Raw genomic sequence first — 144,179 nt, 5'->3', positions numbered from 1 at the left:
AGAGGGAGAAGCTGACTCCCTGCCTCAGGGCTCGATTCCAGGACCCAGAAATCATGACCTAAGCTGGAGGCAGACATTCACCGACCGAACCACCCAGGCGCCCGAAGAAACTAAAAGTTTTGCTCAGTATAAGAGATGAGAGAAATAGTTCTTGACAGAGTTGGGAAGTGGCTTCCAGTTTCCCCCACCAAACCCCAGGAGGGTAACGTTCCTCTCGGTGAATGGCCAGGGAGGCTCCTGGAGAGAAGTCCTGCCTGAGGCTGTGCATCCCTTTCTGTCCACAGTCTATGGGCTTGATGTTCTCACTTTTGACCAAGCACGTTGTTGAACATGGTTGGTGAATAGTCTTCTCGGGTACATGGAGGAGCGAGCTTCCCCTGTCCTCTTCCCTCTTCCCATCCACTTCCCACCAGGTTAATTGTCGGGTCACGTTCTTTTTTCCCCCCATTTCAGCACCTCTCTCTCCATATTTTCATGTTAGTTGTTTGACCTGACACTTTACTTCTCTAACAGAACCAAGACTATTATTAATTTACAGTTTGTTCAGATTGGTTCTTGTTTTGAGGGTATGAACATTCTTTTAAACTTTCTAAGTCTCCAACTTAAAACTGCAAGCCCCTTTATGAAAAAAAAAAAAAAGAAAAATGTTGGCAGCTATTTTTATGTCTAGTAGTTAGCCTTCTCTCGTTGCTATGTCCACAATTCCTGACAAAATGCTTAAACTCTTTCCTCCCTAGTTTGTGGCAATATTTTTCTTATAAATTTTTCTTCTTCATCAGTGGATTACTGCTGTTGATTTCCTCACTTATTTCAAAAATCTATATTGACCTATGCCAACTTTTTCTTTCTTTTTAAATTCATTTAAAAATCTATATTGACCTATGCCAACTTTTTCTTTCTTTTTAAATTCATTTAAAAATCTATATTGACCTATGCCAACTTTTTCTTTCTTTTTAAATTCACTTAAAAATCTATATTGACCTATGCCAACTTTTTCTTTCTTTTTAAATTCATTTTAAATAAACTGGAGTTTTCAGTGCATGGTATTTGCAGGAGATTTCTGATACACGTGGGTAGAGGTAAGTAGCACCTAGTTTTCCAGGCCAGCTAATTTTTGCCACCCAAAGCTTCTCTTTTTCTCTACGGCATAAAGATATACTTCTTCATACATATATAGCTCACTTCCTTGAACCAGGCAATATCTAGGGAAGCTCTAGTTATCAGCTCTTCTAACTCAGTTCCCAATCTCATTGTTGCAAATAAAAGGTAATCGTATTGCTTTTGACTCTTGTTCCCGATGCTGAGATCTGCCAGACATGGGCCCTCTCAATATTCTACGGGCTTCTACTTCTCACTTTCTTATCTGTGGTTTCTACTTGGTCGCAGATGCTTTGGGAAACTCTTTCGTGTATTTTGGGGTGTTAAAATATTTTTGTTTCCAAGTAAGTATGTAAATGTATGTTGCTATACAAATGTGTGCTTATATTTTTTCATGATACAATTTTTCCATGATAAAGCAAAAAAGATTTACTTTTTTAAAAAAGATTTTGTTTATTTATTCATGCGAGACGCAGAGAGAGAGGCAGAGACACAGGCAGACGGAGAAGCAGGCTCCCTGCAGGGAAGCTAATGTGGGACTTGATCCCAGGACCCCAGGATCATGCCCTGAGCCACCCAGGTGTCCCAGATTTACATATTTTTTCTATCCAGTAGCTACAAATGCTATGATTCAGGCACATGTTGCCATATAAGCCTAAAGATAGATCTCATTCTCCTTAACCATAGACACACCATATATTTTGGATGGCCAAAAACATCCTTGTAGCATGGAGATGATATAGTCTATGTGGGAGAGATTACATGTGGATCATTATACGTACCTGTGTCTAATATTTTATAATATTGTTTAATATCATATAACGAAATGATAAAAAGTAACTATTTTCTTCTAGAGAAGATTCATTTAAAATGCTTGGACCTAAGTATTAAAAGGAAAAGAATCATTTCAATGCTTTCCTATTTCTGTTAGTAAATATTCCTTATTGTGCACATATTCCATCAACTTCTAATGCTCAACAATTGAAAATCCTTATTAAGACCCTGTAGTGAAATATGGTTATCTAGGGTTGTAATATATTCATCCACATTTTATTTACAGGAAACTTTCAGGATGTAATCATGCCTATTTCAGGTTGCTTCAGATTAAAACTTGGCTCGTGGCTCCAAGTTTTTATGCATATTTTATTTACAAATTATTTAAATTTGTATGTCTGACTTTGATTTAGAGATCAGTAAAATGAAACCTCATGGCTTTGGTTGATTTTTAGTATTCTCTAGATAGGTCCTGGTTTGGGAGAAACACAATTTGGTGAGTATTTAGGTTTTAATGTTGGTATATTGGAGTAAAAGTGCCTCTAAAATCTGTTCATACTTTTAAATATCAAAATTTATTGCTGAGCATATGCAGTGGATAATTTTATTTTTTCTCTCAAATCAGCATTGGCAGCATATTAGAATCTTGTAATGGCATAATTAACCAGATTATTTTCTCAGTTTCACATTTTGACTATTACAAATACACTAACTTCAAATAAAATATTTAAATACATGGACGCAGGGAAATATTAAGTGAGTTCTTTAAAAAAGTCGTAACAAAAAAAAAAGTCATAACAGTCTAACAGCATAAATCCCACATGTTAAAAATAAAATCCACTGCTATATCATATATAATTTGATTTTTTAAGTGGACTATATTATGTTAATATGTAAATGTACTTTCTTTTACAGTGTTACACAGCCATATATATGTAATTATTCATATCCATATTCTCTGAGAAACTCACATTTATATTGGCAGAACAAAACCTATACTCCTTGCCTTTCCTTATAATTTGGAATGATTCTCCTATAAATATTTTTTCCACTGTATTATATTCTTGGCCTTTTTTTTTTTTTTTTTTTTTTTTACACCTCTATGCCTGCTTCAGGTGGGTCTTTGGCTTCAGGAGGAAAATAGCAATCTCCAGTAGCCAACCCAATGGTTGGAGGGAGACAACTTCACAAACTGCTGGCTATCACTGGTTTGCTACATCAAGCTTTGCCCCAAGGATGATGTAGCATCAACATAATTTGTAAAGAAAGTAGTAATATCATGAACTTTTATTTCGATTTTAGACCATTTATTTTCAGACCTAATAGAAAATTATATTGATTTCATTTAAGTGTGAGGCTCATTTACTTTGTGAATAAAGAAAAATAAGGTGATATTCCCTTATGTTATGGGGGTTTGCTGTAAAAACACATGGGGATATACTAATGTACTGAAACATGGGTTAATTGTGGGGATATACGTGAGGCATTAGGAGCCATATTATATTGCAGAGAAAGCCAATCGTCAGATTGTCCCTAGTTCTTGATAGCAATCGATCTATAATAGCTCCCATTTTTAAAATTCCTCATAAAAACCATCTGTAGAAACCTAAATATTTTAAGAAGTTTCCTCTTTTTTAAACTTTTAAAGTTTTAATTCCAGTTAACACAGCTTCAGGTGTACACTATAGTGATTCAACACTTCCATACATCACCTGCTGCTCATCACGACAAGTGTCACCCCTTAATGCCCATCACCTATTTCACCCTTCCTTCATCCCTCTCCCCTCTGGTGCCATCAGTTTGTTCTTCATAATCAAGAGTCTGTTACTTGATTTCTCTCTCTCTCTTTTTTTCTTTGCTCCTTTGTTTGTTAATTTGCATATATCCCTTTGAATTAGTATTTTTGTATTTGGATAAATACCTGATAGTGTGATTGCTGGGTCATAGGGTAGCTCTGTCTTTAACTTTTTGAGGAACCTCTACACTGTTTTCCACAGTGGCTGCACCAGCTTGCCTTCCCACCAACAGTGCACGAGGGCTCCTATTTCTCTACATTCTCTCCATCACCTGTTGTTTCCTGAGTTGTTGATTTTAGCCATTATGACAGGTATGAGGTGATATCACATTGTAGGGTTAATTTAATTTTCCCTGATGGTGAGTGATGTTGAGTACCTTTCCATCTGTCTATTGGCCATCTGGGTGTCTTCTTTGGAGAAATGTCTGTTCATGGTCTTCTGCCCATTTTTTATTGGATTATTTGTTTGGTTTTGGGTGTTGGTTTTTTTAAAGATTTTATTTACTCATGGGAGACACAGAAAGAGAGGCAGAGACACAGGAGAGGGAGAAGCAGGCTCCATGCAGGGAGCCTGAGGTGAGACTGATCCCTGGTCTCCAGGATCAGGCCCTGGGCTGAAGGTGACGCTAAACCGCTGAGCCACCTGGGCTGCCCTGATAACTTCTTCTTCTTCTTCTTTTTTTTTTTATAACTTCTTTATAGAAGTGGAATACTAATCCTTTATCAGATACATCATTTGCAAATTAAAAAGATCCCTCTTGTTCTTCTAAGTGCATTGTTCCTAAAGTTCTAAGTTCTTTCTCCTTTACTCCAGTAAGCTAAAGAAATCTAATTTTTTACTTCATCTAGGTCAAATCGTGTTCTTCATGGTCCTTGTTGGTGAGCTTTGACAATCCTGGAGCTTCCACTGAGATTTTGTTTAAACTCTTTTTGCCACAGATTGATGTGGCAAACATCTAACTGTAATTTAGAAGTAACGTGCTTGCCTTGTGTCTAAAACCACTAAAGGCAGACTTGCCCATAATAGTCAGAGGAGTTAATGCTGAATCCATTCTCCAAATATTTCATTGACTCATTCAAGATATTTTTTATTTCTTTTGGAAGATTCAAAGGCCCAGAAGTCTTTGCTTATCTGATCTGTTTGCACCCATTTTCCTTGATGAAAGACCGACAAATCATTAATTGACCATTAACCATTTTTGTTTGTTTGTTTGTTTGTTGGGGTTGCCATATTTATTAAAGAAAGCTCAAGGCAGCTATAGGTCTGAAAAGTGTCTTTCCAAGTGAATTTGAAGAGTAAAGCTCTCTTTTAATATTATCTTTCTTTAGGACAAATTTTGCCTTGTACCATTAATAAAATATCAACACTTTCCTAGGTCTTGTTTATGTATACGAAGTTGGCTTTTTAAAAGATATTTTCTTGGGACACCTGGGTGGCTCAGCAGTTGAGCATTTGCCTTTGGCTCAGGGTGTGACCCCAGGGAGGGTCCTGGGATCAGTCTCACATCAGTCTCCCTGCAGGGAGCCTGCTTCTCCCTCTGCTTGTGTCTCTGCCTCTCTCTGTGTCTCTCATGAATAAATTTTTTTTAAAAATCTTAAAAAAAAAAAAAAGATACTTTCTCTGTTGAGGTGCCTGAGTGGCTCAGTTGGTCAAGCAGCCACCTCTGGATTTTGGTGAGGTCATCATCCCCAGGTTGTGGGATCAAGGCCACACCAGGCTCCACACTCAGCCCAGAGTCTGCTTGTCCCTCTCCTTTTGCTCCTCTCCCAGCTCTTTCTCTCTCTCTCTCTCTCATAAATAAATAAATAAATAAATAAATAAATAAATACCTTAAACAAGATAGAGATATTTTCTCTCCACAAATTCCACCTTCCAAGGGACTGACTCTCTTGATTTCTCGGTTAGCAGGCAGAAGCAGCATCTTGACCTTAAATTTGAGGATCAAAAGATAGGCACAAGAGATACTTTGACTTTTGATGGAGTCATCCTGCGACGGACTGTCTGCTGGCGAATTTGTTCCCTCCTGGCACTGGTTTTTAAATTATCCTTCTATTTATTTTTTCAAAGGGCAGGACAATGCTGAGAAGAGTTTAAAGTGGTCGTAGTCACTTGGAGGACTTTGGATATAACCCAAATTGTATATTTGAAATGCACTCACTTGAAGTTAAAAAAAAAAAAAAAAAAGAACACTTAGGGAAAAATAAAAAGAACTATGATCCTGAGCAATAAAATACTTGCACAGGAATCATTACATTGTTGTCATTGGCACCTAGCTCATCAGGAATTAAAGCAGATAGTGTTGCAGTCCTGCAGCAGTGGTGCTTATTTGCAGGGATGATTCCAGTCAAAGAGGGGAGCTTTCCACCTCAAGAGACCAGGGATCAGTATGGAAATTCGGAAGTTGTTAGTTTTAATGGGGCAAAAAAAAAAAAAAGAGGAAACTTTTACTTTCTTGCCCAGAGCTATGTGAACTTTTCTGCACGTTGCCTTAATATTGTCTCCAGAGACATCAGTCATCCTGAAATACTGCAGATCTACAATGTCAACCTACTGTATTATTGACATTATACTCCTACTGCTGAGCAGAAGGTAGGAGCACCTTGATAAGACACACACGTGCCAGAGAATGCAAGATACATCTCGTGAATGTTGGAGGGCCTCGTTGGGGGCATGCAGAGATCCCCTTTGAGGTGAGAGACAAACTACTGCACATGACACTCTTCGCCATGAAATAGGGTAAAAAAAATACATTGTAGCCTCTTTGGGTTTCCGAGGTAACATATTCCATATGTGTTTTAACCTCCATATTGGCAATGCTTGTGGCTGCCCATTTCAAGTGCCATCTAGAGAAAATACGGCTTTGCCTCACTGGCTCTGGCGCCATCCTTCCTATAACTTTGACTCTATAACCCAGTAGACCAATGGAATGAGAAGTGGCTCTTGCCGACACAGATGATGCCCAGAATCTTAGGGAAGGTTCACAGAGCTGGGAAACCTCAACTAAGACTATTAAGGTTTTCGGAGAAATCTTAAATCTTAATATTTCAGCATTATCTGCTGAAAATCTTTGAAAAGTAGTTGTGGGGTTGCTGCTAGAGCCAGGTGGACACTGAAATCTTGACCAGAGATCACTGAAACATAAAACTGGATTTGCACAGAATCATTCCATTATCAGAGGGAAGTAATGTATTCCAGACTAGGTCAAGTTGCTAAAAGTCTTTATAAAATGTGGTCTTATGGTTTTATTGCTTCTCCTTCCATCCCTGACTAATGCTTTTTTGGTGAATTATTTAATCAAGGAAAAAAGTGCAGGTTGAGTCATATTGTATCTGTAGTATGTGCTATAGCCAGTCAAGACAAATGGCTTTTATCTTATAACCTCACCCAAGAGTGACCTTCAAGAGACTCATAAACTAAAGCCCTTCCTGTGGGTGCTCTTCAGGCAATGCACCTCATTGTCTACATCCTGTGGCCTGAAGTATGGTTCTCAAATGACGGATGGGGAGTATCAAAGGGATTAGCTTGCTATTCAGTGCTTGGCAAGAACAAAATAGGAATAAATGGTGACACGATTATGTGGTTGGGTCTTTCAGAATGTGCAGAGTATGAAGATGTTTGTGTCCTCCTTGAATGTCTACCGAATGGCACCTATGAAGAAAAACATTCTTACTATTTAGGTAGAGATATTGATCAATCTTTTCCTCAGGTATCCTAGTGTTTACTCAGAGAACATGTATGAAGTAGCCAAAGTCATGGCACAGTGTCAACCACCTGTTTTCCCTGGATCTTGGCCCATCTGGCTGTTCTTCCCAATAAATACTAATATCATACTATTTCCTGGTGTCTCTATTCCTAGACATTATTCCGATCTATTTCCCAGGTGACTACCTGATGGGAAATGCATTTTATTCTCTTGCTCCTACAATGGATGGGCAAACTTCTGTCCTCCTAGAGGTGGCGACATCTAGGTATGGATCTGCATTCCCTGATGCAAAGAACAAGGTTGATTGTATCACTGGGCCATCTTGTGTCCCCCGTGTGGTTGAGCCAATAGGCTTGAGGGGAGGGTAGTCACGAAATTGTTTTGAAAGCTAAATCCCAATCACACGTGGTCGATGGAGAGGCTGCCCTACAAGAATAATAAAGAGTACTACATTTGGAGCTAAGAGGATGAATTAGCATGCTTTTCTTTTTAATATCTTTCTTAAATGTACTGGTGAAGAGCAAATCGTAATAGCCAGACTGGGTTGAAGGACTCAGATTCTGAAGTCCTTAAGACTTGGCCCAAAAGCCGTGTGCAGCTGAGAGGCCAGTGGAAGGTGAAGGGAACATAAACTGGGCAGTGAACAAAGACAGCTACGATGTGAGTCTCTTAAACCTCAAGACCTGTACATTAACTTTCTTTGTCTTTTAAATCAGTTCTTTTTCCCCCTTCCTTCCCCTATAAATGATATGAAGGCCACCAACAATAGCAAATATTTTAGGTTTCGGTGGGTATACAAGAGACTGTCTTTATATCTTTATATGCCTTATATATCCATTGATGTGATGGTTGATGGAAGGTGTGCGCATTGGGACAACTGGATGAAAGCAATATCTATCTTGTTTTTTAAGGTTTTATTCATTTATTTGAGAGACAGAGAGAGGCCACGGGCAGGGGGAGGAGACACAGACTCCCTGCTGAGTGCAGAGCCTGAGCACAGAGCCAGATGCAGGGCTCAATCCCTGAACCCTGAGGTTGTAATATGAGCTAGAGTCAGATGCTTAATCAACAGAGCCACCTAGGTGCTCCTGGGTGGAGGCAGTATCAAAGACTGTGACAGATATCATTTATTTGTCCTTCTTACCCTGGCTCTCTAGTGTGAGAGGCTGGCTTGGATGGCTTTCAGAACTATCTCTGGTGTCTTCTGGCTTCCAGTTAAGTGGGGCCAATGGGAAATGTGGATAAGAAATAAAAGGAAGGGAGGAGAGGAGATCAGGAATTGATTCCCCTGGTTCTTTTCCAGGCGCTCGCCATTCCCTTTGACACAAGTGCAGTGATTCTCTCAAGGGGGTCTGTTCTATACAAGTCACTCTCATTCTAATAATCACTCTCTCCACTTAGACCTTTAGGCCTTGGATGAAAAGAGCTCTGCTTTTCTCAGCCCTGAGTAGCTCTCTTAAACCATCTGGTTACCTTTCTGAAAGATCCTTTGTAATGAAACCCTCTTCTCAGTTTCTAATTTGAGTGTTCCATATAAGTTCTAGAAGGGACCTAAGGGTTGAAAGAGTGGCCTATTTTGAATGCAATAGGGGTTTATTGCACTGATAAACTAGTCTTAAAATTGCATTTATGAAATTAGAAACAATGATTTAAATAAGCTGTAGAGATCTACTTTTTTAAAGATTTTATTTATTTATTCACAAGAGATGCAGAGACAGAGGGAGAGAGAGAGGCAGAGACACAGGCAGAGGGAGAAGCAGGCTCCATGCAGGGAGCCTGACGTGGGACTCGATCCTGGGACCCCAGGATCATGCCCTAAGCCCAAGGCAGACACTCAACCACTGAGCCACTCAGGCGTCCCAAGACCTACTATTGTCAAAGGTTCCCCTAAAGGCCACAACGTCCAAGAAAAATAGAACATATTACTTTGGGGATATGCATGCTGTAGAAATAACAGAGAAAAGTCTAACAGGGGAAATTTGCTAAGAAAGAGAAAGAGGAATGGTAGTAAACACAGGGGCAGAGAATTTACGAGGACCTCAAGGAAGGGACTATCTCACTCTACATGGAAAAGACAAGGCGGGATGTGATACTCGTGGCATATCACGGCAACAAGAGGGAGGAATACATGAATAAATGACCCATGTAACATAAGAATAATGTGAGCTACTAATTCACATGTAATGCAGATGCTTAGATGAAAGTGATTTCTTGTAATGTCAAAAACAAAGAGGCTACGTATGAGTTGTTAGAATCCGATAAATTTATGCGTCAACGTACATCCATATGAGAAAGATTAGGAACAGATTCAAAAACTGCACAGTCGACTCTTTCAAATGCTCATCTCTGGGTTAAAACATATAAAGAATTAGGCTCATAATAAAATTTAAGCAAAACCATGCAAATGTAACTACAGGTAAACGGTTCCTCTTTGAGTAACAGTTAAGGAAAAGTGGCAAAACAAAAACAGAAATACCCATGTGACCACAGAAAGCAGAAGCTACTTGTGGGGGAGTTTAATGAATAAGGTTAGGATCCTGACCAAAATTCAGGTGCCTTTGGGATAGTTCATCATCAGACAATCTTAGGGGATTGTTGAGGGTTGGTATGTGCCAATGCCCTAAATTTATCTTAGGAAGGAGTCCTCGGTCAGAATGAAGCAGCAAAAGGTAACATTTATATGTCAACATATCCTGGAATATTTTTCACTTATATAGTTTTATTTAAGCCTTGAACAGTCTGTGATTTAAGTATTATTATGTTATTCTTTTTTTTTTTAAATAAATGTGGTAACCAAAGATAAAAATGGTTGACTTAATTGCCAAATAGATCTGACAAATAGGTTATTGAACTAAAGCCAGAATTCAGTTCCTTTCTACTGTTTTGCACAATATCATGTTTTTCCATATAAAATTTTTCTGTTTTTTTTTTTTTTTTGGAAGCACAATAGGAACTGATGATAAATCTGGCTTCGGATTATGTTTTTAAGATATCCTCCAATTGCACTAAAACTAGTCCTAAATATCATCAAGTTTGCTCAAACTATATCAGCACTTCATGAGAAATGTGTCAATAAATGCCTTCTTGTGTCAATAAATGATTGTTCATTGACTTAAGTGTGGACTGGGTGTAATGCAATTTAGGCTAATGTCAACTATTTCATACAGCCTAAATTATGGGGTTTCTCTAAATTGAAGAGGAAAAAAAACAACCCTGTATTTCTTAGTGGCAGATGCATTTTTAGTTGCTTTTCAATTAAACAGGCAGGATTGAATTTGAAGATCTGACTGTACCTAAATAATCAAAGTTATTAGTTCATTACTAGAGGCAGAGTTGTGAATTTAGAACACAATCAGGGGCATCAGTCAAGCATAACAGGAACAGTTCTGTTCACATATGTTCTGTTTTAAAATGGAACATCCATAACAGTTCAGTGGAGCTCAAAATTACAGCTGAGAAGTGATCAGTTAACCACCCCAAAAAACCGCATATGGGAAATAGACTGAAAAATTAGTTTCTTAACATTGACATGTTGCTGCAACAGTATATTCGTGGAAAGATCTAAAGAACATTCTCCTCAAAATGAACCATATATGTGTTCAACATATTAAAACTTTAAAGGGAAAATAAAAATGGATTTTTGGAATAAGCATATATTTTTTAAGATCACATTTTTCAAAACAAATTTGAAAATCAATGCTAGGAAGATAAACAGAAAATGTATAGCATCTTGCTTATCATTATGATAGGTACTGAGGGCAAGAAAGATCATCTAGAAAGTCGTTTTATTTTTTACAAGAAAAAATTTCCGTACGTATTTACATTTAGGAGTTTCTTCTTTACGGATTTTCGAAAGAATGACTCTATGTTCATAGTAGTACAGAAACGGGGTTATGTGCCAAGAAAAGAAACCGTGCCATGTAATCTCACACTTTAAAAAGAAAATTGTTCCTCATGGCAGGATCATAACAGCCGTGCTGGTTCATGCCAGTGCTGGATGGGTGTTGCAGTTAATTGGAAAGTAGACAATCTGTAGAGAGAAAGCAGATAAGGGTAGAAATGAAGACCGTGGTCTAGCAACCTCTTTTTGTAATTGCCAATCAACAGCAACAAAAAATAACTGTGAAGCAAATTCAGATGGCAGAGAAGCAGTACAGTCAATTGGTCAGGAATACAGACGCTACTAAACCAGCGTAATCCTAGACCAACCCTTTACTGCTTGACTATGACGAGCTAATTATCTGTGCTTCAGATTCCCATTTATAAATTGAGGATAATAAATAAATAAATAAATAAATAAATAAATAAATAAATAAATAAATAAGGATAGTCCTAGCCCCTGAGGGGGTGGTTGAAAAATCAAATATTGGTTAATATAAAATGTGCTAAAAATAGTGGTTGGCCTGCTGTAAGTGTTATATAGATATCAACATATCTATAACAATATCAACATATTATTTTTATTCCTTTAAAATTCCCGTCTCCAAAGCACTAACACTTTTCTTTAAACAGACTTACTAAATGGCCCGCTCATAGCAGACTGGGCTCTGGGCTCTATGGGCTGGAGCCCATAGCAGAGGTCCTCATATCCTAGGGAGGAAGTCCAGGAAAAAAAAGTTCTCCCAATGCCACTGCCTGTGGCCTTGGCAGGTGTTATTCTTATTAGATACATGGATCACTGATGCCTCTCATCTTTAACTTCTCAGATTAAATATTAGCTTTTGGGGATGCATGGGTGGCTCAGCGGTTGAGCACATGCCTTTGACCCAGGGCGTGATCCTGGAGTCCTGGGATCGAGTCCCACATTGGGCTCCCTGCATGGAGCCTGCTTTTCTCTCTGCCTACATCTCTGCCTTTCTCTCTTTCTCATGAATAAATAAATAAAATCCTTAAAAATAAAAAAAAATAAATATTAGCTTTTAATTGAGGCCTACATTGATATTCACTTTAAGAATTCTCTCCCATCCTCCCCTCTGAAATCAGTCCTTCCCCCAAAACACGCTGGCTCATTTAGTGAAGAATGATATTGGTACTTCACCAATAGCCTGTCATTCCTTCTACTCTGATTTTGATCCAATACCATACGCTGCAGTCTAGACATTTGCTTTCTGGATCTGTAACTGTCATTTACAACAGTGAGAAACCTGACACCTTACTATCTTCAATATACTTCCTTATTGGTTTAAATCTAGATTTGTAGATATTAGCTTTTTTTTTTTTTTTTTAAAGACTTCCCATTTATTTTTTTTTTTATTTATTTATTTTTTTTTTATTTATGATAGTCACAGAGAGAGAGAGAGAGGCAGAGACATAGGCAGAGAGAGAAGCAGGCTCCATGCACCGGGAGCCCGACGTGGGATTCGATCCTGGGTCTCCAGGATCGCGCCCTGGGCCAAAGGCAGGCGCTAAACCGCTGCGCCACCCAGGGATCCCAGATATTAGCTTAATAATTGTTACCCTATATCATTATGGCAATCAAACCTTTTAGTTTGAATTCAATGTTGATTTACAATAAGATTTTTTTAAGCAAAGTTTGCATACGGTGAAATGCACAGGTGTTAAGAACACAAATTGTCTTCGTTCTGACAGATGCAGATACACACCTAACTGTACTCCTACTGATGTATATGTTCACATCTTCAGAGAGTTCCTTCAAAGTCCTAGTCAATTCTCTCAAGAGGCAATTTTTTTTTTTAATTTTTTTTCTTGATTAGTTCTTTTCTGTTCTAGAACCACAGATAAATGGAATCATATGGTTTGAGCTTTTTGGGGCCTCCTGGCTCACCTGTCCTCTAACCCCTTTAAACCAAGTCTTCCACACAGATCAGCAGCTTAATTTCATTGATAGCTCTTCCATATTTAGCACATACACATTTGTTAACCTGGACACAGAGTGTTTGTCTTGCTAATGACAAGTCTTTTGTATTCTAAGGATATCTTATAGCTACAGAGTATTAAAAAAATATATATATATTTATATTTATATATATTATATATTTATATTATATATATACAATATATATTTAAAGACTAGTAACATAGATCCAGTGAGGTTGCATGTGGTCATATAATGAAATTTACCTAAAAATCTGCCAAATATACATTTCAGGCACTGCTTTGCTTTTGAGGATATAATAATATGAGTCATACTCTAAAAAAAAAAGACAAAATTAGGAAGATGAATTAATTTTGTGTTTTTCATCTACAGGAGGAAGAAGGTAGAAAAAAATAACAACAATGAAAGCACTTTTAAAAATTTGAAAGGGAAAAGTGATTTCTTTGGAGAGCCTAAGACAATTATTGGAGACTTTTTACAAAAGTAATATTTGAGAACCTGAAAGAAATATATAAAAGTTGTCATTATAAGCAGCTGTCTTTGGGGTTCATAATCAGAGGTCCCTAAAAACGATAATGGTCATTTTTGATACAATGACTTTTCAATTTCATTAAATTGTCTTTACCAATATATACAGTTAAGATCAAATGTTTTTTAATTCTGTATTTTCTCTGCCAGTAAATAAGAGATAATAAAAGTACTACTAATAAATGAAAGAGGGGTGGTTTTTATGATATTAATGGTACTGTAAATTTTGAGGCTATAAGATTCAAAATATTAAAGGTTGAGTGTCCTAATTAAGCTGAGCCAATCTTTGAGTTTCAAAAATTCATAGAGATGATTTAGAAGGACGTGTTAGAACAAGCTGAAGTTGCGGGTGATAACTGCTAAATCTCTGAAGAAATTGGTTATACAAAGCCCTATATATGACTTTTGAAGTTTGTAGTGTTTGCTTTTCCACCCTTTAAACAATTTATCTCTGAAATTAACTATTTTTTTTTTTGGACTGACACCATGTAGGACACTACATTCAGACAGATTCATGATATTGCTTATTATATTATTGACTTTTCCTCTTTGGGGGCCTGCTTCGTATGAACCTTCGACATTTACCTGTGCCGAAGTTTTCAATATCCTGCAGTTCTTTCCTACATTTTAAACACAATCGCATCATTTACGTGTAAACCCAAATAGTAGAATTTAAATTATTCTTCAAATAATGTGATGATGCACGATGCCTTCTGTCTGGAATGCAAGTCTTCCGCTCCCATATCTAGCGAGCCTTCAAACGGTGGTGTTCCAAATGTTGTGGACCACTGAGGGCTTCTCAAACCATTAGCTCTCCATCCAGGACAAGATACGGAGCCTGAACCAGAAAACTAATCTACTACATGACTAAGCACATGGTTCGGGTGGCCCTCCCCTCCTTGTTTTTTTTTTTTTTTTAATACAAAGACTTTTCTAAATAAGAAGCAATGCCACAGCTCACTTGGGGACACAAGCTCCTGAACTTGCTGCAAACTGACACTTTGAATAGTGTTTCTTTAAACTAGAATTCAGCAAATTTTTCTGTCAAGGCCAAGCCAGTAAACATCTTAGACCTGGGAGCCCTACAGGTTCTGCAACACATCCTCCACCCTGTCACGTAGCCTAAAAGCAGCCGAAGACAACGTGTAAGTGAATGTACCCGGTTGTATTCTAACAAAGCTTTCTGATGGACGATGACATTTGAATATCATGAATCGTTACAACTTACAAAATAGTCCAAAAAAATTGTCTTAACCGTTATACCATGTGAAAATCACGCCTACCTTATGAATCATAGAAAGGCAAGTAGTCTAACTCCTGCTCTCAGCCATCATCCTTCAACGATCAGATGTAAAACCTTCTGGAGTGTAGTCAGATGTAATATTTCTTCTACAGTGTCTCTAGAATTCGGGTGCACCTGTAGAGGCTTATTGGGTTTCATCTGTGTGACATTTTTCTTCCCCTCTGGAAGACTGAAGTCACTTCTTTGATGCTCTGCATCTATTAAGTGTGATTGGAATTTGAATCCAAGAGTCTTGCAGCAGAGAGTGTGTTTTAAGTCACAAGAACATATGTCAATTCATGAACTTTACAACCTAGTATAAGGTAGGAGCTGAGGAACAGAGCCAGAAAGGTAGAGAAGGAAGCGTATTTTGGGGGTTCAGTGAGTGACATTTAGGATATCCAAATATCCGGTGGCTTTGTTGGACTCTGCGTAAGTTAATTAGTTTTTGCGTTTCTACTTCATCTGGAAATGTAAAGGCTATGATACGTTCTCAAAGTTTCTCTTACTTTTTCCCCAGTTTTTATTATACCAGGTTATGGGGACACCATAGAATCAGGGAACGGTTTATACAGTGAGTATCCAAAATACACACATTTGCATATTGAAAGGACAAGAGAAGGAGAGTGCTAAAGAGGTTACACCAGCAAAACAATATTTTTTAATGGCTCATTAATCAGTGTGAGTAGTGGAAATAATTCTGTAAACACATTAGTATATGTTACACTGATTTTACTATCAAATTAATGAAGCCGGAGTCTGGAACGGTGCTGGGTTACAGCACTTACAGATACGGCGTCTGCAAACGTGGGAATTGTCCGTGCACCGGCCTCAGCGTTTGCAGACAGAGGCTGCAACCCCGGGATGCTCGGCCTGAGCTCGTCGGTAGCTCCCGGAGAGCAGAGCAACAGCCACACCACCTGGTTTTACCACATCTCCGACAGCAACTCTTCTGATTTCACTATTATCACTATTATCAATGATGCTACTCTGGCTACTTCTGCTTGGAGTTTTGAAGTGTGTTTATCTCTTCTTGCCTAGTGTTCCTGTTGTGATTGCTCACAGTCCACTGTACAGCCCCCCGACTTCTATTCTCACGTGATGCTACTTGGAGAGATGCCTATTTATCTAATTCAAGTTCCCCACCAGCTTCCTCCAAGCTTTTTCCACTGAGGTCTCTGCAATCCCTGGCTTAATAGTCGCCTAGGACATCAAACCATTCAAAGAAAACCCAGTAATAAATGAACCCCAAACTTCCTCCACAGGAATTGTAGATGCTGCTACACTATATTCTTTGAGACAGATAAAGTTGGCTTCCTTGTTGTTCTTCAAACAATGCCCCCAGATTGTTTCACCTGATACCATTTAAAAAAAAAAAAACTATTTTGCTTTATTGCCCTACTCATATGCCATGTGTTGCCTTCCTGAACGTGGTGACATTCCCTATTGATTTTAATATTTGATTAAATCCTCACTGTGCCCTGGGCTACAGACCCGATGAATCATTGGAATTATACTATGTGATATTGTCTCCCTAGTAGAGAGACTACACGGGTTGCCAGAATTATCAAATAAAATACAGAATACTCAACTACAGTAGGGTTTCAGATTAAAAAAAAATTAAAGTATAAGTACCCCTGTGTAATATTGGGGATATACTCACACTGAAATAATTATTTGCTATTTATCTGAAATCCAAATTTAACTGAGTGTTCTTGCATTCTGTATGGAAACCTCAATAGATGGTATATAAGGCATATTACGAAGTGAAATATATATGCATATTTAATCAGGAAACTTACTGCTGTGGTTGTGTGCATGTGTGTTTTGAGAGGCCAAGGTGGATGCCTTTCCTAAACAATGTGGATCCCATGGTCATTTACCTGTTGCCCTGTTCCCATACTTCCTTTTTTTTTTTTAACATTTTATTTATTTATTCATAGAGACACAGCTAGAGAGAGAAAGAGGCAGAGACACAGGCAGAGGGAGAAGCAGGTTCCATGCCGGGAGCCCAACGTGGGACTCGATCCTGGGTCTCCAGGATCACAGCCCGGGCTGAAGGCAGGTGCTAAACCACTGGGCCACCGGGGTTGCCCATACTTCCTTTATTGTAAAGTGAGTTCCTTGTAGATGTAGAATAGCACCTTAAGGAATCAAACAAACTGTGACCCCCTCAAATAGTGACATTGGTAGAAGCTACATCAGCGGGCAAGACAAATCCATGTTCAGAATACATGTTAATTCTGATAGAGATGAGTTACTGCCCTTTCCAGGAAATGGGTATTTAGGCCTCAACCTCAGGTGGCTGCTTGGCGTCTGTGACAGTTCATGGAACACAGGCGCTGCAGAGCCTTAGTGTCCACTGCTGACAGACTGGATATTTAGCACCTCAAGTGGTGCGAGGTCAGCTTTGGTGAGAAAGACCCTGTGGTTCGGCCTATGCACAGTTCCTGTCTCTGCCACCATGGCTGTTCCATCTACGTGCAACCCCTGGAGTGTCGAAGGGAAGAGGCTGGTGACATCTACCGCACATCACCCTTACCATTTGCTTATTGGATACTCCTTGTTTGCTAGATGCTCTGTGCTAGAAAGATCCTCACCTTGTGTGGCTACTCCTCTAGGTATAGTCACGTATCTCCCTCTCCAGCTTTCTTGTCTATGGACTTCTAATTTCTCTTGTTACAAGTCCCTTGACCAAAACAGTCATTACTACGCAAGAGTCTTCTTCAGGCCACTCATTCTCACACAGAGGCGTGGCCAGATGCATAACCCAAACCTTTGTCCCAAGACTGGTTCCTTCACCACAGTTTCCCCAAAACAGCTTGAGAGGGAATGCCATGAAACAGCCACCAATTTTTGCCTCAAAAAATATCCTGAATTAACCAAGTAATCCAATAATCATGCCCACCCTTCTCTGTTGATTGTCCGTAAGACACCACATAAGAGGTCCTGGACTTGAGCTGAGGAAGAAGCATTAGAATAAAAAGAGATAAGACGGTGATGGTGAGGGGGGCGGTGTGTGTGGAGAAGGCCTGGAATCAAACTCCCAGGGAGCTGTGCATATGTATGGAGCGTATGGCCCCAGTCGTGTGATGGCAGCCTTCCAAAATAGTCACAGTGCTGGCTGTTGAAAGCAAAAGCACACAGAAGTCAGAAGAGGAATGCGTAGTAGTAAAACGGGTAAAACGGATCGGAGAGGGATCCAAGTGGAGCCCTGACAGTGTCTGCACATTTTGTAACTCTGTTCTCCTTAACATGTGTTCATCAATCCTCCCCAAATTTTAATATGTTTTCTGATTCATGGAGCTAAGGAAGCTGGAGAAAAATCCCTGAACTATCTAGAGAGATATAACTTTATCGGTCTCAAAACTCACTGGGGCCTTCACTGTTACTGTTCTTGGTCAACAGTCACATGATAAACGTTCCAAATACACAATCGTGACGTTAGATCCCACCTCCATCATTCTCAACAGACAGCGTAAAAAACTGAGGTGATCATGGGTGCTGCTCTCAACTTGCTGTGCCAGATTCAAATATTTCCTGGCTATGTTTCCTCTGGTCTTAGATGGCGATTTATTCTTCTTGCTCAAGATTAACCCCTCTGCTTATATCAACCCCTTCAGTTATACAGTGTCCACCTCTGTTTTCCTACTTTTTTTTTTTTAAGCCTAAATTTATGAAAATATATTTTTATTTAGAAAAAAGTCCTTGGCTCTACAGCATTCTGGTGATTGTCTAATACTCTTATTTATGCTTCCATAAAAAAACAAAGAGAGAGAGAGAGTCTTAAAGAGTCATTGTATCCACTTTGATGCACTTCAGTCCGCATTTTGTTAGAGTCTGAATTTGTTAGAGTCTGAGTTACTTCTCTTTCAGGTCCCGAAGCTACCATGGCTAAGGCCCCAGTGATTTCTGATTAACCAAAACAAAGAGTTATATTTCAGTGACTGTCTACCTGGATATCACCCGACCATTATCACAGTTACACACCTCATCCTAAGCATATGTACTCCCTCTTCAAGTGTGACACTGCATTTTCTTGGACTCTTCTCTTTTTTTTTTTTTTTAAGATTTTATTTATTTATTCATAGAGATACAGAGAGAGAGAGAGAGAGAGAGTGAGAGAGGCAGAGACACAGGCAGAGGGAGAAGCAGGCTCCATGCAGAGAGCCTGACGTGGGACTCGATCCAGGGTCTCCAGATCACGCCCTGGGCTGCAGGCAGCACTAAACCGCTGCGCCACTGGGGCTGCCCTTGGACTCTTCTCATAGGCCTGTTTAGATCATGTATTTTTCATGACTTATCTTCCCCTGCCTAAGAAACACCAGAAATTCTCCCCTTACAAAGCCATTTACTCTAAAAGGTCTCAAACTCCACTAATACCTGCCTTTTACACTGGTGGGTTTCGGGCTCACATATGCCATTTTCTCCTATAAACAGCTACTTTATGCCCACAGTTAACACAAAATTATTCAAAACTGAAATAATAATTTCTCTTTTTAGTTATCTACCTGGTAACCAAAAGGTCATCCTTGACTCCTGTTTCTTAATTTTTTTTTTTATTTATTTATGATCATCACAGAGAGAGAGAGAGAGAGAGAGGCAGAGACACAGGCCGAGGGAGAAGCAGGCTCCATGCACCGGGAGCCTGATGTGGGATTCGATCCCAGGTCTCCAGGATCGCGCCCTGGGCCAAAAGCAGGCGCCAAACCGCTGCGCCACCCAGGGATCCCTTGACTCCTGTTTCTAATTCCACTACACACATTCAGTTTCTATAGCTACATTCAATCAATTGTCAAGTCCCACTGGGGTTCTTTCTTACGCATTTCTCCAACCTATCCTAACCCATCCATTCCTCCTGCAAGTGATCTCACCCAAACCTTCAACATTTCTTCCTTAAATTACTATAATAGTCAATAACTCTTTCCTAAGTTTCTAGCTCCATCATGCTAATGTGCTTTGTCCATATCTCTGCTTGAAAGATTTATCTAAACCATAAACCTGACTGTCTTTTTCTGACAAGGAACAAGCTTTGAGTGGGAGGTGACCCCAGGAAGTACCATTATGAAGTGAAGTGAGACAGGAGATGGAGGGAAGTCAACTTAACACTTGTATGTATTAAAAAGCAACTTATCACTTTGGGAAATGGGCTCAACAGTGTTGAGGACCCTGTAAAAGAATCCTGAGGCATATCACAACTCAGAATCACTCTACTAGGGGTTAGGAAATCTGGAGGATTCGTTCACAAATCCCCATCTCTCACTAGCAGAGGATCACTCCCATGGTGACCTCACCTCCTGGCACTTCCATCTACCCCTTGGGAAAGCGAAACAGAGTCCTCTAATCAGGAAAGTGTCCAGCAGAGAGAAGCAGGTACTCGATATAGGAAGCCATTAGTCGACGGGACCTGTGACTATAACTACAGGTGACCTCCTGGATATCAGGAGGGGCTAAGGGCATGGGAGGGAGGCAGAGTCTGCTGATTCCCACATTACTTTTATTTTATTTTTATTTCAAACTCTCTTGTGTCTTACGCACTAGATGAATTCTGAACCTTGTGTTAGGTGACACAAGGACTTCCACAGATTTCTCTAAGATGCAACAAATCAGTTCTTATGACTCCCACCTCATGCATTTTATTGTAGCACAATCAAGTTGCTTGTAGATATTAAGCACATACTCCTGCTGTCCCAAACTCATTCTCAACGTTACCTGGCTAATAATCATTGTTCCTGATGCAGGTAAAGAATTGCCTCTTCCAGGATGCCAGACTAGAAATTCTCATCCTGGGTACTTCTTTTTTTTCCACCAATACCATTCCCACAGTCATGTAACATGCCCCCACTTCCCCCCATGTGTTCATTATAGTTAATTTATCTATGCTTGTTTCTCTTATCTCTACTTAAATTTGAGCTTTTTGAGGGAAAAAGGTCTATATCTATGTTATTTATTAACTTTTTTTTGCAGTCCTAGTATATGGCTTAGTGTCTGACACAGCAAACTGTTCATACTTACTGAATAAAACATTAACTTCTTGGTGTCTCATATTTAGAGGAGTAATTCAATCTGAGCAAGTCACTTTTTAGAGCACAATGGGCCATAACTCAAAGGTATATTAATTTTCTATGTGAAAATTTTTTATGGTTTTAGTTCCATTTATGTCAAAACATCTCTTCTATATTCAATCTTAAAATAAAGTATGCATTGTATAAACATTTCAAGTGTTCATCTAAGATATAGGAATAAATCAATGCTACTTTAGCTGTCAGTAAAAAAAAAATATTCAAGGCAGAAGATTTCTGTACTACTTATTGGCCCACTTGTTAGATGAGGTGACACTAGAGGATAAAATATAGAATTTGAGTACCTGTGGCACATTATCATTAATTTTCTTAGAATTGAAGAAAATTCTTTCAGCTTAATTTCCCAGATATCTATTTTGCTGAATTCTTCCTAATAGCACTTTCAGAGTGAATAGCTTTATTTTTCACGTATGATGGATATGCAAATATTAAATTTAATTCATATCTTAAAAGCCCATTCTTTTTTCACTTGAAGCCCTATGGAGGACCAATACTGTGCTTCCCTGTCTCTCTATCAAATAATAACTTTATTTTAATGAGCAAAAAGCAATTTTACTGAAGACTCATAGATATTAAATCAATCAAAATGCATGTTGCCATATCTATTTGAAATAGATATTCGTTATCAAGAAGAAGTTTAGAGGAACAAGATAATTTAAGAAAATAACAATGAGATGGTTGAAAGCATTTTGTGTAGAATGTGGCCAAGTAAAATACGTATCAATGACATTCAACAGGAAGACAGTGGCTCCACCTAATTTTATTTTTCTTGCCAGCGAGTAAAAGGATGTTTCTTGAATTACCAGACTCTCTGGTCTTTGTTCTTTCCGTTGAGATCTGACAGATGGAAGCTCAGCAGCAGCCACACAGAATGTTGCTGAATGTGACATGTGTACGGATCAGATAATATCTTCTTTCCTGGGAGGCTCACTTAGTCTTCCTCAGCACCTTTGACCCACTTCATCCAATACAACCTCACAACAACAAGATTATCAGAATTTGTGGAATTTTCTGTGACTAAAAATAAGCATAGGCCAAGCATTGTTGTGTTTTTGTTTTTGTTTTTTTTTCTGGATCCCTTTATTAAATATGAATAAAAACAACATTTCCCCGCATAAACAATAGTCACTTTTTAAATTAAATATTGATGACCATTTTTCCTTTACATGTTATCATTAAATAAAAATCTGGTTCCATAAGGCATTCGGGGCTGTGTATTTGATGACTGATAGACAAACCCAGTTAAATTTAGAATGTATCCAAACATGCTGATTCAGCTAAGGTAGTGTCATATCTTAGGCAGAGTTTTAAATTTTAATAATCATCAATATCGGCTTATTTTCAACTCACTAACAAAGAAATAATGACTTTAGGAGGCATTCGGATGGTTTGTTTGGAAATAGAATTTGGATAGCAGTCCCTTCACGCTCCTTCTTGTGACTTCTTACTGAATGGAAATGTAGAAAGACAAAATGAAACACAAACAAAAGACTCCTGAAAATTGAGCCTGACAGAAAGTATGATGCTGGAATTTGACAGTAATTTTAAAGCAATCAAAGCTGGATTTGGAAAAGCTTAACCAGGGTTAACAAATTGTGATTTCACATCATGAAGAAGAAAGCCTGAAAAAAGATAGTTGATTTCTTTGAGCCTTTCTAGAACACCCTCTGACTCATCGGATCAGGATTTGCCATAAAAAGACACTGAGCAACTGTCCCAATTCACCCCTCACCGGATGCTTTGCTCTAGCAGTAGCAGGGATGAGTTGTGTCACCATTTGTCTTACAAATCCAGCTAGTTAGAGATTGAAACCACCAGGACATTCTGGCCAATTATAAAGGCACATGGTACTCTGTATTTAAGGGCAACGGGTGTAAAAAAGGTTTACTTCATCAAAAGAAACTATAATCAAGAAACAATAAAAGTCATTCCATGAAATGATGCTCTTACTGATTGATACCACGATTACCACGCTTGATTCTTTGTTTCTGTAACAATTTCATTGACATCTAACTTACATGCCATACAATTCAACCATTTAAAATCTACAATTCAAAAAAAAAAAAAGAAAGAAAGAAAGAAAAAATAAATAAATAAATAAAATCTACAATTCAGAGTGCCTGGGTGGCTCAGTGGTTGAGTGTCTGCCTTCGGCTCAGGGTGTGGCCCCCGGGGTCCTGGGATCGAGTCCTGCATCGGGCTCCCCACAGGGAGCCTGCCTCTCCCTCTGTCTGTGTCTCTGCCTCCCTCTCTGGGTCTCTCATAAATTTAAAAAAGAGAAATCTAAAATGTACAATTTAATGGATTACTTTGTATAGTCATTGAGTTCTACAACTATCAGCACAATTTTGGAACAAAGACAACACTTAACCTTTTCGTGATCACTCCCAAAACCCATTATTTCCTCCAGGTTTGGGCTACTACTAATCTACTTATAAATTTTTTTAAATAAAAGTCGTATACACGTAAGGTGTACAATATAATAATTTTATAGACATGGTGAGGGTGTTACTATAGGCTATCGTAACACCTCCTCACATAGTTACCACTTCTTGCATATATGATGAGAACCCTTGAAATCTACTTTTTCAGCAATTTCCAAATATTCAATGCAGTATTATTAATCCTAGTTAAGATGCTGTACATTAGATCTCTAGATTTATTCATCCTACATAACTGAAGCTTTTTACCTTTTTTTTTTTTTACCTAGACCAACATCTAATTTCCTAAGTCCCTGCTTCTAATAATCACTGTTTTACTCTCCGCTTCTATGTATTTGATTTTTTTTGATATTCCACATATAGGTGACCTCATTTTTTGTTTTCTCTGTCCCTGATTTATTTCACTTGACACAATGCCCTCGTGGTCCATCCACGTTGTTCCAGATGACAGGGTATCCTTCTATCTCATCACTGAATAATATTATACATAATAGACATATCACAACTTCTTATCCATTCATCTGTTGAAGTACACACAGGTTGTGCCCATATCTCGCCGATTGTGAGTTATGCTGCAATACACGTGGGATTCCAGATATCTTTTCGGTATTGTTTTATTTCCTTTGGATATATGCTAAGAGGGTGATTCTGGATGAGATGGTACTTCTGTTTTTAATTATTTGGGGAACTGCCTCACTGTTTACCATAGTGGCTGAACCATCTTATATTCCCACCAATAGTACACAAATGCTTGCTTTTTTGTACATTCTCACCAATACTTTTTATTTCTTATGTTTTGTTTTGTTTTGTTTTTTTTTTTTTGATGATCGCACTTCTAACAGGTGTGAGGTGATATCTCATTATAGCTTTTGATTTGCATTTCCCTGATGATGAGTGATGCTGAACATCTTTTCATGTACCACTTGGTCATTTGTATGGCTTCTTTGGGAAAAAAAAAATGACTACTTTGGGTCATTTGTTAGATTCTTTACCAGCATACTCTTTTTTATGAGATTTATCATCTTCTGAACCACTGTATGAGGAATGATGATGATTCCTATTTGATTAATCAGAAAGCAGATTGGCAAGCATAAATGACCTGCCTAATTTAATGCCTCTGCCTCTGACTGTGGCAGAAAGGATTCAAACTCTTGTGGAAACTTTGTCTGGATTGTGCTAATCTGATTTTCTATCTTTGGAATTCTGAACTTGGTAATGGAGCCACTTAATTTCTATACACTAATGGATTATAAAATAGCTGAGTCGCCGTGTTCTGCTGTATAGAAATAAGGGTAATAAGAAGAGCAAGAGAGAAGAATACTAGCAATAAGATGAAAGAAGAGAGAAGAATGAGAAAATGAGTCCAGATCTATTTCCAGTCTCCTTGCTGCACGCCCCTGACACCAAAATGCATTCTAGCTCCTGCTTTGTGTCTACCAACTCTGTGATTATATATTTTCTTTTAGTTAAATTTAGCTAGAGTAGTGTTATATAATAATTGTATATGTTAATAAAAAAACAAATTGAAAGATGATATTGGTTATTATTTTCAGACTGGATTTGTTGATCCATGTTTCCTTATTTATTTTTTATGTATTTGCCAAATATTTTACTGCTCTAATGAAGTAAATTAAGCATTAGATTAAATAAGGAGGAATTTAACTACTATAGCTGGCAAATACACATCCAATTACATGTTAAAATTAAGGATTCACAAAACCTGTCTGACAGCAATAGAGAAATACTGAGCTAAAATCAGAAGTCTTTATGACACAAGCTTTGCAGAAATATTCAGCTAAGCATTTATACTAATCTTTCTATGTATACCTATTTTAAGAGACTTTGAGAAATAGTTATTTGTGTGTGTGTATGTGTACACACAACTTTAATTGAAAAATGTACAATTTTATAGAAATTCTGTTTTTATTCTTAAAGGAAAAGTAAAAATTCATAGCAAGCAATGCAACAAGATGATATTCTAATATTAGTGGACAATCAGAAAATACAAAGGGTAGTTTTATGTCTAGACATATATAAATACAAATAAAATGATATCCAGTAGAGATTAAGTGTAAAGTTAGACTTATCCAAACCTGCCATTTTTATATTCTTAACTTTTAAATATTAAAATAAAAAAAAAAAAAGAGGGGCACTGGGTGGCTAAGTGGCTGAGCATCTGCCTTTGGCTGGGGTCCTGGGATCGAGTCCCGTGTCGGGCTCCCTGCATGGAGCCTGATTCTCCCTCTGCCTGTGTCTCTGCCTCTGTCTCTCTTTAAAAAAACAAAAAAATTAAACATGATTCTTCAAATATTATTCACAATTTCTCCCCTAATGCAATTATCAGCCTAAGTCTTGTCATTAAAGTATAAGATCTGATTATAAGGTTCAGTTTTTAAATTAGTAGGGGTGCATATATACCCTCTCAGTGAGAGATACACAATGCTTGGAATTAATATAATATGTGTTTTCAAGACAGAACAATTATCTACTCCAAATTCCAAGCTTCCATAATTTAATGTCTCCAGAGCAAAGATGTTATTTTTATTTTACATTTAAGGGCAAAATCTAAATGAACTAGTTGCAATGGTTTTCAGAAAGAGTACTGATATATTATTTCAGAAGTCAAGTTACATATTATTATGACTTGTTTTTAATCTCAATAAAAATGAATAAAACGCTTTTCTTTTCTTCTTCTACCATCCCAGTGTCTATTTCAAGTATACCAATATTTCCTACATGAATTCCCAAATATGATCTCTTTTTAAAAATGTTACTTTATATACTTGAATCTTGTTTCTGAATGGGTAACAATTGCAAGTTTTTAAAATCCACTGCATGCAGCATTTCCTTCTTAAGAATGGATTTATGGGCATTCTTTTGCAAGTTCTCTCAATGAGCAATTGCAAAGTGAGATGCTATCTTTTAGTCTACATTTCACTTACTGGAAATATGATGCAGCAGACTGGGTCCTGGCTTCCTTGATATAAGTCATGGCAAAATCATCAGTTCTATCCCATGTGAGCCAATTAATTTCACAATAGAGGAACATCTATATTTTTTTCTTGCCTCAGAGTAAAACTATGTTTCTATTGACTTATTGAAAAAAAAAAAAAACATATGCCTTTAGGTTCAAAATGGAAATGGCTCAAATGCCATCTCTGAGTACCTAACAGTGTACTGTCTGTCTATTAAGTTCAGTCTAATGATTTGTCAAGCAGTGAAAGCACACACCTATGAATTAAAAGGGGTGCAGAACCGCATTTATGAGGGCTCGGGTTCTCAAGCCATTTGAGTTTGTTAGGATTTTTATTGACTATGTTCTTTACGTCCTGTTTATCCTTCCTAGACTAAGACATAGCTACCTCTACTCCTGGGAAGGAAATATTTTAGTTTTATATAGAGAAGATAACAAAGTTTGACAACATAAAATGCCTTTACCCAAGTTACTTTGAGAAAATTATTAAATTAATCAATGTTTATTTGTATAAAATGTGCTGCATGGTGTCCTGTTCCCTATACATAGGTGGAGATATTTCATCATCCCTGGCATGCTCTAGGCAGACCTACCTTCTGTAGTGTTTGGAGTAATTGGTCTGGGAAAATTTAGAAAAAAAAAAAAAAAAAAACTGGCCCATGTAATTAACATGAACATAATTCATCTATTTTTGTTGGAAGCTATATCCAAGCTTTGACACCTGAAATTCTTTGACACTTGAAATTTCTAAAATAAAAGAAAAATCACCCCCTATAGCTACATGCACCCCAGTGTTTAAGTAGCATTATCAACAAATTATGAAAAGAGCCCAATTGTCCACTGACTGATGAATGAAGAAGATGTGAGATATATATATATATGTGTATATATATATAAATATATACATATATTTAAATGGAATATTATATATTTATTTAAATGGAATATTACTTAGCCATAAATAATGAAATCTTGCCACTTGCAATGATATGGATGGATGGAGCTAGAGTGTATTATGCTAAGTGAAATAAGTCTGTCAGAGAAAGACAAATACCATACAATTCCACTAATTTGTGGAATTTAAGAATTCAAACAAATTACCATAGAGGGGAGAGGAAAACCAAGAAACAGACAAACAAATCTCAGCCCCTAGCTCAGATGGTCTCACTAAAGAAATCTACCAAACAATAAATAATGCTAATTCCACAAACATGTTTCTAGAAAACAGAAGAGGAGGAGGCATTTGCTAACTCATCTTAAGAGCCAGGCCTGGGCAGCCCGGGTGGCTCAGAGGTTTAGTGCCACCTTCAGCCCAGGGCATGATCCTGGAGTCCCGGGATCGAGTGCCACGTCAGGCTCCCTGCATGGAGCCTGCTTCTCCCTCTGCCTGTGTCTCTGCCTCTCTCTCTCTCTGTCTCTCATGAACAAATAAATAAATAAATAAAATCTTAAAAAAAAAAAAAAAAAGAGCCAAGCCTGCATTATGCAGATACCAAAACCAGAAACAAACTTCACAAGAAAATAAAACTATAGCCCTCATGGGCATCGGAAAAAGCATTGCCATCATCATTATCATCCTTCTTGCTCTATCTGTCCTATCAGAATAGAAATTATGTTTGATTTGTTCAGCTCCCAATAACTAATGTAATATAATGTACTTAATGTAGCCTAAAATGACAGTAATAATAAAACAATATAAAAAAATAAAACAATATAGATTCGTGTTGATAGATGCAGCAATGGATTTGGCAAAGGTCAAGATCCACATGTCACAAATTTTTGTGATTGATTTTTACAATGAAAACCATAAAATACTTGGTGAAAGAAGTTAAATAAGACCAAAATTTATGGAAAGATACGTGTTTATGGTTGAATGATGAAAATAGGCAAAATATAAATTCAGAGTATCTATTTCTTCTTAAAATAGCTTTGGTAGTTTTTCTCTTTCAAGGAAAGTATCCATCTCACATAACATGTCAAATCGACTGGCATAAAATTGTTCATCATGACCCCTTCTAATTCTGTTAATGTCTATAACATCTGTTTTGATTCCTCCCTCCTTCGTTCTTGTATCGGTAAATTGTGTCTTCGTTTTTCCCTGATCCATGTCACTAGAATTTCATACATTTAATTTTTTTCAATATCAGGCTTTTGATTTTTTGGATTTTCTGTTGTTTTTCTGCTTGCAATTTTCTTGTTCCTGCTTATAACTGTTCCCATCTATGTTATTCTCTATCTTAATCTCAGTTTAAGAGTGAATAGAGGGGATTCCTGGGTGGCTCAGTGGTTTGGTGCCTGCCTTCAGCCCAGGGTGTGATCCTGGGGTCCCGGGATCAAGTCCCACGTCGGGCTCCCTATATGGAGCCTGCTTCCTTCTCTGCCTGCGTCTCTGCCATTCTCTTTCTGTGTGTCTCTCATGAATAAATAAAGAAAATCTTTAAAAAAATAATTTCTTTTTTGTTTATTTGTTGGTTTTGTTTTGTTTGTTTTTGTTTCTTCCAAGTTTTTATTTCAATTCTAGTTAGTCAATACAGAATGTAATACTAGCTTCAGGAGAATTTAATGACTCATCACTTAGCATACAACACCCAATGCTCATCAGAAATGCCCTCCTCTATCACCATCAACCATTTAGGCCATCCCCCATCCACGTCCCCTCTGGTAATCCTGTTTGTTCTGAGACCATTTGATACTCGATAGAGTTATCAAGGAAATTGAAAATAGGCAGCCTTGAGAAAGACAAACTCCACATATGCTTTCACTCATCTGTGGAATCTATAAAATAGAACAAATGAATAAACAAACAAAAGCAAAAGCAAACCTATACGTACAGAGAAAAACTGAGGGTTGTAAAGGGTAGGGGGAGACAGGCAAAGTGGACAGAGGGGAGTGGGAGGTACAGGCTTTCAGTTATGAAATGAATAACTCACGGAAATAAAAGGTACAGTGTAGGGAATGTGGTCAATGATATTGTGATAGTGTTGTGCAATGACATGGTAACTGCATTTGTGGTGAGGACAGCTTAACGTATAGAGAAGCTGAACCCCTATGTCGTACCCTTGAAACGAATGTAACACGGCCTGCCAACCATGCTCAAAACCAAAACGAAATGAAAGGAACAGTCTTTTTAGTGAATGCAACCAGATAGGGCAAAAAGAGGAACTGTGTGCAAAAGAAGGGCATCTCTACCCTTAATTGCATCACATATAAAAAGGAGCTCAACATAGATCATAGATATAAAACTATAACATTTCTAGAAAAACATAGGAAAATAGATGTGACTTTGGGTTAGGCAGAGGTTTATTATGTATGATGCAACAATATGAAAAATAAAATATCGATGAATTGTATGTCATTAAAATGAAAAGGTTCTACTCTTTCAAATACGCTGTGAAGGAGATGAAAAGAAATGCAACATTAAAAAAAAAAAAAAAGAAAAGAAATGCCACAAACTGGGAAATGTAAATTAAAATAAAAATAAGACCCTATCATACACCTACTGGCCTATTTATTTATTTATTTATTTATTTATTTTTTTAACTACTGGCCTATTTAAAACAGAAGAGTCGATCATACTGAATGTGAGCAGGAATGTGGAACATTGGAAATTTCATATATATTCAATGATACATCCATTTTAGGAAAGGGTAAGGCAATTTCATATTAAGGTAACAGACTTACCATGCGGCCTAACACTCCTACTCTTAGATATTTACCAAAGAAAATGAAGACATGTCCAGACAACACCTGGACGTGAATATTAATCCAAGATTTATTCAAAATCACCAAAAGCTAGGAAACAACTAAAATGTTCGTCAACAGGTGAATGGTTTAAGAATTTTCGTTTGTACATCTAATGGCACGTAACTCAATGGGAGGATGAGTTAGAAATGCACGTGCAACAGTGCAACAGTAAGAATGAATCTCAGAAACATTATGTTGAGCGAAGCAACTCATCTGGAAAGACCATGTACTGGAGGATTCCATTTAAATGACCCTGAAACTATAGACAGGGACAGATGGCTGGGTAACCGTTTACCAAAGCTGTGGGTGGTGTAAGGGAATGGCTACAAAGTGATGAGGGAACTTTAAGGGGTGACGGGAATATTGTCTTAATGATGATGATGATGAAATCCAATTTGTCAGAGTCCATAGAGCAGAACTCCTAAAAAGGTGAATTTGACTTTATGTAGATTACACCTCAATAAACCAACAGCCGAACGGCAATATCAACAAAGAAATAGAGCATGGGGCATTAGGGGGAAAATCAGGATATGGGGATATGGGCCTTTCATTCCTTCATGTAAGGACTCAGTCAAGCACACTGTCGATTGCCCCTCATCATCCCCCAGTTTCCCTCCTGACTTTTGAAGTCCAGAAGCCCTTCCCTCAAGACTCATGCTTCCTTTTGAAATCATTTTGTTAATCCGTCATATGCCTACAATGCATGCGTCTCAGCTATATCCACAAATACCAACTGCTAATCTGGTTGAACACGGATTTTCTTTTTTTTTTTTTTTTTTTTAATTTTTTTTTTAACTTTTATTTATTTATGATAGTCACAGAGAGAGAGAGAGGCAGAGACACAGGCAGAGGGAGAAGCAGGCTCCATGCACCGGGAGCCCGACGTGGGATTCGATCCCGGGTCTCCAGGATCGTGCCCCGGGCCAAAGGCAGGCGCCAAACCGCTGCGCCACCCAGGGATCCCGAACACGGATTTTCTGTTTTATTTACCAGCTTGTTGCCTAGTGGACCCTACTTTCTAGGTATACTTGCTTCTTGTCTGGCTGGATAACTTTTCATTTCTTGAGGCCCACCTATCCATCCTACATTAGCAGTCGTGTTTAGGATCCATGTCATTTTAAATTTTGATTTATTAGCTTGCCAAATGAGCCCTGAGTGTTTTTATTTCTGCATCATTATTAATTCTAAAGGCCAAGTTACTTTTACTTTTTATTTTCCTTCTACAGCATGCTCTATTTCAGTGATTCTTACTCACCAACGCACAGTAATATAATCTTATTAGCGCAGATTCAGGGCTCTACTCCAAACTTAACAAATCAAAATTTATGAGAAAGACCTCAGGAAAGTCTCTATTTTCATACCCATAAGTAATTTTAATATTTATTGCTGTTTGTGGTATTGTGAGTGACCAGTTTTGCTCCAAACTACATAACGGACATCCCTTTTTTTGTATATTACTAAGCCTGGAATTTAGATTCTTTTAGTTTTAGCTAATTACATCAGTGACAGTACAAAAAGGCAGTCAGATTACAGTCAGACATATATTTACATCTAGGTTGAAATATGTATAACTTAAGAAAAATATCAAATTGATTTTCCTTTACATTTGTAAAATCAACATTATTAATACTTCCTATGCTAGTGAAACTGACAGTCTACAAATAAAATTCTACTTCCTCTCTGATTTAAAATGTTAATTAAGCCTAGACAAAATATGTATGTGGTATATGTATGTGTGATCATTGATTACTTTTATGTGCCAAATTAGTTAGGCCTTATGATCTAGATATTTGACCACTCTTGTCTGGAGGTAGCCACGAATATTAATATTTTTTAAGATTAACATCCTTTGACCAAAATTAGTAAAGTCAAGAGTAATTGCCACATGTGGGTGGGCCTCGTTCAATCAGTTGAAGGCCTTTAGAAAAAGACAGAAAAAAAAAAGACAACACTGACTTTCTAGAGGAAGAGGAAATTCTACGAGCAGACTGCCTTCACACTCATGCTTCAGTGTCAACTCCTCTATATCTTCAGCCTGCTTGCCCATTCTGCAGATTTTGGACTTGTTTGCCTCAATCATGAAAACCAATTCCTTAAAATAAATCTACTTTTCAATAGATAGACAGACAGACAGATAAATAATAGATAAATAGAGCCAACAGGATGTATGTATTTGTATACTTATTGAAATACACATCCTATTGATATAGTATATGTCTAATACATACATCTTATTAATACCATTTCTCTGGAGAACCCTCATAAGTACATATGTGTTTATGCAGAATCAATTCTATTTCAAAAAAACCTCAGTATAGGTTAGTGAAGAATAAGTAAGTTATTTAAGATATAACTTTCCATATTGATCAATAATTATATGGTAGCATTCAAATATTATTTTTTAAAAAATTATTATATATTTTTATTTTTTGTATAACTCAAATATTACTGTCCTATTTAAAACAATGTACAGTTTCAAAGTATTTTTAAAAATTTTGTCCTTTTTTTACCTTTATAAGCTTGTTAAATAGATATAGAAGGCATTATTGATAAGGATTTCAAGCATATGTTGGAAATAAATATAAAATATAAAATTTTGAGGTAAAAACTTTCAGGCTTAGAATCAATCCACTACGTAGATAATCCAGTTAAGCAAACCCTAGATCAGATACTTAAAACAGAGTAGAAAAGTTGATATTGGATTAGTAACTAGGTACACACTGTTTAAAAAAGAAAATAGAGTAACCATAGCAACATTGGTACATTCAGGACACATTAAATTGAATTCTTAATAAAACAGTTATATTATACCTCTAGGTTTTCAGCAAATCTAAACCGAGCTCTAAATTATAAACTGAGCGTGGACAGGGCTTGAGTTTTTACCCATCCCCAAATGAATCAGAAATGATAATGTTAAGAACATCTCAAAAAAAAAAAAAAAAAAAGAATCTCAACATAGTTCCCTTCTCTCCAAGAGGTATCCACACTTAGTTTCAGATGTATAAAAATGGTTGTCGAAATTCAATGTTTAAGGGAGAATTTTTTTTCTTAATCGAATTACTGTCAAAATTTGTGTGTGGGGGGGCATCCAATCAGATTACAGAGGTTCCCAAACTGTTGTTGAGGTTGAGGATTCCCTGTAGATATTATTATCCTATTTCTATCTGTCTCTCTTAGGCTTAGTATTGACAAAAAAGAAACAAACACCCTGTTAGGCTAGAAAGAGCTAAATTAAGTAGTCAGAATGCTAAGCCAAGTTAAATATTGAAAACAGAGCAAGCTAAGACCTCCTAACAGACATAGCTGGCAAAAGTGTGATGAATCAATTCTAATGTTAGGCATGCAAAAAAGGATGTACCCAGAAACAAGGAAACCTGAGAGCGGTACTGTTTTTCTGTTAGACTATAATTCCTGCATCCCTGGGATGGAGATAACTGCCAATCTGCCTCACTGCTAGGATTAAGACAGAGTTTCAGACTGAGTTAGCTCAAAAGGTAGATTCTGAGAGATTATGGCACGTGAGATGTTTCCTGGGGTGAGCTCTTGGGATCAACAAGTATAAAAGGGAGACTTAAAAAGCAAGGTGGCACAGGGGGAGAAGCTGCTGACCAGGCATCTGGAGCTGAATACAGTCTAGAGCTTTCCTGCTTGGCTAAAATGGCAAGACTTTTATGAGCCCCACCTTCCTGAATCACTGGAGCTGAGGCAATCCTAGGGACCTTTCTGCTGACAGGATGCCCAGCTGGAGAGACCATTGCTTCCTAGAGAGCGGCTCTGGGGGGTCAGACTCCATGTCCATCACTGCCAGCCCTTGTGCCTCCTGGATTTCAACTTCTTTATATACATTTGTAGAGAAGCTCCTTGGCACTCTCCCAGGATGCTGGTGGACCTCTGTTCCTGGGGGAAACTTAGAAGAGGATGACTGGGAAGCGCAGTAACTGCCACCACTACAACTGGTCTTGGAGACATAACTGACATTCACTTTCTCTGTCTTCTTCTATTTGTTTTAGGTCCCCTTCACTCTCAGCTACCACCTCCAGACCCTTATCCTGGGGTGAGCTGAGTCCCCAGTCGATGTGCTCTGCAAAGGCCAGGGATGCAGTATTTGTTCATTGACGCTCACAACTTCTCGAGGGAGTAAGTTCCAAGAGACAATGGAGCAGATCGCCTGGGTTCAAAACATATTGCTCTTTGTCTCCGTGATGGAAGCAGCCCTTGCACTTTCTGATGGGTTCAGTCACTAACAGACATGATAGGCTCCTAACTCTGGGAAACTTACAAGGGGTAGTGGAAGGGGAGGTGGGTGGGGGTGATGGGGTGACTGGGTGACGGGCACTGCAGGGGGCACCGAATGGGATGAGCACTGGGTGTTATATGTTGGCAAATCGAACTCCAATAAAAAAAATAATAAATAAAATAAAATAAAATAAAGTAAAATAAAAAATAAAATAAAATAAAATAAATAATAAAATAAAATAAAATAAAATAAATAAATAAATAAAATAAAATAAAATTTATTCCTGTAAAACTTAAAAAAAATTACTAGTAACCAAGATAGTGATGATGATTATTTTTTTAATCTTTTGGTCATCCCCACATATAAGGAGCCCAAGGTGCCCCAGCAACACACATAGGCTGTAGGTCCCTATGCTTCTTACTGTGTCTGCTGGAAGGTGTGCTGTGCCTTTGATGACTGTGGCCTCTGATGCTATGGAACACAGAGATATAGTGATGGGAAAGCGCACATCCCCCAAGAAGGTCACTGGAAGTGATGGGAAGTCGAATGAAGATGCGTGGGGATGTAGTTCCTTATAAAAATCTCTGATTCAAGATACATACTTTATATACAGTAGATAGAGGCTTATCTGTGCTGTCTTTTTAAAGTATCTCCAAGCTGGGGCTCCAGCTACGCCTTCAGCAGACGGTAAGATTTTTCTTTCTGGCTAGCAGCTCCTTGTCAGTGAAATGTGTGACACCATCAGTGGACCTAAAACTCATGAGCGCACTTTTGTATTTCTTCTCCTTTAAAAGGGATCCCATGATCTCACATAATGTTATGTTGGATCCTGTGACATTTTATAAGCCATGTGGTGAGGACGCTGATGCTTCCTTACAGACAGGAAAAGAAAACCCATATGCCTGTAATACATGCCTATTCCTTATAAAAGCATATTTCTAGCTCTTTCATATAGACAGGATCTCTTGTAGTAAGACTAAAACATCTGGAATGGTGGTTGTGACTCATATTAGTAGCTGAGTTTTCTCAATGTAGCCTTCTCAGCACCTCCCAGATTAAGAGATGAGAACTTCTGCTTTTTTTTTTTTTTTTCCCCTTCCCGGGACACCACCCTGGCTTTCATACTTAATTTTCAATGGCTTGTTAATGTTTCTCCACTTCTCCTTTTCTTTTATTAGAGCTTCTATTGACCTTAGCAATACCCACTCCATTTCATTGTGCTTGAAGTTACTATTTTCTCCTATTTCTCAAATGCCTGCTACACTATACCACCTAAACCTAACCTTCAGACTGAGATGTCTGGTAGATTTGCAAGTGGATGAGTTAGAAACCTGTTTTTATGACTCTGAAATTCTGGGGGAGAGGTCAGCATAGGGACAACTTGGTGATGTGGATGAAAATAAGACTTTTTTTCCTGGCCAAGGAAGTTTACCGTCTCTTTCTGAGTCTGCTTTATTTTCTCATACTCAAGGTTAAAGTTGAAATTCAATACACAACCTTGCAATAGCAATTGCCAGATACATGCTAGGTTAAGAATTAGAAGGAAAATGTAAGAATGTGTGAATAAAGGATGTGAAAACATATTAATATTCAAGGAGCTAAAAAGAGAAGAAGGATTTATATTGATATTTAAAGAAGTATATGATGAGCTACTCGGACACTAAAAAACACCCTCTTAATTAATTTTTATTGGCGTAGACAGTTACAGCTCCAGTAAAAATTCATATAATTGAGAATTAAGCTCAGAATCAAAATTCGACAGTATGACATTAGGCAGGTCATGTTGACACAAAATAGCATTTAATAGAACCATGTAGATTTGAAAGATAGAATATTCAGAGCATTTTATGTGGGAATGACATGGCCAAATAAATGCCTATCAAAATAATAATATAGCCACTAAGTGGTGGAATATCTGATGAGAAAATCTAGAATAATTTATTTCGTGACTGGAGAAAAAGTAGATGGGACAGTTCAAGCATGTCTATAAAATATTGATTTTACCTGAATTTTGCATAATATTATAAAAGCTTTTATACCCCCAAAAATGAAGAACAAGTACTTCAGGCTTTAAATTTATGGCCAAGTTACTTGAATATTCAATTTCTTTCAGAGGAGGGAAAGGAAATATTTTCAGAACAGGCAGTTTCGCAGGAGAGGAAATAACTTTCTCTCTACCCTTCTATGTTCTTGCCTGAAACCCACTTGTAATAAAAGACAGATTAACAGGAGAAAAACAACAGTCTAATAACATGTGTCCCTCTGTAGATGCCTTTCTTGGGTATCTTCCTGGAAGATCCCTGGGAAAAATAAGAAACTCCTCAAAATGGCCCAAACCACCATCTTAAACACCACTTCTAGATTAAAGATGAAAGAAAATGTTGAGAGTGGGAGAGCCAGTTATGGGAGATTATCAGGCAAAGAAAAGGAAACGAAGGTATGGTTGTGCGGATTGAAGTCCATGCTTTCTCCGTTGATAAATTTCTCGACATTTAGCTTCTTCATCTTCCTGGTTCAAAGATGGAGACCCTGATGAATAGACCATTCCATTATGAATGTAGTTTTCTCTAACAGAAGGATAACTTCTACTGGTCTTTAGTTTTTTTTTTTTTTTTTCTGTGTCGGCAGTTTTAAAAAAATAACCAGCTAAAGATGATCTTAAGGACAAACAGGCATATTTTCGGGTGGCAAATTCTGCTCCCTTTCAAGTTCTTAGGTAATTATAGTACCTCTGAAGAAGAAAGAAGTGAGCTCCTTTTAGTTTCCCAGTAGAAATTCTTGTTAAACCCGAATGCCTTCTGAGATTGTTATAAAATATTCTTGCCTGCTCAAAGGACCACCACAGGTGACAGGGCATAGTCAAACCTACCCAGGTTTGGAACTGAGCACAGCTAGAAGTGTGGTTTAAATGATGCTATGTTTCCTGAGACGCAAAGTCATAAATAGTTCTGATTTTTAAAAAGTTTTGAGGTTAGATATTGAACTCTGTTCTAGTTTCAGGTACTTAAAATATGTGACACTCATAAATGTGCAGTTGACTCTTAAACACCATGTGTTTGAACTGTGTAAGTCCATTTATACATTTTTTTTTTACTGATTAGTGCTGTAAATGTATTTTCCTTATTATTTTCTTAATATTATTTCCCTTTTTCCTAGCTTACTTTAAGAATACAGCATAAAATACATTTAACATTAAAATATGTGTTAATCAACACTTTATATTATCAGTAAGGCTTCCTGTCAACACTGGACGATTCATATTTAAGTTTTGAGAAAGCCAAAAGCTCTATGTGGATTTTCGACTGTGTGACAGGTTGGTGCCCCTAACCTCCATGTTGTTCAAGGTTCAACCGTATATCAATATATTTTATTTATGCATTTCTCACAGTATGCTCTCACACTCAATTTGATAAGCCTATGATTAATTTATATAAGTAGATGTGGAATTCACAGTTCCTAGCAATGACATTTTCTGCAAAGTTTTTTATTTTTTCTGATTTATTACCCTGAAATGTTAACAGCAATGAGGTACTCTCCCATGTTCTTTGGTACACATCGGAATGCTGGATTTTAGAACAAAAGTCTGGATGAGAACAGAGAAATCTTATTTAGCCTCTTACCAGCTGCATGCTTTTAGGGAAGACAATTAAATATCCTGGCTTCTTGTTTTGTTGTTTACTGATGTAAATTGAAGAAACTGATCAAAGTCCTAACATAGCTTTTTCCAAATCTTCTATACTATGATAGGATCCTTAGATGATTAGTTTTTCTAAAAATAGCACTCACATGATATTTTTATGCTATAGAGTAAGTCATCCTGTGTTTGACTCATTAGTGACTTTTATATGAAATATGTTTGGCATTTGTACTTATTTATGTAGGAGAACAACCATGAAAATTAAAAATTAACTCAGAAAGTAGCTACGGGTTTCTCGTGTATGAGAAAGAAAATAGATAAGATGAGTTGGTCTATGGTGCATAGCAATTGGTAAAATTGGTGCTGATTTTGATGTTTATTGGGGAGAAATTTCGATTAGATTTCATTTAGTGTGGAAAATTGGACCCTGCTACAAACTCTATAGTATTCCATGCTCCAGACAGGCTTACAGACCTCTCCATCTGTCAAATATCATGCTCTTTGGTTTGGAACATATTCCTTGGTTTTGAGCATTATGTTTGAACAGATGGAGTGGCCTGTTTGTAGATAAAATTAACAATGCATTTCTGTATATATTAGTTCGTTCTAGTTTTCATAATTTTCTCCCTGTGGTATTTAAAACCCAAATTACGTGTGTTGTCTAAAAGAGAGAGGAAGAGAGTATGAAAATGCTGAGCTTGAGCAACCCAAAATAACCCTGTTGCAATCATGGCCAACATTAAAGGTTTTGAAAAATTACGTGACACATGGAGGGTGTCTTTCGAATACTTTAAAAAAATATTGAACAAGAAAAATTGATTGTGTTCTAAATCTCTAAAACTGGGTAAGTTAGAACTATATTACACAATCAATACAATTTGATGCTTTCTCTTAAAATGCTACTTTCAAGTATCGTAAATTATCACAAATATAAGAATAGAGAGAAAACAAGGATTTTAGTAATCAATAGAAATAGATTACATTTAGATCTCTCAAAAATGAAAATCATTTTCTTCCATGACAAATGTATGAATAGCTAAAAGGCATAACTATCTGTTGTCTAATTCTAATTGTCTTCATATTTTCTTTTCAGTTTGTAAAACATGTATGTATAAATATATTGAGAGATATGAATATATTTCAATAAAATTCCAAATGTTTAGCTATTTTGGTTTTTATTTTTTTTTAAGATTTTATTTATTTATTCATGAGAGACACACAGAGAGAGGCAGGGACACAGGCAGAGGGAGAAGCAGGCTCCATGCAGGGATCCCGACGTGGGACTCGATCCCAGAACCCTGGAGTCACATCCTGAGCTGAAGGCAGACATTCAACCACTGAGCCACCCAGGCACCCCTAGTATTGTTTTTTAAATGACAATATTATATATGTGCACATTTTATAGATAATAAAATAACAAAAAATAGTTACGATTCCATATTTTGTTTGTGATTTCTTCTTTTAACATTTTGAGAAATTCTGTTCCATAAGATGACATAAATATTTAGTATAATTTTTCCCACTAGCTTTACATTTGCAGAGTAAATATTGCATCATGACTGTTCTATCTCACATTTACTTAATTTGTTTCCAGATCATTTTTACACTTATATTGTTAGATTCCCATCATCTCACCTACATGATTTCATTGTTTTTGGATTTGATTTATGTATGTAAAACATTTACAAAAAATTGTTGATCTTATCACACAAATGAGACTTCCAATCCAGAAATAAGACATATTTTCCACTTATTTAATGTATTTTTATTGGACACCCAAGTGACTTAGTGGTTGGGCTTCTGCCTTCAACTCAGGGTGTGATCCTGGGGTCCTGGGATCGAGTCCCACATCAGGTCCCAGCAGGGGAAGCACTATGTCTCCCTCTACTTATGTCTCTGCCTCTTTCTCTGTGTTTCTCATGAATATATAAATAAAATCTTTAAAAAAATATATCTTTGTTAAGTTCAAAGAGTAACTTTGAACTTTTTTATATTTTTTCTTTTTTATATCTCTTTTGAGGTAGATTTTTAAAGGACTAAGTTCATAGGAGAACTATTGCTTGTAAATACATATTTTTAATTGATTAATTTATTTTCTTTAAAAAATTACTTCTATTAGTTTCTAGATGTTTTCCTGGCAATTTCCAAATAATCTTACATGAATAAATAATGATAATTTTATTGCTATTTTTTCCTCTCAGTTGCTAAAATTTTTCCTTTTTTTAAAAAAGATTGAATAGCCACTGCGATAATAAACTTTGTTTTTTCATTTTTGTCTTACTGGGAATGTCTCTAGTATGAGATATATGCTAATGATTTATATACTTCTAACTATATCAAAATCATCATCCTATAATTCTGGTGCAGCAGAAAGTAACTAAACTGTTCATAAATATCCACATTCTTGTTGCTTTGGTGAACTGCTAGACGACACTGCCCAGGCCCCTTGCATTAGATGGGGTTGTGTAACTACCTGTCACATAAGCACAGTTCTGTATATGGCCTGGAGCTTAGGTGATTATAACCAGATGTGTATTTAAACATTTTCTCCTCCCTTCCCTGAATGTCGCTTGAATGTAGAAAATCCAGTTGAGGACTGGAGAGAACCTACTGAAAAGAAGATTGATTCCTCCAAGCTTTGTGGAGAGAGTTCTTACTTGGTCCTACTGCACCCCTAACCCCAACTCCATTGAACATTTTGAAGAAGAAATAATCCTTTTTGTCTTAAGCAACTGATATTTGAGGATTATTTGTTAAAATAGACTTTATACTCTGAATAAATACATGTAAGTTTCTGTAAAAAAAATAATGAATAATTGATGTGGAATGTTTTTGGAGTCAATTTTTCAGGTTGTATTGTATTTTTTTGTATTATTTAAACTACGGTTGTGATAGAGTCATATTAACAAGTTTTCTATCATTGAACAGCATTTCATACTAGAATATGTCTGTTTATTCACAGTGGCTTATTTTTATTTCAGTAAAGTCCATATGTTAATATTTTTTAAAATATTTATATATATTCAAAATTATGATGGATTTTTTTTATTTTTTATAAATGTTTATTAAATTTATAAAATATTAATAAATAAATTATATGGCCTGATTTAAAGCTAGAAATCAGCTACCAAGGATAATTATTTATACATTTATTTGATTCCTTCCATCATCAGGTTATATAATTATAGACAAACTTTTATTTAAACATTTCTATTTCTATTTGAAGTATGATAGCCTTTAGAAAAAATACAAAGCATAAATATCTGGGTTACAAACATTTATTTGTTACTTAGATCTGGAGTAAACAAGATTGTTAACTTTAATACATTAATGGGCACACCATTCAATTAGTACTTAATAAACGAAATACAAAATTAGTACACATAACAACTTCCCACATACACAATGATATCTAATACTGCTATACCCAAGCCTGTTATAGTGACAACAAATGCCTCAGTGATATATTCAGAATCTGTCCAGTGTTTTAAAAAATATTTGAATATCTAGCATGAAGCAAATTAGTTATCTAAGAATTATACAAGTATATTTTTGGTTTGTAGCTCTTAAAAAACTGTAGTTTAGATTTAATATATCAGTATAATCATATAAGTGGCATGGACATCTCATTAGATTAAAAGTTAACATCACATAGTAGTATCTTCCTAATTATGTAATAACAATATCATCTGCTGACTTATAATAGAATCTTTAAATAGATCTATTAATGACTTGTTCAATTAGCGTATAGCAATTTACAAAGATTGTCCTTATGAAGAAAATGTTAATTTCTAAAATGTCAATTCTCATTATCTCTAGTGAAAATCAGCTATCATTAAATTTTTTAAATAATCAACATTTTAATATATTTCTGCCAAATAACATTTTGTAAAATACATATTATGATAGTTTAGATTTATGTCAGCTTACCACTTCTCTTTATGGTTTTCATATTTCAAAATACTACTTAGCTAGTTGATTCCTTGCTCACTGGAACAATAAAACAACCTGATTTAAACAAAGCTGTTTTCTTAGTTTTTTGAATGACAGGCTTTACAGATTAGATATGAGTTTGTTATTGTGGTAGAACCTGAATATTGGTCAGTCAGTCTATTCGGAGACCTCTAGACACATTGACAAATACTGTAAAGAAACAACTGCATCCATTTTTTTAAACTTGCTATCAAAAAAAATTTCAGTGCGAAACCAAAAGCAAATTTAAACTGTTTGCCAAGTGTCCATCATTTCTGCTTTTGACACTTCTCTCTGCTCTAAGATGCCTAATGTGAGCAGCCAACCCATGAATCATCTTGAGAGAAAAGTCAGACAAACCAATCATCTTAGTATAAAATCCATTCATCAGTGATTTCCTATAACAATGGTTTCCCCTGATCTAATTCATTTTGTGAAGTATTTCAGTGCTGTAAAACCCAAAAGAGGTCAAGCTTCCATTTTTTTGTTTTGGTTTGGTTTTTGGTTTTCTTTTCTTTTCTTTTTCTTTTTTTTTTTTTCGATTAAAAATTTTTCAGGTGAGATAATTGAACATGGAAGCAGTGGGGCAAGCAGGAATTGTCTTGTCTACTTTTCCATAGTGGTTACTTCAAAGAGCTAGTCTGGGTATCTTGTAAAGCAAATTTGGCTTTAATAGTATTGAACTTTTAGTTCAGCTCAAAAGCATTTTACAATCACAAACGTGGTTGTGTTTGGCTCTCTTTCAATCTCTCTCTCATCTTCTATCTATGCATTCATATATGTAATGTGTAATGTGTGTATAATTAATGATTTGTGGCTCGTGGAGTCAAATCCAGCTCAACTTCTTACCAGATACATAACCTTGGCTAAACTATGTAAGTTTTCTAATGCCTCAATTTCCCACTTTGAAAAAAAAGATAATAATAGCAATTGGAAATTTTCTGAGACTTTAATACATTTAAATCACTTAGAATAATTTCCATCATTTATTGAGTATTCAATAAATATCGGCATAAACATTTTAAATGGCAGATTCTATTGGATGAACTATAAGGAAAGGAGCTAAAATAAAAGATAAAAAGGCTTTTAGAATAAGTAGAATAAATAAAATAAGACTAAGAGTAGACACAGAGATAAGGTAGTGTCTGTGATTTTCTGCATTGTTTGCTGTCACTTAATATGCCTCTAAAGATATATTCAGCCTTTTATTTTTTATTTACTTTACTTCTTAAATTTCATCCATAGACAAATGGATAAAGATGTGGTATGTATACACAACGGCATATTACCATAAAAAGATGAAATCTTGTCATCTGCAGCAGCACAGATGGATCTAGAGGATATATTAGGTGGAATAAGTCAGAGAAAGACATATACCATATTTTTTCATTTATATGTGAAATTTAAGAAACAAAACAAGGGGATAAAAAGAGACAAGTAAAAAACAGACTCTTAAATATAAAGACTCAATTGGTGGTTGCCCGAGAGGAGTCGGGAGGGAGGATGCGTGAAATAGGTGAAGGGGTTTAGTGCGTTGAGCACTGAGTAACGTATACAAGTTTAGTCACTGCCTTGTACACTTAAAACTAATATCACATGGTATGTTCAGATCTTTTTAAAAAATGGGATTACCATAAGAATAGGAAAATAGATTTTTTTCTTTCTTTCTTTCTTATTTTTTTTTTAAGAAAAATACATTTAAATAACAAAATAGATGGCCCATAAGAGACCACATGTATTCAGTCACTTGATTTATCACAAAATCCCACTTTGGTACTGTGTGAAAAAGAATTTCTTTTCCAAAAAAAATGTGTTGTAATGATTGACTATGCTTTTTTTTTTTTTGAAAAAAGTGTAAGTATTCCCCTTTAATTTACTCTTTATCTGAAAATTTATTCCAAATAAGTCATGCATCTAAATATGAATACAAAACCATATAGTGCCTGGAATCCAGGCGAGGCAAATGCCCTCATCTTAATAGACAAAGGTTTTTTACATAGGACGCAAAAACCACACACACACACACACACACACACACACACAAAACTGAATTTAACTGAGATTAACAACTTCCATTTGTTCAAATATGTCAAGAAGAGAGGTAAGGATGCCAGGTACAATCAGAAGAAAATATCTCCTACACATAATCCAACAAAGGATCTCTTATAATAAATATTTTTAAAAGATTTATTTATTTGAGGTAGAGGGAGTGTGAGCAGGAGCAGGGGCAGGAGCAGAGGGAGAGGGAGAGACCCTCCTGCAGACCCGCAGCTGAGCTTGCAGCCCCAAGGGAGGTTCCATCCTAGGACCCCAAGATCATGACCTGAGCTGAAATAAAAAATTTGATGCTTAACCTACTGAGCCACCCTGGGGCCCCTCTTTGATGACTTTTGTGTTGACCTGAGAATTGTTCCTATGCTCTGTTCGTAGTTCAGTGGACAAATGGTGAGAAAAAACATTTCTCTCATTTTATTATATCATCTTTTTCTCTTCTAGAATGTAGAGCCATCATGAAAGAATCACCAATTTAAGCTGTCATTTACCAGCATTCCTAAATTGAATAACATATAATTAATATTCTTATGTAGCGTTAATATCTAGTCTACAGATGGGAACATTTGATTGCCTGTCACTAAAGACATCGAGTTGCTTTCTATGAGTTATTACTGCTAATATTCAAGTTTACTTTCTTTATATGTAAGATGTTTCAATGGAGAGGAAGTTAGTTTTTCCTGAAGCTATCTGCTGCAAAAAAAAAGTGTTTTTTTTTTTTTGTATAATGATACTTCATTTTCTACTAGTTTCCTTGAAAACTTTAAATAAGTTTACTAATTTTATCTGAGTGATGATTAAAGATTCTCTAATTTTATGTGAGAAGAATTACAAAATGTTGCAATTTGAATATAAGAGCAGTTTAGGGTTTTTTTTCTCCCCCCCTCAACTTTATTGAGAAATATAATTGTATGAATTCAAAGTCTATAATGTGATGAGTCAATATATATATACATTGTGAAATTATTACCAAGATCAAGATAATTAAAACATCGTTCACGTCACACAGTTAACTCTTTATGTATTTTTGTGTGTGTGGTGAGAACCTTTAGGATTTACTCTCAGCAACTTTCAAGTACATGATCCCATGTTATTAGCTCTATTCATCATGCTGTACACGAGATCTGTGGGATTTATTCATCTTATAAGTGAAAGCGTGGACTCTTCGACCTACATCTCTATTCCGTCCTCCCCACCTGCCCTTGGCAGCCACCATTGATTCTTTGATAGGCACTGGCACATATACCACAATCTTGTGGGTTTTTATCTTTTATAGTTCTCTTGTTTCTGTCTTTTCCTTCTGGGTGTGTTACTTGGTGAATTGCTGATTTTTATAGGGGCATGCTTGGATTCTTTTCTCTTTCACACTTGTGTGTGTATCGTAGGTTTTTACTTTGTGATTATCATGAAGTTTTCACAATATTCCTTCTATTTGTAAATCTATTTTAAGTTAACAACAACTGAAAAAGCAATTTAACTGTCACATATTTTACTCCATTCTTTTCATGAGGTTTATTTTAAATACTTGAACTCCTATTTGTAAATAGGTATGCATGTTGATGATGGCTCAGGGATCCTTATTTCAGGTTTTAATGTTAACTCTATTTAATGATGAGAAGTATAGATGAATATGTTTGGTAACAGTCATGGTTTTATGTATTCCCCTAAAGGAAGCAGGGTCATATGCTCTTAAAACTTATTTTTGGGGACCCCTGGGTGGCTCAGTGGTTGACCGTCTGTCTTCAGCTAAGGTCGTGACCCCGGGATCCCAGGATCAAGTCCTGCGTCGGGCTCCCTGCATGGAGCCTGCTTCTCCCTCTGCCTGTGTCTCTGCCTCTCTCTGTGTGTCTCTCATGAATAAATAAATAAAATCTTTTTTCAAAAAAATAAAACAAACTTAGCTTTAAACTAAGATTAACAAGATGTGAACAAAGGCTCTGCCATTTGCTTTGGTGTGTGGATCCTGAAAAAAAATCACTTAATTCCCCTCTGGGTCAGTTTCCTCGCATATAACAAGATGCAATACCCCAAACCCAGGATTGTTGAGATGTTAAATGAGTTAAGAAAACTGTTATGGGTTATCAATACACAACATGTTAACAGACTTTCAAAAATAAAGACAAATGTAAGTTATATATGTGCCTGGCACGGATCGAGGGGTTAAATGTCAGCTATTATCATGATTATTACTTCTAAAAATACAGATTTTTTAAGTGTCCTATTGCAGGGACCATTTCGTGGTCTTCCCACCCTGATTCTCTTCATTGAATGTTTATTCCTCCTTCAAGGCCTAGTTCAAATACTCTGGCTAACCTCAGGCTGAATTAATTACCTTTTTTTTTGTTTTGTATCTCTTATCAACTTGTATGTTTCTAATTTACTGTATTGTAAATATTTATGTATGTTTTCTCCTCCAGAAATTATACCTTGAGGACTATGCTGCACTCAGAGCTCTTAGCTCAGCATTTTGAGCTTAGAAGAATCTGTGATAAATGTTTCTAAAGTCTGCTTGAGATTTTTTTTTTTTTCATTTCAGTGATTATAGTTGTGGTTTACCAAACTCTAAACCCCAACCTAAGCCTGTGCGTGTGTGTGTGTGTGTGTGTGTGTGTGTCTTCCTGTTTCTTCCACCCTCCAGGCACCATCATTTGCTTGTTAATCTCTAGATCACTTGAAAGAGACAGATGGCTATTTTATTGGAAAAAGGAAAATAAAAAATAAAAGTCTAACCTGGGGTAAGGAACCCATTTGTGCATAAATGTGGTGCTTATGGGGCAAGCTGACTACTGTAAATATTCCATATAGATCTGCTGTTTCATACAGTGACAGCCGTGCCCCAACCCTCAGGTTGCATGCCTTATTAAGAGGTTTGGGAAATTCAGTCTTTGGACCATTTTCTTATTTCCCCCATGAAGGACCCTGATCGAATCCCGTTAGCACTGGGCACACAGTCAGAGAACCAGTGTTCAAGCCCTGGCTGTTTCGTGGACCACACGGCTTCGTGAAAAGCCACATGGAAGTGGCTTTCTGTGTACACAGGGTAACGTCAGTGCTGTCAAGCACGAGGATGAACAGAAACTTAGTCCATGGACTTGGGAGGGCCTCAGGGGGGCAGAGGCTGAAACAAGGGAAAGTAGAACGTGGCATCAGAAGCTCTTTTCAACTAGAAAGTTCTATTTGTGTTTATTTGTATATTTATGCACATTCTTAGAAATCCAGAATGATAAGAAAGGGTTGCAATGAGGAGACATTTAAATGCTTTCTCTCAAGGTTTCTAGCCGCTAGAATATATCCAAGCTTTCTGATGATATTTTTGTTCTGTACCTTATAGATGGATGTTGGAGAAACGCTGTAAGGAAACATTGGGTTGTTTATTTACCCTACACCACACAACTGCAGGAAGGCATTTTAAAATCAAGTTGTCTAGATACATAGTTCAAGGCAAATTCTCTTTTATTTGTTATTTTTGAGCACTCTGTGTGCATAAATTGATTATAGCAATGGCTATGGGGCAATTATAATTATTTTCAGTGAACAGAGAGCTGACAATTCATATTTTCAACAAGTTGTGTTTTCTATCCTTACGTTTTACATAATGTATCTATTCTACACAATTAATATATAAACAGAAATGGCAAAGTGAAAGTGTGGTGTTTTCTATTACGTCCTTTGAAAATTGCACGCCTCAGTATAGGCGATACAATTTTTCACGTTTAGATTTTGTGTGCTTTTCTTCATTTGACTTAATCCTTTGCTTTAAAAACACAAACTTCCTATCACTGCTACTGCACATTCAAAACATAATGGCATTTGACAGTAAATACGTAGCCTCATCAAATCACTTATCTCCCCATGCTTCTGCAGTAATAGTGAGGGAATCTGAATAAATCACTTCTCAAAGGGTACAGCTGCTCTCAAACAGCATAACTAATGAATTGCCTTGACTGGAAGAGAGCAAGTAATGTCTTGCATTCATAATCTAAGACAGCTGACGGCCCAGTGCTTGATCTGAATCAGTCACCATAACTAATTACAACTTGAAAAATTATAGCCATTTTCTATGCTAATAATTAGTAAACATCTAGTAGCAATTCTTAGAAAATATATTGCCATAGTGTTTACAGAGTGGTTGAAATAATACAATTTGTACTGAAATAGAGACCCGTGTTTTTGTTTTATTTTTACCTTTCTCTTTTCTTTACCAAAATTACAGTGGTCTGGTTATTATTTTAAAGCATAATTGGTAATATGAGTCATTAACATTATCATTAACTAATGATAGTAATACTGTAATAAACACTAGAAATATTCTAAGAAATAGATTTCAGGTGCATTCATCATACACAAAAAATGGGACCTCAGTAGATATGTTAATTAGCTTGACTGTAATCGTCACTTCGCTATACGTATATCAAATTATCATTTTGTACATCTCCTATACACACTTAATTTTAAAATATATAAATAAAAAGAACACAATGATATAATGATATAGAGATATTAAAAGCTACAATAAAGAAAAGGTAACTAGCCGTGAAATGAGCTCTTATTTCAGTTGTGTGGTTGTTTATATTTATACAAATTGCATGATATTTTGGTGTATTCACAATACAATTGTGTAGAATTTGTGGTTAATATCTATTAAAATAAATTCCTGTTTGACACATTTGAGAACCGTTTCAAAACGAGAAACAGACTTAACAACTTGGTATTTACTTAGTTCATCTGACTGATAATTAAATTTTATAACTATACGATTTATTCTATAGCTAGATTACTAAGTTCACAAGCAATGCTTCTATCTGTAGAATATAGTCAAAGAGAAAATAACATCCCTCTATAATCACATGAATCAAATTGAAAGTACATTGAATTTCTAAAAAAAGGAGATAAGGAAGGAGAGACATTTTTTTTTTTTAATTTTTATTTATTTGTGATAGTCACAGAGAGAAAGAGAGAATGAGGCAGAGACACAGGCAGAGGGAGAAGCAGGCTCCATGCACCGGGAGCCCGACGTGGGATTCGATCCCGGGTCTCCAGGATCGCATCCTGGGCCAAAGGCAGGCGCCAAACCGCTGCACCACCCAGGGATCCCAGGAAGGAGAGACATTATTTAACCTTCATATTAATAAAAAATGTGAAATAAAATGACAATTAGGTGAGCTGCAACAAAATTTATCCTCTTTTTAGTGCTGGCAAAATTATAAGTTGCTGATAGATACTACAGTTTCCCTTTCTTGTCCTTATTAATAGATATTTCATGGGGAATACATACTTAAATTTTATAATTAAAGTATGCATGTATAATGTAATGACTCAATATGCTTGTATACAGCCCAACTTAAAAATATGGGAGGCCAGATATCAGCTTACCTCATTTCAAATGCAAAATATAAGCTGCATCACCATTCTACGTTATGAATCAATTATATAACAGACATTTCTGGAATTACAAAATCAGCCTTGTTTTATCTTACATAGTTGGAATTTTCCAAAAGATGTGAATATCATGTTGCCAATGCTTTACAATTGTTTTTAATGTATTTTGATAAAAATGCTAAAACTTTTATCATTGAATCTAACATTTTTTTTATTAGTTGAAGCCCTCATGCTTTTTAACTCTGAGTATTCCATTTGAGAGGCTAACATTTTCTGCTATGTATAAATTACAAAGAAAGGTAACATTCCATTTTGGTGTATGATATGTACACATGTAAGAAAACCTTATTTATTTCATTTCCAGAATTTAGGTCATCACTTTTTCCTAAGAACACCTCTGATTTCCCTTATTGAGATTTTCCTGCTAATACAGTATTTATTTTTCAGACACATGAAATTGATTTCTTTGCAGAAGATAATATATGTAGACAATTTACATGATCATAGATACCATTTTCACCTCTCATGTTAAAAAAACATGCATTTTGTATTCAATATACCTGAAGGTGCCACAATAAATATTTTCAAATGATGCCCAATTTTAAGCAGTAAGATAGAATGATTATAGTAAGAAGAATCCCTCTTCCACATGCAATCAATCAAATATATTGAACTAATAAGTATGCAGTCTTTAAATTTAAAAGCCATAGCTGAGAAGAATTAATGGACAAACAAATAAAATCCACAACACAGAGATTGGGTTCAAGTTGGAGAAGAGCAAAATGGATGCTGACTGTAAGATCTCAAGGAGTCAGGATAGAAGCTTTAGAAATTGGTGCAGATATCAAAGCTCGTAGATCAACAAAGGCTGGCTATCAATCAAGATAGGTGTCAAAAACATAAAGGTAAAAAAAGCTTTAGTTGATAAATAATTTAAGTTACATATAAAATTGTAAGCATTGAAAATAATATAGAAATATATATAGCTATTTCTTGGGTCTAGGAAAGTTCTAATGTGTTGGTAATTGAGTTGTTATATTTAAAAATACTGAAGAAGAAGAAAATAGGACTTAAATATTTGCCATTAGCATTTATTCATGTATTTGAGTTTAGTATGTTTTTCTGTACTTTTCTCTATTTTTTTTTACTTTTTTTTTTACTTTTCTCCATTTTAAAATAAAATCTGAAGGGAACCTAGTAGCTCAGTTGGTTAAGCATCAACTCTTGATTTTTGGCTCAGGTCATGTCAGGGCAGTGAGATTGGGGCCCCCATGGGGTAATGGCAGTCTGCTCAAGATTCTTTCCCTCTCCCTCTGAATATCCCCACCATGCTCTCTTTCTCTCTCTCTCTAAAAATAAATAAATATTTTTAAAAAATAAAATAAAGTTGGGAAGCCTGGGTGGCTCAGTGGTTGATGCATCTGCCTTTGGCTCAGGTCATATCCTGCATCGGGCTCCCCACAGGGAGCCTGCTTCTCCCTCTGCCTGTGTCTCTGGTTCTCTCCCTGTCTCTCATGAATAAATAAAGAAATAAAATCTTTTTAAAAAATAAAGTCTCCACTGCTTCAACAAAGTTAAAATCCGGGATCTCTGGGTGGCGCAGCGGTTTAGCGCCTGCCTTTAGCCCAGGGCGCGATCCTGGAGACCCGGGATCGAATCCCACATCAGGCTCCCGGTGCATGGGGCCTGCTTCTCCCTCTGCCTATGTCTCTGCCTCTCTGTCTCTCTCTCTCTGTGTGTGACTATCATAAATAAATTAAAAAAAAGATTAAAAAAAAAACAAAGTTAAAATCCATATGTTATGCACCCTTCCTTTTTCTTTCATCAAAAGTTTCTCCCCATAATCAACATGTTCCTCAGCTCTTGATGCATTGTGATTGTTCAGTGAACTTTTCTTAAATCAATAAATATATATTAAATGAGTGCTCAGAGTGATCTGATGCCATAGAGACAAAGTACTAAGGGCCAAAATAATTACTTGCATTTCTTATGGGGAGGCATACTTAGGAAATTCGTAAAGTGATACAGGAATGGGCATAGAAAGTAGCTCTTTCATAAACTAAAAACCGCCTACTTAATTTACATTGCAGGGGTTAGAGGGAGAGATCATAGCTTCTGAATCTTGGAAAGTAATAGGGCAAAGCCACACCTCTGGCAGTGGAAAGGAAGCTGACAGTAGCTACAGAAGCAAGAAAAGTATAAAGGGTAGTGATATTCAGGACCAGTCATTTCACTCATTGCCGCCTTGAAAAACTAACTTTGACTTCCTAAGAATTGAGCTACCACTTAATTTTGAATGTTAACCAGCCCTTGTTCTTGATGCTGAACACTTTTACATAGTGTATCAAACGTACTCAAGAGTCGAGAAAACGAGACGATGCAACCATACAATGGCATCTATTCAAGACTTCTGTAAATACTTGATATGGATTAAATTATTAATCATTCCCACAAACCTGCAAGTAGATACTATCATTATCCTAATTTGAAAGATAAACTGAGACACAGGATATTTTTATAGGAAATTTGCTCAAGTTTGGGCAACTATTGAGCTACCTATGAAATTTGAACTCATCCACTTAGGGTTTAGAATCCACACAATTAACCACCTGATGCCTTTCTGTCAAATGGAAGGAACACGAGCATTATGACTATTAGTTTTACTAATGATGATTGTTTTTTTCCTAATATGACACCATTTTTTTTTTTAATTCCAGTATAGTTCACATACAGTGTTACATTAGTTTGAGGTTACAATATAATGGTTCAAAATTCCATACATCACCCAGTTCTCATCAGGACAAGTGCACTCCTTCATCCGCATCACATATTTCATCCATTCCCCCCAACCAACCCGCGCCCCAGTAACCGTATGCGTTCCATATGATTAAGAGTCTGAGACACACCTGAGTATCTCAGTAGGTTATGTGCCTGCCTTTGGCTCAGGTCCTGGGATTGATCCCCAGGTCAGGCTCCCTACTCAGCAGGGAGTCTGCTTTTCCCTAACCCTCTACCCCTCCCCCTCCCCCTGCTCTCTTTTTCTCTCTCTCTCAAATAAATAAATAAGTAAATAAATAAATAAATAAATAAATAAATAAATAAGTATTTTTAGGAGTCTGTTCCTTGGCTTTTCTATAGTTTTTTCCCTTTGCTCCTTTAATTTTGTTTCTTAAATTCCATATATGAGTGAAATCCTTTGGTATTTGTCTTTCTCTGACTTATTTCACTTAATATACTCTCTAGCTCTATTGATATTGTTACAAATAGCAAGATTTCATCTTTTATGGCTGCATAATATTCCTCTGAGTGTGTGTGTGTGTGTGCGTGTGTGTGTGTGACATCTTTTGTAGACACTTGAGCTATTGTAAATAATACTGCTTTAAACATATGAGTGTATGTAGCCCTTTATTAGTATTTTTGCGTTTTGGGATAAATTCCCAGTATTGTGATTTTAGAGTTATAGTGTAGTTCTATTTTTAACTTTTTGAGGAAATTCCATACTGTTTTTCCAGAATGGCTGCATAAGTTTCCAGTGTGTATCCCTACCAACAATACAAGAGGGTTCCTTTTTCTCCATATCCTCACCAATACTTATTTCTTATGTTTTTGATTTTAGCCATTCTGACAGGTTTGAGGTGATATTTCATTGTGTTTTTGATTCACATTTCCCTGATGGTGAATGATGCTGAGCATCGTTTCTTGTGTCTGTTGGCCATCTGGATGTCTTCTTTGAAGAAATGTCTGTTAATTTTTCCTGCCCATATATTAATTGGATTATTTGTTTTTTGGATGTTCAGTTTTATAAGTTCTTTAGATATTTTGGATACTAACTTTTTATCAGAGATATCATTTGTGATTATGTTCTCCCACTCAGTAAGTTGCCTTTTAGTTTTGGTCATTGTTTCCTTTGTTGTGAAGAAGTTTTTTATTTTGATGTAGTCCCAATAGTTTATGTTTGCTTTTGTTTCAATTGCCTAGAAAGAAGTTGCTACAGCTGATGTCAAAGAGATTACTGTCTGTTCTCCTCTAGGATTTGTTTCATGTCTCATATTTAGGTCTTTAATTCATTTTGAGTTTATTTTTGTGTATGGTGTAGTCAGTTTCTTTTCTTTCTTTCTTTTTTTTTTTTTCATTTGCTTCCATTTTTCCCAACATCATTTGTTGAAGAGACTATCTTTTTCCCTTTGGATATTCTTTCCTGCTTTGTCAAAGATTAATTGATCATAATAGTTGGGTTCCTTTCTGCCTTTACTATTCTGTTCCATTGATTTCTGTGTCTGTTTTTGTGCCAGTACTATGCTTTTTTGATCACTATAGCTTTGTAATATAACTTGAAGTCTGGAATTGTGGTGCCTTCAGGTTTATGTTTCTTTTTCAAAATTGCTTTGGCTATTAGGGATCTTTTGTGGTTCTGTATAAATCCTAGGATTGTTAGTTCTGGTTCTTTGAAATGTGCTATTGATATTTAGATAAGGATCGCATTAAATGTGTAGATTGCTATGGGTAGTATGGGCATTTTAACAATATTTGTTCTTTCAATCCATGAATGTGGCATGTCTTTCCATTTCTTTTTGTTCCCTTCAATTTCTTTTATCAGTGTTTTAGTTTTCAGAGTGCAGGTCTTTCACTTCTTTGGTTAGGTTCGTTCCTAGGTATCTTATTATTTTTGGTGTAATTGTAAATGGTATTATTTTCTTAATTTCTCTTTCTGCTGCTTCATAATTAGTGTATAGAAATGCAATGAATTTCTCTACATTGATTTTGTATCCTGTAACCTTACTGACTCTTTTATCAGTTCTAGTAGTGTTTTGGTGGGGTATTTAGTTGTCTATATATATTACCATATCATTTGCAAATAGGGAAAGTTTACTTTTCTTACCAATTTCTTTTATTTCTTTCAAGGTCTAATTGCTGTGGCTAGGACTTCCAGTATTATGTTGAATAAAAGGGGTGAAAGTGGACATCCTTATCTTGTACCTGACTTTAGCAGGAAAGTGCTTAGTTTTTATTCATTGAGTATGATGTTCACTGTGGGCTTTTGATATATGGCCTTTATTATGTTGAGATATGTTCCCTCTAAACCTACTTTCTTGAGGGCTTCTATCATGAATGGATGATGTACTTTGTCAAATGCTTTTCCTGCATCTGTTGAAATGACCATATGGTTTTTTATCCTTTCTCTTACTGTTGTGATGTATCACATGATTTGATTTGTGAATATTGAGCCACCTTTGTATACCCAGCATAAATCCCACTTGATCATGGTGAATTATTTTCTTACATGTGTTGCTGGATTCTGTTTGCTAATATTTTGTTGAGGATTTTTGCACCTATGTTCATCAAAGATATTGGCCTGCAGTTCTCTTTTTTTGTGGTACCTTCATCCGGTTTTGGTATCAAGGTAATGCTGGCCTCATAGAATGAATTTGGAAGTTTTTCTTCCTCTTCTATTTTTTGGAATAGTTTGAGAAGAATAGGTGTTAACTCTTCTTTAAATGTTTGATAGAATTTGTCTGTGAAGCCATCTGGTCCTAGATTTTGTTCATTGAGAGTTTTTTGATTACTGACTCATCTCCTTGTCTGTAATCAATATATTCAAATTTTCTATCTCTGTTGGCTGCTGGAAATAATTATTAAACATTTAATTAAATTTATTTCCCATCACCTCATTGATACTAAATTCCTTTATATCTCCATGTTAAATTATGATATTTAAATAATGATATTGTAATATCATATGATATTTTAATAATAATTTAAATTATTAACTTAATTAAGTATGATAATTATAAATAAATGAGTATCGTAGTATAAAATAAAATTCTCCTGGGATTGTTTATGTATAATCAAGAACAATTGAAATTTTCCAACCTATTTGAAACACTGATGATTTATTTTAAGTATGGAAACATACTAAGTAAAATAAAAAATAAATAATCTTAATTTATTACATATTTTTATATGGTATCACATTTAATCTAATAAGAGCTTTAAGTAATTTGCCATCTCTCAATTATACTTCTAAAAAGGTCAATATGATACTTGCTACTTTAATAAATTACATGAATTTCAATAAAAAACAATCTAGCAGTAGATTATGGTTAATTTGTTGACATTTTCAAAATGAAATATAAATTGATTAAAAGTTTTCAAGATCAATAAAGTGTAATCCACAGAAGATATAAAATCCCTGTATAAAACACATTTTTCTAAGACAGAATATGTGAAATAAGCAAATGTGGGTAGCTGAAATATTTCCTTATTCATTATAATTATTAAAGCATATTATGTATTTTCTGATAAATGGAGACTTGCAGTCTATTGTACACAATACCCACTAAGGACAATAGATTGGGAATTGGGTTGAAAAGTTGTATATGTAATATGAGTGGAAAGTGGGTAACCCCTCAATCTAATGTAATTATTGATATAGGTTATCGAACAATTTTTATGGTCTTTTTATCACTTTAAAAACTTTTCTTTTTAAGGTGATCTCCAATTAGATATAATTATATTAGGAAATAGAACTCTCACAACATAAACACTTCATTTTAGCTTAAAGATGTAGATAACTAAAAAGAACATTGCTCTCACTCTCACAACCAGAAAAAAAGTTGGGCAAACACATTTAATAACATTTCTTGACCCAACCAGTGACCTGATATCATAAATCCAACATCTAATTCAAAATCAGGAGAGAGATGGCTTCTTGCAAGTAGAAACACTTCCCAAACATGTGCTTACCTGAAATAGATGTCACTTATGTCATATTAATCAGTAGAAAGAACTAGTCATTTTTACCAAATTCCCAAAGGTCAGATATAAGCCAGGGTGACAGTATGAATATTGCTGGAAGCCACAGACAGAGGATGGGGAATTTGCAACATCTCTCAGGCTTTTCCCATAGATATTTTACTAACCATTCAGTCTCAGGAAGAATCAAGGGAAAGCTTCCATCATGAGGATGACTGCATGAGGGGAGCAACAACCACTGCAAAACTAACTAGACCCATCTCACCTCTCCTCGCTAATGAGTTTGTTTGTTTGTTTGTTTGTTTATTTGGAAAAGAGAGAGCACGCACATGCCTGTGCTTGTGCATGGGTGAGTGGGGGGAGAAGGGCAGAGAGACTCCTCAAGCAGACTTCCAGATGAACTCAAGCTCCACATGGGGCTCAATCCCAGGATCCTGAGCTGAAATCAAGATTAGATGCTTAATCCACTGAGCCATCCAGGTCCTCTATAAATACAATTAACCTACAGAGGAAAAGGCAACAATCTTTATGGATTTATGACAAACAGAAAAACAGTATAGCTGAGAGAGGAGAACAGGTAAATAAAATAAACAAACAAAACATACAAACATAACACACACAACCAAATAAAAACCTCTGCTTTTGGATCAAGAATAGTAACATATGATAGGCCCAATATTGCCTCCAGATGAGGGGAGGAAATTTTTATGAGCCGTACCAGTGATACTTGGTTTTAGATTGCCTAATTAGAATTGGAGTTCTCACTAGAGACCACTCTGCTCACCCCTTACCCCACCCTCCTTGCACATACACCATTTCTCAAAAGAGCACTGAGTAAAAGTAACAGTACAATACAACTGGCAGAGCTGCAAGAGACAAGTTCTCCCTGGGGACAAAATTCAAGGGAATATCTAAAGTCAAGAGTGAAAATAACTAAACAAATGATATAGCAGAAATTTCAAATAGCCCATACTCTAATCATAAGAATCCCTTAGGAATTTGAATCTTTTGGAACATTGAGAATAACAATTATAATAAAAAGATCATACCACGTCAAATTCCTGACTAGGTGAATAGAAAATCTCACACAAAAGACTAGTAGAAGGAAAGATGTGCTCATTTTCTTTTTCTTTTTTTTTTTTTAAGGTTTTATGTGTTTATTCATGAGAATAAACACAGAGAGAGGCCAAGAGAGAGGCAGAGACACAGGTAGAGAGAGGAGAAACAGGCTCCATGCAAAGAGCCCACTGTGGGACTCTATCCCAAGACTCTGGGATCATGTCCTGGGCTGAAGGGAGACGCTCAACCACTGAGCCACCCAGGTGTCCCAAGGTGTGCTCATTTAGAAGCTTAAACTTATTCATCGGTACATCATCTATCTTTTACACCATTTCTGGTTTGAATAAAAAATGTATGAGGTACATGAGAAGGTAAGAATAAATATTTCTGAAGACAAAATAATCATCATGGCCAGAAACAGATTTGACAGAGCTATTGAAACAATCAGACTTTTAAAGGAATTTTAGATAAGTATTACAAATTAAAGGCTCTAATGCAAAAGTTAGACAACCAAACAAATATTCAGCAGTGAGATATAAATGACAAGGAATAAGAAAACAGAATGCGAAAAATCAAAGCACAATGATGGAAATGAAGAATCCTTCAACAGACCCATTAATAGACTTGAAAGAGTTGAGGAAAATGAATCAAAAAATGTGAAGGTAGGTTTATGGACATAGTCCAAACTGAAATGAAAAAAAGAAAGAAAGAAAGAAAGAAAGAAAGAAAGAAAGAAAGAAAGAAAGAAGAAAGAAAGAAAGAAAAGAACACAGCATACAAGAGATATAGGACAATGTCATATATATATATATATATATAAACATATATGTATAGATATATGTATAATATCAGTATTACAGAAGAAGAAAGAGAAGATGGAACACAAGAAATATTTGGAGAAATAATGGCAATTTTTTCTTCAAAATTAATGACAGATATAGAACCACATATTCAAAAAACTTGGAAAGCAAAAGGCAAGATAAATAACAAAAACAAACATATCTATCATATTTAAACTTCTCAAAAACAGAGAAGCAGAGAAAATATTGAAAGTAACCAGAGATGGGGGTAAAGTAACCAGAGAAAAAGACTCCTTAAATACAAAAGAACAAAGAGAAGAGGTCATCAAATTTCTCTGGAGAAACCACATTAGCAAGAAAATAGGAAGGAATAAAATTGTTAAAATGTTGAAAAAGAAAAATATCAATCTGAATTTTGAAGAATATTCTATAAAAATATCCTTTAAAATTCCAACAGAAATATAAACTTGCTCAGATGAATATAAACTGAGGAAATTGTCAGCAGACATACCCTTTAAGAAATGTTGAAAGAAGTTCTTCAGGTGGAAGGAAGATAATGTAGGCCACACAAAACTAGGTCAAAACAAAGAGCTAGAGAACATTTGAAATGGGATAAATGATGATGAAATCATCACGGTGCTTAATTTCTTCAAAAGATAATTGAATGATTAAAACAAAACAAGAATAATTATTGTGTCTTTACAGTGAATGTATAGGTAAAATATATGCCAAGGTATAGGAGGAAGGAATTGAAAATTATTGTTATAAGGTCTTCATACTATATGTGAAGTGGTATAATATTCTTTGAAGGGAAACTCAGATTATTTAAGCTTATATATAATAAAACTAGAGAAACTTCGAAATTTTTTAAAAGATATGAATAACTGTGGAGATAAAACCGAACAACCAAACATACTCTTAAATCCAAGGAAGGTAGAAAAAAGGATAAAAGAAGGAAAGAGCAAATGAAACACATTGAAAATCAGAATGACATATTTTAATCCAAACATATCAGCAATCACGTTAAAAAAAAGCTCTGAATCAGTTAAAATATAAGGATTGTCAGATTTAGGACTTAGATTGTGTGGATATGTAAATGAGACCTAGCTGTATCCCATCAATAAGATAAAAGATATTCTTTGGGGTGGTCTTCAGTGAATTCTTATGTCGAATTTCCTGTGTATTTCCATAGTAACACTGTGCTTCGCTTTTTGTAATATTCAGCATGTTGCAAATTACATAGAGACTCTGTTCCATTCTATATCAGAAATAATGTTTTCTTCTTTCCTAAAATAAACCCACTGCCTATCATAGAGATAAACAAGTGTCCTATTAAAAGCTCTTAGTAACTTTATACAAATCATAGTTTTACAGAAAATTCATAAAAACAATAATATAAGGAATATTTTCTAAGAGTCCTCAGAAAAAAAAAAAAGAAGAAGAAGAAAGATACTAAAGGTGCATTTAACTCTTGATTGAATTCTTTTCCAAAAATAATTATTTAAATGTAGCATAAGATGAACTATAATTTTTCATTAACGGACAAATACATGAAAAGGAAAATTATCACTATATAGAAAGTCAGAGAAAATATAATAACATTTCAGTTTTACATGAGAAAGATAATACTGGCATATCTGGAAGTTAATGTGGAGAATGCACACAATGACATTCAAAATTGTGTTCAGAATGCTGCATAATATTTGTGGAAGCAAATATGATTTCAAATAATAAGTAGAAAGAATATGTGAATGGATTTTCAGTTACTTTGGTTGATGAACTCTAAATTACATATAAAAATGGAATCAGATCAAGAACAATTACTCAAGAACTGATTTGATATTTGGCAGATACAAAGTTTATGTAATAGAACTTCATTATCCCCTCAAAATAAGCTTATTATTCTGATCTATATTTTTGTTTTATGTATTTAATTTTTAAATCATTGGCTCAGTATCATAACCCTGAAATATTTTAAATTATTAAATCTTTGTTTAATATGAATTAATATAAATTTAGCTGTTTTATATGGCATGAGGTTTAATTTTAAACACCATGGTTTTACTTTGAAGGCTTTATTATTAAAGACAATTCACTAAAATAAAATAAAATAAAATAAAATAAAATAAAATAAAATAAAAAATAAAGACAATTTACATACCATACAGCATTCAAATGAAATCACATAATGTCCCAAAATCATTAACAAAAAAATATAAATGACATAGGATAATGGGCTAACATAATTTAAAAGCACACTAATGAAGGCAAAATATAATTACCCCCCAAACAACCTGTAAAGTAAAGGTAAACATATCAAAGAGAAAAACTGTTGATGCTGTGAAGAACAAAGAGTGAACCTATGCACACATTTTCTCTGCAAATAGAAAACATGTATATACATTTTATCTGTAAACACATTTTTTCGGATAAGTACATTGGTTTCTGCACAAGAAAAATATCTGTAGTGACAACAGCATTCATATATAATGTGCAAATTGCATTAAAAAAAACTACCAAAACTCCAAAGCAAAAATACAATTCCATGTGTGACATATAGGACAAAAATCTAATCACAATAATTATGTGCCGTATCCGAGATTTATTTCATTACATGTTTAGCTATAGCAGATTTAATGGTTATGTTTTACTGGAACATGAAAGCAGAACAATTTATTCTTCTTTCTTAGGTCTACTTTGAATGGATATCCAGTCATGTATAATAAAAAGTATATAGATTAATATTTACATGTATCAAAAATATGCATCGTTTCATTTCAGAGCAATGTGCGATCTTTAAAGTGCCAGTGTTTATCCCATTATATTAATGTTCAAGCCAGGGAATGCCTCCAAATTATGCACATACCATCATCCCATTTTCTTAATCAACATTGATTGCAAAATTCTTGCTAATTGACTCAATTGTGTTATGCCTGTCTTGACTCATCCAAATCAAATAGGGCTCATTAAAATTCAAGTTTCTTGTAATAACATCAGATTATACATTAATATGATCCATTTGTTTAGAGACAAAATGGATTGAATTGCAATATTTTTTACATGCACATAAACAAATTTGGTCAATGGGTATAGACTTTTTTAGTGTAGAATAAGAGATATTAGAAATGACATTTTTATTTTATCCAGAGTTCTTGTTATTCTTAGAATAATGTCAAAAGGGAAAATACATGTGATCAACAAAGAGGAGTTGAAATTACACATTCAATTATTTTAGTAGTTAAAAGGAAAAGTCTTTTTTTATCAAAAAATGTAATTGATTTTTATTTTGATTGATTTAATGTGATTGATTTTTATTTTGAAATGACTCAGCAAATGGTTGATTAAAAAGCTAATGTATTTTTGATAACTAAAATGGAAGATAAGGCAACTTGAAAAGTCAATAATCACCCACATCCTCAATATGCTTTTAGAAAGGTTTTGTTTTGGGGCCTAGGGTGGCTCAGTGGGTTAGCATCTGCCCTTGGTTCAGGTCATGATCTGAGTTGGGTTCCCTGCTCTGTGGAGAGTCTGCTTCTCCCTCTGCGCTTACTCCCCCATTCATGCTCTTTCTCTCTCTCAAATAAATAGGATCTTAAAAAATAAAATAAAAAAGGTTTTGTTTTGGTTCATTGTTGAAATTATGATGCAGCAAAATGGACTTCTTTTGTTGTCAAATGTTATGAATTTTAACACATGATTTCATGCAGTCAGGAACATAATACTGATAGAGAAAATTTGGTGACCTCAAAAACCTCCCTGAGGCTCTCTCTTTATGGTTACACTACCCTCTGACTTCTGGAAACCACTAATCTGTTATTCTGACTACAGTTTTTTGTTTTGTTTTGTTTTTGTCTTTGTTTTCCAGAATGCCATTGATACATATAGTATGTAAACTCCTGAAAATGGTTTATTTCACTCATCAGAGTACCTCGGAGATGCACCCACATCATGGCACCTATCCTATATCAACCTGCATCCAAATTGTTGCATGTACCGATGACTGGTATTCTAGTATACGGTCGTTCCCTGATTTATTTGTCTATTTACCTACTAAAGATTTTTTCCCTTTACTTTTCTTCCAGGGATGGCAAATACATTCATAACTTCGTACAGTTTGTTTAGAATCAGTACATTATCACTTCAACTGGAATATAGGAACCTGTCACCATACAGTTCCATTTACGGTCCTCCTTTGGCTGCCGTAGTCCATTTTGGCTCTAAATATATTGAAACTCCCATGAGGCTCTGTTGTATTTGTTTTTGACTTTACACAAATGTTAAAAACTTGAGAGAAGTAGTATCTGTTATATTTATTGTATATTTACAGTTTATATTCTACTTTATTCCATATATTTACAGTTTATATTCTACTTTATTCCTGACTTTCCAAGATTCCTTCCAGTATCATTTTTCTACTGCCTGAAGAATTTCTTTTAACAATCATTTCAGAGCATTTTGCAGGCTATTTTTAGCTTTCCGTTATCTGAAAATATCTTTATTCCACCATTACCCTGAAGAATATTTTTACTCAATATAGAATTCTGGCTTGACAAGTCTTTTCGTTCCCAATTTAAGAAAATGCGGTGCCCCTTCTTCTGGCCACCATGCTTTGCGTTGAGAAATCTGTAGTCATTCAAAGTATTGTTCCCTTGCAGTTAATGAGCCATTTTTCTCTGGCTGCTTTCTGTATTTTTATTTGCTTTTAGTTCTCAGCAATGTTGATTATGCTATATCTGAACATACATTCCTTTGTGTTTATTCTGTTTGGGATTCACTCAGCTTCATGAATCTGTATGAATACTTTTATCAAGCGTAAGATTCTCAATCCATTACTTCTTCAAATATATTTTTAGCTTCATGTCCTTTATTATTTTCTTATGGAACTCCAAAGTTTTGACCTTTTGTTGTTGTCCCATAGGACCCTGAAGCTCTAGTCATTATTTTCTTTCATTCCCACCCCACCCCCTTTGTCTCCCAGATGTTCAAAAGGAATAAATGCCATTGATCTATCTTGAAGTTCACCAACTTTTCTCATCTCCAATCTGGTACTGAATTTGTTCAGTGAGTTTTTCAGTTCCAGAGTTACTATTTGTTTCTTCTTTATATCATATAGATTCTCTGTACTTGACATTTTAACACTTGTTTCAAAAGTGTTTGACCACAATTTTTATTGCTGCTTCTTCCAACATCTCTCGGTCATCTTTTGCTTTTTTTTTTTTTCCAAGCTAGATGAAATAAACATCATGGTTGGTTGTACCCTGGGTAATTCTGGATTGATTGTAAGGAATTTTGATTTCTGAGGAATTTTTGGAGTAATTTTGAGTAAATTTGGACAATCTTGGAGATTTTGAATGTGATGTCTGAGGGTCTTGTTTAAATTCTATGAAAAAAAAATAATAAAATAAAAAAATAAAATAAATTCTATGAGAAATGCCAAAAGTTATGTTTTAAGTATGAAACCCACCAGATTCTGTTCCAAGCTGCAAGGATTAGCCTGCATTCTCTGCACTGGGCTCCCAACACCTGTCCGGTTTTCAAATCTTTGGAGGTGCTATCCAGTTCTGGGCCATGGATGCCCCACAGGGTTTGGCAAAGGACTTGGGCAGAGGTCTGTTCTTTCCATTCTTAAAGCCTTTTACATGCTAATTAGGATTAGATGCTTCCCTGTGGAAGCCACAGGTGGTAAGTAAGACCCTACTTTATGGGGTTGATTGTCCAGCCTTTCTCTCTAAAATCTCCCCAGCATTCATCTCTTTTTCCTTTGTGTCCCTTGTCCCCACTGCCTTGTAAAAGACAGAAAGCAACTACTTTTGCTATTGAACCATCCAGGACCAAGAGGTGGTAGGATACAGAAACAGAGAGAGTAGACAGTTGGGCTTCAACCCCACCCTGTGAATCTGTAGCTCCCAAGGGAGGAGAGAGAGGAGGGAGGGGGGCAGTCTCATGGCCTAGACTCAGGCTCCTGCAGGCCACCAGCATTGCACCTGCTGCCACCACCACCCCCCTGCCTCTCCAGGGCTACCTACCATCTGTAGTGTGTGCGAGAGAGAGAGAAAAGAGGGAAAAAAGTGTTATTTCCTCTCTGTGAACTTTATAATTCACTTTTTACTTCTCAGGCTAGAACTGAACAGCTTTACCTGAACTGCTTTGTTTGTCGTTGTTGCTGGTTCTGCCTTACTGTGCCCGGTCTGGGTTCCCAGCCGAGTTCAGCTCAGGCCAGGAGGCGCCAAGGGACACAAAGATGGCCAACTGGCCCCCAGTCTTCAAGCACCTGGATTAACGGTGCTGTAGTTCAATCTGCCTGTTGCTGTCCACATTTCGGAGTTCTCAAACAGCTGGGCCGAGCATTGTCAAGGTTACCGTCGTGTTCTGTGGGAGATAAAGGAGTGTGCTTAGTTCATCTTACCCCAAACTGGAAATTCCTCAGTTATATATATATTTTTTCATATATTGTTTTTCAAATAACAAATGTATCATTTTTTATAGCTGGAAACATGGGCACAAAAAGCCTTAGTTTTTAAAGACCAGCTAAATCTGTATACTGTAATGTAATGCTGGAGGCTCTGATACATGTGCAACTGGTAAGTGTTTTAGGTAATGTTATAGGATTTTGTTTTTTTACATTAAATCTTGGCAGAAAATGCAGCATTGATTTTCTCCGTATGTTAATACTATCTATATTGAAACATTTGTATTGTATTTTCACTGACACATGTGGAATATAAATAGATAGTAAGACACACTTTTATTCCAGCCTTAAAGATAAAGATTTTAAAGGTTTATACATATAGAAAATAGCTTACATAAGCCACAGCTTTCTCTAAACAACACATACCTTAAAGAAAGAACTATATACATTTATGTAAATAATACTTTGTTATACCTCCAGGCCATGTTAATTTGCCTAATACCAGGTCGGGTTAATAGCAATTAATGCCTCCTATCCCTTTTTCAAGATATTAACTTATAATTTTACCATAACAAAACACGTAATTCCATATTAGCTTGAAATATTGAAACTGAACTAAAAGTATGACTTCAAAGTGTCACGATTGAAACCAAATCTTATCTGTGGTAGTGACAAAGCATTTAAATCTAGTGTCTGTGTGTGCTACGTATGAGCCAAAGTACTCTATCTTGATATATATGTACTTCATCAGATGATGGTTTGCTGTTTGATATCATCAAATATTCAGTGATAAAACATGTTTGTTCTTCTATGAGTATCATGTATAATATTTTTGCAGGTAGTGCAATTGTCAGTTCTTTTAGAGATTCTAAATATTCATAAACACCATTATGCAAGAATATAAAAACCCTAAGGTAAAAGAAAAATAGAAGTATTTTAGGATGACAATGAGGATCACATCTTTTATATTTTCAGGCTGTACATAATCATTTTTAAAATCATTATGAGAAGGTTTCAAGTCTATAAATGATCTTGTACTTAACTGGTGCTATTTTTTTTAGCTAAGAAAAGACTGTTTGTAGCCTAGGAACTAAAGGAGCTTTCATAACTGATACTGAGCCTGTGCGGCTTTATCATTTTTGGCAAGGATTGGTGTTTCATCATTTAGACACATCAGGTACTTACATTGCCACTATCACATAATTTAAATTGGCATTGCTTAGAATGATGAAAAAAAGACAAAGTACCAATCAGAAACTGAATTTTAGTAGCGGAAACAATTCATCCATGTATTATTGGATTAATGGAAGCTGAGACAACAATTTAGGAATGTTATGTTCATCTTTTTCTTTCTTGGTTGACTAATGTTGACAATTGAATGTTTAGGTCTTTCATATCCACAGAATGTTCCCTGTGGTCTTTTCTCAAATATTCTAGTTGACTGCGTTTTTTAAATTCTGTGGATATAAAATTATTTCAAAACTAAATATTGAATTTGGATACATATTTTTCCTTGTGCAAATACAGCGCATGAGTATATTCTTGATTTTTTAATGAGAAAATGTGATATTTTGTATTTTACTGTGTTTTATGATCTTAGTATCCAGAAACATTCCTCTACAGTCAGATCAAATGTGGATGTATCAAGCAAGTCTGTTTTCTGTAATTACACAGCTCGGGATTAGAAATTGTAGTTTTCTTGTTTGTTTAAAGATTTTATTTTTATTTATTAATGAGAGACACACAGAGAAAGAGATAGAGGCAGAGACACAGGCAGAGGGAGAAGCAGGCTCCATGCAGGGAGCCCGAGTGGAACTCGATCCCAGGTCTCCAGGATCAGGCCCTGGGCTGAAGGCGGCACTAAACTGCTGAGCCACCCGGGCTGCCCTAGAAGTTGTAGTTTTTAAAGCTCACTTATGTCACCCTACTTTAGAAAATTGTTCTCAAGGATGGACTTTCTTTTAAGGCCCTGCTTCATCAGTCAGTGGCTCATTTTTTTTTCCTTAGTATCTTCCATAAATACATCCCTTTTAAACACACACACACACACACACATACACATACACATACACATACATACACATACATACACATTTTTGTTGCATTACTCTCTCTATATAGGTAAATATTATTGAATGATATAAATGAAAAACAAGAATACTGACCTGCTGCCTCCCACCAGTCCTAACCTTCAATCCTGTAGTCCCAACAGCAGGCAAACACATGTTTTCTGCAATTAGGTCTCCTACCAGTTTTAGTATACTTCACAATATTTTCTCAATTTTAGATATCACCTATTCATTTCCTTTTGTGACAAATAGGATTGAATATCTTTACACCATCGCTGTACTCCTTAGTTTTGGGGAGAAGAAACCCACTCCCTCTTCTTGGATTGGAGGATACAAAACACAGCTGCACTTCTTCCTTGATGAATAATTCCAGAATATAGAATCTACTTTCCCCTGAGCCTTATGTTTTCAAAGATGAACAGCTGTGTTGAAGTTTCTTGTTATTGGATTAATTTATTCCGACTAAATCCTGGAGGTGGTAACTGGACCTATAACAATTGTTACTTGAAACTACTCTATTCTTAGTCTCAGCCTCAGTTTGAGTCTCAATTACCAAGCCAAGGACCAGAAGTTAAAGTCTATCACAATATCTTTATCAATAGCTTTACCACAAATTTCCAATTAATAATTATATCGTTTTGACTTTGAATTTATTAGTCAATGTCATGCCAAACATTGTCCAATGGTAAAAATTCCATATTGCTATTGTTTACCATCCCCCCCTTTTATTTTTTTTTAAATTTCACCTTGTTGTTTCTAAGAACACTTAGCATGAGGTCTACCCTCTTAAAAGATTTTTAAGTGTACAATACAGTATTATCTATCAGTACAGTGTTGTACACAGATTTCTATTAAATTTTCTTACTTGCATGTGTTGTTAACCACATAGCTTTATCTTTTTTTCAAAACCCCTTTCCTGTTTTATAACTGCTTTTCTTTGAAAACATTTTTGTTCCTCCAAGTCTAGTAGCTTTTTGAGGATGTTTAGGATGGCTGCAGAATTTCCTGGTTTCTGTTCTCTTCTTCTGCACTTTGGTTGTTGTTATTGGTGATGGTGCTCATGGGGATGTTGATGTTCTTGATGCAAGAGTACCTTTTGTATGGGCTTCCCAAAGAAAACATGGGAAACATAATTTCCGTTGCCTTTTTGTCTGGAAGTGTTTTTATTCTGTTATCAAAAATAATGGATAATCCAGTTGAGTACTGAATTCTGGAATAATTCTGGACTAATGTGTTCTCAGAAATTTAAAAAGAACATTGTCTTCTAGCATTCATAATTGATTTTGAAATATCTGTTGCTACTCTGATTCTTATTCGTCTTATATGAGAGCATGCCACCCAATACCCACACACAGAATATCGTTGGACTTTTTTATTTTTGACTTGAAATTCCAGGTTGTGTCATCTTGGTGAGAGATTTTGTCCAGTCACAATGCTGAGATCTTAGTGGGCTTCTTTAAATTTTAATATCTTTCAGTTCTTCAAAGTTTCATTTTATTATTTCTTTAATATTTTCCTTTGTTTTCAGTTTTCTTATCTAATGTCTCCAGAATTGATTCTGTAATTTTCTTATACTTTGTCTAAAAATTACTTTTGTTGCCATGATTTCTACTGACCAAAACTAATGAGTGTTTCTTGAGGGTTTCCTATCTACTTTTTTAGAGCCTTTAAATTAATTCTTTAAAACACCCACTTCTTTTATTTCATGAATGCAATACAGTCTCTTACTACCCTAAGTATTTTGCTATTTTTTTTAATTTTGGAAATATGGGCTGTTATTTTCTTTTTTTTAATTTCTTCATCTTTATTTTTAAAACTACTTGACTAGAGTATTACTGACATACAAAAGCTATCCATATTTGATTGGAGAAGTTTTCCTTTACTGTTTACAGTGTTTCTGGTTTTTTAAAAAATCTTCTTATCCCACTTTTTTCTTTGTTGGTTTATTTATTGTTTTTACGTTTGTTTCTATGTGTTTTGGAGTTGAGGTTATAGTTAATGCTATATAAGCTAATATCTAATGATGATTTGAGTATAGTTTCATACTTAGTAGTGAGAAATAAGAACATGTATGAATCTGAAAATAAAACATGAATGGGTTCTATTTTTCCAGTGAAACCTCTCATCCACTTTGTTAACAAAAAGAGTCTAATTTTTTAAGGTAGTCATCTGAAAGAATATCTTTTGAATGCCTAAAAGGGCCTTGAGATATTGGCATTTGAAGAGCTCTCCTCAAATGGATAAATCTCCATCTAACCACAAAACCACATGTTCTTCCATATAAGCCCTATCCATGGTTTCAGAGCCTCTTATTAGTAAAATAATAGCAACATTCTTGGATATATCTCAAGTGTCATGGGAGTACAGGAAATAGCTGACATTTTAGCTTATTAAAACTGGGATTACTTAAGAAGGAAGAGATACTTGCTATGCCCATGAAGAATTAACATTTCAGAAACAGTTCACTGGGAAAATATTTTCAAAGTAGAATGTTGTATGTACAAGAGTAAAAAAGTTCAAGAAATATTTAGAGTACGTGGATTTTTTTTGTGTATAGATGTAATTTCATTGGGCAAATGCCTATGACTTGAATAGTTCAGTCTTATCCACATGTTTGTGTTTAACTGTATAAGAAATTCAAATTATTTTCCAAATGGTAGTATCATTTTACATTTCCATCAGCAATGTCTGAGTGTTGTGGTTATTCCACACTGTGGCCAAAACTTAGCACTGTGGTTTTTTGTTTGTTTGTTTGTTTTTGGTTTTGTTTTGTTTTGTTTTGTTTTTTGCTAGTCAAGTAAGTGTGGAGAGATATTTCATGAGATATTAAGTTTTTTAATTTGTACTTTCTGATGCTTTATTATGTTGAGTATGTTTTTACTTAGTAATTGGTCATTCACTTATCTTCTTTTGTAAAATACCATTTCAAATATTTTGCCAAATTTGACTGAAATTTTTTCTTATTGTGAATGCTTAAGTTTACTCTACTTTTGACATACATACATATCAAAATGTTTATATATTAATATAACCAATATAACATAATATTTCCCTACAGTTTGAGATTTAATTGTAATTTTGCTAAATATGTTGTTCAATGAACAGGTGCATTTATTTTGATTGAGTTTAATTTATAACACATATTTCTCAATGTTTATGTCATGCCTATTCAAGATCTCAAAATGTTCTGCTATATTTGTCTTGTAAGCTTCATTCTAGAAATTTTATAGTTCTAATTTTTATGTCCCCAAAGTGCATGGGGCTAACACTGAATATAAAGAAGTAACCAATCAAGTTCTGGGTCAGGTCAGCAGTATGGTATGGAGACATGGGAGTGTTGTTGGGCTATAGAGTAAAGAAAACTTCTAAGTGGCATGAATACCTGGCTACTGAGCTTTAATGTATAGAATGGTTAAAAATTCTAAAAGATGGGTTATAAATGCTTGAAGAGTTCTTGAGAGAAATAATTAGTTAGAACAGAAAGTCTTAAAAAAAAGAACAGAAAGTCTTAATCTTCCTCAATATATTTGGAGCTAGTGGTGAAATAATTGTAAGGAACTTTTCTATACCCAGTTCTACCAAGGCTCCATCCAGCTCAACTATAATAAGACTAACTCAGTACTCCATTCAAGCATAGATGGAGTGATGAAAGGAGTGGCTATACATTCCTCTGGTAGCAGATATTACTATCTTTAGTCCTTTCTTTTCCCCACCCCACACAATTGTAGAAATATAACTTCAAAAAATTAACAGGCATATGAAAAAGCAAAACAAATAAACAACAACAACAACAAAAAACATGTGACCCACAATCAAAAGAACATGCAGGTCAGTAGAAATAAATCTACAAAGGGATCAGCCTTTACAGAGGGTTTGGAAATAGCACATAAGTTCTTTAAAATAGCTTTGATAAGTGTTAGGAGTTCTAGAGGAAAATATGGACAAAATTTAAGAACATGAGGGAATCAGCAGTGAAATAAAAGCTTCAATTGTACTCAATTTAAATAAGAGAACTGAAAAAAATACAATAACCAAAATGAATTCACCTATGGGCTTAACCAAAACTTAAGCACAGCAAAAGAATAAAATAATGTATTTGAAGAGAGGTCAATATAAACAATCCAAGTCATAACACAAAGAGAAAAAAAATCTTAGAAAAATACTTATAGCTTGAGAAACAATGGCAACAATCCTAACATGGATATGAGTTTATTCTGAGAAGAAAAGGAGAGAAAGAATGAGACAGAGAAAATATTTGAAAGGCACAGTCCAAGGTTTTTTTCAAAAGACATAAATCCAACGATGCAGAAAACTCACTAAGCTCAGAGAATGGGTAAATAAAAGAAAGAACCTCTTACACATAATATAGTCGAATTGCTGAAAAGGAAAATAAGTAGTAAATGCTGAAGCTGCCAGACAATAAAAGACACATTCCATAAAGGGGAAAACCCATCCAAAGGCCATGTAAACTTCAAATCATAGCTATTTTTATAAACTCATCAGAGAGTTTAGGACCCAATGTTATTTAAATATACTAATGAGAGGGAGGGAGGGAGATTGAAAAAGGTCTGGGAGGCAAAGTCTCTTCAAATACTGGGAGCAGGGGAATGCAGAGCTATAAAAGTCACTCTAAATTTCCACTTACTGAAGTTTGAGGCAGGAAATTTGATATCTCACCAACAAAATGCCTTAGTAGGCAAGAAAGCTAAGAGACAACCTTTCGAGACAATCTGGATATTATTGAGCATATTACCACATAGAGAACTAAGATAAGAGTGAAAAATAAGAGAACTTCCCAAAGATTCAATCTGCCAAACAGATGAGCTATGATGGGGGAGGGCGGGAGGGAAGCCTCTCTTACCCTTAGAACCCATGAAAAAATCCTGACTTTGCTCTAAAAAAGTTTACAGCCAGTGATAAACTGAATCAAAATAAAGTTGTAATGAAGACCTGACCCAGATGAACCAAAGATCAGGCTGACATGATTTCCACTCTAATGACCTAACAGCAAAAGGGACTTGTGTAGAAAAATAGCATTGCTTCATCTTTCATTGCTCTTCTGTATGAGATACCTGGTGTGGATTTATAGATAAAGAGACATATAAAAAAGCAAGGAAACAAAAACTGTGGTCAAGAGATGCAAAATATTAATAGAAGAAGACTCTGAAGTGGTTAAGACTTATTGGACAATGATCTGAACATAACTGATAAAATGCCTAGGGCAAAAAGTAGACAACATGCTTTGGCAAGTGATATTTTAGTAGATATATGGAAACCATAGAAAAGGAAAAGTGGAAAGTCTAGAAATGAAAAACATAGTATCAGAAATAAATAATTTAATAAGTGAGATTAAGAGCAAGGGAAATCATCAGTGATAGTTTCATGACAATTGCCACATTTCAGCCTCCTTTCTTTAAAGTTTTACATGATATTTCAGGAGCACAGTGGAGTCTACTCAATCTTTATTTGATTTGAGTATTCTATAGAATTAAAAAAAAGTTATTTAAGCACATTTTGCAATTTTATGGATGATTGGCTTTTTGCAGATTGTAATAATATAAATAAATGAATCCATGTATGAGTAGAAGTGTAGAAGTGAAGGGGATTCAGGGCAGTTTCTGAATTCATCTTTATGCTTCTGAAAAAAAGAAAAATATCAAATTAATTTCAACTTTGAATGTTTTCATGAAATAGATTCCATGAAATGGCCTGGTTCATAAAGTAAAAGGAAATAACACACACACACACACACACACATGTTTGAGAAACCCAGAAAAGCTATAAATTTGTGAAACATTTGACAAAGCAGTCTGTTGAGCCAAGGTGGCAAGTCAAAGTATGTGGAACAAACTGCAAGTGAAATGATGAGATAGAAAGGTGGAAGACTGAAGACTCTGGATCTCAACCTTTAAAACCATGTATGATCATTCTTAGCTAAGAAGGAATGAGCATTTATTACTTAAGTCCACATGATTAAGTAGAATTAAATCTACCTTTAACCGGTTATAATTTGGTTAATTGATTTTAACTAATTTCCCATTACTTATAATCAAACCATATAGACTCAGATAGTCACTCCTTTCAAAATTTCCTTTCTTTTGTTTTCCTTGCCTCAAGAGATAGACCTAGAAAGAAATTTCTGCAGCCAGTGTCAAAGAGGTTTCTGCCTGGGTTCTCTAGGATTTTTATGATTTCAAGTCTCACTTTTAGGTCTTTAATCTATTTTGAATTTATATTTATGTTTGATGTAAGAAATTGGTCTAGTTTTATTCTCTTGCATGTTGCTATTCATCAAGATAAAAAGTTATTGCACAATGAAGGAAACAATCAACTAAACTACTAAAAGGCAACCTACTGAATGGGAAAAGATATTTGCAAATGACATATCTGATAAAATCAAAATCAATGAAGAACTTATGAAACTCAACACCCAAAAATGAATAATCTAATTTAAAAATGGGCAGAAGACATGAATAGACATTTTACCAAAGAAGACATACAAATGGCCAACAGACACATGAAAAGATGCTCAACATCACTGATCATCAGGCAAATACAAACCAAAACTCTAATGAGATAGCACCTCACACCTATCAGAATGGCTAAAATCAAAAACAGAGGAAACAACAAGTGTTGGTGAGGATGTAGAGAAAAAGGAACCCTCGAGTACTTTTGGTGGGAATGCAAACTGGTGCAGCCAGTGTGGAAAACAATATGGGGATTTCTCGAAAAGTTAAAAATAAAGCTATCCTGGAATCCAGCAATTGAACTACTAGGTATTTACTCAAAGAATACAAAAATACTAATTTAAAGGGATCCACACACATCGAAGTTTACAGCAGCATTATCTAGAATAGCCAAATTATGGAAAGAACCCAAGTGCCCATCGACTGATAAATGGATAAAGAAAATATGATACACACACACACACACACACACACACAATGGAGTATTACTCAGCCATAAAAAGAAAATATAATCTTGCCATTTGCAATGACATGGATGGAGCTAGAGAGTATTACGCTAAGTGAGTTAAGTCAATCAGAGAAAAACAAATAGCATAAGATTTCACTCCTATGTAGAATTTAGGCAATAAAACAAATGAGCAAAGAGGGGAAAGAAAACCAACAGAGAGACAAAGCAAGAAATGATAGAAAACCAACTGATGGTAACTAGTGTCAAGGGAGTAGGGGATGGGTAAAATACAAGATGAAGATTAAAGGAGGGCACTTGTGATGAGCATCAGGTTATATGGAAGCATTAAATAAGTATATTGTACACCTGAAACTAACGTTATAGTGTATCAACTAACTGGTATTCTTTAAAAATTAAAAAGAAATAGATGATAGACAGAGAGATAGAGAGAAAAATAGATGGAATGGGGGAATCATAGCACCTGAGCTAGAGTGCTTTCAACAAAATGAGTAGATATTAGGTTGATACCTGATTGTATCTCGTGAGTCTTGCTTCTCCAGTATATCGGTTAGACTATGACAAAAAAATCATTTAACAATTGTACAAATAGAATTTCCTTTCAAATTATGGTGATGTATTATAGGCATGCTTTTTATATGTATTTCTTAAGTTTTTAGCCATTTGTTGTAGATAACTATTTTAGAAAATTTACATATTATGCTTTTTCTCCTATAATTTAGTTAGCTGCCAAATATTAATTTACAAATAATTAAATTAACTACCAAAGTGATAATACCCAGGTCTTACATAGCCTAGGGAAAGATTTCTGACTGTGCAATCCCTACAAAGAGCTGCATAAAATGCATTGTGTCAAATAACAGGGAGTAGTATGACACACTATATTTCCCCCTCTCTATAGTACAGTTAAAGCCTCTGAAGAGTCTACAGTAAAAAAAAAAAAAAAAAAAAAAAAATTAACACATTTAAACCCAATATTGCTCACACATATCTAATGAAACACTATTATTAAACTGCTCAAACAGTACAATGATCTTAGATTCAGATTAATAAGCAAACTTCATGAGACTTGATAGACTTTTCTCAACATTAAATTTACTTAGCCCCTCAAAGGGGTATATGGTAGGCATCAAAAAATGCATCACCAAAACCAAATATCCTTGAGTCCCTCCACACCTGGGATGTGGTGATCCCAGAAGACCATGAGGACGAATTGAAGAGAATTTGGATGTGAACATACAACCTCCATTTAGGCAAGATGTCAGCTCTGTAGTCCCTTCAGATCAAGGATAGGTAAAGAGATTCCATTTCCCAAGTTGTATTGTATCATACCATTACCCGTTAATCAGGACTTAAGAAATAATTTCAACAAAACTGTTTGATCGCCTCAGCTTGGTATTTGTCTCTAATACCATACATGCCTAGAAATTCTGTATTGGTGTTTTGAGGATGATTTGATCAAGGTGTCCCTGAGACTGAACGAAATTCCATGCAATATTTTGTTAACTATTTTCTTCCACCAAGAAAACATTGTGATTTTTTAAGTATCCACAGGGCCCAATTTTGGAAATGTTTTCACTAGTAATTAAATTGAATTACTTAGTCTTTACATAAGTTAACTAAACTAAGATGTTATATTAGAATCTTTCTAAAAACTTACTTATGCTTGGATGGATACATATTGCATTGAAATTGTCTGTTATGATCTTGAGGATAGAATAATGGGATTTTTTTGGTCTTTTTGAGATCATATGGGCAACTCCTTATATACCACATGGGTCAAACAAAATTATGACACAAAAGTACAAGGTGCGTGTCCCCTAAAAATTAATGGATATTACTAATTTTTAAAAATGCACCAAACAAAAACTCCTTATTCTAGGCAATACATATGTATATGTGTGTTGGCATATATATGTACATGTTAATATATGTGAAAAATGTTTTAGCGACTGTGACAAAAAAAGGTAGATACGATCATATTCCTACTTCATGAGCTTATGCAACATAGGGAATGAAAGAAATACTTGAAGAAAAAACACTAGATATTAAAATATGTAAGTAAAAGTCTGACTTCAGAGGAATGTCAAATCACTCAGAGTTGATTCATCAGGGCAAAGTTCATACAGCAAGTGACATTTAATTTGGTTTCTACCAGTGGGTGACTATATCAACAGAAATACGTCATCAGATTTTGAGAGAAAAATATCAAAAAATAAATAAACAGAAGTAGGAGTTTAACCAGTCATATCTATACTGTTTGGATAATAGAGTAGTGAAAAATTGAATCAGAGAGTTATGTTCTAAATTGTAGAACTTTGAGTAAAAATAAAATCTGTACATCTTTCAGCCACCAATGAGTAGCTATGGATAAAGAGAGTGATATTGCTAGAGAGTGATTAGGACCTTTTAAGACCCATCTCTGCACAAATGATAGAAACAAATATAGAGCCAAGTGCACATACTAATGAAAGCCCGCCCCCAAAAAAAGTGAGTATGAGGAGAAACTTTTCTAGAAAGTCTTCATGTTTAAGATGTGAAATAATGATTAAAAATATGTTGTTGTCTAATGTGGTACAAGCTTATTTAATTTTACCGATGTCAGACACAGTGTTCAGTTATTCATTATGCAGTAGAAAGTGTTTATGGCTCCTACACTGAGAAGGGAAAATACCTTATTAGATACGTAAACATTGAAGAAAGGTCTATACATTGTACTTCCATCTTCAGAAATTACTAAAAATGCTGGGCAAAGTATATTTATAAGTTCACCTTAAAAATGTCAAAGAGCTGACATCATAGTATAAAGCTGATGAAATTCTCTAAGGGAAAAAAAATGAACTCTGATTGCTACCTTGGGTACCAGGTGACTGAACCCACACATGTTCTGAGTGTTTGATGATCCAAATAAATTTGGTTTGGTCTTTGGTGGATTTATGCGGTGCTAAGAAAGAAATCAAGGGCCAACAGGGTCTGAATAAGCTGGGGAACTTAAGAGGAGATGCCCTTACATTCATCTGGGACACCAAAGTGCCACAGCCCTGGCATTATTGTAAAATAATATCTGCCAGGGGATTTTAAAGAAGATTGTCTTGATACTGAGTGGATCATGGGGGCAAAGAACAAGGATAAAGCATATTTGAGACTCAGATCATCTGGGGCTGTGAGAACCTAAAGCTATGAATTTAATGGTATATGGTACCATAGTAGTGCCCCAAGTAATGTTTAAGGCAAGAGGAAATATCCTCTAATAGGGAAATTGAAGAAAAGAAAGAAAGAAAGAAAGAAAGAAAGAAAGAAAGAAAGAAAGAAAGAAAGAAAGGAAGGAAGGAAGGAAGGAAGGAAGGAAAGAAAGAAAGAAAGAGAAGAAAGAAAGAAAGAAAGAAAGAAAGAAAGAAAGAAAGAAAGAAAGAAAGAAAGAAAGAAAGAAAAGAAAAGGAAGAAAGGAAGAAAAGGAAGAAAGGAAGGAAAGAGGAAAGAGAGAGGGAGAAAGGAAGAAAAACAACTTTCATCCTAGGCCAAGATTTTCAACAATAATGAATGGTATGCAGATGATACACACCTTAGCAGACAAGGTGTAAATGATGTGTAAAAAACAAGGTGTAAAAAAAAAAAAAAAAAAGTGTCTATGTAGGAACAAACAGAATCAAAAGCTTACAATGAAAGAAATAATAAAATAAAAGCCTACAAAAATTCCAGATTTGAAGCTATAAGGCATATATCATAAAGCAATTTAAATTATTAAAAAAAATAAAGATAAACTTTAAGATCTTTTCAAGCATCAGAAACAACGAAATGTAACAAAACACACTTGAAAAAAAAGCAGCGAATAAAATTCCTAAACCATAAATGATACGCCACAGGCACACCTCAGAGATACTACAGGTTCGGTGCCAGATGAAGTGAATATTATAGTACAGAGAGTCAAACCTATTATTTTGGTTTCCCAGTGCCTATATGATGGGGCCTATGGAGTGGGCTAGAGCATCGTGTCTAAAATGTATGTGGTTTAAAAATTCCTTATTGCTAAAAAATGTTAACCATCGTCTGAGCTTTCAGTGAGTCACCAACACTGAGCAAAGATCACCCAAACAAATGTAATATTAGGGCAGCCTGGGTGGCTCGGCGGTTTGGCGCCTGCCTTCAGCTCAGGTCGTGACCCTGGGGTCCCGGGATCGAGTCCCACATTGGGCTCCCCACAGGGAGCCTGTTTGTCCTCCTGCCTGTGTCCTGCCTCTCTCTCTGTCTCTCATGAATAAATAAATAAGATCTTTAAAATAAATAAATATGTATATGTTTTATAAAAAATGAATGGACTAATGAAGGAAATGTTTGAAATAATGTGAGAATTACCAAGATGTGACACAAGGACGTGAAGTGAGCAAATGCTGTTGGAAAAATGGTGCCAATAGACTTACTTTTCATGCAGGGCTGCCGCAGACCTTTAATTTCTAAAAACAGTATCTGTGAAGTGCAGTAAAGCGAAGGGCCACAGAGCGAAGTGCGTCTGTACTTGACAGCAGGAACTGAACTGGAGGTTTCAGCAGAGTATTCCTCAGCTGCGTCTTTCTGGTACCCCAGGCCTCCTTATTTGGTATCTACCATAAAATTAAATTGTTCCAGAATATGTATTAACCTTGATATATTTATTTATAGTTAGTGCTTGTGCTTGTAAACTGAAGAAATATATTTTATGTATGAAAAATAACAATTTGGCTGGTACTTTGAGGTTTAATATTTACCTGCTAGCGAGTGCATTTGATCATTTCAATGGGCCAAAGGAGCTTTCTCATGCTCACATAATGAATAGTGAAAATATTTATTTCCCCCCTTTTCCTCCCCTGCGTTTTAAAAGTATTTCTTCTTCACCCGTCAATGAAAATACTTATTCATTATTTTTTTAGATACAATATTGGGTCATATGTTCACCAGCTTCAATATGACCATCTAGTCCAAGTCATAACTGAGTACTTGCTGACATTGAAGACAGCACCAATTAATGAGTCCACATGAAGTCGATGGATATGCCCGGTCTTCCTGAGTTTTGATGAGTTGCCTTAGGAATTATTCTTTCATGTCTGGGCACATCTACTGATTTAACAAAACCATTGATCTAGAGTTGTTTCACATTAAGCCCATGATCAGATAATTGGTCCGACCCTAGACTGTTTATAAAAAGCTCCCATGTATCTACCATGATGAGTCAAAGGAAGCCCCGACACACCTGTACAGTGGGAAGCAGCAGCTGCTTTGAAACTCAGTCTGCAGACTCTATAACAGTGTCTCAAAATCTTATATTAATACTTGAATTACCTACGGAAATCTTGTTGGGATCTTTTTAGGGGAGAACCGCAAAAGCACATTTTCCTAAGAAACTATAATCCATGTTTAAACAGTTTGAAAAAAAAAAAAACTACAAATGCATCTATATCTATGGCATTTATTTTTATATTTTTATTTGTTCATAAATGAAAAGATTGTCTCTCTCTTTTTTTTTTTTTTTTTGAGAGAGGGAGAGAGAGAGAGTTGAGGGGTGTGGGAGGGACAGAGAGGATCTTAGAAGCAGGCTCCACACCAAGCGCGGAGCCCAACTCGGGACTCAATCTCCCAACCCTGAGATCACGACCTGAGCTGAAATCAAGGGTCAGATACTTACCTGACTGAGCCACCCAGGCTCACCCTCCTCCTTTTCATATCTGTAGTATTAGCTCTTTATGTCAATTCTAATTTCCTAGTTTGCCAATTACAGTTGTATGCAGAACATATTTAATGAAGTCTATACTAAAATGAACAGTTTAATTCATTGGTTCTATGTCATGTCCCTCCTTAAGCTTGAAATCCTTACCATTAAGCAGCATTCTTTTGTAATGGCTCTTTTTTTTTCCCTCTAAAATTTCTTTCTAGTCCTAATCAAATTTCCAGTTTTTCCGCTTTCAGTTTGTAAAATTTCTGCAAAATGAATTTTTTTTTACACAGCTTTTTATTTTTTCTTTTAGTTTTCCCTTTTCTTACTTTTTTACTTCTTTCCCCTTCACTTACAACTCAAGACATTCCTTTTTAATAGCTTTTCATTCATCAGTGGGTTCACTTCGCCACTTCTAATTATTCTATATAATACCTTAAACACTCTAGGGTAAAAATCATACATATAGATGAAGACTAAAATTATATGAAACAGATAAATTCTCTGGTCTTCTTCTAATGTATGATTGTGAGAAATATGCTGTTTTGTCATTTTTCTGATACTTGTTTAGATGACAACCTGTCTCTTTTACTCTAAGGTTAAATAAACCAAATAGAAATTTAAAAAAATTACTGTTACTCTTTGGTGTTTAGCATATTTTCAGTCCATTTTCTATTAATACAATTAACAAAGTACATAGAATTTGAAAATACTGCTTTTTAATATTGTTTTAAACCAGAAAAATGATAAAGTCCCCCACGTTTTGCTTTATATTTCTTACACCATTTCTGCTTTTTTTGTCATTTCCAGTGCTCATCTTTGAATGTACTGAAACCAGGCCCACTGCTGCTTCAAGAAAGACAGGGTTTCAACAGCCTGAAACTTACTGCTACTTTACACGATGTTCTGGCAAATTGCCTGTTCATTCTTATTTATAGATCTTAGAAAAATAACAACTGTGCCTTGAATTTGAGCATATCAAGTGCCAAACTCTTATGTTATCGTCTCAAAGTAGTTAAATTTATTAGATCTGCATAAATACTCTCTGAGGTCAATGTCACCAATTTTGACATAAATTCAAGATGTTTCATACATGGACATATTTTAAACTTAAACATCTTGTCTTATTAAAAGTATCATTTGGATAAATATAATATTTTAAATAAATTGACAAAACATTGTTTTTATCTCATTTAAATGTATAAATGTTAGAGAGTGATGCCAACACGGGGTACCTCAAATAAATTAAAATTGATGAGATTTTTCTTCAGGATACAAATAAAATGGATATGGAAGATGAACTATGGATGTTACATATCTAAGTAACCAATCATATGATAGACTAGGATCTTCATTTTTGTTTATTATTATTATTTTTTATTTTTATGATAGTCACAGAGAGAGAGAGAGAGAGAGAGAGAGGCAGAGACACAGGCAGAGGGAGAAGCAGGCTCCATGCCCTGGGAGCCCGACGTGGGATTCGATCCCGGGTCTCCAGGATCGCGCCCTGGGGCAAAGGCAGGCGCTAAACCGCTTCGCCACCCAGGGATCCCTTGTTTAGTTTTTTAACGATTTTATTTATATATTTGAGAGAGATCAAGTGGGGGGGACATAGCAGAGAGAGAGAGAGAGGGGAGAAGCAGACACCCCACTGGGCAGGGAGCCAAATGCAGGGCTCCATCCCAGGACCCAGAGTCACAGCTGAGCCAAAGGCAGACACTTAACCAACTGAGCAACTCAGGTGCTTCTTCATTTGTTTTTATTTACAAAAGGTAGAAAAGGGGTGATCCTAGGAAACAAATTCAAATACCAGGCACTCAAAGATGTTCCTTTTATTTTTGCCACAAGTACTCCCCAAATCATACTCAGTCCTACTGACATTGGGATGCTATCATAATTGTTAGACCAGCTTAATATCAATTTTATTTGTAAGTTCATCTCTTTCCAGTTTATTGTAAATATTGAAAATGGCCAATTAAATCTGTTGTTTTTAAAATAAAATTCAACAGAACAAGAAAGTTTTAGGGAGGCCTGGGTGGCTCAGCGGTTGAGCATCTGCCTTCAGCTCAGGGCATGATCCTGGAGTCCCGGGATCGAGTCCCACATTGGGCTCCCTGCATGGAGCCTGCTTCTCCCTCTGCCTGTGTCTCTGCCTCTCTCTCTCTCTCTCTATGTGTGTCTCTCATGAATAAATAAATAAAATCTTAAAAAAAAAGAATAAGAAAGTTTTAAAGTTCAATATCTTAATGAAATGAGGATCTAGAGTTTGGAATCAATGAATTATTCAAAGAGAGTTATATTTTACTTATTCACATATTACTTTCATCATATACTACATAACATAAAAGAGTGAAGGTAGAAAAAGAAAATTGTAAATTAACTTGTTGTGATGTGGAAAATTTAGGATATTGGAGACTTCGTTTTTAATGAAGGGATATGGAAAAAGAATGGTCTTCTCTAAAGAGTTAACTCTTCTAAAACTCCCACCTTTTCAAAGGCACTTTGACTCTGAACTTCATTTGCTACCTCTTGTAAATAAAGCTTATGAAAACATGATAAATGTAGGTTTTAAATGTCAATTCCTAAGGCCTAAAAAATTTAGTTCCATTCATCAGTATGTGATATGTAAATAACACACCATTATAAGAGTTAAAATGAGTATGGTTCCTGATGAGGGTTCAACATACAATTTTTCGACTTTATAGGGTGTAAAGGCAGTATGCATTCAGTAGAAACTGTACTTTGTGTTTTGAATTTTTCTTTTTCCAGGCCGCTGATTTGGTAGGCTACCCTCTAGTGATTTTGGGCAGCATTAGCTCAGGGATTCCTAGTTAGCCATATGGTCAACCTGTGTAAACAATACACTAACAACCATTTCGCTCCCCTACAACCAGTCTATTTTTCACTCTCAGTAGAGTATTCCATATATTATGTGATATTACTCAACATTTTAAAATAAAGTAGGCTTTCTGTTAGAAGATTTTGTCCAACTGTAGTCTCAGGTAAGTTTCTGAGTACTTTTAAGGTAGGTGATGTTTGGCAGGTGAGGTGTATTAAAAGTATTTTGAATTTAGGATATTTTCAACTCATAATGGATTTGTTGGAACACAATCCCATCATAAGTCAAGGCAATCTGTACTTTCAAAGGGAAATTTAATTCTTTTGAAATGGCACTTCTGAAATAGTAATGAAAGTGATAAAATATTATTTCTCTATTATTAAATATAATTACTTAGAATAAATTATAATTATATAAAAAGTAAACACTTTCAATGGATGCATGTTTTCTTGAGTACTATTTACTATATTCAAGTAATGGGGATGGTGTATACATGCCCAGAAGTGCCAGGTTACAAGGTGAGAATGGAAAAGATGGGATAAGACAGTTTCCAGGTCTGTCCTGTTCAAGAAAATTAGAATTTGCACATATTGTGCTGAAAAAAAAACTCCACATTTCCATGGAATATAACTTTGACTTAGACGCATTAAAAGAATTTTAAAGAAGCATTTTAAGGTACATTTTCCTAGGTAAGAAGCCCTATAAGGTATATTAACATAAAGCATATTACTGTTTCTCAAGCAAAAAGAAAAAAAAAATCTTATTTTTTGGCCATGATGAAGAAATTTTATAGCATTTTCCTAGAGAAACTTGTACTATAAAAATGAAAGGTCTTCCTGACAGACACAACCAATTAAAAAACACTTGTTGAACAAATAAATAAAAATTATGTGACATGATAGGGGTGCTGACTATGGCTATAATGGCAATCATAATATACAAATGCATCATATCAACAGATTGTATAACTTAAACTTGCACAATGTTATACTGTCGAATATATTTCAATAAAAATAGAGCAAATAAAAAAGACTTTTTGAATAAATGAAATAAACGTCATCTTGTTTTACTTTGTCATTTTCTACCTAAGGAAATATTCACATGCACTGTTTCACAAAGAAGCCAAGGCTGGTCACTGGTGAAGCCTACTCCTAACTTGATCCCCTCACGTTCCTCTAATATTTTTGCTCAATATACTTGAAATAACCAAGTTGTTAGCCTATCATTGTTTTTACTGGTCATTGTTCATCACACCTACAGTGCTCTTGGTAGTTAAGGACATTTTAATAACATTAAATGATAGAAATTTGTGTCCTCCATGGATGTTTGTGCTTGGGAAAAGTCTTATTTCTGGTGATCCAGCACTGTCCAAAGTGTGATCATCTTGTTTCATCAGCATTTATCAATTCCTTATTAGAATGGAGCTTAAAAGTAAAGAAAACCATGGTGTCTTAAGTGGAGATTTAAGTGCTGAAATACATCTTTTTTATTCCTTAAGAAAAATCTCACCATGATTTATTATTATTCAGAAGGATAGAGCATTCTAAAAATGGGTCACTCCATTGTCAGCATGTTCCAGATTAGCTGACAGAAGAGAAAAAAAGATAATTTGGAATTTAGCCATGTTCATTTTAACTAATGGGTCATATTTGAACAAGTTTTTGACATACAAAGAAAAATAATCTAATTCCCAAGTCAAGTCACTGTGCATTTTTACATCTTGTTTAGCTAATGAAATTATCTGACTCTGGAATATATCTTTCTGATTTTTACATCCAAATAATAGTATTAAATTTTTTTTGTCTGTGTCACAGCACACTGCCTAGACACTAACACTGAGAATAAGCAGGGAGGATGTTGAAAAAATTTAATGGCTTATATTTAATAACTAGAGACTGTATGGGGCATTCCCTTATTAAATATTTACCATCTGCTAGAAAACCAGATGGCCAAATTGTTCTTTGATAATATAGTTCACAATAATGTATTAGTTTTGCTTTGGTATAAACAAATTTTTTTAAAAGTAGAGAGAAAGAAAAAAAACATTAAATAAACGATTTTTACATCAAGATCTTAACCATTGAATTTTAATCTTTTAAAAGCTAAATTTATTATGGTCTGTTACCAGTATTTATTTTCTTCAAAAAGCTACAGAATTTTCAATAGGAATAATTGAGATGAAATGCCAGTGGTTGCAACAGTTAGGTGCATTGGAATCATCTAAGGACTTTGCTAAATATTGAATACAGAAATGTTATATATTTGTCAAGAATATAGTAGACAAGGCAGCCCCGGTGGCACAGTAGTTTAGCACCACCTGGAGCCTGGGGTGTGATCCTGGGGACCCTGGATGGAGTCCCACGTCAGGCTCCTTGCATGGAGCCTGCTTCTCCCCCTGCCTGTGCTTCTGCGCAACCCCCCCACCGTTTCTATGAATAAATAAATCAAATCTTTAAAAGAACAGAATATAGTATACATGAGTCATAAGCTTTAAATAGATTACCATTCACTTTATCTTCCTAGAAAGAATTCTTTTTTTTTTTAATTTTGGGTAATAAAATATATATTAATCAATATTATGTTTAACTAATTTTGAATTGTCTACTCAATGCTGAACTTTTGTGGGTTTATGTAAATCAAATGTAAATGCAATGAAATTTAGCCAGGTCATAGTAACAATTGTAATTTGTCACTAGCGTGGATCAATATAAACCTAGAGGGATACAAAAAACATTTATTTACAGACATAAAATACTTTATCAGTATTGTATACCCCCCAAAAATGAAAAATAAATGGTACATGAGAAATCATAATTAATTTACAGAGTCTTGGAAGAAATTTGTTACCTTATGAAATCCTTCCCTTTGTTATACTTCTATAGTCCTTACTCTGCTACTGGTAATTATATCATAGTGAAGTTGTATAAAGGAAATCTATAAAATTTGATGTAGTGCATAACTAATTCCACATATTTAGCATACAAGTACAAATAAAAACAAAGTAAAATTGGCCTCAAAAATATATTTAAAAATCATTAGGGCTATAGCTCTTTCAGTTTTATTCTGGTCATTTTTTTCTGTTTTGTGATTGCATTATTATGATACTAGTATTTTAACTATCTCTTGGTAAGATGTAAACACTGTGTTGTACAAAAAAACAAGACAGAACCAAAATAATAGTTGGAGTAATTTATATGTATCTTTTTCTAGGCCCATACAGAGGAGGAATAAGCTCCTTACCAGTGTGGCTTAAAGACAAATCTTCCCAAAATATTTTTTTTTTCCTACAGGACAAAATTTTGCCTGAAATTCCAAAGATTTATCTAAGTCACTTTAAGTTAGGGTAAATATATGCCATTAATTTTGGACAGAATTTTATGAAACTAGATATTTCTTGCTAAGATGTAGAAATAGAGCTACATAGTCTACTAATTTTATGAAAAGAACAAGGACTAACATGTCTGGAAGAGATGGAGGCTGTGATATTTGTGTTTGATATTATGGGTGCCCCATTAGATTTGTGGATTCCTTATGTTATGACTGAATATTTGTGTGTCCCCACAATTCATAGTTGAGGCCCTAATCCCCAGTGTGGCTATAATTGGAAATGAGGCCTCAAAAAATGTAATTAAGGTTAAAACAAGTCATAATGGTGATATCATCATCTTATAGGATTAGAGTACTTATTAAAAAAAATATATATATATATATATTCCAGAGAGGCCTGTGTCTGCAAGCATGTAAGGACCAGGTGGGCATCCACATGCCATGAAGAGAGTCCTCATCAAAAACTAAATCATGGGGCACAGGTTCGCCAAAAGATTGAGTCTTAATCTTACCACTGGAGAATGAGTCCTTCACCCCACACTTTACAACTACATAACTAAAGGCCTATTTACAATTCCTCTTATTCAGTACATTGTGTCTACTTTTCAGCAAGCATATGCCAGGGCAGATGAAAAAGCAAGAAACACAGTATAAAGAGACTAAAGTACCAAAACCAATGAAATTGAATATCATAGGGATGTTGGAATGATCAGACCAAGAATTAAAACAAACAAAAAAAAAACAATGAATAATATGTTAAGGGCTTTAATTGAAAAAAAGCATACAACATGCAAGCAGAGAGATAAAAATCCTAAGAAAAGACTTGAAAAATACTGGAGATCAAAAACACTGAAACATAATTGAAAAATGTCCTTGATGGATCATTAGTAAACTGAATGTGGCTGAGGAAGGAAACCCTGAATTGAGCATATAACAATAGAAACTTCCAAACCTGAACAGAAAAAAGAAAGAAAAAAAAAAAAAGACTGAAAATACAGAATATTCAAGAACTATGAGACAACAACAAAAAGTGTCTGGTGTTAACTTTGAAGATTGTATAATGGCCTAATATAAATAAAAATATAAAATTAAAAAATAACTTTTTAAAAAGTGTGACATATATGTAGTGGGGATACTGAAAGGGGGAAAGAGAGAAAGGAACAGAAACAATATTTAAAACAGTAATGACATGGCGCATCCAGGTGGCTCATGTTGGTTAAGCATCTGCCTTTGGCTCAGGTCATGATCCTGGGGTCCTGGGATGGAGCCCCTTCTCTGGCCCCCTGCTCAGAAAGGAGTCTGCTTCTCCCTCTCCCTATGCTCCTCTCCTCACTTATGTTCTCTCTCTCTCACTCGCTCTCTCTGTACTCTCTCTCAAATAAATAAAATCTTAAAAAATAAATAAATAAAACAATGACAGGGAATTCCTCCAAATTAATGTCAGACACCAAACCTCAAATCCAAGAACGCTCAAAGAACACTAAGCTAGATAAATAAATGCACATGCACACACGCACACACAATTATACCTAGATATGTCATATTTGCACTTCATAAAATTAAAGACAAAGAAGAATATCTTTAACATGGAAGAAAAACATCTACCACTGATGACCAAAGATAGGAATTATTTTTGACTTCTCTTTAGAAATCATGTAAGCAAGAGAATGAAATGAAGGTTTTAAAGAACCGAGAGAGGAAAAAAAATACTCACCACCTGAAATTCTGCATCTCTGTAGATTTACCCTTCATAAGTGAGGAAAAAATGAAGACTTTCTCAGAAAATAGAAATTGAAGGAATTTGATACCAGTAATTCTGCCTTTTGTAAGGAATTCCTAGAAAGAAGACAGATGCTATAGGTCAGAAAGTTGAATCTATGTAAAGAAAGGAAGAGTATCAGAAAAGGATTACGTGAGGGTGAAAGGAAAACTTACTTTTCTTTTTTTAGCTGATCTAACAGATAAATAATGTGTTTATGATATGATAATATCAATGTATTCAAATACGTATGTACACTTAGGTAAGTAAAATGAATGACAGCAATGATCTTGGTGACAGGAAGGAAGAATTAGGAGTATTTTGTCATTATAAGATCTTGCATCACCCATATAACTGTAGGTTATAAATGCTAAGGCAAACACTAAAAAGGTTTAATAAATAAATATGAGAGATATTCTAAAAAAGGAGACAAACTAGAATCATAAAATAGTCCATTAAGACAATAAAAAGTAGAAAAAGTATGGAAGAAAAATTGGAACAATGAACAAGGGCAACAAATAAAGAGTGGTTTTATGTATATATCTTCATTTAATACAGTAAAAAATGGAGATTTAGGACCCGTTGGTGGCTCAATTGGTTAAGTCTTGGGCTCAGGTCATGACCCCAGAACCAAGGATGGAGGCCCTACAGGGAGCTTGCTTCTCTCTCTCTCTCGCTGCCCCTCCTCCTGCTCTCTCTCTCTCTTTCACTCACAATCTATCTCTGTCTCAAATAAATATATAAATAAAATCTTTAAAAAAAAATAAAATTTGGGGGATCCCTGGGTGGCTCAGTGGTTTATCACCTGCCTTCGGCCCAGGGCATGATGCTGAAGTCCGGGGATTGAGTCCCACGTCAGACTCCCTACATGGAGCCTGCTTCTCCCTCTGCCTGTGTCTCTGTCTTTCTCTCTCTCTGTGTCTATCATGAATAAATAAATAAATAAAATCATAAAAAAAATTAAAATTTATGTGTACATTTTATTCATAGAGTAAGTCACTCTCAGATGCTGTATTTTGTTAAAATCCATATTAGGCAGTTAGGAAGAGAGGGAGTTTTTACCTTTTATTTATCTCTATATTTTAAATTTTTATTTATTTATGTTATTATTTTAAGATTAAGATATGAGGAACAGGATGATAATATAGATAATGAAGGGCAGACCTAAGACTTCTAATTCTTTATCTGGATAAAAGGACAAAAGATAGATGTTAAATTTTATCGGTAATATTTTCAGATTTTGCATATTTTTTTAGCTATTTTTAAAACAGAATTTTCTATGATTTATAGTATTTTTATTAACCTAAAATAATTTTTAAAAATTGTTATATATATATCAATTGTTTTCTTCAACATATTACTACAAATCATTGAGGAATCTATGGTGAATTTATATGTACAAAACACATGGAATGTATTATTTTGCTAAATTTAAAAATGTCTAATGGCATCATTTTATTTATTAAATATCAATTAAACATATCAACAATAAAAATGACTGAAGGAAAAAAGTATGCCTATTTTGTCTGTTGGTTTTATTATTATTTTTTTTTATTTGGCAGTGAAAACCTAAGAGAAGAAAATCACACTATTACCTAATAAACAAAAATATTAAATATTTATTTAAATATTAAAAATATATAAATTTATCAGATTTATTATTTAAAGTAAATTTATAATTCAATAACTTATTAAATTATATTAAATGCATTATACTGAATATATTTTATAAGTATATAAATACCTTGAAATATATATATTATTTTAAATGTATGCATTTAAAATAATATAAATATATATATTCATTCTCCCTATCCCCAAACTTGTATTACATATGTTTTGAAAGTCTTGCCTGTCTCACTTTTCATGTTCTAAAATCATGTTTTTTTGTGATCTACTTTGTAGCTACTGTGAGTGATTTATTTTGAATACTGGCTTCATGGAAAAGTTCCATAAACTCTTTCTGACCTATTTTCTAAGGAAATCATATCTATATATAATTTAGAGCTGTAACATATATCTTACCTCAATGCTGAATGATATTCAATGACTTTCATTCAGAATTTTTAGACCCTGTGCATAATTTTTATACCAATATACATAAAATACATTCATATCAAGCAGTGTCTACTAGAAGATGCAGCTATGTGCATAAGTAACTGTATAGAAAGATGTAATCATTTTTCATTAAAAAAATAGTCAAAACAGTGAGTGGCTTGGCATCACAGAAGGAAAACAACTTTTAACTGAAAGTTTTGAAAATAGATTGCTGACTTTTGTGCCATTCTTACAACTTCAAGGATAAATATGATTGCAACGTTTTGGCTGATAGGTAAGAGAAATCCAGGTCATAGTAATAGTGACGATTGTTTAGTGTTCTCTTGAATGGACCAATGTTATAATATAAACAGGGTAAACATATTTATTTTATTACCAAATATTTAACTTACATATTCATGACTTTAATATGGATTGAATTTTAAAACTATATCAATATACCTTTGCAAATAAACGTGATATTAATTAATACATAAACATGCAATATTACTAATTGTTTTTTTTTTGAAGCTTAAAAAATGTGAGGAGGGTTCTATCTAATGATTTGAGAATGATTTTGGAAAAATAATAAAAATTAATACAGTAATTATTTAGGTAGGTATTGGAAAAGATAGCATATTTCAGGTTCCTACTGAAATGGGGTATAATGTAGAATGAGTAGGGAAAAGGAAGAATACTCTATTAAGGTAAAATTTAAGTATTTGGGGAAAATAGAAGATGGTTATACACTAGATAGCTATAACACCAACTGAAGTCACCAATGGATTCTTTTCATGTTTTTTTTTCTTTCCATAAAATTGAGAGTGGGAGAGAAATATACTCAGTTGTGCTTGTTTATTCAGCTTTATTTGGTAACAACTTGTATCATAAGGCCCATAATTTCTTATATGTGTGTGATTTTATTGTATTTTGTACCTTTATGAATACTTTTCCCCTAGTAAAAAATTAGACACTGGGTTAGCAAACTGTAGTAAACTTTTTTTTTTTTAATTAACAATTTTGAATGAGACATACAGTGGTTTAAAAAAATATTTCCCAGATTCATTTTCCTCATCTTCTACCTAAATGACAAATATTTCATATTCTGGTGTTAAACACAGAATAAACACTACTATAACTCCATAGCTACTTATATCCTCAAGAATAGGTCTATATAAGATGGCATGACAACAGTAAACCAACATCAAGCACTTCTAAATACTTAGGAGTGGTCATGTGTTAAAAAATTAATGCAGAAAATGAAAGTAGATAAAAGTGTTTCCTGGATCATACTGCCTGGTTTCACATCCTAGTTTCACTTCTCATTACCTCTGTGCCCTTGGCAGGTTAATTAATATCTTCCTATCTCAGTTACTTTATATACATGTGAGAGCTCAGAAGATGAAATTACAGAATATATATAAAGAAAATTCTTAGAAAAGTTCTCTTAGAATGTCATAATTCATCAGTAAATGTAACCTAATGTATATGTATAATTAATAGTCTTTACTGTTCTTGTCATGGTAAAGTGTGAAAAAGGAAAAATGGGTAAAATCTGAATGTGTACTAGATGACATAAAATAAACTAGATGATGATGATAGTGTGATGATGATGATAAACAAAAAATACTTAATTTCTTATTCTATTTATCTATCATTTGTATTCTACTTTCTATGAAAGAAGATTGAGATTGGGGAAGATTAACCTCCTATGGGAGCAAGGTAGCAAAAGGAAATGTAGGTGAAATGGTAGCAGGATAAATGGAACTCCATTTTATCTTCTTTTCTAAGATTAATGGGATGGAAGAAATTTGAAGCATAGTAGAATATATTCCCCAAAAGTCTCATCTGCTTTACAGAAATTTCAATTTATAATATATGTGAAAATAACTAATATTTATTAAGAAAATTACTTATGAATCAACCCCAAACCTTCAAAATACAAAAATTCTCACATATTCCCTGAAGGCAATTGTCCATAAATATACCTAAACCCTTTGTGGCAGAAAGCAAGTGGACAGATGTGAAATCAATCTAGTCAAGGCAAATAATGTAAAAATACTACTATATTATCTAATATTGTGCTAAGCATGAGGGAAAATAAATAAAAGATTGACCATATTTTAACTTAAAATAGTATTTAAAATTATATACTAGTATCATGTACTTTCATAATTCTCTCCATAAATATCTGTTCAATTATTGTCTTTCTTTTGATGAAATATAAGCTATACAAGGAAAAAGAATATCGATTTTTTTTTATTGAATTCCTGGTACATGATACAATTTATGTACACAGGGCACCTGGGTGGCTCAGTGGTTGAGCATCTGCCTCCAGCTCAGGGTGTGACCTGGAGTCCTGGATTGAGCCCCACAATGGGCTCCCTGCGGGGAGCCTGCTTCTCCCTCTGCCTCTGTGTCTGCCTCTCTCTCTGTGTCTCTCATGAATAAATAAAATAAAATCTTAAAAAAAACAATTTATGCACACAGTATATTCCAAAAAACATTTATTGTATGATTGAAATGTATATATTAATTAATGCATAAAATCCAAGATGTATTAAAGGCTGGAGAGAGAGTTAGCTATCACACTTTTAATAACTCAAAATTACAAATCCTTCTGCTTTACAGTCAAAAAGCCCAGGATCTAAAAAGATACTCATTTCACAGATTAAACGTATAGTTACAGCTATACTTACAACAGAAATTGGAAATGAGGAATTTCGCTTTAGTTTTGAGATATTTTAAAATTGTAATTCTCAAGGAAGACTTTTATCTTAAAGTTATAAATGGTATTTCTCTCTTTGGGGCACAAAAAAATGTTAGATATTGGAATTATCCAATTATCCTCATTATAAACAATTGAGAAGTTGACAAATTATGTAAAGCAATCATTTTTTTGAAGTTAGACAATTGGCAAAATAGAGCTGTGATCCCTGAAGAAAGATGTGCACATGAAGTAGGTTCCATATTCACACACATGTTCTTTGTAAAGGCATTCTCCAAACTATAGCACAGAGTATTTGAACTCAAATATAAAGAAGTGGCCTTGGTAGGTGAGGGGGAAGACATAACAGCCTAAAAGGAGTTTAACTCGTGAGGCAAGTCAACAGTGGGCAGGTTGCCAGGTAGAGAAGAAGCCAGAGAAATATGCAAGAAGTCAAGGAGAATCTTTGATCAAATACTAAACTGTGTATGTGCATGAGAGAATCTGCAGGGCCAGGCAGAAAAAATCTGTATGTAAACAAAGATTCTGCTGGTTTTATAAGACTGAGAGAATTTGGAGTTACAAATCACCAGAATAGAGCACTGTCATTGATACCATAGGACTTCTGCTGAGAGGCAGGCCGTGCCTTAAAAATAAAGAACATATTCTAAGGTAAAGGCTACTCTAGCCCCACAATAAAGAAGCCTAAAGGCAAGTAAGGAGTAGATCAATTGTGTGTCTCTCATAAATAAATAAATAAATAAATAAATAAATAAATAAATAAATCAAATCAAATCTTTAAAAAAAATAACAAAATGAAAGTTTGAACAGTGGAAAGATCAAGATGTCATCGAGGGGTTTCTTTCGAGGGCTTTGAGGGAAAGACATGTTGCCTCTCTTTCTCCTTTTCATAGCATCAGCTATTCCTTGGCCTAAAGATGGAATTCTCACTGTGTCTTCATGTCTTCCCTCTGTACATGTCTGTCTAGGCCCAAATATCTTCTTTTAATATGGATCCCGGTCATATTGGATTAGGATCGCTCTCAATGACCTCATCTTAACTTAATCATTTGCAGTGACACTATTGTCAAATAAGGTCACATTCACAGGTCCTAGGGGTTAGGACTCCCACATCTTTCTTTGGGGGGGGGGGGCAGACACCATTCACTCCATAACAGACAACTAAGGAAAGTAATCCTGAAGGACCAGAAGCAAACACGAAAGTTATGTGAACGCTACAGTTGTTTGAGCATACAGCTTTGACGTCATTTCTAGGAAAGTACAGGAGAGGGTAACTCTGATGGAGTCCAGCGAACTCCTGAGTTAAGCTGATGAAACAGAAGGACCAAGATGAGTAGATTCACAGGACGGAGTTTCAGAGTAGAGAGAAGAGCACCAGAGCAATTTGAAGGTTCTTGGAGTTTTCAGCTGAGTTCTTATAAGCACACATATGACCGGAAATTAATTGAAGCTGGAGAAAAAAGGCCCCACAGAAGAATTAGTTGTAATAGTACCAAATACTCACACAGGGCCAGAGATAGTTCCTGTCCCAACAAACCAGAGATATTCAGGATTCTTGGATCACTGAGTTGAGTATGGTAGCCAGAGGTTCTTACTGGAGGAGTGGGGAAGGATTGGCCTTAGACTTAGGCCGCACTAAGAGGAAAAGAAAGGAAAAAATACTACCCGATGTGATTAAACTATTTATAAGTAACAAGTTAACTGTGGACAAGAACAGAGATATAGATATTTATAGGAATACAAAAATATCTGGGCCAAATGAGGTAAACCTCACAATGTCTGGCATCCAATAAAAAAAATTATCCAGCACACGAAGAAGCGGGAAAATGTGACTCATAATTAGGATAAATATCAATCAATCTTGAACCACCCCCCAAACTGACACAGATGTTAGAATTTACAGAGAAAACCATGAACGCAGTTATTATAACTCTATTCCATATGTTCAAAAAGTAAGTGGAAACATAGATGATATAGAAAAGATCTAAATCAAAGATTTAGGAAGGAAGATTGAACTGTAGGAGATGAAAAATTTACTTCATAGGATTAGTGGCAGATTTGTTATTGCAAAAGAAAGATTACTGAATTTGGAAACACGCCATAGAAACTGCCCAACATAAAAGAGAGAATAAAGAGTAAAAATGAAATAAACATGGTGTTAGTGAGATGAGTGACAATTTCAAACAGAACTTTTACAAATCAGTGAGAAAAAAAAAAAGACAACCCAACCCAACAGAAAAATAGGAAAACACTTTAGCAGGTGCTAGATAAAAGAAGATATTCAAATGCCATTAAGCATATGAATGATGTTTACCAAACATCAGGAAAATGCAGTTTAAAACCATAACGCAAAAGAAAGATGAGTGAGTTGGCAAGGATTTGAAGAACTCCCACTGTTGGGATATTGTTTAGGAATATTTAGGGCAGCCCGGGTGGCTCAGCGGTTTAGCGCCACCTTCAGCCAGGGCGTGATCCTGGAAACCCAGGATCGAGTCCCACGTCGGGCTCCCTGCATGGAGCCTCCTTCTCCCTCTGCCTGTGTCCCTGCCTCTCTCTGTGTCTCTCATGGATAAATAAATGAATTTTTTTTAAAAAAGGAACATTTAATAAAGCTGAACATATGCACACCTTATAACCCAGCATTACTAATGTGAGGAGGACACGCAACAGAAAAAAAACACATGCACTCATCTACACACAAACTTCCCAAAGATATGTGCAAGGATGTTCATAGGTACATTATTCTGAATTGCCCCCAATTTAAAACTAGATAAATGTCTTTCAACATTAGAATGGATTATGTGTCATATACTCACACGGTGTAATATGATAGAAGGGATAATAAGTGAACTACTACTACTTACAACACTGTCAATACAATTCACATAATAGACACAAAGTGTTCGTACTATATGATTCAATTTATATCAAGTTTATTAAAAACATGGCTTATGGGAGCATCTGGATGGCTCAGGTGGTTAAGGGTCAGACTCTTAATTTCAACTCAGGACATGACCTTAAGGTGGTGAGATTGAGCCCTGGGGCTCAATGCATAGAGCTCTATGGGCTCTATAGGCTCTATGGGCTCTATGCATGGAGCCTGCTTAAGATTCTCTCTCTCTCCCTCTCCCTCTGCCCCCTGCATGCACTTTCTTTCAAAAGAAAACACACACACACACACACACACACATACACATACACACACCTATGGTTTATGATGTTAGAAGTGAATCCAGCTGACACATTTTTTTCCCTTTTACTTTGAGGAAGGTTCAACTCAGTCAGTTCCCGAGATGGGAACATGGCCCCTCCTAAGTCAGTCAGTTGCTCTTGCTTTCTAGCTTTGACCAGAAATGGGCACGTGATCCTATTTGGGCCAATAAGCCTGAACCTCAGATACCTACTGGAACCTTTAGAAAGAGGGAGTAGCTCTTAGAAACCACTAAGTAGCATCATCTGAGAAAGAAGGTGAAATAGGGTAAAGCAGACGTGAGAGATGCAGGAAGATCAAGAGTTAATGTTTTTAATAGAGTCTTTGAATCCAGCTGTGCATAAAAGCTTGATCAACTCAGATTTCTTGGCTGTTGAGTTAATTAATTTGTTTTCTTTAAAAAAATACAAATAAAAATAGATGCACCCATCAACATCAAGAGGGATTTTAACATTTTAATAATATACAGTAATTGATAGAATAAAAACTAAGAACATAAAAATCGGATCAAACTTGTTGCTTTAGACTTTAGTAATCAACAAGCAAAAGAAAGGGAACTAGACTCCCTTATAGAAACATAACAAAATTAATTTCATGTAAATTAAATACCTAACTTTCACATTTTAAAAGTAAAATACTTAAATATGTAATATGGGACAATATCTTCATGAGCTAGAGATGGAAAAACATATCTTAAGAAAGAAACTGATCACAAAAGGAAAGATTTATAATTTTAATTCAATAAAATTAAGAAGTTATATTAAAAAAATCTGTGTAAGGTTTGAAAAGTCAAATCACAGATGGGAAGGAGTTATTGACAATAAGTATAAACTCTATATGACTGAAAATGGATTGCTATATGTATATATTAAAATTTTTAAACAAATACGAAAAAAGGCAAAAAAAAAAAAAAGAACACAGGAAGATGAACTGAGAAATACAAAGTTAATGGGGCATGAGCAGACGTGGAACCTGAAAACTCGCATGAGCTTAGAGGATACCACCGTGTGGCAACAGAAGTTATGGAACCATAGAAACCAAGAGTGAAATAATCAGCACCTATGAGAAATGAGAAGAAATAGAAGAGGAGAGAATAAATTACCTGCTTGGAAGATCAAAAGAGAAGGACACCGGTAGAGCAAATAAATCATGGACACAAGGGATGGAAAACTAACACTTAGATCTGTGGCCTCATTCTGCCAAAACCTCTAAAATGCTTTATGCTCAGGTCACCTCTTCTGTTCTTGACGCTCTGAGGTCCATCGACCTTTCCCTGGCTTCTTGTACCTTGGTGGGTTTTTTGTTTTGTTTTTGTTTTGTTTTGTTTTGTCTTTGTTTTTGTTTTTAATATACATTGCTTTTCCTGTGTTAATGTTCATTAAGTCCAGCAGTGCTGGGGGCTTATGGTAAAACCACTGAGAATCGTGTTTGTGACATTTCTACCCAAACCCTTACCTCAACTGTGAAGCCAAAGGTGTCCCTCATGTAAATATGTGTGGATGTGCACGCGTGTATGTATGCGCACGCAGGCACCCTCGTACATACACACGTGCATCCATAAAACCCACTTTAATCTGAAATGTGCATATTAAGTACCTTCCCCTACTATTTGGCCTTGTTGCCAAATCAATTAAAAGATACCTGCAATGTGATATACGCCGATGATGGTACCTACCCATATCTGGACTTTTTTTTTTTGAAATTTTTTTAATAAATTTATTTTTTATGCACCGTAATGCAAAGGGTAGTTCATTTTACACTATTCATCAAAGAGCTGTTGTCTAGAATGTAAGCCCTGACCCCCCTCTTCCTTCAACGAAAAATCTACCTGTGCCAAGTCTCGCATTAAGAATATGAATTATGTGACAGCAGCTGTAGTTATGTTCAAGAGGATGCTTATTCGGGCAAGCGCTTTACATCAACCTGGATCTGGCTGACATAAGAGTAGGCATATTTATATTATCTTTGCTGAATACTGATAATGTAATATTTATAGTGTGAGAGGCAAGGCTTTATTCTGGCGCACGTTACATTTATTAATTACATTTGCATGCATGCAAGGGTGGAAAGATTGATGAACATGGTGGGTCCCTGTCTGAACACACTGCTCCACATACTTGTCTTATTGCTTTATACAGTAAAGACTCATCTGCATTTACTAACGTCCTAAATCCTATCCAAGGCGTCTTGAATTATTGAAGAAAAAACCCTCATCTTCACCCTGTTTATAATAAATTCTTCCCAGATTTAACCTTTATAATACTAATACAAGGTGTATGTATCTTCTCTATTCTTTTGGGGTTTTTTAGGATTTATTTATTTATTTGGGAGAGAGAGAGAGCGAGCACAAGTGGGAAGGGCAGAGGGAGAGAGAAAGGGAATCTCAAGCAGACTCCATGCTGAGATGGAGCCCAACTCAGGGCTGGACCTCAAGACCCTAAGATCATGACCGAGCCCAAACCAAGAGTCCAGTGATTAGTTGACTGTTCCACCCAGGTGCCCCTCTCTATTTTTACCACTATTTTTACCTTTTTTGGGGGTGACTTTACCATTTTACCATTTTTTTCTTTCCTTTCCTTTTTATTCTAGTTTTTATTTAAATTCCAAATAATGAACATACAGTGTAACACTAGTTCCAGGTGTACAATACAGTGACGCAACACTTCCATACAGTGCCCAGTGCTCATCACAAGGGCCCTCCTTAATCCCCATCACCTGTTGCATCGCCTCACACACCTCCCCTCTGGTAACCATCCATTTGTTCTCTACATTTGAGTCTGATTCTTGGTTTGCCTCTCTCTCTCTCTTTTCCCCTTGCTCGTTTTGCTTTGCTTCTTAAATTCCATGTGGGAGTGAGATCACATGATATTAAACCAAAAAACTGAGGAGTAGAAGAGCCGCTACTTTAAATTAGGCTTTAAGAAAATATGTTCTCCAGGCTCTACTTGTTCAGTGTGTGGACTTACTCAAAGAACTCTTGGATGTTTTGAGATTCTCATTTTGTAAAGAGGGTTCTGAAGAGTGTATGGCCCTTTTCAAATCATCACTTCAATAACATATTCTCATTTACAGGCTGCGTGTGTGATCCATGGTGAGGTGCATGAACCCTGTGATGCATACAAAAGACATTTGTGGTTCAGCATTTCTAGAGCTGTAGTTCACAGTGGTTAGTTCTCGGGGTATTTGTTTCTAGGTAAAATCAAAAACTGTGGTCAAAGGTTATGAGGAATGCTGAGATATAAATAAAATTAAACATGAAAAAGGACACATTTCCTTCTTGGATTTTTTTTTGTCATGATATATCATAAATCATATTTTTTCCATAGGAAAAAATAACAGGTTTTTTTTTTTGCCTTTATATTCTCAAGTACATTTTACCCTATTATGTAATTTTGACACAAAATGCAATAGGTATAAACAGGCTGTGAATCAAAATGGATCGTGATTTTTGGTAAACATACATTTCAATTTGTAGATGTGCTTGCTGCTGTTGCTGCTGCTGCTGCTGCTGCCGCCGCCAATGGTATCTATCCATTTCCGGACCTTTAAATGATGCACCATAATGCAAAGGGTAGTTCATTTTTTTCTATTCATCCAAAGCTGTTGTCTAGAATGTGAGCTCTGACCACCCCCCCCCCCCACTCTTTCTTCAACGAAAAATCTACCTGCACCAAGTCCTGCATTAAGAATACGAATTATAGACACGGTCTACAATGAGAATTTCCCTAACTTTCTATTCTCACCTGGTTTTAAATAGATCGTTTCGACTGTACTTCTCCACGTCTTTTAACATTCAGTAACGATAAAGCAAACTGAGGACCACACTTAGGTGAAGCAGCAGAATCAGAAGGTGAAGTGGTTGCCTAGCAACATCACCTGTGAGTAATTAAGCATCTCTCGAGAATTGCTGAAGTTGGCTTTAAATTCTTGGCCTTGTTACAAATAGCTACTTAGGCTAGTTGGACCCTGCCTAACGGTTGCGTTGCACATTATAATGCCCAACATGGGCCGGGAAGTAAGAAGGCGTTATCACCAACATGTGTTTTTCAACAAGGCTCGCAGTCACCTGTGGCACAGGCAGGTTAACTGCAGGTGACTGTGACCGTCACAGATGGAAACTGAGCATCCCCTCCACGTCATCCACAGTACAGCACTGTTTTCTGATTCACAGCCCCTCTTGTCTTATTCTGCCTTAGGTCACCGCTAAAAATATGTGGACGTATCCAGTTCAGGGGCTCTGACACCAAGGCAAGGCATTTACACGTGAATGAGGTATGTTGGAACACCTGAAGAATATTGGAAGCTAAATCAGTTTTCATCCAAATCTGAAGACTTACAAATCACTTCAAGCCTTTGATATGGAAGGCCAACACATCTTAGGACCCTTGAATCTACATGGTCTTGGGTAACTTCTTCAGAACACCCCCAAAAAGAATACTTTTATTAAAGGGCATCTGCTGAAACACATAATGAGAACAAAGGCTTTAGAATGCTCTCGATTTTAATCAAGATACCCAAAATATCTTTACAAAATTATATATGACTTGTGAGACTTCATACGTGTTAAAACACTCAGGACTGTGATATTTAAATGAGGTCAATGTAAAAAGTGATAATAATAACAAACTATGGTTCATTTATAATGTCAGTGACTTTAGAGTTAATAATGACAGAAAGGTTAAAGTGATCCAACAGCTTAATGAAGTAAAAAGCAAGAAAAGATAAGGTAATGGTTGAGCTGCAAGTCTAATAAAAGTAGCCTGTAAGGTAGGAGGTTTAAATGTCTTTATTTTTTAATAGAAAAAAAGATACCGTAGCATCAATGATAAGGACGTATCAAGCTACAAGGAACAACTGCTCCATTATTAGCATTCTAGAAAAGATAAACAAAATGCTTTAAAAAGAAACTTCCAATTTTAATGTTTGAAACTACACTCGTTTATAAAGAGAAGCATAGAGATCTCCTAAAGGGAAAAAGACGGATAGGTTGGAGTGTATATTTTAGAAAGACGCAATAGGATGGATGTCAGGATCTAGCAGCTCTCGGTAAGCTTTGGCACCAAGGGAGCCGAAACAGTTCCGAAAGCAATGAAATACATCATTTTTAGAAGCCTGTCCTTAGGTTGGCAGTGTCAGCGATAGGTGTGTACCTGTGGCCATCAACATAGCTTGATGATAACTTGATTATTTACAGGAGATTCTGGGTGGTTTGGTGACACGCATCTTTTGGCAGATCCAGAGAACTCACACATTTTAAATTTTGAACACAGTTAAGAAGCCAGTGCCTCAACATAGAATCAAGCGCCGACAATATTGTGAGATACTATTTTGGATATGGATGCTCAATTTTCTACTAATTTTGGCATAAATACAGCCCCATGCATTTCCTTGAAAAGGAAAGAATTTAGGTTTTAGAGGATAACAGAAAGAGGAGAGAAAAGATACAGGATTCAGAGTTCTTGGTTTCAATCTATACCTAACCCTTTTTAATTTCATGATTTGGGGGTCATTTTCAAGAGGTTAATCTGAATTTTACAATCTTACAGATGCCGCCAAAACATATAATTCATAGAATTGTGATCTGCATCTATATCCATCTGGATATTAGACTGATGGTGTATTTCTTATTAGGTAGTCAGGAAATTAAGATTATTAGCAATGTGTTATTTAATACTCCTTGAACACATCTTTATCGAGCATTTACTCAATGATGATTACCATGTTAGGTGCTGGGATAAAATGGGTAAGGAAAACAGATCCATCCTCGAGACGCATATATTTTAGTGTGGAGTTACTGGGCTGAACTAAGCATGGAGTCACCAGATTTTTTTTTTTTTAATCAGTGAAAGACTAAACTAATGTCAATGATTTATGAATTTTATTACCACGGAGGCTGGATGCTCGTCATTTGCAGCGCTTTCATATCCACCTGTCTATCTATATCCTGAGGGAAGAAATTGAGAGGTGGATTCAAGTGCAGTTATCAACTAGGAAGCGAATACAGCGTTTTTGGAGCTAAGTCATTTCATCAGCTGCACATTTCAGTAAGTGGCTGGGTTAACTGTGTCTTAAAGGTATAGGTCCATGCTCTAGCCTTTCATGCTACTTTCTATGTGTCTGGAATATGCTTGATTGTACTTCCTCCTGCGACAGACACTTGCAAGACCTGCCACACTCTGAGGAAGGTTCAGACAGCCTATCACTCTCTCCTAGCAACTCTAAGTGAGAATTTGTGGTTTCTTCAAGTCACAGCCTGTTCTACAGAGTTGGCCAATTTAATCGCAAACCTCTGGTTCCGGTTATGCATTTTGGACTGAGCTATGAATTCCATCAAAATCTATTAGAGGGCTACCCAGCCATTAATAAAGCAGCACTTCTTTCCTTTTTTTGTGTGTGTGTCCCCTATGTTTACACTGTATTTCTAAACTTCAGAAGTGAAGAGAGCAGAGCAGTAAGATATTAGTACCCAATCCACCCTCAAACCCAACTTTCATGATTGCAAATTATTTATGAGGGAACATGTTTCCTCTTTAGACTCAAGAAATTATCACTAATACTATAATAAAAAAGGAAATAGAATAAAATCACTTCTATGCTTAAAAAAAGAAAATAAGTATGAAGTGTTTTCATCTTCAACAAATTAAGCCAGGGGTGCATTGCAATCATCATCATCATCATCATCACCATCATCATCATCATCAACTTATCATGAAATAAATAACGGAGAAGTAATTCTAAGGGATAAGAAATGATTTTGAGAGAGTTTTTCTATGATAACAACATCAGAATACACATTAAATATTTCAAATTTTAATATACCATGTATGAGTTACAACAGAAAGAAAATATTTAAACAAAAATATTTCAAATGTGTTTGTTTTAATAAAAATCTTTTTTTTAAGTATGTGTTTTATGACCTTCCATAAGTCTATTTGCCTAGGGTTGCTAATAGAATAACTTCAGTTTTAGGTGTTTTGGAGATTGTGTTTCTTTTTATAGTGGGTGGTAATTGGTTAGCAGTTACACATTTTTTTAAGATTTTTAAATTTACGTATTTTAGAGAAAGAGAGGAAGAAAGAGAGAGAGAGAGAGCACACTTGATGGGGGAGGGACAGAGGGGAAGAGGCAGAAGGGGAGGGAGAGGGATAAGCACACTCCACGTGGAGCCTGATACAGGGCTCTCTGGGAGTTTATTGAGGGTTTTGACCCCAGGACCCTGAGATCATGACTTGAGCAGAAACCGAGTGGGTGCCTAACTGACTGAGCCACCCAGGTGCCCAATAGCTGCACCTGCTAACAGATTTTCCTATTGCTGGAAAACTCAGCAGTCCATATAGATGACTCTCACACATCTAAAAAGGTTTTTTTATATGTTTACATTTAAGGGGTAAATCTAAGGATTTTCTGTGTTCATTACCATAAATATTCTTCTTTCAAATGGAATAGCATGTGCATGTATTTTTATTCTGTTATGGAAATTTTCAAAAATACACCAAAGTAAAAAGAATGGCACAATGAATGCCCAGATACCTATTACCCAACTTCAAAATATCAGTATTTTTGTCAATTTTCTTTCATGTATCTTTTCCCTATATATTTGTTTTTGTGCTTGCCATTCACTGGAGTATTGCAAAGCAACACCCCAAAACAACCATTTGACCATAAATACTTCAGAATGCATCTCTAACACATAAAGCTTTATTTAAAATAAAATAATCAACATACCATCATCATACTTTACACCGTTCATGAAATGTTTACATCTGTGCTAAAATTTGCCCAATGTCCCCCAAAGTTTTTCTTAAGGAGGATTTATTTAATTTGAATTCAAGTATTTTATTGTGTGATCCCACATGGGAACCACAGCACAGAGGACGACACTAGATTTTCAAGTACCAACTCCAATCTTTAAAAATTAATGAGACTCGCATCTCGCTTCTTGGGGAAGAAGTAAGATTATCTTCTTCTTATATCTTCTTCATTATCAGGTACAGAATCCCTGAGACTCTACTAGAGATTTGTTTAGGTATCGCTCCACATTTCACGCCCAAGTCTGCGATGACTTGACCTGCTTCCTGGCCTGTAGCTTCATCAAGAGTCCACACGGTTCTGATGGTTCCAAAACTGGGTTGTTCCAACTGCCACCATCTTCTCTACAAATCTAGAAGCCTCTCTAGAAGCCGAAGAGGCTCCAGCCTGTCAGGAGCTCCCTAAAAGCATTGGTACAAAATGCAGAAAAGCAAAGGAGGAAATATCCAAAGGAACATTTTAAAATAAACTTGGAGGATATATGCTACCAGATATAAAGATGAACTGAAAGTGCTTTGCTATAAACCTGTGTAGATTCGTTCAAAGATAGACAAGGAAATCCATAAAACATAACGGAAATCTGGAAATAGTTCTACACATATAAGGTCACTTAATGTGCCAGAAAAATGACAGTGAAACATAATAGGGACAAAAGCTTTGGTCAAACTATTGGTTATCTACAACTGTCCCTAACCTTGTGGCATACACAAAATTAAGTAAAATAAATGAATGATGATGGTGAATTGAAAAGATAAAATAGTAAAGCTTTCAGGAGAAAAAAAAATAAGAATATGTCTCCATAACCTCAGGGTAGGAACATATTTTTTCTTTTTGCAAGCAAGGCACAAAACTCACAAACAAGAAAGGAAAAGATTGTTGAATTAAATTATACCAAGATTAGGAAATATTGCATACCATTTAGAGAGTGAAAAATAAAGTCATAAATTGGGGGAAGATATTTAACAAAGTACTGATAAAAAACTTACATCTAGAATTTATTAAGAACTTCTGAACATTAATAGTAAAAAATGCAGCATATGAAAGACAAATGTGTAAACCGATTTTAATAGGCACATCAAAAAAGAGTGTATCATAATGTCCAGAAATAAGGAAATATGTTCAAACACTATTCACCATAGAGTTGCAAATTAAAACCACAATATGATCCTTTTATTTCCACATAAATGGGTAAATGTTTTAAAATCAATAATACAAAGTGTTAGCAAAGATTCGAAGTAGCTCAAATTCTCAGCCACTGCAAGTGGAATATAAATTAGTATATCCATTTTGGAAAACATTTTGGTGGTATCTATTAAAAGGAAATATATATAACCTATGATCCAGAGATTTCAGTCTTAGGCATGTATCCAAAATATTCCTAAATCTCTACCTCTATCATCTATCTATCATCTATCTATCTATCTATCTATCTATCTATCTATCTATCTACCTACCTATTACATACCTACCTAATAGCAAAAAAAAAAAAAAATGAAACTTACAAGCAACCAAAATTTTCAAGAAAACTAGATCCACCAACAGTAGAATGATGTGGGTTATTTCTACAATGGAACTCTACAGTATAATTAAAAAAAAAAAAAAAAAAAGGACTGCTACCTAGTGGATAAAAACTCAAAATGTTGATTGTGGAATGATAGGCACAAAATTATACATAGTTCTTCAATCTATATATAGAAAGCTTTAAAGCAGGCAAAACTAAGCAATGATTTTATAAGTAGGAATATCAGTTGCCTTTGGGAAGGAAGGTTGGGATAGAGGAATAAAGTGGTTTTCTGATATTATTCTATTTATGAAGTCTATTAGTGATATACTGTTGTGTTTACTCTGTGGGCGTAAAGAAAATTTATGCTGAAACCGTTTCAACCGTTTTATGTTTATGTTATAAAGCAATTAAAAGTCTATAAAATATTTTAAATAAGTTACTGGTTAGATTGTTTTAAATCATGCTTACATAATAATCTTGGAGTTGAATTGGCAGTGCAGGAAAACGAGTGGTCTTTCTCCTTTGGCTTCACCGTCATCCCAAGTCATAGGCATGTATTCTTTGGGAAGTGAGAACTTCTGAAAATATTTTTAAATGACTGAAGAATTTTGAAAGATAGCCTTTAAAGAAAAGACTACAGATATTCCCAGAAGCATTCCTTTGAAATAAATGCAGGTGACTTGAAAATTCATAAATATGTTTTGTTTCTAGCCAGAGACTTAGTTTGGTCAGGTATAAGCAGGCTTCTCGGCCTATGTCTGCCATTTTGGTCATCTCCTTCGATGCCGTCCCCACCTTGTCGTGCCCTCTATGGTTAGTACAGTAACACTATTCCTTTCCTCTGGACCCATAACTGCCTCATCCCGTGACAAACCTGTGAGTGACACTGGGAACTATGTATATCTTTTTCACAGAATTTGGCCTGATACATTTCCTTCCCCAGGACTTTTTTAAGACAAATCTACTTAGGAAAATTCTCTTTTGTTTCAACATGTGTCTATCAACTCAATTATTCCCACTCAGGTAAAGAAACCAATGACAGCTCCAGTTCCTCAAGTTAAGTGTCCACTCGGTAACTATTAGATGATAGAACTGAGTGGGGAAATTGATTGGTAATTCCGAACCAGAATACTTAAAAGCAAAGTTTGCATAAAAATCTAATTTATAGTTGTCTAAGGAGGTTTAAGGCAAAAGATGCCTATGAAAAACAGATGCATATTGTCAATTAAATAGGTAACTCAAGTGCTTATAGTGTCTTTACTAGGTTTTTGGAAAAGGATTCTTAAATGATTCCTCAAATTTATCTCTCCCATATTTTAAAACTTCAAATTTAGATTTAACGTGATAAATTCTATCCTCATTTAAAATATTATTCTTTAAATGTGAAAAACATGTAATAAATGTAAGATAGCAAACTCCTAAATCTATTACCCATTTCTCTAACATGAAAGGTACTGCTAAAAAAAACGACTTTGTGTTAAGTGTCAAATATGCTAGGCATGCTAACTGAAGCGTATAACATGTTTTAAATTACATTAAATATGCTACGTCCAAAAATATATATTCAAAGTATATAAAAATATATGAGCTCAAATAAATAGTAGTCACTGAAACCAGAACATTTTTGGTTGTGAATATAAAGACTGTGTATCTTTAAGATGCTAAATCTCCCCAAAGTACACTTTTTAGCAGGATTCCAATTAAAAGGCATAATTCCAATTAAATGAGTGGCTTGGCCCACATAGTTTGATTTACGATGACTCTGGAGATAAGTGATCCCTATTCTCTTGGGTTAGCTCTAGATTCTTTAGGATTCATTGGGGAGCTCCTTGGGAATTATTGATTGCAACATAAACCACCATCATAGGGTTATTTTTTATCATTTCTTTCTCTAACAATGTAGCATTTGCTCTATCAACCAAATTATAGATGAATGGCTTGTGAAGAGAAGTTAAAACCTGTAACAGAGACCCGTGGCATTACAATCATTAGTAGTTCAAGTCTCTGTCCTTAGTATTTTAGAATATTCTATTTAGTTTGGCCTTTTTAAACAAAATCAGTTTGGTTATATATAATTCATAGGCCACAACTCTCTGGCCTTTGTCTTATTTATGTTTTTTCTTTTTTCTTTCCCTTCCTCCAATATCATTCCTGAATTATATTTGATGACATTTCCTGATTCTTACTTATGGTATAAGGTCTTTATAGAATGCTTGGAAATGCACTCAATCAAATTCACACCCAAATTCCCCTTTATAGTAAAGCTCAGATTTGTGGAACTAATATAGTTTCAAGAAGAGTACAGAAGTTTCTAAAAGGTGCCTATTGATATCAATCTATATCATATCTATATCTATAAAATCAATGACAGCAATAACTGTCCTCACATTTAGGTAAACTTGACTTCATGGAAGTTACCGGGCGAGGCACTTCGAGCAGCAGAGTGGAGAAAAGACATGCATTTGCTTGTATTTATCTTAGAGTCTCACTGATGCCTTGAGAATGAAGCAAAGCAGTTTCTCTTAGTTGTGAGAGAAACTCATTTTACCCACCATATGTTTTTTTTTTTAACATATATTTTGCGTAATTTTAACTTGAAATACATGAGAGAAGAATTTATAATTTGGAGCACTTTTTTTTTTTTTCCCCAGAAACAACTTGGAAGGCTTTCAAGGTATCTTGTGAAAATCTTTTATATACTTTCCATGTTGAAAATATGGCAATCTTTGCAAATGAGGCCTTCTGGGTCATATATATAAATATGGAAATGGAATAGTTCAAGAAACTATCGTGACCACAGTTTTATAGATGCACTTTGTCCATTGCACATTAGAAAAAATGCTATTTTGAGTCTCTGCTGACAGCTGCCTGTAGGCAAACTATTAGTGCGATCAGTTAAGCCGAAACAGTAATCGTGACTGCTTCTTAAGATAATCATTTTGGAGCTTTTACAAATAGATTATGGTGATCTACTATTTAGGGATTCTCTTACTTTACTGGGCCCCAATTCCATATTCAGTGATAGAAAACCAATGTTGTTCATCTTTAGGAACTAGATATGGTGAATGCTTCTCACAAACTTTATCTCCTATGCATACCCTGGGAATGAGTATTCCACTAACTTGAAGTTCTCTGTCTTTAGCCCAAACATGTATGTAAAATATACAGCCTCTACAACGTCCACCATCACCCATCACAGCCAAAAGAAAATCAAATCAAATCTAGGAATGCTCGGGTGAACTCAGGCTCCCATGTAAAAATGTATTTTCTATTGAGCATTTCTGCTGCTTCCCTCTAACTCCAATGCACTACTGAGGGCTTCTGCTCTTTCGTTGTGTCCCACCCAGCACGTGGCTCTCCCCATAGGTGCTGTTCCACAGGACAGGTGCAACAGCCCCTTTATAATAACACCACTAGTCTTTTTACTTATTAATTTATTTTATTAAATTCAATTTGCCAACATATTATAAGACCCAGGGCTACTCTTTTCTAGAAGATTATGCTTGCCTTCCTCCTCTCTCTCTTCTTCCTCCCTTCCTCCACCCTCTTCCTCTTTTCCCTCTCTCTTGCCCTCTTGTTATTATATTCTTCCCTCAGGAATAGAAACTCCACTGCTATCTCTTGATAAATAATTAAGGCTCCCATTGGTCTGTCTCTATAGCGCTATCACTGCTCATTGATGACAGTAGCATCGTGGCATCCAGCTTGTGCGGTGTCAGGGAAATAAGAGAAGGCATCTTTCCTTTTCGTTCTTCATCTTTGGCAGTCCCAATATGATGTTCTTTGTGGCTAAGGGTTTATAATTTTGTGTTCTTTAAAAATATTTTTAAAAGATTTACATGCTCTTTCCACAACTGTATTGCTAAATGACTGATTTACTCATAGGACCTAAGTCCTTATTTTCTGGCATGAGTCCTCTCCTGGGAGATATCACATTTGCAGTCACATCAATTTTTTTGGACCAATAAATCAGTTTGGCAATCAAAACTGTACTGTTGGATATACTGACTCAACTTTTATTCTCTATCTACATATATATTTGAAGGGGAAAATATTAGAGTATGTCAACGTCAAATAGAGCCGAAGCATAGATAGATTTCTTTATCAATGAGTTGTAATGCACGCACCAAACTGGTAATTATTGTTTCTGAATAGTTTTCAATGCTTGTGTTATTTACTGCAGCTTTTCTTGATAGCGTTATAAAACATCATCGGTTTATAATACAATCGGCATCAAATTTGTTTTAACAACCTCATTATCATCATGATATAATATTCTGCTCAAATTTGAATTATAACTAGTGAAAAGGGAGGTTAGTGATATTTACAAAAAAGGAGGTTTTGCTATTGTCTCAGTTATAAGAATTCTGGTAGAAATAGCATAGCATGTAATTCACCAGAAAATGATAAAGAAGATTCTGAAGGTAAAGAAAAAAACTTCAAATTCCTTAAACATAAATCATAAAAATTGCTGGCGATGGTGTATGTGAAATACATTAGTTTGAACAATGACATTTCAATATTTATTTTCCACACTTAACATTTGTTAGCCTGCTTACATCTCAGTACGGAAAGAACTCATTCTAAGCTGCTTATTTTTCTCCACGATGGGATACCATATTACAAAGTGCTTTATTTTTTTTTCAAAGTATTTCAGTTTTTTAATTGAACACCATACCACTGAGTTTTATAAAGCAATCCTTTTATTTGAAGTTTTCTTACTGGTGAATATTGTAGCTATCTCAAATGCTTTCTTCAGTCTCTCCTTGAATCTTTAACAGCAAAAGAAACCAAAAAAGGCAAATGCAACAAGGAAAAATTTCAGTTAGAACAGTGTAATTCTCACAAACTCGCAAGGAAAATAGTAATAAAAACTCTACACTATAAAAATCATTGGTTTTGTAAATGCTTATGGTACTTGTTACTGAAGAGTCTGTAAATAACAGCCATGGGCCTCAATATAAAAGAATATGGTTGTTTATGTTGATGTTTTTATCATTTCTCTCTTTTTAGTTGTTTTAAATTGATTGTCATATACAGAATGGCCCAGGGCAACAGCTAGAAACAAATGTAAATCAAAAGAAAAATATAAATGTAAAAAAACCTAGATATATAAGTGCAGGGATAAAGGGAACATTTATCGTCAGTAGAGAAGCCACAGCTTTGCACATTTATGCTTTGCTACACTGAATGGGAAGTTTTGTGTTGAAAAGGCTTTTGGAAAAAAAAAGTCTTACATCAACTTGGAATTAATATTTATATTCTTATTTTTCACAGGATACTTGGAAAATGAATTTTTCACTAGCATTAATCCAGACTGTTTAGAATAGTGGCTAACTTGACCGGTACTATATTTTGTCTTTTAAGAAGTCTTTTCTAGAACACTTATTTTGTTTAGTGCATTTACACTATCCTATTCTTTCTATTTGCCATTCACCGACCTGATTTAATAAACTTAGTTTGTCTTAATCCTAGTTGTGTTTGAATGTTTCAAGACTATGTAACTTTCCTTTAAAGTTTTTTTTTATTTATTTGACAGAGAGAGAGTGCAAGCAGGGGGAGCAGCAGAGGGAAAGGGAGAAGCCGACTCCCCACTGAGCAGGGACTCGACCCCAGGACCTTGGGACCATGACCTGGGCTGAAGGCAGACGCTTAACCCACTGAGCCACCCAGGCCTCCCTATCACTGTCCTTTAAAACAGCATACGCTTATACCAAGGAACTCTTGCCGTTTAGGTTCCAAAGACAAAAACCATTTACTGTACCAGACCTTGGTGTAAGAATGAATACTTGTCAAATTGTTTGGGTGTAAAACGTGAGTTTTTAAGATCTTTTTTTTAAAAATAATGAATATTAAATGTCTCAATTCCATAATAGGTAGGTGGTTGTTCTTGAGTTTTCTCTTTATAGTCGCTTAAAAGAGCAGTTGAGCAAAGATCTAGATACAATCAGTCTAAATGTGATTGCTTGAAATTATTTCATTCTTTCTTCACATCTCTGGTTACACAGATGAGGCTGATCCTGCTGTGTCATTGTGAAGATATGGCTTGATACTTTAAGAAATACAATGTGGTAAAAATTTTTAAAAAGGAATCATTTAAATAATATGCTTCCATCAAGGCAAGCATGCTTTGTGTGTGTGTGCACATGCATATGAGTTTATAATGTATTAATAAATGATCATTTAAATTAATTTGTGCAAATAAATAAATAAATAAAAATAAAATAAATAATAAATTAATTTGTGCATGTCCTCCTTGCACAGGGGCCAGGCTAATCTCCTCTACACCGTTCCAATTCTAGTATATGTGTTGCCGAAGCTATTCAAATCAATTTTTAAATTATGAAGGATACTTAGATAAAAGTCGGAAAAATAAATGAATGTAAAATTCACTGAAAACATCATAGAAATAGAACAGAAACCTAAGACCTGAATTAACATCTATCTGTCAGTTATTTAAAGCTCGGTAACTTCACTGCAGAGCTTTCTTCTGAGTTCCAACAATGTATCTCCCCTGCCACTGGATATACCATGTAAGGCTCAAAATAAATTTGTAAGAAGCTACCGTATGCAGTGACATCTTTCATATTTTATCACACTTAGCCCCTGCTTACTCTTCATAATAACCTTTAAGAACTTTAACTAGTTCTCGAGGGACCGTCTGTCTCATTATCTTGCACACCTCAAGTCATAGACCTAGTCAGTCATTGCTCAGACCGTGGTAATTAGTCCTGGAGACAGACACCTGGCCCAAAGAGACCCAATAACATCCTTTTCGATAGGCTTTTTTTTTTTTTTTTTTTAATTTGGCTTTTCTTCCTCTGTGATCACTGCCTCCAAATTATAGGCAGCCGTATTGTCACCCGTTATGGGAAGTGTTTGGGAATTAAGCTATGCAAATAAATCAGATCCAAGATATGTAGAAGGAGAAACAGCGACAGAGATACTGGTTCTGGCAGTGACTGTCATCTGATTAAGTCTTTGAAAATATCAGAGACACGGATCAATTGATTATGTTTATGGTGAGGTCTGCCTCTCACAACTGAGAAATTCCTATCTTCATCACTCATAGTGATCCACAAACTTCTTCCTCCTTCCCCATTAATAATGGAGCATGAGGTTACCATCCTGGTTTCCCTACTAACCTCTGATCTGATCTGGGACAGACTTTGAGGGTATAAGTTACTTTATCTGTCAAAGGGAAAACAAGGATCACTTGCTAGCATTGGTTTTGAGGATAAAAGGAGCCCAATGCCTGCATTTTGATAGTGACCAGTTATCTACTCAGGAAAATCACCTTTGATTTTTCTTGGCCATTCCTTACTTTCATCATCCTGCTCATGAGTCTACCCTTTCTTCACTCTTACCTATTCGGTTCTAAGTATAACTTAGTATACTATGGACCTAACAAGAAACTCAAAATCCCCGTGGCCTTCAGCAGGAAACATTCCCTTTCCTCTCATGGTAGAGGACAGCCATTGCTGGTAGCCCGCCACAGGTCAGCGCATGCATGCTCACCATCTGCCCCCCGGGCTGAAGGAGCACCCCTTCTCTGGGACATGCTGTAATTACTGCAGAAGGAAATGAGTCAGTGAAATGAAGACATGACTGTGGACTCTTAGAGCATTTCCCTGGACCTGTCATTCTGGTTCTTCACTCACAGCTCTTGGGTGCGAATCACTTGGCCAGGCCAGCCAGCGGGCCAGGGAACTAGAGCTTACCTCCAGGGAGTCACTGAAAGTCACAGGAGGACTAGGGCTGGAGCACAGAATAAGACGACCTACCACGGTCGGGCTCCATTCAGGTCTCAGCGGGTTTATGGTACAAATGATGAGCTTTTTCAGGCCTTCATTCTATTCTGACAAAATATACTTATGTATATATAATGTCATAATATATATGTTATATATATACATTTATATTATATATAGATTTATATTATATATAACATATATATAATACATTACATTTATATATTATATATATAATGACGTTATATATATTTTGTTAAAATATATATCTATATATTATATGTATTATATATATTATATATATTATGACATTATATATATTTTTTTGTTAAAATATATATATCTATATACTTCTAAAGAACGTATCCTTTCATACTACTCCCTTACTCCCTTATTTAACATTTTTCGGCTGGTTTCCATCATCTTAAAAATAAGATTCAAACTTTCTGTGGACAATAAATCCCCAGCTTGTTTGCTTATTTTTACCTGTTGACACAGCCACATAGGTTAGATTCTATTTCCTAAATACTTTTCACTTATCTCCATATCTTTGCATGATTTTCCCCTTGCCTGAAATACTATCTTCTCATCTCAACTTCTGTTTTTTGTTTTGTTTTGTTTTGATTTTTTTTTTTTTTTAAGAGATGTAGGAGTAGAAGACAGACCTCAAAACCAAAACAATTTCACTTCATGTAGGTTTGGTGATCACCCTCTCACCATCCAAGGCATTATCGTAATTAAATCTTTATCCCTTAGCAAACAAATCAATAATGTCTATCAATAATACTGTTGGATGAATGTTTACATTGGTGAATATTTAGCACTAAACTTAAAAAAGTAACACAATAGAATCGAATTTGGATTCCAGCAGACAATCTTGTCGTTTTCATGGTATCAAGTTGTCAATTTGGATTGAACATCTACTTACAGTCCTTCCCCGTTTAACTTGTCACTTTCCCAGTAAATGGCTTGGGAAATGAAGTAGACAATAGCTTTTGATTTTCAACATACCATTTCAAGAATTTTCTCTCAGTTGACCTAAGAATCCCATATACTAATGGAGATTTTCTAAATATGTACTCTCTTCCTCTTTCTAAATATACTCCTTTCTTCTTTTTCCAATCATTCTAATTTCCTGTGCTATTGTTTGTCTACCCTTGATCTTTGGTTTCACTCAGTTAACTACTATTATTGATATAGACATATTGAAACAAAGAGTTCACATTGTAAAGCATGACTAACCTGCAAGCATACTTTTAATCATTATCGTAAATGTTCAAAACTACCCCACGAGATCAGCTCTCTTATTATCCATATTTAATTGATGTGGAAATTGATTTAAAGATATATTAATTATGTGCCCAATTTTACACAACCAGTAATCTCTAGGAAGATAGCAGTAGTCTCTAATGAGACCAGTTAAATATCTCCTTTGTTCCTTGCTTTTGTTCTAGACCAAGTGACCAAAAGACAAGGGGGTCATAGATAGAAAATACATTATCATTTTTGTTAACGAAGAAGTCTAAATTGAAAGACATGGCTTATGTTTATAGGTAAGTAGATCTACTCATAATAAACTCCACTGTAGAGAAGCAATGGACCAGGTCAGATCTCAGCTTTGAAGATTTCACCCAAATACATTAATGTCATGGCAAGGAGGAGCAAAGGCATTTGTTCACCTCAAAGAGGTTACTGCCAGGAGGAAACTTCAATGAGACCACACTATACATTTTCAGTGTTATTATTTCAAGATCTATCAATAACATATGGTTTTCTACTTATTTGGGGCAGAATGAGTAAAGTACCAAGAAAGGCCAAGGTCACCTAATAAGATCCTTTATACATGGGGCGGGGGGATATTAGTAGCTAACACTCATACTTACTCGGGACCAGACACTATTCTACGAGCTTTAATACATTAAGTCTTTTAATGAAATGGAAGCCATCATGTAGACACTCCCTCTGTTACATCAGGCCAAATCAACAAAACTTCTTCCCTACTTACTAGTATAATCTTTCTCTGATGCCACCGTGGATGAACTTTTCTGCTTCTATAATGGGCCAAACATACAACTCCAAACCCACACTCATGCTTTGGCTCAAATCTGCCCTTACTTCCTCAAGAACTTCACTCTTGAAATTATTTTATTTTTATGACTGAATCTTTAATAATTTCCTTCTCCTGCAAGTACAACTATCACTTCTCCATTTATAAAAATAATTTTCCACAAGTTACATGTTTTGAAGGGCTGATGAAACTCCTGTTGCCTATTCCTCAACTCTTCTTTGGTATTAATCTGGCCTCAATAGACTTCCCCATCAACCGCTTCAATGGCACTGACCTTATCAGATTCAACAGCTTCCATAATGTGAAATCCTGTATTTTTCTCTTGGCATAGTTCCTATTCTTAGCATCATTTTCCTTTTTTTTTTTTTTTTAGAACTTTATCTTTCTAAAAATACATTTCTTTTTTGACATAATATGCTGACATGAGAGTATTTTTTTCTTTTTTAATTTTTTACTCACTTCATCCATCCTGTATTTTTCTCTTGGCATAGTTCTTATTCTTAGCATCATTTTCCTTTTTTTAGAACTTTATCTTTCTAAAAATACATTTCTTTTTTGACATAATATGCTGACATGAGAGTATTTTTTTCTTTTTTAATTTTTTACTCACTTCATCCTTTTTGCTGGACCCTCTATCTTCTAACTAAATCTAAATGTTGGGATTTCCCAAAACATATTTTGAGCCCTGCCTTCCCCTAAAGTTTTTAGATTCATCTAGATTTGTGTGTCCTCAAGATATGTACCTGCATATAGGCCTTCCACTATATGTCACAAAATAGCTTTTCTAACCACTTTCTTAAGATCTCCTATGGTATTTTTTTTTTATATTAACAGGCATTGTATCTAAAACTTGATTGCCTTCCCTCAGACCTGCTTCTCCCAAATTCTTTTTATCTCAACAAATGACTCTACCATTGATACAGATGCTGAAGCAAAAACTTATGAGGTCTTGATTCCTCTCTTTCACTACACTGTCACATCCACTCCAAACACAAATCCTTTCAGTTCTATCGAAAAATAAAACCTATCTTTTTTTCCATTCCCACTGCCACTTTCTTGGTCCTTGTCACATGGATTACTGCAATAGCCACCTAACTGGATTCTCTGCTGTTCTTTTTTTTTTTTTTTTTTCCTGCTGTTCTTTCTGTACTTCTGCAATTAGATCTTCACATGGTTTTAAGAATGACTATATAAAAATTTATTTTGTTACTTCTCTGGGGAAAAAAAAAGGTAGCAAGTAGAGAAAAATATGAACAACTTTTTATGAGCTGCACGATTTCAATTAGTTAGCCACTGAGTAAGTTTGAGCTTTCTTATGACCTTGTATTTTTGGGCTTACATATAATATATTTGGAGAGGCCTTCTCTGGCCACATTCCATAGAATTTCACCCACCAAGTCACTCTGTTACATTATTAAATTCCTTCATAGCACTTATTTACTCTGAAGTTAGTGTGTTGATGTATTTGATTTTATTTACATATTTTGTTGAATCCTTCTGCTAGAAGATAAGATCTAAAATGGCAAGGACATTATCTGCTTTCTACATTACCATATCTCCAGTGATAAAATAGAGCTTGGCATATGGTAGGCAATAAATAATATTTGATTAGGCAAATGGCTGAATATGCATGTATAGTAATTGGAAGAGCACATGCAGAAATTGCTTCACTTTTGCTAGCGTCATAGGAAAAGAATTATTCATCTTTTGGCAATGCCTTAATGTTATTAGAATGAAGATGTTACCATTGTAGTCATGTGCAGTCAGAAGACATATATGGGTTTGTAACATTAGTTTCAAAGAGTCTTTAACTAAGATGAGAGATTGTGTAAAAGAATATATTAAAAATAATTTAAAAATCCAAACAAGATCAATAAAGATTATTATGTGCTTGAAGGAAATACTTAAAACACTGAATCAGGGGCACCTGGGTGGTTCAATGGTTGAACATCTGCCTTCAGCTCAGGTCGTGATCCCAGGGTCCTGGCATCAAGTCCCTCATCTGGCTCCCTGTGAGGAGCCTGCTTCTCCCTCTGCCTGTGACTTTGCCTCTCTCTCTCTCTGTGTCTCATGAATAAATAAATAAAATCTTTAAAAAAACTCACTGAATCATAAACTATTAACCTATTGGATATATGTTTTGAGACTTCTGAGAAGATTTTATGAGTTATTCATTATAAATGTAACAATGGCAATAAGTAATGTGAGGATTACATCCACAAATTATTGGTGTTCTTAGTGCTGACGATTCTTTTTTTTTTTATTTTTATTTTTTTATTTTTTTTTAGTGCTGACGATTCTTAAAGACAATGTAAACAATAACTAATATATTTATATTTATAATATACAATCTGATTTCTAATTGAAATTACATATACAAGCCAATATGTGATTATTTGAAACATATTTCAACAAAACTGAACATAACTAATATTTTAAGAATAAAATTTCAAATTTGAAATTTTTCCATTAATTCTCTCCACTTTGATTCCTTACACATATAAGGAAACAATGATTACATCATTAGATCTTATTTATACACATTTCTGTGGTACACCTCTAAGTGTCTATCAACTATTATCATCTATCTATCATCTATCTACCTATCATCTATCTATCTATCTATCTATCTATCTATCTATCTATCTATTATCTATCTTATTTCTCATCCACATTCCTGGTTTTTTTTTTATGAAATGTAATGTTATATTAACAAATAATATTGCCAAAGGGAAAAACTAGTGATTTATGATTGATAGTATTTCTCAATTTTTATTTATTCTCTTTCTTAAGAAACAAATTGGCAATTTCTCCTGGGGAACTACCTCCCCCATGCACACTCATGCCATGTACTTTTAAGTGGAGACAACTCTGAAATAGAATCAATTGGCTTATTTCATCAGTACTTCCTAACATCAAAGTAAAATGATTAGGGAAAAATTAAAATCTGATCAGAAGCAAATGGATCCTCTATTAAGAAAAAAGAGTCTTTCCTTGGAAAGGGGGCATAAAAATAGGAAATATATGAAAGTTTCAGTTCCTTTTTTTCCAGGACTTCAGGGGAAAAAAAAAAAAAAGTCGAAGAGAGCAGAGCCTCCAAGGAGTCTGAAGATAAATCATCAAGGAGATAATGGATAGAAACTTGCTGTAAAAATAATTCTCACTGACAAACTGAAAAAAAAAAAAAAAGAAAGAAAGAAAACTTGAGGAAGTAACAGTAATACAAGCATATAGAAAATGAAATAAAATTCCCCTATAGAATCATCTTTAAGGTTCCATATTGTAATGAAGTGCAATACAGCATGTATCTATCTGCTGCATACTCTATAACATTTTCACTAATATTTCCTCTACTCAATTAATAGTGCAAAAATAAGTGGGATTAGGCAAATCCAACCCACTGCTGTGTGATGTGAAGTTCCATCCCAATGACATTGGATCTATCCATGCCTGAGAGCAGATATAACATAGACCACCTCTGAAGAGATGTTTGAGGAGTCATTGTGTGTTTCCACCAGTTCTCTTACTATTTTTCTTTATTTATTTATTTATTTTTTTTTTAAAATTAATTAATTAATTAATTTTTTTTTTACTATTTTTCTTCAGGACTAAAAATAAAACATGGAAATTAGGAGTTCCTAGATTTTAGATAAAAGACACAAGAAGACCCACAGTTGATCCATGGTAACCTTTAGTTGATATGTGACATTGGTCAGTCTATGTTGCTGGTATTTTAATGTTATGTGTCATGATAGTAGAGTTTACTAAGTCTAGACTATTTTTGAGAATTTGATATGTGTTTTTGGATTTTGCCATTGTTTTGCAGGATAGTAGCTGAGGTAGATGATGATGATAGATGATGATAGATAGATAGATAGATAGATAGATAGATAGATGGATAGATAGATAGACAGATAGGTAGATGGGCAGGGATAATAATGCTAAATATATTTGTGAGTGAAATGAATTTTAACACATGTCAATTTAAGTTTTTTTTCTTCAGAAATGCTTAATTTATTCTAGATGACCATCACCTATATTTTCATAAATACCCCAATGAGTTTCTTACATTTGTCTTCTTGAAAATTAAATTATATGCAAGTTGTCTTCCTGCTCTTAGGGGGAAAGCTCTCAATTTTTCCCCATTGAGAAGGGTATTCAGTGTGGCCTCTTCATATATGGCTTTTAATGATATTAAGGTATGTTCCCTCTATCCCTACACTGAGGAAACTTTTAACCAAGAAAGAATGATGTGTTTTGTCAATCGCTTTTTCTGCATCAGTTGAGAAGATCATGTGGTTCTTGTCCTTTCTTTTATTAATGTTGTTTATCACATTGATTGATTTGCATTGATTGATGTTGAACCAGCCTTGCAGCCCAAGAATAAGTTCTTCTTAGTAATGGAGAATAATCCTTTTAATGTACTGTTGGATCCTGTTGGCTAGTATGTTGGTGAGAATTTTGGCATCCATGTTCATCACGGATATTGGTCTCTAATTCTTCCTTTTGGTGTGGTCTTTGTTTGTTTTGGGGACAAAGGTATGCTGGCCTCATTGAATGAGTTTGGAAGTTTTCCTTCCATTTCTATTTTTTGAAAAACCTTCAGAGGAATTGGATATTAACTCTTTTACTGTTTTGTTAGAATTCCCCTGGGAAGCCATCTAGTCTTGGATTCTTGTTTGTTGGGAGATTTTTGATTACTACTTCAATTTCTTTTCTGGTTATGGGTCTGTTCAGGTTTTCTATTTCTTCCTACTTTCAGTTTTGGTAGTTTACACGTGTCTAGGAATGCATCCATTTCTTCTAGATTGCCTAATTTGTTGGCATATAATTGCTTGTAATACAGTTTTAAAATCGTTTGTATTTCCTTGGTATTGGTTGTGATTTCTCCTCTTTTGTTCATGATTTTATTTATTTGGGTCCTTTCTCTTCCTTTTTGATAAATCTCACTCTTTGTAGATGACATGATACTCTACATGAAAACACAAAGGACTCCACCCCAAATTGCTAGAACTCATAAAGGAATTTAGCAAAGTGGCAGAACATAAAATCAATGCACAGAAAGCAGTTGCATTTCTATACATTGACAATGAGACAGAAGAAAGAGAAATATAGGAATCAATCTCATTTACAATTGCACCAAAAATTGTAAGAGGCCTAGGAATAAACCCAAGCAAAGAAATAAAGGATATGTGCCCTGAAAACTACAGAACACTTGTGAAAGCAATTATGACAGAGAAATGGAAAACGTCCCATGCTCATGGATTGGAAGAACACATGTTCACTGACAGATGAATGGATAAAGAAGTGTGGTAGATATATATAAAATGGAATATTACTCCACCATCAAAAAAAATGAAATTTTACCATTTGAAATGATGTGAATTGAACTGCAAGGTATTATGTTTAGAGAAATAAGTCAATTAGAGAAAGATCATTATCATATGATCTCATGCATATGTGGAATTTAAGAAACAAAACAGAGGGTCGTAGGGAAAGGGAAGGAAAAATAAAATAAGACCAAATCAGAGAGGGAGGCAAACCATAAGAGACTTAACTAACTATAGGAAACAAACTGAGGGTTGCAAAGGGGAAGTGGATGAGGGTAAGGGGTAACTGGATGACGGTCATTAAGGAGGACACCAGATATAATAAGCAATGGGTGTTTATATGCAACTGATGAATCCCTGACCTCTACCTCTGAAACTAATAATATTATACTACATGTTAATTACTTGAGTTTAAATAAAATAAGATTTTTTAAAGGGAAAAAATTAAATGCAAGTCGTAATTTAGCTCTGTGGATGGATCCTATTTTGTACATACCTGTATTATAGTGAGCCAGTATATTTAAAGTAAGGAGACTTTAGATTAATACATTGGGCTTAAAACCTATCTCTGATTTTTTGCTTTACAATGTTATTAACCTGCTCTGGGGCAATCTTCTCATTTCAGAAATGAGAATAATGTTTGCACAGCATAGTCCTGTAACTACTTCAAGGCTGTAGGGGGAACACTGCTCTAGAATTTAGGGATCTAGGAGTTCCTCCTGGATGAAGTGAGGATTAGATTAAGGGCAGAGAGTAAGTACAAGTTGGCCAAATGAATTTGGAGTAGGGAAAAGAGAGGCATATTTCAGGGAACAAGAAATAGATGGACGAATGCTTGGGATAAGTAAGAGTGATTAAAGTCCTGTCATGGACTATAGAATGAAGTTCAGAGGCAGTGGGAAGAAGTCAACAGAAGAGGCAGCAGGAGTAGAGACTTGTAAACTAAGTTCAAGAGTTTAGATACTAATCTAAGTAAATGTTACTAAAAGATTTTAAGCTTCTGATAAGGTCAAAATTTTGCAAAATGTTTTCTCTATTCACACACACACACACACACACACACACACATTCCAGGGAAGAAAGACTAGAGGCTGTTAAGCTAATTAGAAGCTGCTGCAATGTAAAATTTCCCCCAGTGGCTTCACTGTAGCACCAATGTCAGTGTAGGAGAGAGGTAGGTGAATTTGAAAAAGATTTAAAAGGTAAACACTGTGGGGCTTGACGATGGATTAGATTTGTGGGACCACCCATGAAGGAGAAGAGGACTGTGTGCACAGCACCCTGGTTTCTGGCTGGTGCAGTGGATTATCTCATTGATACTATACACTAGGAGAATGATCAAGATTGGAAGGGAAGTTAAAAGTCAATCGTTTTCCATTTAAATATGAGGTTCCAAAAAATAAAATAAAATAAATTTAAGGTTCCTGTGAAACACGCTGGTGGAATTGACTGTGTAGAGAGTCAGGACGGAAGTTCAGAAGAGAAACCTGGTGAGGACATCATTGAAGCCAACGGAATGGATGGTATCATCTCTGAAAAGCAGGAAAGCTAGAGCAGAAGGAAAAAACAGTTTATAATAAAATGGCTAAGAACAATTCTATAATCACTAAAAAGAGGAAAATAATACTGCAAAGATTGTGGAAAAAATTCAAGAGAATTTAGAAGAAAAATCACTCCTCTTTGGTTGGAAACTTCAGCATGACTTGTAATCATTGAAGTACTTATGATTTTATTTAATATCTACCTACCTATCTACTTACCAGTCGTCTATCATCTCTAATGTAATTATATATATAAAATTCAAGGTACTAAATTGTTTTTAAAAGTCAACATGAAAAATCCCCTAAGTCCATTTGGTCACAAATAAATAAGAAGTGTTTTGATAGCTTTGGCCTAATATTTTCGTTATGTTTTTGAGTATCCTGTGATTTATTGCTATCACTGTGTTTTACTGCAATTTTCAAATGACACCAAGAGTTCAAAGCTCGACCAGTACAAATAAAATGTTAACAGATAATGTGGATTTAAGCAATATGTACAATACGCTGAACACATATAAATAGTTTTAAGCCAGTCACTATATTGGTTAATATGAAATAAAAATGTGTAAGGGTCATCTCAGCTCAGGTGCCGTGCCCAATAATGAAAGGAAAATCAGCCCCATCATTTAAATTGACCTATTCTTTAAAATCCTCTTAATGTTGTAGCAGAGGCAAAGCTCTACCTCTGCCCTCTTAGGGTCCGTGACTGGGCCTGAGACAAAAGAGCCATTAAATGAACAAAAGATCCATTAAAAGGGGAAAAAAAAGCATACAGATTTTTACATGTATATGGACACCCCCCAACCCCCCCACCCTCCCGTTAAAACACAATGACCCTGTAGAAGTGGCTTTGCCTAACCTTTCCACTTGGTTGAACAAAGACTGGCAACTGTTAAAGTTACTAACATGTGTGGAGAGAATAAAGGAAAATAAGAGCAATTTTAACAAGACCTGTTAGTATGGCTCTCTTGGTCTCTACTCCCCCTCTCTGGTGGTAAGAACAACTCTTCCCTCCTGAAATAGGGAGTTTTATCTCCTGCTTTCCAGAAGAAAAGGGGCGGTCAGCATGCCATTCTTGTACCTGCTGTTCTTCAAATGCCTTTAGCTCAAAATAATCCTTATACCAAAGTGCCCTAGATTGGAGGCCCATCCTTTAATATTTTAGGCATTAATTTCAGAGAAGAAATAGTTTGTAAGTTAAATGTTGCTGTTTATTTTTTTATTTTCCACCTTGGAGGGAATAATATTTCCCCCAGGATTTTTTTTTTTCCCTTAATGTAACCATGTTAAATCTCCTACCCTGTCTCTCATTCAGTCCAACTCTCTTAGGAGGAATCTCATTAAGAAAATGAAATTGCCCCTAATTCTATCACTATAGATAGCTCTGGATGACATAAAATTAATGCCGTCCCAGTACACTTCTGAAACGCAAACCAATCAAGATCTTATGCTGGTGAGGCACATTTAATTGATAACATTCAGCTAAAGATAGAATGAATGGTCTTTGACAATTCTAATGTGGTAGCTGACATCTTTACAGCAAAAGAAGTAATTCTGATGGTTTCTTTTCAGTGTGAACCATATTTCAGTTATCAACATATGAAACTATGATAGTGACCTCTACATTCTTCATAAGTGTGTTTTACAGATTGTTATTTCATGATTCTTTTTGCTACATGCCCACAGATTTAACTGCTAATAAGGATTCTCTTTCTGTTTCAGAAAAATTCTAAAATGTTATGCTTTGCTAATTACACAGGATATGGCAGTGGGAAGGTGTCTTGGATTACCCATTTTTTCAATTCTCCAAAGATTTAGAGAAGAAGTGAAAAGTTTTGCCAAGATTCACAGGTTATATTTGGAAAATATAGATTTGAAAAAACATATATGATATATATGTACATACAATATCTGAATATATGTGGGGGTGTGAAATATGTAGTTTTAGTTTAGATAATTATACAAAAAATTCACATGAACGTTTTTCTGAATCATTCATATGAGCAATTTATTTTTTTCTTTTTATTTTTTCATATGAACAATTTAAATCAAGTGCTACAAAGCAATGTGTGTCGGTGTGTTCTTTTTTATTTAGAGTCAAAAAGAAGACATGCTTTCCTAAACCAACATTTTGATTCTGAAATGCTTTGAGTAAAGAAAAGTAGTGGAAAACTGAAATCATCATTCAGTAGCAAGTAGTATACATAGAGAAAATTCAAAAGAATTTGGACTGTAGGCCTCAGTGCCTTATATACTGTACAAAGAAATGTAATTATAGCTGCAAAACATCCTCAGTCATATTTGTATTAATCTGATTTTTTGGTTTATTATTTCATGTGTTAATACTAAGTAGAGTCATCATAGTTATAGATTTCTACATAATTAAGAAATATTAGAATGAAAATAATTTAAAGCAATCCTTGATAAGTAATAAAATACTTCTCTCCCTTTAAAGTCTGTTGTGCACATTCTTCAGAGAAGGTAGCTTACCTAAATGTCAGCACGGAACGGTTTAGTGAGCGACCTATAAACTTGATTTTTTTCCATTGAGCATTTTACAGGAAAAATAAAATAAAATAGACTAACAAATGCCAGAACAGAGGATGTTTTTTGACCTGATTCTCCCCCTTGATATTACAAATATGCATATTTGTTGAAATCATCATGAGTGGGCATTCCTACCTCATTTTTACCCAAAAGTTTTCAGCTTTGTGAAAAGTTTCTCTGCATATTCAAACTTTGCTAGATCACAAGTAACTGGAGAAAGGTAGCCCAACTGTCTCAAGAAATAAAACAGCACCATGGCCTTCATATTTGCATTACATTGAGATACATTTACTGATGGCATTATTCTTCTAGTCACATAATTTCAAGTTGTAATGCTGAGGTCAAGATAAAAATATTTGCTTTTCTTTTGTTTTGTTTTGTTGCAAGCTCTACCAATCTGTTCTAGAAACAGATTCCATTTCTCAGGACATCAGATTGCCAGAACTCATTCTAAATCAAAGTTACTGAAACTTTGTATAGAGATTACATCATGATAGACAGAAGGAAATGGTCTTTCAAGCCATTTCACAAGTGACTCTCATGGAGATTTCTTATTTGAAACTTGCCCAGAACTATCATGTATACCTGACTTCCCTCTAAGAATTCTATTTGAATGGAGACAGAAAATTAAAAAAAATAATAATAATACGACAGTACCAAAAAATAAAATAAGAAAATATGCCACTGATAGAAGAAAACATCTAAGGAAACTCTGGAAAACAGCAAACAGATAACACATGATTGGAAATCAAAAAAGGATAAAAAAACAAACAAACAAAAAAAAAGCTGTACACAAAATCAGCCAGGACTTAAGGAGGAATGCTTCTTGCCAGGACAGCCCCAAAGAAACTCATTGTCAAGAATCTCATAAACAGCCAGCTTTAAGATTATCATTAAAAGATAATAAACAGCCTGCTTGCCTCTGCCCATCCTTTAAACCCACATCTCCAACTACAGCAACCAAAGTACAGGAAAAAAAGAAAAAAAAGTAGGTGTTGGTGGTGAGAAGTAGAATTTATAAGGCTGTGAAAAAGAACTATAACCAAACCTGAGGTAAATTCTGATTTTCAAAATTGGTATGGGATCAAAAAAAAAAAAAAAAAGCACTCTGTCCATAAATAAAATAATAAAGTTTATCTCTTTATGAAATTAAAGTTTTTTGGATCACTCATTTCCCTGCTATCTGCCCTTGCTTTCTAAAGAAAAGTGTGCTCATTAGAATACTCTGCTCACTCCTCTGCAGATCCTACATCTGATTTTCCATTTTGGAGGGATCGGGGTCGTGGAATGAGACTTGTACAGTTGCTAAGAAACTCTTTCCGCCGTCCCCATGTTGTGGCACCTTATGTGATGTACACAACGGAGCATACCAGCAGCAAGAGCCAGAATTTTGAGACAAATAAGAATAGTACAAACTGATTACAGAATAATAACAGAACCACCAGCCACACGATAGTGTTTGGAAAGCAGTTATAATATGGAAACTTAAACGTTTTAAACTTTAGGATCATTCTGGATGTGTAGAATAAAGATTTTCCGTACGGTCCAGACTCAGTTTCCCGATTATCAATAACTTACATAAATAAGGTACATTTTCCACAATTAATGAGTCATTATTATTAACAACAGCTCATACTTTATTGTAATTTCCTCAGTTCTTTCTTCGAATTTATTTTTTTTCTGTTCTCAGATCCCATTTAAAGCACCACAGTACGTTCAGCAGTCTTGCCTTCTCACTCTTTTATATTGTGAGAGTTTTTCAGACTTTCCTTGCTTTTGATGACCTTGACAGTTTTGAGCTTTCCTAGTCAGATGTTTTATGGAACGTCTCTCAATTGGGATTTCTATGATGTTTTTCTCATGATTAGACCCTGGGTATTTGGGGAGAAAGACTATAGTCGTACAGCGCATTTTATCACATCCTATTTAGGTCTATATTCTATCGATCTGACTTATCACTGTGATGTTAACTTAAATCACCTGGTTTAAGACAGTCTTTGTCAGGTTTCTTTACTATGAAGTTACTCTTCTTATTTCTCCTTCCCATCCTGTACTTTGGGGAAGAAAGCCCCTATCTGCAGCCCCACACTTAAAAAGCAGGGAGTTATGATTTACCTTCTCCAAGTACAGAGTATCAAAAAAATATTTGGGATTCTTCTGCACAGGAGACTCATTTTCCTCCCTCATTTGTTTATTATGCTATCGTTGATTTATATCAGTACAGAGTCATGGACATTTATCTTGTGCATTGAGATATAACCCGATCCTACAGAAGTGTTGTGGTTCAAATTGTTCCCCCTATTTGGTCATTGGGGAGATTTTCAGGGTTCCTATATCACTTTGATATGATCTTTCTTTCTCCCTTTCTTTCCTTATTTACTGACTTATTTTTGTGAACACCGTCTTATTTTCTGGCATTTCAAGTTTTCCAGGCTCATCTTGTGTGTTTCCTGTTCTAGTCCCAGGCGTAGCCATTTTTTTTCCCAAAGAGAGTATGATTGTAAACTTACTCTAATCTGAAAATGTCTATAAATATCTCTATTTGTAACCACCTGTATCTATATTAAATTACACACGAGTGCATACTGATGACTCCAGTTCTGATCCATGTTCACATGAATTGTTGTAGGTTCTCCTTGCTTATTCATAAGCTCCCTGTTCCAGCAGTGACAGACTTGTCTGCTAACATTTGCTCCCGTTTAGTTAATAGTTTAATTCCATTGTACAGACACAGTGATTTCAGAATTTTAGCCTCTACTCTTCTGGGAAGATGGGTTAAGGGGACACATTGTCAGTTAGGGTACAGGGTTTATGTTCAGTTGCTTTTGCCTTTATTGCCACTTATCTCCAAAGTTTCTCAGGCTAATACTTTACACCCTCACTATCTTCGGTAAAGTTGCTTCATATACTTGAAATATGTTTTAATTCTGTTGCCACAACTTGCATTCCATCCTGAGATACTCTGACCTTCTGAGATATATATATAATTTTTTTTTACACAGGTTAGGCTTTACAGTTTGCACTATGCATCCCACCGTGTGTTGATAAATGCAGTGTTATGTATCCATAATTTCAGTGTTGTACGGAGTAGTCTTACGCCCCCTCCAAAAAAATCTCTTTCTTCACCTCTTCTCTATCGCTGAGCACTTGGGAACCACTGATTTGGTTATTGTCTTTTTTTTGTTTGTTTGTTTTTTGTTTTTTGTTTTTTTTTTTTTTGTTTTGTTTTTGGTTATTGTCTTTAAAGGGATGAGCACTGAATGTTATACTCTATGTTGGCAAATCGAACTTAAATAAAAACAAATGTAAAAGAAAAAAAAAAGTGTTGCCTTTTCCAGAATGTCATATAATTGAAATCACAGGCTATGTAGCTTTTTCAGACTGGCTTCTTTCACCAACAATATGAATTTAAGGTTTGTCCATGACTTTCCATGGCTTGAGACCTTGTTTCTTCTTAATCCTGAAGAGTATTCCAATGTACAAATGTAACACGGTGCTTACCCATTGACCTATTAAAGGACATAGTGGATGCTTCCATTTTGGGGGGGGGGGATTGTACATAAAGATTTCTCTGCAAATGTAAGTTTTGACCTAAGTTGAGTAAATACCAAGCATGTGTAACTGCTGGAGGATATGGTAAGAGTATGTTGGGTTTCAAACTATCTTCTGTGTTTAGAAGTCAAACTATCCTGTGTCATTTTTCAATCCCACCGGCGATCAATGAGAGTATCCTTGCTGGCAGCTGATATTATCGGTTTTTGTTTTTGTTTTGTTCGTTTTGCTTTAATTTGCATCCATTCTAATCGGTGTATAGTGGTATCTTGTTGTTTTAATTTGTAATTCTTTAATGACACATGATGTTGAGCAAAATTTCATATGTTTTTTTACCATCTATGTAACCTCTTTGATGAAGGATCTTCTCACACCTTTGCCCATTTTTAATTGGATTTTGTGCTTTTTGTGAATTTTAAGTTTTCTTTGTATATTATGTACACACACACATATGATAAAGAAAACAGTTCAACTTCTAATCTTTTTTTTTTAAACTTAAGAATTCACTAGATATTAATACATCTTAAAGAAGACAAATCTGAAATTTGCTTGTTCTTTGGGTTCACTTGTTTAAATTTCCTTTGGGTAAATTAAATTTAAAATTGCTTATTAAAAACAGATTGCTTATAGAAACCTGAGGAGCAAAACACACAAAATATTAACTTCTGTTATAAGATAAAAACTGAATAGTTTGTTCTTATTGGATAATGTAAGAAAAGCTCTTTGTCTTGAATTCACTAGTTATTTATTACCAAAGACCAATAACTTCACAAAATAAACAAAAGTTGCTTTCCAAACACTCAATTCAATCCACTTGAACATATAGACAAGACTGATATTTATGTTTTTCATTGGTTATTTGTTTGACATCTAAACAAGATCATTTGCTCTATAAACATTATCTTGGCATAGTTTGTTATGCCAACCATCATTATTTATTCAGAATAGAGAAAAAAATGTGAAGATGTTTCAATTGTTTGATATATTTAACTATTGATGCTAAGCCTAGGCTTATGTTCAGAAAACAAAAAGTACTTCTTATGCTATCTGGATAATTTCTGCTTTACATTAAAAAAATGAAAATTCTAGATATAAACTAAGATTAAATTGATATTCAAACAAGTTATATCTACAAAGTTTATAAAACATTTCAGATTACATGTGGCTTTAATGATCAGCACTCATCACTTTTGGATAGTGAGGCATCCCTGACGTGATATAATAAAAATGGTTCATGATGTAGTTTCTTTCTGTTCGCCTTGCCAAAATTATCAGGAAATTGATGTATTTATAGGAAAAAAAGATATAAAATATATATTTAACTGATCTGTTCCCAATTCTAGTTATCTTTCACAGTCACCTTGAAGGAGACTTTCTCTACCATCTTGTGTATGATCATATAATAAGGGCCAGTTTAAAACAAAACTGTTATTACAAAAATAATAATTAAGAATCATAAGTCAATGATATTTTGATATATTTTGTATTATACTAGAAAATAAAATATTCTACATTTCATGCATTTCATTCTTTTTTACCGAAATGTCTCTAAATTAATAAATGTTGATATTCATTATGGAAGAAAATTTGTTTATTTAGATTTTAGCACACAGTGAACTTAATATAAATGGTATATTTAAATAGTGTTCAGTTATTTGATGAATACTTTCAAATTAATTAAAAACAAAGATAAAAACAAAAGTAAAAATGAAAAACATCATTAAAAACTTGATTCAATAAACAGAAAAGAATTATACCTCAATTTAAATCAAATCTTGTTCAAGGCATAAAAATTTCAAATTTTGGTTTTTGGCTGAATTTCTTTTTTTGTATTTCAGTAGTACTCATAAATAACAATTATGTCGGAACACAGATGTTAAAAGCTATGACTCATACCTTTTATTAACTACTGAAAATGTTGATTTGTATGTAGAATAATGTCTAGATTGAATTCTGACATGCAAATAATTTTTGGTGCTGTAAAAGCACAGCTTTAGAAAAAAAAAAAACTGAAGGGGTTTTAGAAACAGCAAAAACAAAGTCTTATCATGATTAGCATTTAACTTTAACTACAAGCTACATTTTCACTAACCATTGTCAAACCTTGTCCCTACCATCATTATTACTTTAAATCTGCATTGGAAATCGGTTGCTGACTAGTGTCTTGTTCTAATCCTTTTCTTTTTACCATAAAAATAGTTTTAAATCAATTCTTTACATTACTTAATCCTTCAGACTTAATTAAATTCTGAAGCACCATTATCTGACTTGTATTGTGTTATAACAGGGTGATCCCATGGGTTATGTTGCTGCTGGCTATTTTTCCAAAAGCTGTTTTTATGGATGCTTTGAGCTCACTTGCATTGTCAGAAATTGGTTATAACTTATTTTAACAAAAGTTTGACAAGTGTGATTTTTCTTCACCATTAATGCAACAAAGTGAAGAGCTGGAAATACCCTTCACAGCCACAGCAACATTGTCCAGGGGGTATATAACAGTGGAATTTCAAAGACACAGATATGCAAAGTGTGAATCGGGGATTGTTTCATCCTCAACTAAATAACTGGCATACAGAATTAAAATTTATTGTTCTAATTATATTGTTTACACTGGAGATTTTTCGTATTTTGCATGATCCATATTTAGTATCAAGGACACTTTATGCTCTTCTCTTTCTTTCAAAGCTGTTTTATTTCCAATTTACAAAGCTGTTATATATCTAATTTGGCAGAAGTAAACTGTCTAATTCTCTTCTATTCACAGCCATGGTGAAACAATTTAAATTTACATTTCTATGAAGTCTTGAAATTTTTTACTAAATATGCATATAGTCTTTCATTTAAGTAGTCCTCCTACCTACTATTTACATTATATCCTCCTGAAGTTAGCTCTGGCTCTATTGAAGAGGTTTATAAATTTGTGTAATCCACATAAAAATATACTTAAATGTTCTTGAGTCATTTGCCATGGAAGAAAGCTGAAATGAAGAAATTGCACAAAAATCTAAATAAGAAATACAGTATACATGCATTAGAAAGAGACTATAACCTCTAAAATGATTAATATAGCACACAAACACGTTTAAAGTATAAATATTAGAATGCATTTACAAAATCTATGCATTGATACACATCTTCCAGCCTTGTCTTAAATTGGCCTGGTTACAAACATTTAGTTTCCTTCTTAAGTGAATATGGTGAAGTACTATTTTTTATTTAATTTCAAAAGTAATCAGATTTCTTATTCAAATGTGCTCTGGGAGGTTTTTTAGATAACATCATTTTTTTTTTTTTTGATGGATGTGTTTGGAGTTCAGTGGTATTGAACACAATACCAACAAAAATTCCAAATTGAAGATGTGGAAAATAAAAATTTAGTGCCAGAAGTAGGCTTAGTAATTATGTAGTTAATTCCCCTCGTTTTATAGCCTGATGGACTGCAGGAGAGCAAGAGCACTTGCTGTTGACGGACTCAGGAGAGTAAATGAATTGCAGAGCTAGGATTTGAACCCAGATCTCCCAGGGACCTAACTGCCAGAAAAAGTACTCCTTGTGCTACACTCGTCGACAACATTAGTATTTGTAGCTGTGTGCCATTAAACCAAGTCTACAGATTCTTCTCACTGTCTTGGAATTAAGTTTTTAATTAGATTCCTTATCCACATTATTCTGACTCAAATCTGTGGTCTAAGTTTAACTTGAAAAAAGCACAAAAGGTAGGTTGTGTGTCAAGGTAAAGACCTATGAATTTCCCAGAAATTCATAACAATTTTGCAAATATGATCTGGAGTTAGTCAAAGGTAAACAATGTCAGGTATATCACGTGCTAAAGTTGTAAAATTCCCCAGAAGATCTCCTGAGTTACTATCTGTGAAATGGAGAGTGGGAAATTTGGGGAACTGACCCAGTCATTCTATCTGTCATTCCCCACTGAGTTAATCAAAGATTCCCACAGACAAAATAATTTCTATTAATTATAAGTAAAATTGATGTTTTATTAATTGTATATAACATTTTTCATTGTGATACACTTAAGATAACATCATATTAAATTTATTGACATGATTTCCCTGTATTTACACTCCAAAGGATTCTAATCTAGCACCACAACTTTTTAAATAACTTTTCAATGTGTAAATTCTAATTGTCCTTTTTTCTTCTTTCAAAAAATAACAGCTTTATTAAATTTAATCTGCATGCTATACAATTTGTCCTATTAAAGTGTACATTAGTCACTTTAAGATATTCACATAGTTAAGGAACTCTTGCCACTATCTAATTTTAGAATATTTTATTCATTCCCTAAAGAAACCCCTTAGGCCCTTTCCCTCAGTTCCTGTCAACCATTAATCCACTTTCTGTCTCTAAAGATTTTCCTATTCTGGAAATTTCATATAATGAAATCATATAATATGTGCTAAATTGGGACTCACTTATTTTACTTAGCATAATATTTTGAAGGTTCACTCATGGTGTAGCCACGTATGAACCCTCCATTCCTTTTTATTACCAAATACTGTTCCATTGTCTGACCCTATCATAGTTTGTTGATCTACTCATCTGTTTCTTAGATGCCTTTCATCAGGTCGAAAAGTTACCTCCTATTTCTAGTATTTGAGTATTTTTATCCTGATTGGGTATCACTTTTTCTGCCTCTATTAAAAAGATTTTATTCTTGGGCACCTGAGTGGCTGAGATAGTTAAGCATCTGTCTTCAGCTCAGGTCATGATCTCTGGGTCCTGGGATGGGGCCCCGTGTCTGGCTTCCTGTTCAGTGGGGAGTCTGCTTCTCCCTCTGCCTCTGCCTCTATCCCACGCATCCTCATTCATGTTTGTACTCCTCTCTAAGAGAATACATGAAATCTTTAAAAAAATGATTATGTTTTCCTTAATCTATTAATATCTTGCATCAAAATGAATTATTTTTAGCTATTGAACAAACCTTCTAGACCTGGGGTAAAGGCCACTCAATCAGGGTGCATAGTGCTTTTTACATTCAATTTGTTATTATTTTTTAAAGGATTTTATTTATTTAGAGAGAGAGAGTAGGGGGAGGTGCAGAGGAAGAGACTCTCAAGCAGGGCTCTGTCCCACGACCTCAATATCATGAACTGAACCAAAACTGAGAGTCAGACACTTCAGCACTTAACTGACTGAGCCACCAAGGAGCCCCTTCTATTATTTTGATAAAGATTTTTATGTCTATTTATAAGGGATATTAGCCTATGATATTATCTGATTGAGATGACCTCGATTTTGGCATCGGGATAATACTGGCTGCATGGAATGAGTTAGGAGGTATTCTCTGCTTTTTGGAAGATTTTCTAAGGAATTAGATTAATTTTTCTTTACATGTTTGGTATAATTTACAGTGTAGTTACCTGGGCTTGGGCTTTTCCTTATGAGAAGATTTAAATGTACTGAGGCCATTCCCGTAGAGGTCTATACATAGATTGTTTCTTCTTCAGTCATTTTCAGTAGTTTATGTCTTTCTAAGAATGTGTCCTTTTCATCTGAGTTGTCTGATTGGTTGGCCTATGGTTGTTCATAATAGTCAACTTTTAATTCTCTTGGGGCAGGGCTGGTGTGGAACCCCAAACTCACCCTGTCTCCTCCAGGTTCCGTGTGGCCACAGGTTTCCACAGCCACCAAAGTTGTGAAGCTGCTCGTTGAAGGCTTACAGGGAGCCAGGAAGGAGCTGGCAATAAGTCAAGTTAAAACTTCCTGAAATTGAAAAGTTTCCCTTGGTGTAGTTTTCATTAAAATTTCCTCTTGGTATTCCATTAAGATAATAGAAAACTCTTCAAAAACGGTAGGTGTCAGTAAACTTAATATACAAGTGTGAAACACACCATATTAAACATCAGGGGTGGCTTTGTAGAATCTGCCTTTATGGATCACCTGATATAATTACCTTTTAAATCTGTTGATTTCCTTTTTTTGATATTTAAGTGATGAAAATTACCTTGCTGGCTGACATTACTTTATTCTTATACTTATGGCCGCAATGAAATAAGACTTCAGTTTAAAAGAGAAGAAAAATACTTTGAAGATCTCACATTTAAAATTATTCTACTTTAAAATTTTTTCCCCTGATGTGCTCAGCCTTGTGTGTCAATGAGTTTGCAGTCAGAAGAGGCTGATTTGCTGTTGAATTTCTGATGCTAAACTTGTAGTTAATCTCCTCAGGAGTATTGTTAAAATCCTGTAACCTGCACTGGAGCCAGTTGGCTTTGGAAAAAGTACTATTTTGGTCTTTTAGGTTATGTGTGGTTTTTTTTTCTGTGTTTCAAGTTTTTATTTAAATTCTAATTAGCATATAGCATCATATTAGTTTCAGGAGTAGAATTTAGTGATTCATCACTTACCCTCAACACCCAGTGCTCACCACAAGTGCCCTCCTTAATCCTCACCACCATTTAACCCATTCCCTTCTCACCTCCCTCCACCAACCCTCAGTTTGTTCTCTATAGTTAAGAGTCTCTTTCATGGTTTGCCTCTCTTTTTTTTCTTTCCCCTGTGTTCATCTGTTTTGTTTCTTATATTTCACATATTAGTGAAGTCATATGGCATTTATCTTTCTCTGACTGGCTTATTTCTCTTAGCATAACACTTAGCATAATACTCTAGCTCCCTCTTATTTTTAAGAAGATCCAGATTGCTGGAAATTTTTATGTTGCCTTAATTCTCCTTTTTGCATAATAATTTTATAGTCATTGACGCTGCACTGGATTGGATAATGGCTGTGGAGCAAAATCCACTGGTTTTAAGTGCTATGCACTGTGCATTTCAGGTGACTGGCTGACTGCAGTCATTTCTTCCACTGACCAGTGGAATTTCATACTATGTGCAAACGACTGATTCTTCCATAACAGCTGGCTTCTCTGAACATTCATGATCACCCACAGCCTTAGCACCCAGAGTTCTTTATGTTCAATCTACTAAAAATCTATGACCCAAAGCAACCTTGCTACTTTGAAGTATTTCGGGACAAGAGCAGATACAACTATGCATGTGCTCCTCTCTACATGTTTTTGAAAGTTTTGTGTACAACAAAATACTTTATTTTAAATTAAAGCTTCAGAAGATAAATGAAATCTATGGTGTGTGATATTTAGCAAACTCAAAGTGAAAGGAGTCTGTTTAAAATGATATCACCTAACCAAGTCTATATACCTAGATTTGCTACATATGATCATTAATCTTATATATTGATTGCTGATTTAAACAAAAAAGACAAATGTACCAATTAGAAAAAAATGCAGAGAAGAAAACATAAAATTACAACCACTTATAATCTTACCACACGGAGACTGGTAGTATGTATGTTTTAATGTTTTCCTTTATGGCAGTTAATGGATGAAATCCAACACACAAATTAATAGATGAGCACGGAAATGGAAATCTATATGCTTCTACACATAAGGCGACACTGTATAATTTACACCTTGCTTTATTTTCTCCATATATAAGGATCTTTCTGCCATTAGATTTTCAATATTCACAATGGCTGCATGTTGTTCCATTATATGCACCTGTTGGTTCACAATCTCTCTGGGAACTTCCCAGGTATTATTGAAACTGGCCCTCACACACATGGAGGGAAGATGGGTGGTGGCAGGTTTGATATGCAAGGGAACTGCCTTGAGAAGCTTGTCTTGGGCAGCAGGAAAATGAGTAGATTTCTGTACCCACCTCCTAGAATCTTAGAAGTTTCTATCTAGAGGCCTTACCTGGCTTTTGTCATATACCCGGTCCAGATAGCTTCCACACCATATCTGTGTCTCAAGGCTGTGTCCTTGGAGCAGCTTCTGTTGAAACCAACATTCCGAGAACTGGCAAGGGGGGTAGGGATTATCCAATTCTAGCTTGCAGATCAGAGGGTGGTCACGTCTTCTTTACCACCTCCAGTATTTCACCAGTTATGGGCTCTACAATCACGTATGCCCCTCTTCCTTAATGCGCACTCAGCAGACAGCAAGGTGCTTCATTAGCATGGAGGTAGCTCGTTTGGCAGCAATCTGGTAGCGTTGGAGGCAGAACCCACAGTAACAACATGGGCACATGCAAAAGAAAACACAGGTTAGATGACAATTCCCAGGGTCAGTGACAACTCTTTCCACCAACAGCCCCATGAACCCAATTATTGATTTATTAAATTCCTCTAGGCTTGGGGTCAGATCACTCAGGACATCCACTTGTGCCCTCGTGTAATTTACTACAGATGATGCATCACCAGACTCATCAGGTATGAACACACAACATTCCGTTTGGATACTAGCACGAGTGCATCGTTGTAAGGCAGTAATAATAGTTTGGACTCAGGGAAGAAAAAAAGGATTATTATTTATTAGTCCTTGCCAATCACAGCATCTGATGTACTGGCTATGAATACTTTAAAAATAGTGAATGGAATTACAGAAATAAAACGTGGAGGATGGATTGCGACTCAGGCTTAGGAAGCTTATGCTGCATGGAATTGTGACATTGCTCAGGTCACTGTAAATTACAGAAGTTTTATGCAAAATCAAGTGACTGTTTTGGTACAAGAATATCAGCTTTGTGGGTTGTTAGTATGTTGGATGCTGCAGTTGATACTAAATTTGATAAGCACATTTCTTCCCTAAGCACACATGGATATGGAAAAAAAAATGAGGCTCTCAGCAAAAATTAGTTTTCAATTTTTAGTGCAGGTATACAATAGATAAAATTCAATAGCAAAGATTTTCTGTTGACTGTATTTTCACATTCAAGTATGCAAAATAAAGTTTGTGAATTAAGTATTTTTAAAATTTTAATTTTAATTTTAAAAATATACTATGTTCTCAGCCACTATTTTATTAATCTAACTTATATAACCCCTTTAGCCCCATCATACATGAGAGACTACCTTAAGTTTTTAGGTTCTGAAGTAACCACAACCAAAGAAATGATGCCAGGATCCTCTTTTAGGGCCCTCACCTACGTCAGTCATCAGCCTGACTTCTCTCTGGCTGTGGCTAAGCAGAATAAAAAACTGGGGAGAAAGAATTTGAACTGGTTATGCCATGGGTGATTAACACATAAGATAATTACTTTTGACAAGAATCCCCTAGGTCTTTATTTTGGAATTTAACTTTCAAAGGAATTATTTCATCTTTATTATTTCCTTAGGAGCTTCCTAATGGGAGACAGCGCTTTTAAAACTTGGTGTATTCTAATGCCCTTCAATCTCATCCCAACCCTTATGATGAATTTTATTCTACTTATATGCTTGAACCAATCTTGGGACAAGAAATGAAACAGACTTCAGTATAAAATAACTTTGGAGTTAATTTATGTCTTCACTGATTGGTGGTGATATCATTTGAATGCAAAATTCATATTGCCAAATAGCAGTTCCAGAAGTAGCCACGGAAGAGAAGAGGAGAGCTTTTATTTTATTTTTCCCACAAATGGAGATCAAGTTTATTTTAATTCAGGTGGAAATACTGTTAAACAATGCATTCACTTGATTAGGATTTTCCCTAAAAGTAATTTTTCATAAATAATAAAATTGATATCTTGTTTCTGTCAATTAGGTTTCCTTTCTCTTTCTCAGAAATTAGATTAGGAAAATGGAAGCCATGTAATTTTTTGTCTCTGTCTGAGGCATGAACATTTGCCTCCTCCTAACTTTAGGGAGTCTTTGAATCACAAATTACACATTTCAACATAGGCTAAAAATTCCCAGACAAAATGTAGTTAATGAGGAGATCATGAAAAAGACTTAGAATGGCACTCACGTTTTTGATGTCTGGAACTTGGAAATAGTGGGCTTTTCTAACCCTGCATATCTCCAAAGTACTGGGCCCCTAGTCAATTATTTTTTAAAGATTTTATTTATTTATTCATGAGAGAGAGAGAGAGAGAGAGAGAGAGGTAGAGACACAGGCAGAGGGAGAAGCAGGCTCCATGCAGGGAGCCCGATGCGGGACTTGATCCCAGGTCCCCAGGATCATGCCCTGGACCCAAGGCAGGTGCTAAACCACTGAGCCACCCAGGCTGCCCACCCTCTCCAACCCCCCCAGTCAATTTTGATTGCAGGCCATACCCAGAGAATGCCCCTGTTAGCACCCCCGCATCCCACCTCTCTAATCTCAAATTGATTAATTCCTTCCTAAGATTCTTCTTTGTTCTCTGTCTCCTTTGTGATAAACAAACATGTGCTCTGACTTGTCCTAGTCTCTTTTGTTAGATGTCCAGGTTCTTGTAAGCATATGATCTGCCTTCCAATCTATTGAAGATAAGAAATTTATGCCATCGCATAACAGGTGTCATCAGATTTCCAACTTCGATATTTACATCACAGTGTAAGAAGTCTGATTTATAAGATGCAGATTTTACCTCCAATGTCAGTACCTCCAATACTAGATTTAGTGTTACATGAAGGCAACACAATTGTAACAAAGAGATCTTAAATGTGACTTAAATAAAGATTTTTTGCTTGCATAAAATCCAGAGGAGAGAAATTCAGACATGGCCCTACCGCCTTTAGCATGTAGTGCTCCTCACTGTGTTTTAAGCAGTTCTAGGACACCTCACAATATGTAGGAAATGAGGGGGAAAAAAAAGTATGTAATAGCTTTCTTCCAGAGATTGTAAAGAAATGTGGGGTCATTTCCTGTCATAGGCCTTTGGCCAGAACTCGGTCACATGGGCAAAGCTTGCCATGAGCAAGGCTTAGGCATGCTATTGATAGGTAAACTGCCATCTTCCCAGAAAAAAACCTGGGAAAAGACAGGCAACAGATGTCCATTGGGCAATTGGCTGTTCTCTTCACATGCTGAAATAATTTATTTTGAGTCTTCCTTTACAGTTCCTTCCTTACAAAGCTGATTTTATGGCATCTTAAAATCATAAAGGAGGGTATAAATATGAATTCGAACTATCATTATAAACAGCAATTCAGAGAAAACCACTTAAAGTTGATGATTTTTAAGTATGTTTTAGAGCTCGGTGATAATGTTAGCCTTTCCATAACTAACACAAGTTCATATTACACATTCTAATGTTTAAAAAATCTCAGCTAACAAAGTTATTTAAAATCTTTCCCCTAGGTCAAGATTCTGGTCTCTTCATAGAACTTAAGTATTTTGTTTCCCTGGACAAACAGCCTCACGTTTTTTTTTTTATTCTTCTCAATATCTTAGTTGACAAATATTTTGACCACTTTTATCATTAGGATCCCTTTCCAACAGACTTTTTTGAAGTGAGCTGGCTCTCGGCTAGAAGGTATACCTTCTACTCTAACAATTTTCAGTGTGATACTGCTTATCTGGGTCTTCTTCAAGGGTCTCTCAGAAGCTGTAATCAAGATGTCAGCCAAAGTGTCAGTCATCTCAAGGTCTTTACAAAGAAGGATTCACTTCCCAGCTAACTCACATGGTTGTCGGTAGAATTCAATGCCTTGTGAGTTATTAACTAAAGTTCTCAGCTCCCTTCTGATTGATGGCTACAGACTTCCTTGTTTTGTTTTGTTTTTTTGCCATAATAGCTTCTCCAATATGGCAGTCTGCTTCATCAAAGCATTCAAGTCCACAAGGTAGTGAAAACAGTCTCCAAACATAATGGAAACCAATGGCTTCTGTGACCTAATCACAGGAGTGACATCCTACCACTTTTGCTGTTTTCTATTTAAAAGGGAGTTGCTTGGGACACTTTGGTGGCTTAGACGGTTAAGCTCAGATCTTGATCTCAGGGTCTTGAGTTCAAGTTCTGCATTGGGCTCCTAGCTGGGTATGGAACCTACTTAAAAATAAAATAAAAAATAGAAGTGCAACTTTAATAGGTGCAACTCACACTCAAGCAGAAGGAATTACACAGGGTGTGAATATTACTGTGGCCCACCTTAAAAGTCTGTCTACCATACAAACCATGCTTAAATTATGTGGACTGAAGAAATGTGGCCCAGGACATCAAGCCATTTGCTACTGTAAAATATTTAAAATGCCTTAATATAGTAGATTCATAGGAAGTTATATCATTCCACATGAACATGTAAGTGAAAAATATGAGCATAATGCATGTTAAAGTAGCCCTTATATACATTCATACTTTCCTCAAAAATAAAATAGGATAAAGGAAGTAATTATTAATCTATATATTTACAGTAAGAGAAACTGAACATCCAAGGATTGCTATGGTTTTAAAGTTGAATGGTTAACACAACAACATAGACAAGCTCATTCAAATTGCCAAACTTAAAAAATAATAAACCAATTTTTCAATATCATTACATGATTATAACCAAATTAATCATGACTAGCAAAAACACTAATCAAGCCATGTAAAACAAATTATATGCTTGAAAGATTTACAAATGAGTCAAGCTTAACCTAGCTTTTCTGAATTGAAATCCTCATTAAAAGATCTTTATCCCACTGGATTTAAGTAAAAACCAAGCAGGACAATAAGTGCCTCCTTTCTCTTAGAGAGAGTAGAGGGCTAATGGAGGTTGGGAGCTATAATTTATTCATTTTAACAATGTAGGCAAAATAAAGTGACTCTTCCCTTTTGGTAGTAAACTGGTTTTTTAATGATAATTATAAATTATTTTAACAAGTGATATATTATTTTTTAAACTTTTCTAAAAATTTGAACTTTTAAAGAGAAAAAGTAGGAAGAACTTACCCAAAGTTACTGTTTAAGAGATTATAAATCATGGTAAGAACACAGTGTCTATTTATTTACGTGACTAAGTGTGCAATATTGATATATATATATAAATCTATATGTCTACACATACACACTCCACATTCTCCACATTTACAGGGACAGATATGTATTTTATAGGACAGATATGTGAAAAAGTTATAACTCGATTATGACAATAAATATATTTGAATTCCATATCTTTGCATTTTTCAAGTATAGATTTTCATGCTTAGGTAAATCAAAAGTAATTTTGTAAACAATGATATAAAAACAAATTCATGGATTTGTTATGTGCTTTTTTATTCATAAACAATAGTGAAACACAAAAACGCCCACACTCTTGCCCCCAAACTGAAAATTTACTACAAACATAACAGTGGTTAACCATTTGATGATTTCTAACAAATTTTAAGAAAAGTATGAAGTCAGGGATTTCAATTCGATATTAAATAAAATTTTATGTGAACTTTATGCACTTCTTTCAATTTGGGGTGAACTAAAGCTAAAACTTTATTTGTGTGTGTATATGTGTGTATTTCTTTTTTGTCATGATTGTAACTTTGACTCAATTCAGACTCCTAGTCAATATTTAATTTTGATAGTATTAAACTTAGGAAAAATATTAAGAAACACAAAGAGTGCAAAAAATATTCTATTACACTTAACTGAGTATTAAAAAAGCCTAACTTATTATTACCACATAACTGAAGCTATTTTTAATGCCATTCTTACTTTATGAAGAGATTTTGTTTTATGAACTTAAATTAATTAAATGAAATGACTTTTGATATTTATTTAAATAATCACATTTTATCTTTCATTTATTGTAATACATTAAATTACATTAACAGAGTTCATTTTATGGCACCAAAAAAATAACACCTACACGATTTCAGGGTATAACTAAAATAAAATATTTCTAGATTTGGTACTCTTAAATTTTATTAAATAATATGAAAAGCTATTATAAGACTAATCTTCAATGTCTTCCTACCACCTCATGCTCTATACTCCCTGCTGTACTCCAGGTTCTTTTTTATTTTATTAATTTTTAAGATCTTATTTTTGAGTAATCTCTGCATTGAGATGGGGCTCAAACTCACAACCCTGGGATCCAGTCAGGTGCTCCACTGAATGAGCCAACCAGGCGCCCCCAGGGTCTTTATCATAGTTTGCTTTCAGTACTTTGATCTGTCATTGTCTCTATAGGAAAGATGGCACTCTCAAACTAGAATAATTCAAGGAAACTTTAAAAAAGAAGCTATTTCGAAAATGGTGGAGAGGGTCTATGAGAACCACAAGTTAACATTTGAAAACTGAGGATATTAGAGGGAAAGGGGTTATCAGAAACCAAAGAGGATCACCCATTTATAAATTACATGGCCAGTCATTAACAGCCAGGAAGAAATTCATGGGATTAGGTATCCTGATTTTATTCTGATCTCTCCTTTCAATCTCATTCTGGGGCTACTATGTATTGAAGAAATCAACCACAAATGGCGCCCGGGTGGCCCAGTCAGTTAAACAACTCCCTTCAGTTCAGGTCATGATCCCAGGGTCCTGGGATGGAGCCCCACCGTGGGCTCCCTGCTAGCAAGGAGTCTACTTCTCTCTCAGACTCCCCCCACCACCATTTCCTCTGAATCTCTGCCATAAATAAATAAATAAATAAATAAATAATAATAAATAAATAAAAAATTCTTTTTTTTTTTTATTTTTTTTAAAATTTTTTTTTTAATATTTATTTATTTATGTATGATAGTCACAGAGAGAGAGAGAGAGGCAGAGACACAGGCAGAGGGAGAAGCAGGCTCCATGCACCGGGAGCCTGATATGGGATTCGATCCCGGGTCTCCAGGATCACGCCCTGGGCCAAAGGCAGGCGCTAAACCGCTGCGCCACCCAGGGATCCCTAAAAAATTCTTTTTAAAAAAGAAATCAACCATAAGCCAAAGGAGGAGGAGCCAGATGATGCAGTCCCTATAGAGCAGTAGCTAAGGAGAGAGGAGGAGTAAATAGGAGATAGCTGGCCGACCAGCAGATAAGATTTACAGAAATTATTGGAAGATTTACCACCTGTGAGCTCAAGATATTTAAGGCTTGAGTGGGTGGGATCACAGGCTGTGTTCATTAATTGGCCTGATCCAGAAGAAGAGTAAGCTTTCTCCAATCTTCAGGACTGGCTGAGAGAGAGGTGGGGGGCCAGTGGGAGGAGAGACCCTGTCTAGTGTTCAGTCATGCTGAGGGAAATTTAGGGCCTTTTAGTTAACGGTCTCTATTTCTCCAATGGTTACTTTTATTTAAGTTTAAGGAATTTGCCATTCGGCCCTGTTTTTTACTTTCTGTGTTCAACCAGGTATGAATAATTCACCGGGGGTGTTTCTGATGTTTCCGGAGCAAGCTTAGCCTTATGCCTGTGCATAGTCTTCCACACCACCAGAGATAAGTAGGGTTTCAGCAAGGCCTCTGGCGGTCTCTGCCCTGCCGCTGGATCTGTTAATTCCTGGTTGGTCTGCCTTTGTGATGCTTGCCCCAACTGGTACCATGACCGCAAGCTAGCCCATATTAGCCTTCTCTAATTATTTGCCACTGAGATCTCTATTGTTTTTGACAGTGCCCTGGGCATATATTTTTCCCCACTCCACTCCAAGTAAAATTTGCCCATCTGGCAGTGCAGCAAGACCTCTGCTGTTTAAGGCTTGCCCTATACATTGGGGGAATGGAATACAGTCCCTAGCTGAAATGCTACAGACTCCTAATTCTCACCAAGATTTAGTGGGTTTTCTTGAATAAATAGTGCTTCCCCACTTGTTAAATCTTCAAGTGGTTGTTCTGACAACTTTATTCAGTCCCATCACTGCTTTGGGGAAATAGGATTATGATTAAACAAACTCCTCATTCTACCATTCTGGAAGCCTTACCCCCCTCCACATTCTATACTTTTTTTATCCAGAATTTTCTTGTCTCTAGATTATATAGGATATTCCCTATCTGTGAGGTTAGAAAGGTCATTCCCGGAAGTGCTTAAATAGAAGATATATTTTTCCCTTTTTCACACCATTTATTGACATTATTGACATGATTTATGACAATCAAAAATTGTCAGTAGCCTGATTGCTGAACATCCCTTAATTAGGATTATATTATTGTGGTTTATAATAAACATGTATTTGGTTTTCATCCACGTTTCTAGCACAAACCTACAAAAATCTTTGGAATTTCCTAAGTGATGAGAGCTATAAATGTATCTTTTGTTATGTTAAAGTGGTGACTTTTGTGTTAATGAGCCCCCTAAGGTTGGGGGGCTACCACCCTCTGACCCCAGGATAGGGAGGGGACACAGGGGCTGCAGATTGAATCAATCATCAATGGTCAATGACTTAATTGGCCCATGTAATAAAGCCATCATAAAATCCCAAAAGGTGGGATTCAGAGAGATATTTTCTCTCTTCATCCGGCCATTGATTTGTATCCTTTACTATCCTTTGTAATAAATTGGTAACCTAGTGAGTTCTGTGAGCCATTCTAGAAAATTAATCCAATCCAGGTAAGGAGGTTGGTCATTGGGAACCTCTGATTTATAGCTAGTTAGTCAGAAGCACAGGTCACAACCTGGCTTGAGGTTGGCATCTGAAGTGGAAATCTGTCTTGTCGTTGAGCCCTCAGTCTGTGGAATATGTGCTATCTCCTGGTAAATAGTGTCAGAATTGAATTATAGGATACCTAGCTGACATCCAGGGCATTGCTTGCTTGGTGGTACAGAAGAAACTCCCCTCCACACTTCAGAACAGGGTGCAGAATCCAAAACGAGGGCTTTCCATTCATGCCATGCTATGCCATTCCATTCCACTCTATACTTCAGAAAAAAATAATAACCTCTCCTAACTGGTCTCCCTCCTTGACCACCTTAAAACCAATGCTCCACTATACTACCATCAAAAGATCTAACTATAATTCTGACCATGGCACACAGGTAATTGCTTAAATATTTGGTAGGGATACTAACGCTTCTCCAAAATTATAATTTTCTGCCTTAGCTAAACCATTCCTACCTCTGTGCGTCATCTTTATTTACCCTGTAGTTGTGCTTTATCTTTTAGCAAATGCATATGACTATAGTTCCTTAGTACATGCCATATTCGTATGGCATTTCGTATCTCAGCAACTTAGAATGTGTAAATTACCATGTATGGATTATCTTTCCCTAATATTTGATTACCATTTATCTATCCTTCAAGAATAAACAAGTACACATGATC

At 35.2% G+C, this 144,179-nt stretch overlaps 3 long non-coding RNA genes and 1 other non-coding gene across 7 annotated transcripts; 1 reads left to right on the top strand and 3 right to left on the bottom strand.

Annotated features, from left to right (window-relative positions):
• Window positions 1–63,349: 63,349 nt before the first annotated feature.
• LOC112668232 (uncharacterized) lies at window positions 63,350–99,219 on the bottom strand. 2 transcript variants are annotated; one of them, XR_007408720.1, is made up of 5 exons: window positions 98,887–99,219; window positions 87,123–87,244; window positions 77,978–78,157; window positions 64,286–64,517; window positions 63,350–63,528 (listed from the first exon to the last, which is right to left on the bottom strand). It is a non-coding gene; the product is annotated as an uncharacterized LOC112668232 (long non-coding RNA). The 2 variants fall into 2 exon arrangements; XR_003141593.3 differs by lacking the exon at window positions 87,123–87,244.
• LOC112668233 (uncharacterized) lies at window positions 99,027–101,518 on the top strand. Its single transcript, XR_003141595.3, has 4 exons — window positions 99,027–99,235; window positions 99,340–99,415; window positions 100,987–101,187; window positions 101,297–101,518. It is a non-coding gene; the product is annotated as an uncharacterized LOC112668233 (long non-coding RNA).
• Window positions 101,519–109,156: 7,638 nt separating this feature from the next.
• Window positions 109,157–142,784, bottom strand: LOC112668295 (uncharacterized). 3 transcript variants are annotated; one of them, XR_007408701.1, is made up of 3 exons: window positions 142,687–142,784; window positions 134,979–135,266; window positions 109,157–109,228 (listed from the first exon to the last, which is right to left on the bottom strand). It is a non-coding gene; the product is annotated as an uncharacterized LOC112668295 (long non-coding RNA). The 3 variants fall into 3 exon arrangements; XR_003141628.1 differs by lacking the exon at window positions 109,157–109,228 and adding an exon at window positions 121,026–121,153; XR_003141629.3 differs by lacking the exon at window positions 109,157–109,228 and adding an exon at window positions 132,633–132,969.
• LOC112668308 (U6 spliceosomal RNA) lies at window positions 110,675–110,781 on the bottom strand. Its single transcript, XR_003141640.1, has one exon. It is a non-coding gene; the product is annotated as a U6 spliceosomal RNA (small nuclear RNA).
• Window positions 142,785–144,179: the final 1,395 nt, after the last annotated feature.

Source organism: Canis lupus, chromosome 36 (genome assembly GCF_003254725.2).
Source record: "Canis lupus dingo isolate Sandy chromosome 36, ASM325472v2, whole genome shotgun sequence".
Taxonomy (NCBI): domain Eukaryota; kingdom Metazoa; phylum Chordata; class Mammalia; order Carnivora; family Canidae; genus Canis; species Canis lupus.
Note: the sequence above shows the minus strand (reverse complement) of the source record. Positions and strands in the feature narration are given on the sequence as shown.